At 39.1% G+C, this 120,419-nt stretch overlaps 1 protein-coding gene across 2 annotated transcripts; it reads right to left on the bottom strand.

The window, feature by feature from the left end:
- Positions 1-641: 641 nt before the first annotated feature.
- gdf11 (growth differentiation factor 11) lies at positions 642-116,772 on the bottom strand. 2 transcript variants are annotated; one of them, NM_212975.2, is given in 3 exon segments: positions 642-1,885; positions 26,108-26,481; positions 116,085-116,772. In NM_212975.2, coding segments are annotated over 3 exon segments (1,173 nt in total). In that variant the 5' UTR covers positions 116,503-116,772; the 3' UTR covers positions 642-1,504.
- Positions 116,773-120,419: the final 3,647 nt, after the last annotated feature.

Genomic DNA, 120,419 nt, shown 5'->3' with positions numbered 1-120,419 from the left:
TTGTGGCAAACGTCCAGAGGAGTTTGCAGAGGAATTCCAGTGAGTGCCCAGACACAGGAGAGAAGCCCAGCTCGACTGCCGCTGAATGCATTGTTCTCGCACTGGAATCCAGCTTGCTGCTGAACTTGAAGTTGCTAGCCCTTCAAGGGACGTGTTGGTTCTGAAGCGGCAGTCTAATGAGCTTCCTGTCAAGGCAGCCTTTATACTCCTTTTTGGGGAGTTTCTACCCCTGTGAGAGCTGCACTCACCAATTTCATATGCATTCCATAGGTCTGTTTTTAAACAAATCAGAGTGATTGGTCCTTCTAAGCGAATCCTCTAGTCAGTCAACTCAACATAAACTTAAAGTAATTGACTGAGGAGAAAATCGAAATTCACAAGCATGTATTATTTTATCTTACATTGATGCTTTTTTATTCATACCAGAATTTCAAGGCAGAGTTACAGGAAGATGTGTGTAATGTATGTATGTATGTATGTATATATGCATGTATGCATGCTTTTTTTGTTATTGTAGATTCTGAAACACACACGCACAGTAATAGGAGCTACATCTTAAGCTTCTGTGTCTAAATATGTTACTTTTCTCCTTAAAAGTAAGAAAAAATCATCTTTTTATTTTCCTTTTCTTATTTCTTTTTACAAGATCATGAAAGTGTGCCTATATTAGGTCAGAGCTACACAGCACAATGAAAATATAACAATATATTAAATTAAATTAAAATGTAAAAAAAAAAAAACGAAAAAATATATTGGTATATTGATTTAAAAAATTCAAAGAAAAGCTATTTTAATGCGGATGTCATAGTGGTAGAAGCATTATTGGAAGGGGAGGGGTCAATGTGTCTCCTACCATGATTTTGTCAATTGCATTGAACATTTGCATTGAACTAAAATTAAAGGTTATTTTGATAACCTAGATTAAGTTTTAGGGTGTTGACTTAAGCACTTTGGACTAATGTCAAAGTCTAACACAAATGAGAGAATTGTGTGTGTGTGTTTGTGTGTGTGTGTGTGTCTGTGTGAAATAAGAATATTGTACTTTTCTAAAATATAATACAATACTAAAAAGATCATACATGCTTTGTCCTGCATTACATATATCATTCTTTGTAATTAACAGATTGTAACTGTTCTATTGTCTCTGAATGTGAAATACTGCACAAAGTTTTAGGAATATATTAATTTTGGATATTGGTAATTTCGGATTTTGGACTTATGCATTTTTTTGAGAGTGACCCAACACAATAAAAAACATTGTTGGTAGATATAATATAAATTTAAATAATAAAGAGAAATTAGCTTTTGTCTTTGATGTAAAGACTTTTTACTGTGATTATTAAAAAAAGCTACACATTTTTTTTTCTTTCTGTACAGCAAATTCATTCAAAGGAATTTAAGAAACAATATAAGGAAAATGTAGAGACTTGCATTCTTGAATTAAGCCCTGACACTCTCCCCCCTCCATTACTTAGCTTATTTATCTCTACCAAAATGCAAAACTCTATGAACAGCCACAACGGTCCACCACCATTCCTGGGATTTTGCCATGGATTATTTGCTGTTTGTCATTGAAGTAAAGCATGTTTATCGGTGACATCTTTGTTGGGGTGCAGCATGGCCCTGCAGACCCTCTAGGATTTGCATGCTGCACCAGATGGGTATGTGGGTACTTTTGCATAAACATGTACTCACACTGCCCTGAGCAATAGTTTGCCTTGTAACGTTTAGGTGCAATGATCCAGTCCCAGCCAAAAGCTTCAAAGTCCACTGTAAGTGGATAGCGACAACAGCGAGATTCTGTGGAGTGCTCATCACAGTCAAGACCCAGATTCCTCCGTGAGCGCTTGGTTGTTTCAAGAATCTTGACCTCCAGGAAAGGCTGCTAGAGATTAAGTGAGAAAGAAGACATACAAAAATAGGTCAAGTTGCTGAGACAATCAATACATAAACAAATCAACAAACAGATAAATAATTAAATAAACAAACATAAATAAATAAATAAATAGTAAAAGGGCAAACACCATTCACACACACACACGCACGCGCACACACACACACACACACACGCACACACACACACACACACACAAAACAGCCAATTTTAGTTTATTTATTTTTATTTTTATACTGCATGACTTTGGACTATGGGGGAAACTGGGGTACTCAAGGAGACTTAGGCGAAAACAGGTAGAACATGCAAAAGTCCACACAGAAATGCCAAGAACTTTGTGCTAACCACTGAGTCACTGCGCTGCTCTTCAATTAAATTTAATTTAAATAATAATACAAAAAAAAAAAAAAAAAGATTTTGGGAGTGTACAAAAAGCTGGCCATGGACATATGCCACATTCTGTGTAGCTCATTGATGATAAATTTAACAGTTGCGGTTTTTGTTGGCACTAAATTATTAAAACAATTGTTTTAAGAATTTTCTGAACTTTTTCTTAACGATTTGAATTCATACCTACTTAACCTACATAACCACAGCTTGATCTCAAAGAACTAGTAAATTATAAACCCACTTTAAAACTTGCCTTTTCTACCAAAGATACTGGAAAAAGTTATATCTGCTTAACTATGTTCCTTCCTACAAAGAAACAATACTTGTGAAAAATTTAAATCTGGATTTAGAGCATTTTATAGCACAGAAACAGCACTCCTAAGAGTTACGAATGACCTTCTTCTGTTGTCCGATCGTGGTTGCATTTCTTCTTAGTGTTATTGGACCTCAGTGCTGCATTTGATACAATCGATCATAATATTCTCTTTAATAGGCTTGAAAATTATGTTGGTATTATAGGAACTGCATTCTTAGTTCAGGTCTTATCTATCTGAACGTTATCAATTTGTATCAAGTTAATGAAGTGGCATCATACAGATTAAAAGTACACTGTGGGGTACCACAAGGCTCAGTTCTTAGTCCCTTACGTTTCACACTATATATACTACCGATAAAACATGCTTATTGGACCCAAAAACCTCACATGAAAAAAACTAGAAAAAAAAAACTAGAACTTTAGCCCCTTTCACACATACAGACCTACAACAAAGGTTGTATGTGTAAAAAGGTCCTTTTTGAAAATACCGGTAAATTCGTTCTGGCTATTTTCCGGAAAGAGAAGTTGTAACATTACCGGCAATTTGCCGAAATGCTGCGCTGTGTGAATGTAGAAGGAAGATTGCCGTAATAAGCGCGTGCACGTCTAGAACGTGCTGACGTGAGACGTCTGCTTTAGCCAATCACAACAGTCAGACGCATTTACATCCGCACGGTTTGTGAGAATAAAAGCCTTTGAATATTTTTCCAGACACATTTAGCTGCTAGAAGTTAGTCAGATCACGTTTATATGTTCTTCTTAATGCCAACTGTGTAAATAATCATCGATGAGATGCTTATGATAAGCCGTTGTTTGTTTACCTTCAAGCTTTGCGTGTGCCTGTGAAACAGCCTGTGAGCGCCTGCACACGCACATATTATGAACATCTCGACATGCGAAAGTGATCCTGCGAAAGTTGTTCTCAATATTGATCATCCACAGAGTTTGTAATTTAGTCAAATGTTTACAAATACAAGCGCAGCCGTTTAAAGCTCATTTGTGGTGAATGATGTCATAATTTACCGGTATTTTGGAATGGATGTGTGAATGCTCTTTTCCGGAAAATTATGTAACGTCCTCGCCTGTGTGAACAGCACTTTTTTGAATATACCGGTAAAGTCGTTCCGGAAATTTTCCAGATATTTACCGGTATCACTGTGTGAAAGGGGTTATTGTCTAACCCTTGATGGATTCTTAGTTCAGTCATCATCTTCAGTCAAAAATTTGGATTTATGACTGAAGATGAGGACTGAACTAAGAAAATGATTTTGATCTTAAAAATGTTGCCAAACTTCAACATATGCTATCAATGTCTGATGCAGAAAAGCTTATTCATGCGTTCATGACCTCTCGGTTAGATTATTGTAATGCGTTACAAGGTGGTTGCCCTGCTGGCCTAATTAACAAAATTCAGATTGTTCAAAATGCAACTGCTTGAGTGCTTTCTAGAACAAAGGAATGTAACCATATTACTCCAGTTCTTTCATCATTGCATTAGCTCCCTGTTAAATATCATATACACACTGTAAAAATATGTTCATGATTTTAACAGTAAAAGTCTGTACAATCTACAGTGAAAACCTGTTAAGTGATTAACAGGCTCATTTCTGTAAAAAAACACGGAAAACAAATGTACTAGATCTAACCTTTGTTTTCAACCACAACCACAAATGACTGAATGATGAACACCTGCTGTTAACAAGCACAATCACTAAAGGAAAGAACAAGAAATAAAACTACAGACAACCAACTGAATTAAGACAGAGGAGTAAACAACTCCATTAAATGACAGCATTACCAGCTTCACTGATTACAGATTGACTTCAATTCCCGCATATCTGCAAGAATATTTGATAATTAACAGAGGTTTATATTTTTTATTGAAAATGTTCCATTTGACAGAGGCTGCTTTAGTTGAGCTATTGATCCTTTACTCTTCTACCTATTTTTCTCTGGCTACTATAACTGTGTTTCTGAAACTCATCAGCTATAGCAAGAGAGGCAATGAGAAACTATACTGTGTGTACTTTGTTGTAACAGATATAATATCTAGTGTTTTTAAGTTAAGCCATAGAAAATAGTTTTTTTTATATTGTTTGGGATATGTTACAGCTTCTCATGGAAGTTTAACAAACAATTATCAAGGAATTATTAAGAATTTAAAATGTAATTTGTTTTATGTACAAAACTTTGGTTATGTTCACACTGCAAGGCTTATTGCTCAAATCTGATTTTTTTCTCAGATCTGATTTTTTTGCATGGCTGTTCACACTGCTCTTATAAATGTGGCTTATATCAGATTTGCGGTGTGAACACATCATGGTCCTAAACCGACCCACATGTGCAAAAATGCATTACGGAGTGCACAAAATGTGTAATTATGCACATGTGTGTGCTGCATAAATAAGCACGTTGTCAGATCATGCTTCTATTATTGTTACCCTTTTCACAGACAACCGTGGTGTATTTCATGAACTGTAAATGATTGTTCTGCTTCTACTAAGGCATATTTCAGCATTTGAGACCTAAAACAAGTCTCCTGTGATAAAAAAAAAACACTGATCTTTTGTGATTTATGACAACTGGGGTGCGTGACGCTCTGATCTGAGCAGCCGCAGACTGAGCTGTGAAGGCAGAGTTGGTTTATGTCTGTTTGCAGAGTTATTTCATTTTACCTTGTTATAAACAACAGACATGTGCAGAAGGTGGGTTTGGATGCTCGAGCACCTGCCCTTTTTTCTCTCGGAGAGAAAGTTCTTCCTCCTTTGCTCATGGGTCCTCTATCCGCAACACCCATGATGCTTTTTGGCTTTGCGATTAACCCGTGCCTTAATCATTAACCAGATTAGTTAACAAGCACCAGTTATGCATTCAAAATCTTTTTTAACATGAACAACCAACTTTCCGTGGTGCAGTAATCGCCCTGTGTGCCATTCTATTGTGCTGCTGAGGGGTAGATGATGTTTGCAGCACAGAATGATGACGCATGTTGCTCAAATATTATGCAAAAGTCAAATGAAATCCAACATAACCGTTCACACTGCAGTCGCATTGCAAAACATCAGGGGCCTCATGTATCAACGCTGCGTACGCACAAAAACTTTGCGAACGCCTGGTTTCACGCTCAGAATCGCTCACGTTTGGATTTACTAACAATGAACTGAACGTAGGAATGTGCGCAGCTTCACGGCAGCTTTCTGGCTGGCGTACGCACATTTTTTGTGCGTGTCTGTTTTACTTCCATTGGCGACTCCTAGAGGCAGTTGTGTAAAATTCCTCTCTACAAAAGCTGCGTCCCAAATGGCACACTATACACTATGCACTCATGCACTATGTACTTATGCACTTACACACTTAACAGGGTAGTATATGTATGTAGTGTTGTCCCAAATGGCACACTAATGTTTTTTTTACTAAGCGGAAATTCAAACAATTTCCCTGATGACGTTTGACGGTTGCCAAATCATTGAAGTAAACGGCCGAGTTATCAAATAATACCTGCCGTGAGCAATCACTATCGGGAGGCGCTATAATCACTCTCGTAAAAGAATTTTGCTTTCACCATCCAAAATAAATAAAGTTATTCAACATGTGCGTCCGATAGCTCCGCCCCTTCCACTACGTAAGCAAACCTGCGGTCGTTGAGTGCGTGAAGTGTCCATCATTACACACTTCATTTTAGCGGCTGAATGAGTGCATCATCCGGGTAATTAAAGTGCACTCATTATTTTTAGAGTTTTCAGTGTGAACACACTACTTACACTATTTATACTACAAAATGGCGTAGAATAGTGCATAAGTATGCGATTTGGGACGCAGCTACAGTGTCTGAGCCTTGCAATGGCAGCTGTATGAGACGGGTTCATCTAGCAGGTATGTAAGGTTTCCATATTATACAGTTGACCAGCTAAACATTAAAGCACAATTTGCAGCAGTCGCCTGTTTTCCCAATGTAATCTGAGCGATCTACCGCACGCACATTGCTATAAAGACACTATCTGAAGATGAATTTGCATGCGTGAATCAGAAACATTTCCATTCAATTAATGTGCAAATAAAATATGATGCACAAACTTACTGATGATTCCTACTTGTCTTTCTCGTGATAAATAGTGGGCAAAATCTGATATGTAGCGGGGAAAAAAAGAAGAAAGAGTTCATCTGATGCTGGATTCAAGCCTAGTTCATGCTCGAACGTGTCAATTCATGATCACATGCGTCTTACAACTCGAGGTGCGCCACTGAGACTGCTAAGGGTGCTGCAACATTTTACAGATATAAACCACACTATATCTTTTTTTTAATGCACTCAGTGCAATGTTCAGACCCAACTGTGTTAACCGCATCAGCTAAACTCTACCACTCTATTTTTTTTTCTTTTGTTGTTAATTACGGAGAACAAACTTGCAAATAACACCGCTTTTCTCCGGTCTACCTCCGAAAGCAGCACCTCCATTTCACATTCTGTTCAAAGTTTCTCTTTTTGCTTGATTTTGCCATTGCTTTTTCGTTGGGTTTTGCCATTAGCATAGTCATTAGCATATTCATACGGGGGAGGAGGCAGGGAGGGGTTTTGTGCTCGTGCATGTTGCGCTCAGTTTCACGTTCATTCGGATGTACAAAAGAATATGCGTGAGATTCGGCGTACGCAGTGTTTCATACATCTGAATTTTTTTCTGCGTACACACATTTACAGCTTTGTGCGTACGCAATGTTTTAGTAAGATTTCCACGCAAGTCTTCATACATGAGGCCCCAGATCTGTGTCTGAATTAAGACTACATGTGAGAGTGGCACAGATCTGACCTGAAAAGTTCAGACTCTATGCAGTTTAAGCTGTTCACACTGTAATCACCTTAGTCACATGAGAGGGAAAAGTATCAGATTCGTAGCACATTTACCTGCCTTTGAGATCTACAGCTGCACATTAGACACACAGAGATCAGGAATTAGGAACCTCAACCATGGTTGCTAAAAAAAGCTGCTTAATTCATTTATACTGTAATGCATGCTAGGTGCCAGCATAGTACAAAAATCCCAGCATGCATTACATCATGAAAATATTATGCAGCTTAAAGTTCTTACAATCTTTTTCTTTTCCTTTACTTTATTTTGTTCTTGGTGGGTAATATTTCAGTATTTTTTGTATTGTTCTGGGTTGATTTTTATTAGATTTTTTGTTTGTCACCATTGGTGAGATTCAAAGACTAATTGTTGATGTCTGTGTGTTTTTAAGTTCTGCTTTAGATCAAGCATTCTCATTATGGATGGTGTATTTAGACCTGCCAAAGTTAATGGCAGCTGTAGATCAAGCTGTTTCCTTTACATATGATAATCATTTCTCACTTATAAATAACAAGATATCCAATGAGTGCACAAGCAGATGAGGGTGGTTATGATATTATATCTAAACTTATCAGAAGTATTGTTGTTTTGTTTCATTGGCTTTTCATGCTACACAAAATGTGTGGTGGACACAATTAATTCAAACAGCCAATTTAAAAACTATAGCATATAGTTGAAGAGCCCAACTAAAGCAGACTCTGTCCTCCATCACGGTGACTTCAAATGAACAAAATATTCTTTAAGAGCTTTTGTTCATGTGTCAGATATAAAGTGAAAGGTCAATAATAAATGAAGCTCCTGGGGCCTCATGTACGAAGACTTGCGTGGAAATCTTACTAAAACATTGCGTACGCACAAAGCTGTAAATGTGCGTACGCAGAAAAAAATTCAGATGTATGAAACACTGCGTACGCCGAATCTCACGCATATTCTTTTGTACATCTGAATGAACGTGAAACTGAGCGCAACATGCACGAGCACAAAACCCCTCCCTGCCTCCTCCCCCGTATGAATATGCTAATGACTATGCTAATGTAAAAACCCAACGAAAAAGCAACGGCAAAATCAAGCAAAAAGAGAAACTTTGAACAGAATGTGAAATGGAGGTGCTGCTTTCGGAGGTAGACCGGAGAAAAGCGGTGTTATTTGCAAGTTTGTTCTCCGGAATTAACAACAAAAGAAAAAAATAGAGTGGGAGAGTTTAGCTGATACGGTTAACACAGTTGGGTCTGAACATCGCACTGAGTGCATTTAAAAAAGAAATAGTGTGGTTTATATCTGTAAAATGTTGCAGAACCTTTAGCAGTCTCAGTGGCGCACCTTATAAGAAGCATGTGATCATGTACTGTCACGTTCGAGCATAAACTCGGCTCGAATCCAGCGTCTGATGAACTCTTTCTTCTTTTTTTTCCCCGCTACATATCAGATTTTGCCTACTATTTATCACGAGAAAGACAAGTAGGAAACATCAATAAGTTTGTGCATCATATTTTTTTGCACATTTATTGAATGTAAATGTTTCTGATTCACGCATGCAAATTCATCTTCAGATAGTGTCTTTATAGCAATGTGCGTGCAGTAGATTGCTCAGATTACATTGGGAAAACAGGCGACCGCTGCAAATTGTGCTTTAATGTTTAGCTGGTCAACTGTATGGTATGGAAATCTTACATACCTACTATATGAACCCGTCTCATACAGCTGCCATTGCAAGGATCAGACACTTTGTAGAGAAGAATTTAACACAACTGCCTCTAGGAGTCGCCAATGAAAATAAAACAGACACGCACAAAAAATGTGCGTACGCCTGCCAGAAAGCTGCCGTGAACCTGCGCACATTCCCACGTTCAGTTCATTGTTAGTAAATCCAAACGTGAGCGATTCTGAGCGTGAAACCTGGCGTACGCAAAGTTTTTGTGCGTACGCAGCGTTGATACATGAGGCCCCTGATGTTTGTGGAGTTTTTTATTGATCTCTGGTGAGATCTTGAGAAATTATATTTTTTTGTGTGTAATCTGTTTTATTTTTATTCAATATTATTTCATTTAGAGTTTTATTTTCAGTTGATTTCATCTTTGGTTTTGGCTTTGATTTGTGTTTTTCTTTCCTTCTGCGGTTAATAGTTGTTAATTAATAATTCTCAATCCTCCTTTAATTAGACACTTAATTATCTCATTAACTTCATCACTGTCTGAGTGTTCAACCTTCTGTAGTGAGGACGCTAGTGAGGATTGTGCTCTGGGATTTAAGAGGTTAAATGTGTTTGATGAAAAATACTGTGGAATGTCTTTTTAACAGAAATATTCTGCAAACTGAAATTACGAATGTAAAATGTTAAAAACAGTAGGTTACTGGCAACCTGCGTGCAAGTCCGAGATGAACTAACAGTATTTGATGTTATGTTGCATCTTCTTTTGTTTAACTGTAACTGTGTAGTTACCAATGCAGTGAAAATCTGTGTGCTAATTGTAAACACACATGAACACATTAGTACATTGAATGACAACATTTTTATGCACTAAGCTATGTTTTTGTGTACTTAAAAATTGTATCAGTTGATGAAATGTGGTTATTTTTCCTATATTTTAACAGTTGTATAAACTTTTACAGAAAAATTCTGGCAACCACAGCTGCTGGTATTTTTCCGTAAATTTTACAGATTTTTTTTAACAGGGCTTTTTAAATATTTTATTGACTACTTACAAAGCACTGAACGGCTTAGCTCCTCAGTATTTAAGGGAGCTCTGCGTGTCCTTTACGCTCAATTAATTTTAGACAATTGATTATTCTCAGAATATCAAAATAAACTGTAGGCAGTAGCTCTTTCTCATATCTGGCACCTAAACTCTGGAACAGCCTTCCAAGCATAGTTCGGGACTATCAAGCAAATCAAATCAAGCAGATCTGTGCTGTCTGATGGAAAGGTGGACACTCATCTTTCTGAAAAAAAACAACTTAAAAATAGACTGAAAGTTCCATATAAAAACTAAATTATTCTTTTCTTTTTATTTGTTTAACTACAATATTACATATATTTTTTATAGCAAGCTTTTTGGTTTTTAGTATAAAGAAGGATTTGTTTTATTTACTGCTAAGCAGAAACCCCAGATGTATAGCTATATAACTGTTTAAAGTAATAGAAAAAAAACAAGATCATACTTTTATGATGTTAGTTTTAATGTATTAAAAAAATTAAATTAGAGAAATCCTCTAGCTTTTTTTTTTTTTTTTGCTGTATCGAAAACGTACGAACCGTGTTGAACCACTGTGTTGGTGATAAAAAAAATGATGTTCCACAAGATGTACTTGTGCTTTTTCTAACTGTTTATTCAGTTAAACATGTATTTTGAACTGTAGGGCTACATAAGCTCGAAACTGCGATTTTTGATTACCTTAACCTGACACGTATTTTGATTAGCTAATCTTAAACATGTACAAGTACAAGGCAACGAAATGCAGTTTAGGTCTAACCAGCAGTGCAACAGCAGCAAGTGCAGGATACAGGTATAAGTTATAAAGTGCAATTGTAAAATTATGGTGATATTTACAGATGAATGTACTATAAACATATATTAATGTTATATTAGCTATAACCAGGATTAACAATAATTTAATTTATGTACAGGTTGCTATTAATAATCAGAAGTGTGCAGATAGATAAACATAATTACAAATGTATATTTACAGTGGGTGTGTACATAATGACAAATGTCCATGTGCAGTGGGTATGTACAGTTCAAATAAATGAATCAGTGCAATGAATATAACAATTATTAAATGTGCAAATGTAAAATAGTGCAATGATTGTGAGGAGTATAAGTTAGAGGACAGTGGGAGGGGTATTGGGGGGCAAAAGAGTCAATAAGGGGCAGAGTTCAAAAGGGAGACAACTCTGGGGGAAAAGCTGTTCCTCAATCTGCTGGTTTTTGTTCGGGGGAGCCTAAAGCGCCTACCGTAAGGCAGGAGAGAAAACAGTCTGTGAGCAGGGTGACAGGAGTCTTTAGGAATACTGCATGCTTGGCGCAGACAGTGTTTCTTCTGAATGTCCTTTATAGCTGGCAGTGTGGTCCCTGTGATGCACTGGGCAGTTTTCACCACCAGCTGTAGTGTCTTACGCTCAGCAACAGAGCAGCTTCAATGCCAGACTGTGACGGAGTTGGTCAGGATGCTTTCTATTGTGCAGCGGTAGAAGATAACCAACACAGTTGATGAGAGCTGGGTCTTCTTAAATTAAGTCTTCTTAAGAAAAATAGGCACTGGTGAACCTTCTTGACCAGGCTGGAGGTGTTGGTTGTCCATAAAAGGTCCTTTGAGATGTGGGTCCCCAGGAACTTGAAGGCTGAGACAGGCTCAACAGCCATCCCATTGGTGTCGATGGGATCATGTGAGCCTGTTCGTTCACATTGAGCTCCTTGGTCTTGTTGGTGTTAAGGAGCAGATTATTGTCGGTGAACCAAGTGGCCAGATGCTGTGTCTCCTCCCTGTAGGCAGTCTCATTATTGTTGCTAATTGGACCAATCACTGTGGTGTCATCTGCAAATTTGATGATAGTGTTGGATCTGTTCACAGGCCTACAGTCAATGGTAAAAAGGGAGTAGAGGAAGAGGCTCAGCACACAGCCCTGTGGTACACCAGTGTTGAGTGTGATGGTGGTGGAGCAGATGTGGCCTGATCTAACATTCTGAGGTCTGTTAGTGAGAAAGTCCAAAACCCAGTTGCAGAGAGACTTGTCGATATCCAAGTCTTTAAGTTTGATAAATAAATTAGAGGGTATGACTGTGGTGAATGCTGAGCTGAAGTCAACAAACAGCATTTGTGTATAAGTGTTTATTGTCCAGGTGTGTGAGTAAAGAGTGCAGTGCTATGGAGACTGCATCTTCTGTGCTCCTGTTGCCATGGTAGGCAAACTGATGTGGGTCCAGAATGGATGGCAGAGAGTTTTTCAGATGTGCCAGGACCAACCGCTCGAAGCACTTCATGATGATGGGTGTGAGTGCTACAGGGCGGTAGTCATTCAGGCATGTTGGGCTGGAGTATTTCCGCACTGGCGCAATAGAGGGGGTTTTAAAGCATGTTGGTACAGCTGCTAGGTTAAGTGACAGTTTAAAAATTTCTGTGAATACCCCAGTGAGCTGTTCTGCACATGCTTTGAGGAATACCCCCAGGAATACCGTCTGGTCCAGCAGCCTTAAGCTGCAATCACACTAGAGTTTGAGCATGCGATATTCTGTCGTGCTGCGCTGCGAAAAGGGGTAGGATTAAACAAGCTTATTAGACATTTAAAAAAGCGAGCGATTGGTCCATGTTTTAAATTTTTGTCCAGAGATGTCATGTTTTGATCCTCGATTGGTCTCATGTAGTCAAGTAATGTGATTTTGCAGGTCAGAGTTCACCAAGCTTGAACTTAGCACTGCAGCAACCTGCGAAACTTGAAGCATCACCCCGCTTATCTGGTCTGACGCATTTGTGTGCATGTGAATGGAAATCTATAAGAGGAAAAGCCCAGTGTGACCGCAGCTTTAGGCATATTGATCCCACTCAGGCCCCGTTTACACTAGTGCGTTTTAGTTTTAAAACGGCGTTGTAGAATGAAAACGATCCGCGTCCACACTCGCGTTTTACCCAGCGTTTCTGAACAACTCTCCGTCCACACCAAAACGCTGAAAACGCACATCACGTGACCACACACACACTCTCGGGCAAGCGCTCCAGCATTTCTACCCAGATGAGAGCTCTGCTTGTTGGACTGCTCATCACGCATCTCCCGCTGGATCTAATCTCACTATATTTGCTAAACGTGATATTTCATTCATGTTGTTGTCTTTATCTAACGACATAGGCCAATTCCCTAACTTTGGTCATTGAAATCTATTAAGTTACTTGTTCACGGGTAACATGTTTTGGTTAAGTGCGATAAGTTAATGATTAATCCAGGTACATTGACTGATCGCTTGCCTTTATTTCCTACAATGTATAAACTTATTGTATGTTATACTTTTATAATTGTCGATTATTAAAACTGATATTCAGCAAAAGAGAGGGTGCGTTTCGTATTTTCACTGAAATTGAAAGGAGGCAGTTGTTATAGGCTCCGTTTTGTTATAAATATCCACACAGTGAAGATGACGCTCATATATGCAGCACGGCGCCTCAACATTTCTGCTGTCTGTTAAGTTTTCTAATATTAAAAAGAAAATAGGCAGTTCCTTAAATCATGTTTACATTTTATTGTTGAGAAAGTGAAACAACGTAGCCAAGGTGATGTGAATGAAGTTATAAAGTACACTGTTCCCTTTGAAGATTTACGCGTGTCCTCGGTATGTTTTCCATATCAAACTGAGAAGGGGGAGACTGCAGCCTTGATCAAACTTGCGAAGTCTTAACTTACAAGAAGAGGATGCGAGACTGAACTGTGTGTGGGCTACTTAATATTGAGGAAAAGCCCCAATCAGATAGGCGAACGTTTGCAGCCCCGCCTCCGTTTTCAGATGTCTCAGTCTTTCCCCATCCACACTGAGACGGAGCAGCAGCGTTTCAGAATGAAAACGGCCTCTCCAGCGTTTTCGAAACGCTCCGTTTTCGGCGCTCGAGAACTCCGGCGTAGTGTGGACGGATGGCGTAACCGTAGCAAAACTTATGCGTTTTCAAACTAAAACGCATTAGTGTAAACGGGGCCTCAGTGCGGTGTAGACTTCTAAGGAGGTGAGTGGTCGGTTGAGGAAGTGATCCTGGTGTAGTGTTCTTTATTGTCTCTTTTAAATTGGGCATAAAAGTCATTTAGCTCATTCAGGAAGGAGACATTTGTGGCTATGGGTGTGGACTGGCTGAGTTTGTAGTTGCAAATGGCCTGGATGCCCTGCCACATGTGCTGAGGATCAGAGTTGGAACAGTGCTTGGCCTTTTTGATGTCCCTCTTTCGATTAGCTCTGGAAGTGCTGTAAGCCTGTGAATCCCCTTATCTGAAGGCAATGTTGAGTGCCTTCAGCAGGAGGCGCACCTCCTTGTTCATCCATGGCTTTTGATTTGGGTATGTGGTTATTTGCTTTTGGGTTGTAACAATGTCTATAGTGGTGTCAATGTATTCCAGAACAGAGGAAGTGTAACTGTCAATGTCTGTGTGAGAGCCACATGTGGCCTGGGAAGCAAACATACTCCAGTCTGTGTGTTGGAACCTGTCCTGGAGTGTGGTGTCTACCCCTGCTGGCCACAAATTGATGGTCCTCACTGATGGGTTTACACGGTTGATAAGTGGTGAGTACTTAAGGCTGATTTATACTTCTGCGTCAAACACCGGCGTATGCTACGGCGCTGACGCATAGCCCTTCGCCGTGGCCGTCGCCGTCACTGACGTGCACCTCTTAAAAAATGTAACTACACGTCGCAACGACGGGTAGCGTAAGCTCTGTGATTGTTCGGCTTGGTAGCACTGACGAGTCTGGGCGGGACCGAGAGCCGCGCGAATGGCGCGAGCGATTGTTTACAAGTGTGGAGTCCCGTGAAGGAGCTCCGGATGGAAAGTTTTGTTTTGTGTTTACCTCATGGTTAAAAGTTGTTGAACGTCCGCCGGTTCCTGCCTCAAAATGAGCAAGTTTGAGCCACTTGTACATCCCGGAAGTGTTCAGGAAAAGCAAAAAAGCAGAGAAGAAACTCGACACAGAGGAACATTAACACCTCACTGCCAACTAGCGTTTCGGAAGTGTTAATGCAGACCAACAGAGACAGCGCGCAGAAGTATAAATGCACAGCTACGCGCGCTGCCTGCGCCGTGGGTTACGCCGGTCACTTGACGCAGAAGTATAAATCAGGCTTTAGGGGTGAGGAACAAAGAAAGGTAATCTAATTGACCCAAGTGGGGGAGGGGGTCACAGCATGAGCTTCAGCCATGTTTGTGTAAAGATGGTCTAAGGTTTTGTTTCCTCTTGTGTGGCAGAAAATATTTTGATAGAATTTGGGAAGCACTGTCTTTAAAGTTTGAGTGTTTAAAATCACTAAATTGAGTGATTAATATAAATGCATTATCCTCCGCATTTGGTCTTATCAGAGTCATCTGCCGTTCAGTCTGCTCGGAATGTGTCATGCTCAGTTAAAGATACAGCATTGTCTGGTATCCCGCTGTTTAGCCATGTTTCTGTGAAAATCATGACATTACAGTTCCATAATATTTTGCTGTGGTTGATGCGCAGTCGAATCTCACCCATTTTGTTTACCAGTGACCGTACATTGGCGAGAAAGATGCTGGGTAAAGAAAGCCATTGTGGTGTTAGCTTTAGCTTAGCTTTTAGCCCACCGCGCTTCACCCGTCTTTGTTTCTGGTCTTGACGCCGCCTTCGAACACTTCCGCCCGGCTGGGCAGTACACTCAGTCTTGGGTGTTTTGGCAATCTCAGGGATGAGTCGAAGATCACTACTGTTCTGCAGGAACAGACCCGAAATGAGCAAGAATAATACAGCGAAACTGCAGAAACTGGAGAGACGCCGAGTTTTGCGACACACAGATATTGCGAAATGTGGAGTTTTTTCTTTCGTGTGTTATTAAATTCCATAACACTCTCACCAGTCCTTACTCTTTATTTGTGTCTAATACCCCAATTGGTCATGGGGGCATGAATTAAATGTTCATAAGTTAAAGTGAAACTGCCGAACTGCAGTTAGTCACCCAAAATTACAGGAAACTCTTACATAAAAGCACTTCACATAAACACCTTAATTATATTATTGTCTATTAAGGAAAATAACTAGATTATAGACAACCATGTAAGCGTAGTCAGTACTGTGTCTTCGACTTTGAGAATAGATTAACGATGATATTTTTTATTGTATTAAGTCTCGCATAAACGCAGAACGTTAACGCCAATAGCGGCCCACCCCTAATATACACATATATATATATATATATATATATATATATATATATATATATATATATATATATATATATATATATACATGAGATTATACATAATATTCATATTTCAATTTTTAATTTCATCTTTATGTTTGTAGTATTTTTTAGTAAATTTAAACTTTTTTAGTGTGGTAGTGGATGTATATTACAAGGACTATTAAAACAGCACACACAAACGCATCAGGGCTGAGTCTTGTGACACTGTTCTGTTAGCATTACGATGTGTTTTCCTTTGCCTTGCCCTGCCGTGTTTGACTTTCACTTTGTTTGTTTGTTTGTTTGTTTACAAGGCTTGCCGCCAGGACTGACCATTCGCCTATTTATGACTATGCCTTTTGCATTATCTGCATTTACCTGTTTACCTATGTTGACTGTTGCCTGCCAAACTAATCTTGAATAAACTGCACTTGGATCAGCAAGTCTGTTCTCAGCGTCTGACCAGCTGGCGATGGGTACAACACTATTATGCTGGCATCACCCATAATCCTGTCTCCTATTCATCAGTCCTCTACCACAGTCATGGCACAAAATCACAACCATGTCACCAGCTCAGTAGATAGTTGCAGCCAATCTGCCATCTCAGTCTATAGCTGCCAGTTCGCTGCTGATTTAGAAGATGGTTTCTTGTCCTGAGTCTTGTTGTCTCATAGTTTCTGCCATAGTCCCTGTCCTTGAAATACCATCATCTGAGCTAAAAGAATAGCCACCCCCACCTGAGTTGTCAGAGCTGCTACCACCACCAGAGCTATCACTGTCAGAGTTACCTCCACCACTGCCAGCGCTGCAAGATCTTTCATCACTGCCAGAATCTCCATTACTGACAGAACTGTCAGATCCCCAAAAATAGCTGACATTTGATATCAGGAATTACATTTCCACTACCAACATGTCTACTAGTGCTAGTTATTCAACCATTTAATTTTCCATCCATCCATTGTCTGCTGCTTAACAGGGGCCCGGGCAATGGTCTCAACAAGGAACCCCAGACTACCCTTTTCCCAGAAACCTTCCAGTGGCAATACCAGTTCATTCTCAGACCAGCAGAGACACATAGTCCTTCCACTGTGTCCTTGGTCTTCCCCTCAGGGAAAAGTCTTGAAAAACTCAAGCAAGGTTTCAGAAACATCTCAACTGGCTTCTCTTGATGTGAAAGAGCAGTGGCTACTCTGAGTTTCTCCAAAGTGAGAGAGTTCCTCAACCTATATCTGAGGTTGTGTCTAGCCACCGTGTGAAGGAAGATCATTTCACCAACTTGTATATGAAGTCTCCTGCTTTCTGTCATGACCCATAACCCATGATGACAGGTGAGAGTAGGAATGCAGATAGATTGGTAAATTGAGAGCTTTGCCTTTTTTCTCAGATCTTTCTTCACAACAATATAAGATATATTATCCACTGTGGAGCTTGCTGCCAACCTCAGTTACTTCAGCTTGGGTGATGGACAAGTCAACTCCTGTATCCCCTATAAATCTGTATCCTCAAAGGAATGCATGTTGTGGGATTGAAAAGATAAAAATCAGTATTCCTCAAAGTAGGAAAGGTTTGCCACTGCCACAGCCACTAATGCCTTACAGGGACAGCTAATTGCGGCTGCTTCGACAATGGGGTTGGAGAACATAGGCCACTCAGTCTCGATGTATCCATCCTCCCTCAGGAACTGATTAAACTGTTTCCAGAGGTGAGAGCTAAAAATCCCTCATCTGGTTCAGCCAGACATTTACAGTGCACCCTCATAATATGTTTGAGCCTGCCAGGTCTGTATGTCCCCCTCCTCTGCCAGTGGATCAAACTCACCACTAGCTTATGATAAGTTGACAGCCCTGCCCCTCTCTACCCATTGAAATTTATAAGTTAAAATGTTACTTATTAATTTCAGAAATTGCATTATAAGTAGTAGAAATATAATTCTTGATATCTGTAATTCATTTTTACTAGTTAATTGTCACCAAAGCTTTCAAATTTAATTTGATATCAATAATTGAATTCTTTCTAGAGGCACGGTGGGTGAGGGGTTAGGACTGTTGCCTCACAGCAAGAAGGTTGCTGGTTCGAGTCCTGACTGGGCCAGTTGGCATTTCTGTGTGAAGTTTGCATGTTCTCGTCATATTCGCATGGGTTTTCTCTGGGTGTTCTGATTTCTCCCCTAGTTCAAAGTTGTAGTATAGGTGAATTGAATAGACTAAATTGTCCAAAGTTTGTTAAATAAAGGAAATCAGTGTGCACACATCTGAGAAAATCTTAATGGAAGGTGGTTTATCTAGTCAAACAAAATTGAGGGAGAGGTTTGTGGTACATCAATTACAGTGAAGTTGCAGTGGAGAATTTATTGCATCCTTACTTTCCATATATACTTTGTTGGAAAACAATCTCTTTTTGAAATGTATTTTTTTCTGTATAATTTGTATATTAATTTTAAAATATATTTTTGTTGGTCAATTATCTACAAAAAAAAAACAAAACATTTGAGATCAAACATCAAAACAAGGTCCCCTATGTTTCCGCGACCAAAACACAAACTGGGGTGACGTTTCTTAAACATCAATGTAATACACCACTGAACTACCATAGTATGATGCATCGTTTGGGAAATTAATGATGTAGTGATTTGTTTCTCAAAACCGTAGTTGCTCTGTTGCAGATCCAATGTCTGTAATGATGCTCTAAAAAGGGTAGAGTAACAGCTTCTTTACTTCTCTTTTTTTGTGCAAACTATAAAGTGTAAAGTGTTTTACACACACTAGTTTTGGTAAAACTTGCATTAATTTTCCTTTTTTTTAAATATATGTAAATGGCACATATAGGGCCTCTATTTCCTTTACAAACATTATTGAGAATATTCATTCATTTATTTTCTTGTCGGCTTAGTCTTTTATTACTCCGGGGTCACCACAGTGGAATGAACCGCCAACTTATCCAGCCCGTTTTTACGCAGCGGATGCCCTTCGAGCCACAACCCATCTCTGGTAAACATTCATACGCACGCACGCACGCACGCACGCACGCACACACACACACACACACACTACTGACAATTTAGCCTACCCAAATCACCTGTGCCGCATGTCTTTGGAATGTGGGGGAAACCAGAGAAAACCCACGCGAACGCAGGGAACATGCGATGCAAACTCCACACAGAAACGCCAACAGAGCCAAGGTTCGAACCAGTGACCTTCTTGCAGTGAGGCAACAGCACTACCTACTGTGCCACTGCATCGCCCTTATTGAGAATATTTCATATTCTGTTTTATATATATTATATATTATTTTAAAAAAATATATAAAAATATAAATAAATGCAAAATATTCAGAGTTAAACCTGAATTTAATCAAATTCAGATTTAAAGTCTTGTTAATTGTATGATCAAAAATAAAAGATTAGGCTATTATTTACTGTTAAGGACAAAGTCCTCCATTGCCCTGGTCAGTTTCTTATGGTAAATTACCTCGTTTCAGTTTGGTAATTTGTTTAATCAAGTCATTTGAACACAATGAGGCAGTACAGGCTTTATAAACTATTTGCAATATAATATAATGTGAAGTTGTGGGCACCTGTCTCTCACAGCACAAAGCAAAACATATTATTTAAATGTCCATGCTTAACCAGTCATTGATTATGTCTCTATTAAATGACTTATCGACAATTACTCAATCATGGAGTAATTGCTAGCATCTCTAGCAAGTATACTCTGAGTGAAAATGCACTTTTCCTGTCTCCAAATATTTTTAATAAAAATTCTGGAAAAATAGGCTGCTTTAAGTCGGATGGCTTTCTGCCGAGATCACAATTAACTTCTAAAAAGGATAAGGTGCATTGTTAACACGTTGCTATTTTGAGCAACTGAAATAGGCTGCACCATTGACCAACTAAAAGTTGGTCTAAAGTTTAGCAGTTCAGCAGATTGCGTTAGTTATGCGCCTGTGCAGGTCCAAACACACACACTTTGCCTTATACACAAAGGAAGTACAGCAATACACAAATATATTTACACACATAAAAAAAAGGCTTTATTTAAATTTCTGGACTTCCGGTTTAAGCAGCTCGCTTGGTTGCTCGCGCACGTGTGGCATTTGGAGAGGTGCGTCGGCAGCTGCGGGGGATCCCTAGAGTCAAGTTTGGATTTCTGTATCCAGCTCGTCTGCGCGTTACACACGATGGCTTAGAGTGGCAGTTCGATCGCCCAGATGAGGCAAAAGCACATGTCAATTCCCTATTATCGCAAGGTGTGAAACCGTAGTCTTGTGAGAGACAGTAACCCATGTAATTAATGTTTTCTTACATATGTGACTTAGTAATGTTTGTTGGCTTTCCGGTCTCTTGAATAGCATCAATCCAGTCATATCGGACATACTTTTATTATTATTATTATTATTTTTAATTATTTATTTTTTATCAAGGTGAATAATTGCAATTTCTCTTTTGCAATATATTATTTTTTTATTATTTGTTTCTTTAATAATGCGTCATGGATTTGGCCAACTGCATTTACTGTCTTAGACACAGCTCTTTTATTATTATTATTGAATTTTTATTTATTTTCTTATATCTGGCTTTACTTGATGGCTTGGAGCCTGTTCATTTATATATCTACTTATATGTTGTAAATATTGATTATACACAGTCTACAGAGCTCCGGTAGTTGTTCTCTAATCGTGAGTCTTGAACTTTCAATGTGGCTCCAGTTGGAGTCAGCACAGAGGCCTACCTTGTTTGTTGTGGACCCTGAATGTGCAAGGGTGTGGGTGGGTTTTGTTGGTGTTCTGTATGTTCTGTGCAATTTTTATTTATTTAATTATTTTGTTTTGTTTTTTGTTGTTTCGTTCAAGGCTTTTTTTGTTTCTTTCTTTTTTTTTCTTTCTTTCTTATTCTTGGAGGTTTGCAAATGTATTTCCTTACTGTCAAACAGGCTTAAACACTATAATAGATGGCGGGGTCGGTGATTGATGGAGGGAATTCCAGGGGTTCTTTAGTTAGGTTTCTAAGCTGGAATGTTAAGGGTATCTGTAATCTGGTTATTTCTTAATAGTGATATTGTTTTATTGCAGGACACCCATTTGAGAAATGTAGATCACATTAAAATGAGGTGTTCATAGGTGGGTGAGTTTTTTCACTCAAATTTTAACTCTAGATCCAGAGGTGTGGCAGTGCTATTTCACAAAAGAGTGCAACTTTCTTTAACTAAAGTGATAGCTGATAGCAATGGTCGATTTTTGATTATAGTAGGCTCACTATATCAGAATCCTGTTCTGTTAGTTAATGTTTATGCACCTAACTTTCATGACCCAAATTTCATAAACAAATTATTTGAACCACTCCCCTTATTAAATACACACAAATTGATTTTTGCCACTGATCTTAATTGTGTGATTGATCCTGTGTTGGATCGTTCAAATCCTCGGGTATTGACTCCAACTTCTACATCCAAAGCTGAGTCAGAATTTATGGCATGTAATGGATGTATAGATCCATAGAGATTTTTCAATAATCAGGCAAAAGTTTTTTTCGTTTTTTTCCCCAGTTCACCATTCATATTCCCATATTGATTACTTTTTCATAGATAGCATTTCACTCCTAAAGTTAATTCAGTTCAGTATCATGCCATTTTTATTTCTGACCACGCCCCCCTCAGTGTTGACCTTCAACTGTCTACACAACCTAATTTTTTACCACCATGAAGGTTTAATTCCCTTCTATTGTCTGAAAATGATTTTATTGAGTTTATTTCTTCATCAATTGATATTTATTTGGCTACAAATCAAGACAGTGAGACATCTTATTCACTGATGTGGGAAGCCCTTAAGGCATTTATACAGGGTCAAATTATATCATATTCTGCACAGCTTAACAAATCTCGCTCTGCTAATTTGCTAGAGCTGTAAAAAAATTTGTAATATTGACCAACAGTTATAGATAAATCCATCTCCAGATCTCTTTAAATAGCATATGGATCTTCATGTTGAGCTTGATCTTATTGCAACAACCAACACAGAACATTTATTGTTGCACTCTCGCAGCTCATATTATGAATATGGTGAAAAAGCTAGCCGACTGTTAGCACACTAACTAAGACGGAGGTCAGCCTCATGCCATATTTTGCAGATCAACAATCATTCTGGCAAATTGATTTCTGATCCATGTGGTATTAATGACACCTTTATGTCTTTTTACTCCGATTTATACTCATCTGAATTTCCTTTAGATACCAGTGTAATGACTGCTTTCTTAGATAATTTGGAAGCCCCTATTATTGATTCAGTTGTCTCCAATAATCTTGACGCCCCATTATGAATTGAAGAGATAACACAGGCAATCCCACTGATGCAAAATAATAAAGCTCCTGGTCCAGACGGCTTCCCCATAGAGTTTCTAAAGAAATTTCAAGATAAATTGGCTCCAATACTCTTATCTGTTTTTGCTGAGTCATTGGAACGGGTATCTTTGCCTGAGATGATGACTCAAGCTTTCAATATATTACTTTTAAAAAGGGAAAAAGATCCCACCTCTTGTAGCTCCTATAAGCCCCTTTCATTATTGAATGATGATGCAAAAAGTTTTGGCTATCCGTGTGGAAAATATACTCCCACAATAAATATCTGAAGAGCAAACAGGTTTTATTAAAGGGAGACATTTGTTTTTTAATGTTCGTACTCTTTTGAATAATATATATTCCAAACATTCTTGTGCTGTCCCTGAGGTTGTTCTTGCTCTTGATGCTGAAAAAGCATTTGACAGGGTTGAATGGCCCTACCTCTTTGCTGTACTCAAAAAATTTGGGTTTGGGAACACGTTTATTTCATGGATTCATCTCTTATATGCTCACTCCCAGGCCAGTGTACACACAAATGGTATACATTCACAATATTTTAAATTAGGAAGAGGTACACGGCAGGGATGCCCACTCTCCCCTCTGATATTCACCCTGGCGATTGAGCCACTGTCAATTGCCTTACAATCCTCTGTTTCTTTTAAAGGAATCTCCCGTTCTAATATTGAAACTAAACTATCACTTTATGCTGACGATTTGTTATTATATGTCTCAAACCCAATCACCTTTCTATCATTTCCATTCTCAACAAATTTGGATCATTTTCTGGTTATAAAATAAATTTTAAGAAGAGTGAGTGTTTCCCTGTTAATGATTTAGCCCTGCAACTTAAAGACTCTGAGGTTTCATATAGGCTGTGTAAATCTGGTTATTATACCCCTTTATTGGCTCAAACCAAATCTGACTTCCAAAGGTGGCAGAATCTTCCTTTATCATTAATTGGAAGGATTAATACAGTGAAAATGAATGTTCTTCCTAAATTTTTATTATTATTTCAATGTATTCCATTGTTTTTGCCAAATAGCTTTTTTAAGTCTGTTGACCAAATTGTTACCCCTATTCTATGGAATGGTAAAGTACCTAGAGTTCGTAAAGTTCTGCTTGAAAATTGCAAATTGAGTGGGGGGTTATCTCTACCAAACTTTAAGTTTTACTTCTGGTCTGTTAATATTTATAAGACTATGTTTTGGTTCAACTCCTGTAATGCTCCCTGGTGGAAATTAGAGGCAAAATCATGTCTTTCCACTTCGTTACAGGCCTTACTTACTGCCGCTTTACCTATTAATCCCTCCATGTATACAGATAATATAGTAGTCTCATCAACTCTCAGGATTTGGTCTCAATTTAGGCGGCATTTTAAGTTTACCTCTGCCTCCTCATTAATGCCACTATCCATGAATCACTTGTTTCCTCCAACGGTCACTGACCCTGCATTTTTGGTGTGGCGAGACTTGCTATATTTCAGAGATTTGTATAGGGATGGTATCTTCTGCTCTTATACAATGTTATCTTCTGAATTAGAACTCGCACCTTCACATCTTTTCCGTTATTTACAAACCAGGCACTGCGCTGGTTCTTTATTCCCTAATTTTCCCTGCCTACCACCAAAGTTGGTATGGGAGGATTTTCTTACATATAATATTTCTGAAAAGGTACCAGAACTTATTGTCAGCGATCTGATTGGCTGACACTTCCGTCGAAGCTTGAAAAGTTGAGCTAGTCCCAAGCAGTGCTGACAGATCCACAATGCAGTTCAGCAACGCTTGACGTCATCGATTCAAAGTGAATGGGAAGCGTTGATGCTGACACCCTGTGTGAATGGGGCATGAATCTGCATCTCATTTTGTCTGCTATTCTGGCTGCAGACCTGATCCAGATGCAATCTGAGCTGCATGCAATGCTTTTGAATAGGCTCACCTAACTCCACCCTAAACCCTATTGTGGAAGATAGTAGCATCTGTGTGCAAGTCCAATATGAACAAAGTATATCTGATGTTGTGCTGCTTCTTCTTTTGTTTAAAAGTAACTGTGTAGTTTCTAATGCAGTGAAAATCTGTTTGCTAATTGTACACACATGAACACATTAGAGCATTGAATGACTTTGTTTCTGTGAGCTAAGCTATTTTTTTCTGAATTGACCATTGTATCAGTTGATGAAATACGGTTATATTTTCTGTAAATTTAAACACTCCTATAAAACTTCCATATTTTTACAGAAAATTCTTGGCAACGACTGCCGGTCTTTTTCCGTAAATTTAACAGATTTTTTTTTTAACAGTGTAAACAAATTTTGTAGTGTTGATTGAACTAAACAACTTTATCTTTATGTAACTAACTTAAGTTTACTCAAATAAATATTCTTTCTTTAAGGTAACTTTACTTGGTTACGTGGAACCTGTTGACATAAAAAAAATTAATTAAAGCCAACAAATCATTTTTTTTTTTTGAGTGTACCCCTCACAGTGACATCACTAGCTCCATTGAGTGCATTGTGTCTCACATTATATTGCTGAGAGATCTTAGCATGCATCAAAAAGGTTGCATCAAGATACTATTGGTTTTGACAGCCTTCCTGACTTAATAAATCAAATATGCAGTTTTTCACTAAGGAAACCTGGGGTGTTGAACCACAGTAATGGCTAAACTGGCATTGGGTGGGTTAAATGACCAAAACAAAGACAGATGTCCCGGCACATTACAGCATTTTCAAAGCAAATAATCTGACATCAGCATTTGTTTTTCAGACAAACAAGAATGTTTACTTACCATTTTTCTTAAATATCTGCAAACATATTATTGTATTTTTATGCTTTTGAGGAGCCAAAAACTCACATACAGCCCCCTTAATCTCTACTTTTGCCCAGAAAACTATGAAAACTGTGAAAAATGAAACAATAAATAAATATTTAAAGTAATTTGACATATGGCTTAAAGACAAAAGTAGCCTACATTTTATGCACGTTGCAAAAAAAAACTTATAAAATATGAGATTATAAAAATATAAGAGCAAATAATAAAATTAATAAATAAAAATAATATATATAAATCTAATATATATTGCTGACAAACGGTAAAAAAAGTACCATTTAACATTTGTATATATTACTATTATATCATACATTCCATTTAACACATATTGTTAGAATTTATACCATATAAAAATATACACGTTTTGAAAATTATGGGGAATTAAACACACACACACACACACACACACATACACACACGCACTGTACATATATATAAAAAAAATAAAAAATAAAACAAATGTGTTTATAAAAAAATTATACAATGTGTGTATATATATATATATATATATATATATATATATATATATATATATATATATATATATATATATATATATATATATATACACACATTTTTTAAATACACATGTTTTATTTTTTTGCCAAAAAGATCTAAGGGTCCTTACCAGTCCCTCCTCTCCAGGCCCCAAAGATGTGACAGCCAGGTCATTGCCACTTTCATCATAGGCATTTATATCAATACCCCAGTTTGTATGTGGCTGCTTGAACCAGTTCTGCAACACATGTTTGAAGTCAATGCTCTGCCAGTGACCTGCTTGAGAATCAAGCTCAATCTTGAGTGATCGGATACGTATATGTCGGCTTCCCTGCTCAGTGATAGGTTTAAGACGCAGGATCTGCAGGTAAACAGTGGACGTTTGTTTTAGTGGCTGCAGATAAACCCAAAGCTGCGCCTTCAGGACCTTGGTAAACATCAGTTTTGGACTAAACTTGAAGAAACAACAGGTCGGTTTCCCATCCACCTGCACCAGAGGTTCAGCTAAGGAAAAAGAAACAGATAAAATACTATTAATAACTGAAATTATTTTTAGGTTGTTCAAGTTATAAGTTACAAGGTAAACTAAATAAATTATCCATAATCAATAGAAATAGTATGAAACACCAATTCTAAAGAAGACAGTTGATGCCTTAAAGTTGACCTTTGCCAAACAAATGTTATACAACACAAGCATAAAAACACAAACACATTGGTGCACATTAAAATTGAGCACTATTGTCGTGTATACCATGGCAAAGTGTTTTTCAGTTCTTCTTCTTTTTTTTTATATAGTGTAAGAGGTTTACAAGAATACTTCATTAATTCATGCACATTCATGCACAAAAATCTTAAATCAAGATTTCAATATCAGAATTTGCCCCCAGGATTTTGTCCTGGGGGAATCTAATTGCATTTTACTAACTAAAATAATCTGTCAGTTGTATCTGTCGTAGTTAAAATATTGTTAAAGAAAATTAAAAACATTGTAATGTCAATTACACTCAAATTTCATACAAGGTTATATTCAACATATGTGGGTACCCATTTCAAATGCTCTAAACAGTAATGTTATCAGCAATTAGATCTTGTAATACAGTGGGGTGGTGCTGCGGATGCTGCAGCATGCAGCTACTGTGTGGGCATGTTTAAATGTCCATTTGCTGCTAGTCTTTCTTTTAAATAAAAAAGTAAACTACCTGAGCAATATTTTCCCTAAAGTAAATGGAGAAAATGGGAGTAATTGTGTTATGGACCCCGATTCGCCCAGGTATAGGAGTCAATATTCCCAGGAATTTTTTTTTTACCATGGTACGAGGAGCCAAATAACACCCGCTTCGGATGTTATCACTTGATTGAATAGGCATTATCAGTGGTCATCAGCTGATAGATATGGGCCAGTTGGGGCCTTCTGTGCCTACAGGTAGGCTCAGAAGGCTGTTATCATCCCATTAATCAGCTGACAAAAAAGAGAACTTTGATTTATGATTATTATTCTGTGCAATTACTTTTGGTCCCTTGACAAGTGGGAGGCACACATGCAAACTAATGTAATTCCTACAGCGTTCATCTGATTTGGGTCTGAATACCCTCAAATGAAAGCTAACAGTCTGCAGTTAAAGTATATCTCGTTCATTTGCTCTGGTGCATAGAGGCAAAAATGTCAGAATTGAGTCGATGTCCCAATATTTATGGACCTAACTGTAAATAACTGAAAAGTTATATTCTTTAGTTTTTAGAATTGTCACTACACTCAAAACTATAGCAGGACAAGTGTTGGAGGCATTTTAATCTTTTTCTGTGGGAGTGTGGGACAAAGACTCAAACGGCTGAATTGAATTAACACCTATGCATCTGAATAAGCACTGTTATCCTACACTGTTAAAAATTGTCCTGTTAACTAACCGATAACTACCGGTAAGTTACTGGCAGCACATTTGTCAGCAAGTTACTGTTAAAATAACAGTATTTTAACAGTAAATTAACAGTAAAATGCTGGCAGCTGCAGTTGTCAGCAATGTACTGTTATTTTACCGTATTTTGCTGTAAAAATACATGGACTACATTTATATAAACAATACTCAAGTGAACTCATTTTCTTTACTGAAAGCGACTGCCTCAAATTAGCCAACTGCTGTATGAGTTTATGAAGTAATGTGCTATTTGCACCCATATTGTTTGACCCAAATGTCTTAAATTTCACAGCAGCAATCATACATGTAAAGCTAGAATTAACACAGAGAGATTCTTACACTGCATCAGCAACTAAATAGCCACTGTTTTTAAGTAAAGAAACATGCAGAATGACATCAACAGTACATTGTTCATCTTTGATTCAAACACTGGCTCTACTCTCCTCCACAACGGTGACATACAGAAGAAATTTGTTTCAGATTTTACAGTAAAATACAGTTTGTTTTTTTAACTGATTTTAGGGTAAACTACTGGCAGCTGTGGTTGCCAGCAATCTACTGTTTTTTACAGTCTACATCCATAGTTTAAATTAACATTATATTACTGTTAAATAATTTTTTACACCATGTTTTTACCTCTCACACCTTTAACTCTTTAAACCCCAGAGTAAATACCTCAGTTTTAATTGAACACTTCCAAGTGTCCACACTACTGAGTGTTCAAGAAACATGAGGCAAAGCTGAATTAAATGAATTAATTAAATGACTAATTAAATGATAGTTGAGGATTAGCGATAAACAGGAAGATTTACTCAAGGTAAAAAACAAGAACAGAACATACAAAAAACCACGACTTCAGTTACAGCTTTGTAATGAAATAACCTGAAGTACAACAAATAATTAAGTCATTAAAATTATCAGCAGATTATTAATAAAATGGTGATGCAGTGGCACAATGGATAGTGCTGTCGCCTCACAGCAAGAAGGTCACTGAGTCGCTGGTTCGAGCCACGGCTCAGTTGGCATTTCTGTGTGGAGTTTGCATGTTCTCCCTGCATTCGGGTGGGTTTCCTCTGGGTGCTCCGGTTTCATGTGGTTCAAAGACATGTGGTACAGGTAAATTGAGTAGGCTAAACTGTCCATAATGTATGAGTGTATGTGTGAATGAGTGTGTGTAGATGTTTCCCAGAGATGGGTTGCGGCTGGAAGGGCATCCCCTGTGTAAAAACATGCTAGATAAGTTAGCGGTTCATTCTGCTGTGGCCACCGCGGATTAATAAAGGGACTAAGCCAACAAGAAAATGAATGAATGAATGAATGATTAAAAACTCCAAAAATATCATCACCAGCTACATTTATTACTAAAACGTTTATTTTTGTATAACATCTACTAATTGATTTTCGTGCTGGATGTACACACTACGCGTTACCGAAGACAGACACACACGACAGACAAATTGGCTCCCTCATTGCACATTGAAGACCGGGCTTTGAGTTCTTTCACGACGCTCTGTTTACAAACACAGCAACAGAGCCCTTTGTCTGGTTCACACAACGAAGCCACAATGTAAACTCAGCCGGAAAAGAGGGAAGAGAGCCGGTGTCCTCGTCAGACTGAGACTCCGTGGATTTCAACCTCAGCTCCCCACCATTCTGCTAGCTAAAGTTCAGTCACTGGACAACAAAATTTGCAAGCTACGGGCGTGCATTTCCTTCCAACAGGAAACAAGAAACTGCTGCATTATCTGCCTTACAGAAACCTGGCTATCTGCGGAGGTACCACACACAGCTGTTGAACTTTCGTGGTTCTCCTTGCACCACACGGATAGAAAAAAAGAACTCACAGGGAAAAGCAAAAGAGGAGGTGTTTGTTTCTTTATTAACAACTCATGGTGTGATGAGAGAAAAATACAGCAAGTTAGATCATTTTGTTCACCTGATCTGGAATATCTTATTCTTCGGTGTCAGCCATACTGGCTACCGAAAGAGTTCACAGCTGTTATAATTACGGCTGTCTACATCCCTCCTCAAGCCAACACAGAGCTCAGGTGCTCAGGGAACTGTACGGGAGCATAAGCGACCAGGAAACCGCACACCCGGAGGCAGAGCTTATTGATACAGGGGACTTTAACAATGCCAATCTTAGGTAAATCACTCCAAAGTGCTATCAACACATCACCACAAACACGCGTGGTGACTGGATTTTGGACCATTGCTATTCCCCGTTCCAGGAAACATACAAATCCCTCCCCTGCCCACCGTTTGGCAAATCAGATCACTCTTCTGTTCTGCTTTTGCCTGCTTACAGGCAGAAACTGAAAGGGGAACCACCCACCCTCAGGATGTTTCAGAGCTGGATGGACCAATCGGATTCCATACTTCAAGACTGTTTTGATCACATGGACTGGGATATGTTCCGGGCGGTATGTGATGGTGACATTGACGTTGATTTTGACACATTTTGACGTTGAACAGACACAGTTACAAGCTTCATCAGGAAATGCGAATGAGGCCGTGATCCCAACAAAACCTCAGGAAAACCATCAAAGCAGCAAAACGTCAATACAGAGACAAGGTAGAGGGTCAATTTAACATCCAATAACGCAAGGAGCATGTGGCAGGGACTTAATTACATCACAGACTTTAAAAGTAACAAACCCGCCACTGTAAACATTGCTGCGTCTCTCCTGGGCGAGCTTAACTCGTTCTACGCCCGCTTTGAAGCCCAGGACAGCGCGCACACACTCCCGTGGCTGAAACCGCTAGCACTCTCTGTTTCTGTAGTGGACAGCTACGGGCCCAGATGGCATCCCTGGACGTGTACTTAAGGAATGCGCACACCAGCTAATGGGAGTTTTCACTGACATCTTTAACCTCTCGCTCTCTCAGTCTGTGGTTGCCACATGCTTTGAGACAGCTACTCTTGTGCCCATACTGAAATCAACTAAAACCCACACGCTTGAATGACTGGCGCCCAGTTGCTTTGACACCCAATTTCAGCAAGTGCTTTGAAAAGCTGATTAAAAGTCCCATCTGCTCTGTACTGCGCGCTCACACTGACCCTCTGAAATTTGCATAATCAGCATTCAACACCATAGTGCCTGCCAAGCTGGTGGAGGATCTGGGTCTACACAGCTTTCTGCGCAACTGGATCCTGGACTTCTTGTCAGGCAGACGCCAGGTGGTCACAATGAACAATATTACATCATCCACACTGATCCTCAACACTGATGCTCCACAGGGCTGTGTTCTCAGCCCACTCCTGTACTCCCTATACACACATGACTGTACAGCCAAACACAGCTCCAACTTTATCGTTAAATGATGACACAACGGTGGTGGGCCTAATCACCAATAATGATGAGACATCCTACAGAGAGGAGGTGCACACTCTGACACAGTGGTGTGAGGAAAACCACTTCTCACTCAACATTAGCAAAACCAAGGAGCAGGTGGTGGATTTCAGGAGAGAGAAGAGAGAACATACCCCCATCACCATCAACGGGACACAAGTGGAGAGAGTCAGCACTTTCAAGTTTCTTGGAGTACGCATCGCTGAGGATTTGACATGGACTGCTCACACAGACGCAGTGTTGAGGAAGGCACAACGCCTGTTTTTCCTCAGGCATCTCAGGAGGTTTTTAATGAGCCCCCACATCCTCTGCTCGTTCTACACCAGCACTGTGGACAGCATCCTGTCTGACTGTATCACCACCTGGTATGGAAATAGCACCAGCAGCAATCGCAAAGGCCTACATAGGATTGTGCGAACTGCTGGACGCGTAGTAGGAGGTGAGCTTCCTTCCCTTCAGGACATTTACACCAGACTGTGCATGAGGAAAGTCAAGAGAATTATCAGTGACTCCAGCCACCCAAGCCATAGACTTTTCTCTCTGCTTCCCTTAGGCAGACAGTTCCGCAGCATCCGGTCACGATCTAGCCAGCTGAAGGAAAGCTTCTTCCCTCAGACTATCAGGCTGATGAACACTTAACACACCCCACACAGACTTTTCCATACCCCTCACTGCACACCATCAATATGTAGCATGCACTGCACTTTTTTATCCAATCCATACTTGGAACAATACTGCCTACAACTATGTCGACACCTATTCATTGTATATATCGCTGTCAATTTAACATTGTCCTGTTTTTTTTTTTTTTTTTTTTTTGGAGTATGCTGTTGTTTTTTGCACTGTCGTTGTATTTGCACTGTCTGGAGCCAGCACCTAAGCTTTTCACTCGTCATAGCACACACGCTGCTGATGATGTGACAATAAAAGTGATTAGACTTAGTGGCACTCAAAGAGACATTAAGAATCAGTGTATGAGCCTCAACAACGGTGACAACTAACAAAATAATAGTTTAACTTGCAAACTGGGGTCCGTTCTTCGTACGTGGATTACTCAGTTAGCTGGATTTAGATATTGACGATTTGACACGATCCAGGATCGTTTCGTTCTTCAAAGCTGATCCGAGAGTTGTTGTCATAGCAACAGTTCTGCTAGGTCAAACCTGATCAGGAGCAGGTTCAATTCATATAAACAGGATTAGATCGGCTAAGTTCAAGCAAAGATAATACAGAAAGTATTTTCCGAATTCTGATATTTTCTTACAGTAGTAGTTATATACACTTGGGAAAATGGTACATATTTTTTAACTATATATATATAAAGTTATAGTCATTAATAAAATAAATAAAGTTATAGATATTAATAAAACATATGCAATCTGCACCCTCGAATTGAAAGTACAAAGACTGCCACCTGGTGGTGCAAAGAGAAAGCTTTTTGATATGAACTTTTTAGATCGCTTTAGTACAAATTGTTTATAATAGAAATGCACAATATGTGACTTTTTTTTAAGCAATAATACATTTATGCAGTCATAAACATGTTTTGATTGTTAATATGCCAGTGATTTGATGCTTCACAAAAGTTGCAGACGCCTTTACCAATATGAAAATGCTTTTGTAAACAACCAGTTATTCTTTACACTGATTAAAAAAACGCCTACTATAATAAAGAAAATATTTTCTAAATGTAGAACTAAATACATTGATTTGGATTGAAATACATGATGAATACTCTTGACACATGAAAGTGTAAAGCCTGCAGCTCACAACAAATGTGGAAGGTTATTGCGTGTTATATTTAACGAGCCGTTTACTGCTTATTTGATGTAACTTTGCTCACAAAGATAATTGAATATTAATCAGATGATGTCATTACGCTGCTTTGCCGCCAGCCAATCTTTGCATTGCTGATCATGATTTCGAGGATCGATAGATCTGTCCTTCACAACACACGCAGGGATCTCAGATCAGTTTATCCAGACATTCTAATCTGATTCGCGAACTTGTTTGAAGAACCAAATTAGCTAAGAGATAAGTTTTAAACTAGGAAACACAGAGGGTGGGAAAGGGTGGGAGGGCCAATGGAAAATTTTGAGGCTGACCTAGGAGGTACAGACTTGATGGAACCATAACCATAAGGGAATGCAGATGATGGGATAAAAGGGGGGATATGGGTTTTTGCACTAACAACAGGGGCTTGCTTCACTGAAATGGGTTTCAAATGGGACATGATATCAGAAGCAGACACTTTCATGGTTTCTGTGGGCAAGACATGACTAGGAAACTGAGATGTGGTTTCCATGGCCTTGACATGCATTGTAGAACCCTTGGGAAGGGCCTTGATATTTGTATTAACAAATATGGAACTGGTTGCTCTGGGCTGGCAGCAAAGCGGGTTCTGGAACTGGTTGCTCTGGGGCTGGCGGCGAAGCAGGCTCTGGAACTGGCTGCTCTGGGGCTGGCGGCAGAGCGGACTCTGGAACTGGTTGCTCTGGGCCTGGCGGCAGAGCGGGCTCTGGAACTGGCTGCTCTGGGGCTGGCGGCAGAGTGGGTTCTGGAACTGGCTGCTCTGGGGCTGGCGGCAGTGCGGGCTCTGGAACTGGCTGCTCTGAGACTGACGACGGAGCGGGCTCTGGAACTGGCTGCTGTGGGGCTGGCGGCAGAGCAGGCTCTGGAAGTGGTTGCTCTGGGGCTGGCGGCAGTGCAGGCTATGGAACTAGCTGCTCTGGGGCTGGCGGCAGAGCGAACTCTGGAACTAGCTGCTCTGGGGCTGGCGGCAGAGCAGGCTCTAGAACTGGCTGCTCAGGGGCTGGGCCGGGCGACTTTGGGAAAATGGTGATGGATTCAACAATGGATGTAGCTAGATGAGCCCTCTTTTTTCTCCACCTTGGTTTCCTTGTGGAAGCTGGAAAACAATCTGGGACTTCGCTTTGCAAGGGATGGAGGGCAGAGTAGTCCTGGTTTAGCTCTTCTGGTGGAGTTAGTATTTGCCAGTCCTTTCGATGATGAATATACTTGGAAAAGCCCCAGAAGTCCAAGATAGCTAACTGATCCAACTCCCACTGAGGTAAAGGGTCATCCAAACAGTCATTGAAAATCTCTTTAAGAGTAGCATCATCATACTCCAAGCCTCTTGCCATTGTCCAGAAAAACTGGGCAAAACAACCCACCTCGCGGCCCTCCTGGCGAAGTGATGTTACCCCGTGCTGGAGTGCCAGTCTATCTGAAGCCGTAGCGGGAGGAATCACTCGGATACTCATGCTGCTGGGTCCAGTGTTGGCTGGTTCGTTTTGTCACGTTTGAATGCAAGAAACAGACCCAGTTGCAGCAATGAACAATACAAAGGGGTTTATTGACAGAATAAGGCACAAGTAGACACACAGGGGGATGATAAGGTCCAAACGGTAGGGGCAACAACACAAGGAAGCCAGTGGTAGTGACAAGATACTACTAAAATGAACAGCCAGCCAGGAGTAGGAGCAACAGTGGTTAAAACCAGATCTAGATCCTGTAGCAGGCCACCTAAACTACAGACTGTCAGACCAAGGAGGTCAGGACACGGAATAGGACTGTAAAATTATAAGACACAAGACAGGACAACAAACAGAAAGTGATAATATACAATAAGATAAACTAAAACTGAAATAAATTAAAATCTAAATACTAGTAGACAGAAAGACAGACTTTAACAATCTGATAAAGCAAAACTGAAATAAAGACTTCTAGAATCTTAAAGAAAGTAGTTAAACAAACGAACAACTACTAATAATTATCTACTAAGAAGACTAGGACTGACAGAAAAACGGAACAATGTCTCTAAGGGTAAAAGTAAAATAAAGTTTAGAACACAAAATTAAGTAAACACTAGAAAAAACGAAAGAAAGTAATAGCTACAAACAAACAATAAATAGACAAGCGATCTAGAACAGGCAAGACCAAAAGCTTAGTACAGATGCAAGGCAAGGATACAAGACAAGTTCACATGGAACGAACCAGCAAAGAAATGAGAACACACACCACATTATATAGAACAAAGCACACGAGAGACAGGTGAAAACAATCAGGATAACAAGGTCTAAATAAGAGGGCGGGGTAACTGAAAGCAAGGAGAAAAGACAAGAGGAGCACATGGCCAACACAAGTTAAGACTTAGCAATGTAAATATGCACAGGACAAACAAGCAAACATTAAACACTGACAGGACAGACAAGACAAGACTGTCAGGTCAGGACCATGACAAGAACATGCAAACTCCACACTGCAAGTTTTGCAAACGCCAACTGAGCCAAGGTTCGAACCAGCGACCTAGCGACCTTCTTGCTATGAGGCGACAGCACTACCTACTGCGCCAGGGCTTTACATTAACACCCGCCAACCCGCCAAATGCGGGTAGATCTCAGCTTTGGTGGGTTAGATAGTCACTCCCACTAGCCACTTTGGCTGGTTGAAAATAACATTGGGTTCTTCGACAATATAAGGATGACCTAATATGCGTGCAAATGTGATCTGATCGAATGAGAGGATCATTTTGCTAACAGCTGATGTGATGCGCGTCTTCTTAAAACGCGAGCGCGCTCTCGTTTTCTTTTCGTGAGGCAACCATGTCTCGAACAGGGTCTAGAAACGCAACTATGATCTGTTCTCTTTCAAATAGACTAGACAAAAAGTGATGAACGTGCACTCACAGTCTGCTTTCAAGCGCTCAAAATGTGTCTTTTTTAAGCAGCACCAGTTGCTTTCACTTCAAACAGATTATTAATTGGCCTAAAGTTAACCGTGTGCATGTGATCATCCTTTTATTATTAAACACAGTATTTTTTTTCACCTGCTTTCATTTGCTTACGGTTTTATTTGCCGTTATTTTTGTTAAAATGGTTTATTGATCTTTTTTTACAACATTGCTTTAATGGGAGATTTACTCTTCATTTATGTGCAGTTAACTGGTGATCCGAGAGATCTTTAGCCAGGACAGATTACTGTCCATATTTTTGATACGTGCAATTTTGTTAAATAAAAAGTATAGTACACAGCTATATTTTGATTGTTTTGACATTTAAAATTTGTGGCTAAGAAATAATTATTGTTTAGTGTGGTTATAGAGATAAATTTGGTAAATCCTTATCTTTAAGCTCTGAAAAGTCATGTGAAATAAAAACTACTTGCAATATAACACTATGAAACCACAACCCATTTGCTCATGCTCATTAAACAAGCTCATACTAGACAAAAAGTGAAATGAAAGAGGAGGCATAGAGACATAACACAAAATTTAAATCAAGTATTTTTAGCATGTCAAAGTCAAATGTATGCACATAAAATATATTTCCCAACAACAAAATTATGGCTAGTGAAAATGCAGAGTGGCTAGTAACATTGGAAAACTACTAACACAGTGGCCGGTGATTAAAAAAGTTAATGTAAAGCCCTGGTAAAGGAGTCTGCAACTTTTGTGAAGCATCAAATCACTGGCATATTAACTGTCAAATCATGTTTATGACTACATATGTATTATTGCTTTTAAAAAAGTCACATATTGTGAATTTCTATTATCACACACAAATGGTTCTAAAGCTATCTAAAAAGTTCATATCAATAAGTTTTCTCTTTGAACCACCAGGTGGCAGTCTTTGTACTTTCATTTCGGAGGTGCAGATTGCAAGTTTTATTCATATATATATATAGCTATATTTATTTTAACTTTATAATATAATATAAATTAATATATAAATATATATATATATATTAGAATTTAATCGTGCATACAAATTCACAACACACATTCATTACTCTGACCTCACAATATTGACTATCCAGGCTAAAATGATTTACACAATTCAAACCTATCATACATTTTTCACCTCATACATATAGGACAATGTGAAAATATTATTAAAATATCAGTTGTGATAAACAATTTTGCTACTTTGTGGTTTTTGATATAGTAACGTGCAGAAGACTTGTGCATGGCTACAGTCGCATATCAAATTATTTAACTTGTGAATTAGCATAATTTAAATGAGACTACTAGTCTAATTGAACAAAATGTTTAATTTGTTCATGTGCTTTCATTAGCAATGTTGCAAAATGGTAGGGCCTACTATTTTCCAACAGTGACTATTGAAAACTAAAAACAACTAAATCTAAAAATGCAGGCAATATCAATTTAACCAAATTCCAAATGAAACCAGCAATACTGAATTTAACTTAGGAACTTAGGAAGCAACTTTAATTGACAATCATCTTCAAATGCTGTTAAGCAAATGATGAAACATCATGACAATAGATGAAAATTATAGGCAATTAGCAAGACACCCCCAATACAGAAGTGGTTCAGTGGGTACATGGTGACCACAGACCACTTCTTAGTTCCTATGCTTTCTGGGTGATGTTTTGGACACTGGCGATGCTTTCACTGTAGTGGTAGCATAAGACACAACGCACACAAGTGTCTCAGGTAGTGCACGTCATCCAGGATGGCACATCAATGTGAGCTGTGTCTGTCAGAGTAGTGTCCAGAGCATGGGGGTGCAAGTGACAGGCCAGTACATCAGGATACGTGAAGGAGGCTGCAGGAGAGCAACAACCCAGCAACAAGACCACTACCTACTACCTCACTGCTAGGAGGAACGGTTGGAGTAGTAGAGTAGAGCCCAGCAAAATTACCTCCAGCAAGACACAAATGTGCCTGTGTCTGCTCAAACAGTCAGAAACAGACACCATGAGCAAGGTATGAGGGCCCAACGTTCATAGGTGGAGGTTGTGCTAACAGCCCAATACTGTGTATAATGTTTAGAATGCATTTGCCAGAGTAGTCCATGTGCTCGTTACAGCAAGCTTGACATTAGGTACCGAGATGCTGATGCTGATGCGATTGGCATTGGGTTCCTCCAAATACAAGATAATGCTAAACAGAATAATCAGGGCAGGGACAGAGAGAACTTGCACAAATGCACACACACACACACACATAATCTGCAAGAGAGTTTTCTTTTTTGACATTTACCAACTAGTGCCTTAAGTGCCAGCTTATGATCGACCTTGCACCCCAATCACCCCTGCCACCGCCTCCCACTCTAACCGGTATCACAACCACGCCACTCCGAGCAACCCCATCCCCCTGCTCTTCAATTCCTTGATCTATCCCACCATCAACTCCTCACAGTTTTGGGTGACAATAACTGTGCATGCTGATACATTTTGGGGGCAGGTGAGAAATTTTCACAAAAGCTAAAACCAAAGGTTGGCAGCCCTGGATAAGCTATATAAACAGAACAACAAGAATTTTCTGAAACTTGTCGAGACAATTGGTCAGTTTGACAGTGTACTGGCAGAGCACATAACAAGGATACAGTCTAAAGGAACTTGTGTTCACTATTTTGGCAAAGACATTTAAAATTAAATCATAGGTTTTAGACATGTAGATGCTTCTCAATGCTTAAATCGGCCAAATACTTTTTAATAATCTTGGACTGCGCCCATGACATGAGTAAAATGTAACAGAGGGCAGTCATTGTGCGCTTTGTGACAGCACTGGAAAGAAGCATTAAGGTTGAGGAGCATTTCTTAGTATTCACGCATATAACAGATTCCACTGGTGCTGGCATGATCGAGGTTCTGATTGAGAAACTGGGCTTAGATTTTATATATTGGATATGATAGGTCAAGGATATGACAATAGTTCACATATGTACACAAAACACAGTAGTGTCAAAAAAAGAGTGCAAGACAAAAATCCAAGGGTGCTCTATGTACCCTCTCAAATTAGTGGTGAACAATGCTGCATCATGATTCTATCAATAGCGGAAGATGACACCCTGACAGGTTTTTCTAGTGTCAAAATCAGATGTGAAGCCAAATACAATGCTACCACAAATTGAATCATACCCATTCATGTGCTGTATTATAACATGGTACAACATTTAGTGTGAAATAAGTATTGCAAGCAAGATAATAATAATAGACTTGGACATCACACACTCAACAGCACAGTTCAATGCAACAAAGCAATTCCTTGGGGATTACCGCACAGAAAACAAATTTGAAACAGTGCTGTCCAGTGCAAGAGAATTAACAGATGATATTGAAATTTGTTGTCCCATTGCACTTTGTGGAGGGAAAACAGCCTCTGTGGCTATTTTCCCTCCACAAAGTGCATTGCGACAACAAAAAGGAAAGAAAATATTTACCTACAAAGAAGATGATACACCTGTCATAGACTCAAAAAATAACTACAAAGTGGGCTTTTACAACCAAGTGCCTAACAATGCAATCTCTTCCATTGAAGAGTGATTTTCCCTTCTTTGAGCTCAGGAGCACATATTTGGATTTGTATATGACTGAAAAAGGCCCTGACTTATGGAGACTCGCAGAATGTTAACGGGCATGATTTGTGTGAGAAACTTACTGCTTTGTGCAGATGTGTGGTAGCTGAATCTAAACTTCTAGACGCACTTAAATTCATTTGCAAAAAAGAAATGGAATCAATTTTTCCAAATATTTTTGTCACGCTCAGAGTGCTTCTCACACTCCTAGTCACTGTCAGCTCTGGAGAATGGAGTTTCTCAAAGCTTAGGCTGATTAAAAACTATCCCAAAGTACTATGACACAGGACAGGCTCAATGGACTAGCAACAATTGTGATTGAATACGAACTTGCGGAGAACATTAAAATTAAAGAGGCAATCAAAACGTTTGCCAGTATGAAAGCCAGACACGCGCACTTATAGATTTGTGTGCTTGTGTGTACAGTGTGTCTGTGTGTGTCAGTCAAGCAATGCTGAATTAGAGTTAATTTTGCTTATATAAATATTCATTCATTCATTTTTCTTTTTACCTTAGTTTTTTATTTTTATTTTTACCTTATTAATTTGGGCTTGCCACAGCGGAATGAATCGCCAACTTATCTAACAAGTTTTTAAGCAGCGGATGCCCTTCCAGCTGCAACCCATCAGTGGAAAACATCCATACACACACATGGAAGCTCCACACAGAAACGCTAACTGACCTTCTTGCTGTGAGGTGACAGCACTACCTACTGCGCCAACGCATCATCTATCTTAATAGGTTAATCATTTTGATTTCCAAAATTTGATTGACAAATTTTTGTGTGATTTTTGTTGTCAGCACATTGAACTATGTAAAGAACAAAGTATTTAATACGAATATTTAATTAATTAAGATATTTAATCTTTTGTTTTAGGCTTTCCTTTATGTTTTTGGGCAGAGTATAAAGTGCTATAGAAATAAAAATGACTTGACTTTATTTGACCTGACATGTCCTCAGAGTTTTGAGAATTTGGGACTGGTAGAAGTTTGGTTTGCAGATAACAATGTTACAGGAAGTTGATGTCTCTGAGGTTACCAATCGATCTGTTGGTTTTGGAGGGTTCCATCGTTAAAATCATCTTTGGAAGGCTATGACTAAGAGACATAATCTGATGCTCTCTTGGGGCACTAGAGAAATTCTAAAATAGACTAAAATAGAGAGACAAATGTTTTGCAGAATGTTTTCCCTGTATGCCTACAAAAATACAGCAGATATATAACTATATCTGAGCAGTACCTCAGTTGAAATCCTCTTGAACAGCACAAAATTCCTCCTTGTTACTGGCATTTTTTAAGACATTTTCTGCCTCAAGAGAACCTCCAAACTTACCCCACATTACCCATGGGTCTGTTCCATTGACCTCACTAGGGGTGAACTAGTGCCCAATGGAAGGATCTATCCTCTGTCACTCCTGGAACAAAAGACTAAGAAGTAGTACACAGAAAAGGCACTCAAGGTTATATCCATCCTTCTATGTCCCCTGTTTTTTTTTAGTTTATTTTTATGCCCAAAATGATAGATAATTGAGACCCTGTATTAACATACTGAGGGGGATGAGTGGAAGACTGCATTCATCGCTCACAATGGACACCACAAGTATCAGGTAATGCCCTATGAATTGGCAAAAGCCTCCTTCGTCTTCCAGGACTTAATAGATAAGATGCTTTGGGAATTCCTGTACAAAATTGCCATTGTCTATAAAGATATTTTTATTTACTTGAAAGGCCTCATTCCACCAGAAGAAAGGTTCATTCCACCAGTCTTTTGTTTAATTCCTAAGATTCCTCATTGGTGAACATGGAGTCAAGATGGACAAGAGGAAGGTAGCTGCAATGATGTCATGGCCCAAACCTACCACACAGTTAAGAAGCTCCAGAGATCTTTAGGGTTTGCAAACTTCTACCAACGTTTCATAGAGAAGTATAGTTCCATTTCCAGTCATCTTACCAGTCTCCTCCAAGGAAAAGCAAAGTTCCTTGCCAGAAACCTGGCTACTTCTAATGTCTTCCAAATCTTAAAGAATACTTTAACGCAAACCCCTCTTCTTGTATGTGCAAATCCTGCTTTCTTTTGTGGTTGAAGTGGATGCATCCGCCACAGGAGTGGGAGCAGTGTTTTCACAGCAGTAGGGGGTACTATGTAGACTCCATTCATGTGCATTTTTCCCCAGAAAATTCAGCCCGGCAGAGGTGAATTATGCCATTGGGAATCAAGTACTCCTGGCCATCAAATTAGTTCTAGAGGAATGGAGACATTGGCTCAGGGGGCGGGGGGGTGGGGGGGGGGGGTGGGGGGGGGGGTCTACACATCCATTTGTAGTACAACTTGTCTCCATGGAACAGAGGAATCAGCCATGGACATGGTACCAATCATACCCAATTTGACTGTCAGTCTGATTAAATAGGCATCCCCTCAAGCCACTACCCAGGGTCCTTCCTCAGCTCCGCTGGGCTGTCCACGAGAGCTCCAGCTCGTCCCAATTAACCAGCGCAAAAAACTCATTCATTCTGCACACACCTCTCTGGGCACTGGTCACCCAGAGGCCAACGGAACACTCTCGCTGCTAAAAATTGATTCTGGTTGCCAGAGATGGCACAGTATGTGAGATGATTTGTGCAAGGGTGCAAGGACTGTGCCATGTCCAAGACTCCACGTCATCTTCCAGCTGAAAAGCCTGTCCCTCTGCCCATTCCAAATCACCCCTGGTCGCATCTAGGAGTAGATTTTATGATCCCCCAGCTTCTAGAGCTAATACATGCATTTTTGTTATTGTAGACCGTTTTGAAGATTGATACCACTACCCGTATTACCCACAACCATTGTAACCATTCCAATACTATGGATTACCTGATATTGTTTCAGACAGAGGCCCCCAGTTTATCTCCCATATGTGGAGGGCTTTTTTACCAACTCCTAGTTCCTTCCGAATGGAAGATGCAGGAAGTGGGGTGATTTCTCTGCACCTTCTTCCACAGCCACCAGAACTCCTGGAGCCAAATCCTAGGCTGGGTATGCTCAGAACTCCTTACTTCAACCCACCACTAAACTCACGTCCTTTCATTGCTTACTCAGTAACCAACCTCCACTATTTTCCTGGTCCCTGATCCGGTGAACCTGGAACCTGTTGAGTCATCTATTGCTTCAAGGATAGCGAGGTGTGGGACTCACCATTATCTACAGAGGGCCATAAGGAGACACAAAACTTCACAGAATTTTCGTTGTTTTCGGACCCCAGAATTCTTAGAATGGACCAAATGATATACACCTTAGCCAGCCATGTAACAAGACATCTTAGATCCAGCTCCCATGGAGTAATTCCATTCTATGCATCCTGGTTGTCCAGCCCCACAAAGTAGAGGTAGACCCCCACGTCATCAATTAAATAGGCTGTTTGGAAACTGTCATGGAGAAGGGGTATGGTCACAGTCAGACCAGGTACTCCACTCACACAACTATTATGAGCAACTTCACCTGAATTCTAATTAGACCCACACCAGACAATCATCACACTCATCATCACTGCACTATATATGCACAGCTCACAGTGTCTGGCCTCTGCAGTTTTACCAGAAAGAACTGAACTGTCTTACACGGTTAGCGTTACTCTTAGTTCTAAGTTAACTTACCTTTCCTGTCTCCTATGATCTTCAGTGTTTCCACTAGCTATTGATGTAGCCCCTTATAACTGAGGAAGCAATTGTTCTGCAAAGACTTGATTTCATGAGGATGATTTCCTCGTTTCATCACAGAAGAGGACACACATAATCTGTGTGTGCAGTGCATTGGTCAGGAACAAGCATAGTCAGCCCCCGAGGGGGGTGGCTATGTGCATTGCGATGCACCACCTGGCTGAGTGCTGCGAAGCCGCCATGCTCTGTTTGATAAAGAGCCAGCGGCAAGGCGCTCCTCGCAGCACTGGTCCCGCCTGCACTGAGGCCGAGCGGCAAATAATGTCATGGAAATCGTAGCTCGATCTGGCAGAGAGGATGAAGACAAGCTTGAGAGCTTCTTCTCCTTCTACTGACAGATCGGGGTCCAGTCAGCGTGAGCTGGAAACCCGTTCATCGGCTTCTTCTCGTGCTGATGGGCGGGAGTCGAGAGTACGGAAGGTCATTGGGGCCAAAATACATTCCCCCATTATGCATCAAATATAATGAGCTGGCAGAGGTCCTGGCTAATGCAACAAGTAAATATAATCTAAACTGGAAAGTGGAGAGGCAGGAATTGCGTCAGAAAACTGGCTTGTGTGATAAGCGCATCCTGCCACCACGAGAAAGGCCTCTGAGGGGTGGTCTTTCATTTAACAAAGACCTTCAAAAGAAGGTCACTTATACATGGAAAACCTATATACCACCCGTGTTATAAGCTAGCAAGGGTCAATATACTCAGCCATTGCTGGTTAACATGAACACAGGTGCCGCATGATGCCATAAAGGGACAAACACTTGGCACGCCATTTGCTACCTCAGACATTGTCGTAAAGACCCCTGCCTTGCCGTCTAAGCCAATAAAAGTAACATCAATGTTAGTCGCGAAGGTAAATGCGGCAGCAGGCCAGTCTGTTGGGTGTCTGCATACAATGTCATTACTACAAGCATACCAGGCTGACCTGCTGAAGGAAGCCCATGAACATTGGGGGGTGGGGGGTATAAATCAGAGAAAGTCAGAGACATACTTCAAGCCTCGGACCTGTCTCTCCGAGCCACTTAAGAAGTAGATCTTAGGGTCGCTCTATGGTGGCCATAGTGGTAATGGAGAGACATTTATGGCTTAATCAAATGGACATCAAGAAGGAAGACAAACACATCTTCCTTGATGCTTCCATTTCGCCTGCTGGTTTGTTTGAGCATTTGAGTGGGTGAAAAAGAGGTCAGGCGAAAAAGAGGTCGGGCTCCTACGGGAGCTTCCTTTTTCTCGCCTTCGGGGGCAAGGCTCATCAGTACAGGGTTCTTCCATTCGGCCTAGCACTCTCACCCCGCACATTTACCAAAGGCGTCAACGCGGTTTTGGCTCCGCTTCGGCTACAAGGGATTCGGATTCTCAATTACCTTGACGACTGGCTCATTTTAGCCCGAATTTAGGAAGTTAGCGGTTCAACATCGAGATGTTGTTCTCGCTTACATAGAGAAATTGCCATCACTGTCAAACAGTTCCAGAAGTTGTTGGGTCTGCTAGCGGAAGCCTCCAACATAATTACAATGGGTCTGCTACACATGAGAGCATTACAGTGGTGGCTCAAAACCCTGAGGGGAAATCCGTTCCGCACAACCAAAGCATCATGGCTATGCCTTTGAGCTTTATCGATATGGAAAAATCCCTGGTTTCTGTCCCAGGGCCCTACATTGGGAGTAATACCTCAGTGCTTGGCTAAGACGTCAAATGCCTCACACAAGGGCTGGGGAGCATCCCTGGGGGGCCTTCCCGCATCAGGACAGTAGAGGGACCATCATCTCCACATGCATATCAACTACTTGGAGATGTTAGCAGTGTTTCAGGCTCTGAGACACTTCTTCCCTCAAGTGAGAGGTCACCATGTGTTAGTAAAGACCAACAACACATCGATAGTCTCTTACATCAACCATCAAGGGGGTCTAAATTCACACCCTCTGTGCAGGTTGGCAAAGCAGATACTTTTGTGGGCTCAGGGGAGGTTGGTCTCTCTGAAGGCAGCTTAGATCCCAGGCCTGATAAAAGTGGGAGTGGACCTCCTGTCAAGACACGGGTTGGAGCCTGGGGAATGGCGACTGCACCAAAAAGTGGTGGCGGCCATTTGGCAGAGATTCAGCAAAGCCGGCGTCGATCTATTTGCCTGTTAAAACTCAACACATTGCCCAATGTGGTTCTCACTCACAAATCCAGCACCATTGAGGCTGGATGTCATGATGCAGACTTGGCCGAGGCTTTGTCCGTAATCTTTTCCCCCGATTGCTCTGCTCCCGGGAGTCTTGGAAAGGGTCCGTCAAGGGAATACAACCTATTGCTGGTAGCCCCTTATTAACCCACACGAGTGTGGTTCTCGGACCTAGTGTCTCTCCTTGACGGTCCCCGATGGAAGATTCCAGTCCAGAAAGACCTCCTGTCCCAGGCGGGGGGTGAGGATGTGTCAGAAAAGTTTCTGGCCCTTCTGCTGCAGGCCTTTAATCCTCCACTATTTACAATGCCAGATCAGGAGCGCTTGATAGCTACTTTGCCCAGTGCGGGCATTAGAGTGTTTTTTTTTTTTTTTTTTTTTTTTTTTTTGCAGGCATTAGATCATTTTTTGCATTTTTTTTCTTTTGCAGGCAATAGACGCATACAGTATTTTTGTTGACAATGTCTGTAGCTCCCTCTTGCCTATAATTCTCACCTGGTATGGTGAGAGTATTCCTGTACCCCAGAGCGGAAGTGAGGCGACCTACAGTGCTGCAGGCCTTTAATCCTTCCCCATTTATGACGCCAGATCAGGATCGCTTGAATCTGCTTTGCTCAGTGCGGGCATTAAACGCATACGTTCATCGTTTGCTTGGCAATCAACAGGACAGTTGTTCGTTTTGTATGGCCACCTAAAATGGGGGCGCCAGCATCTAAGCAGTCTCTGAGCCGGTAGATATTTGAGGCAATTTCACTGGCATATGAAGCCCTGCATCGGCCTGTACCTGAAATGATCAGGGCCCACTCAACAAGGGGTATGGCAGCTTTGAAAGCCTTTCGTTCTGGCCAGTCTGTGAATGGCATCTGTAACGCAGCTGTGTGGTCTAGCCCGCAAACCTTTATAAGTTTTTATCAGTTGGATCTGGATCCTACTCCCGGTTCCAATATCCTAGCATTATAAGGAGAACTCATTCCCAGCATATAAAACTATGCTGTGTTTGGGATTGCATTCCAATTGTGTTTCTTAATTGAGACACAGCGTAGAGGTCCCTGGACGGAACAGAACAGGCTTTATACCTTTGGTCTGACATCACACACACGTTATGCCCTGCCAATTACATTGGATTGATTTCACCTGTGCTTCAGATGGTTATAATAGAGGGTTAGAAGTCTGTCTCCTAATAAAGACGCAGCCTTTACCTCTCAGTAACCTGAGACGTTAGTTCAGTTTAGTTTAGTTTAAACATTATTGTCCATTCTGTTTGGTACCGAAAGGAAATTTGTCTTTAACACTGGATTTAAGATAACAACTGCATACATACAACATTACAACAAATCACACAACAGCAACACTCATCAAGACAACAACATAAGTTAAAGGGCACCTATGGTGAAAAATCTACTTTTCAAGCTGTTTGGACAAACGTGTGTAAGTAAAGTTTATAGACCATCATATTAGGGTGATATAAACCCACCCAGTCCTTTTTTTTATTTAACAACATAAAAACGGTGGACCAATTGGAGCGGTTTTTAGATCGACCACAACTTGACATAGGAGTGTGGTACCCACCCCCAACAATATTGATTGACAGGCATGTGCCACCTAATCCTCTGTTTGTCATTTTCGCGTGTGAGTCAAAGCGGTGTCACTAAAGGAACACTCTTGCTCTATTTTTAGATGTAGGGCTCATTGGGCTCAACACAAGATCAGCATTCCCACATGATCTCTCTAATTGGAATTATTGTTTCTAACTTAGTTTGTTTGTAGGTAGGTTTGCCAACTATTGTACTTTTCATTGCGTCTATCTTAAACTTCAGCTGTTTGCATTTCTCGAGGTCACAGAAGCTCCCTGTGAGTGTGATCTTAACTAGGTGCAGCTGTAAAGTGCGAGCGCCTTTGCCTCATGTGAGTGTCGCTCTATTGGAAATAAAAAAACAAACTTGCCCACAGGGCGAACACCAGAAGCGCCACTCAGCGAAGCGCAGCATCGCGCCATGCAGCGCCATGCATTTTAGAATTGTAAACATAGATTTCTATCAGGGTACACACAATGGTGCTTCAAGTCGCCAGCTGTCCATGGCGTCCAGCCAGGATTCGGGACACGTCATATTTCTGCCACGCCACAAAGTAAAGATCTGCATTCCCGTGGCCGTACTGCAGGAGTGAGCATGCATATGTATGTGTGTGAATGAGACAGCGTGATGCTGCATTTAGCTTGTTAGTTGCTGTGTGTGTGTGTGTGTGAGAGAGAGAGAGAAAGAGCGTGATGCCAATGTGTGTGTATGTGTGTGTGTATGTCACTTGCTTGGTGGTTATGTGTGTGTGTGTGTGTTGATACAGACAGCTTGTTATAGGCTGTCTGGACACTGTATAGCTGGGTGGTTTTCAGTTTTGTTTGTTTGGTCTATGGCTGAGGCTTAGTGCTGTAAACATGTACGGCTGAATGCTGATCCTCTCATGCAGCTTCTCTGTCTGTCTGTTTGTTGCCAAACACAGAGCGGGGGAGCTCTTGGCTCCGCCCCCTTGTTACATTGGGCGGGAATTTGAAACAAATTTTTATTTGAAGCAACATGCCCCTAAAACAGCAAGCTGTGTACACGCCACCAAAATGACACTGTTTAACACATTATAATAAAATCATCTGAACTGTGTTTTGAACTGAACCTAAACTGGCACACTCAGAAGAACCATAAAATTTATATAAATCATAAAAAAGGGGTAAACTATGTGCCCTTTAAAACATCAAAAACTAAATTAGCCCCAAACATATAACTGCAGATTTTTCTTGACAACCAAGAAACCTCGAGAAATGCCTCGAGAAATGCAAACGGCTGAAGTTTAAGATAGACGCAATGAAACGCACTTCAAACAGTGTTCAGATTTAAGACAACTGCAATTGTGATAATTTCTTCTTCTGTTTTAGTGTTGTTACCAAACCATGATACAATATTACAGGTGAGAACACTCTCTATTAATGATCTATATGCCATGTTTAAAGTTTGTGTACTAACATTAAGAATCCTGAATTTACGGAGGAACCTGAGGCACTGACTTGCCTTCTTATAAACAGCCTCTACATTATTATCAAAATTCAGTTTATTGTCACTAATTGTGCCTCCTCTACTGTATTCCCATTTATGACTGGTTAATAAAATCTAGTATCTACTGCTCTTGTTTGACTTCCCAGACATAGCTCCTTTGTCTATCCAATATTAAGATGTAATAAACTTTTGCCAAACCAATCTGTGATACTATTAATATATTTAAAATATAGGAGCTAATAATTTCTTCCTGACAGGAAACCAGACCAATGAGATTATCATCATTGATGCTCTGCAGTTCATTAATATATGTTAAAATAACATAGCTTATATTACACATCCCGGGCATCACGGTGGTGCAAGGGGGAGCATGATTGCCTCACAGCACGAAAGTTGCTGGTTCAAGCCTCATCTGAGTCAGTGCAAATTTCTGTGTGGATTTTGCCGGTTTCCCCCTCATGTCCAAGGGTAAGCTAAATTGTCCGCAGTGTATGTGTGTGAAAGAGTGTGTATGGATGTTTCCCAGTGATGAGTTGCAGTTGTAAGGGCATCCGCTGCATAAAACATGTTGGATAAGTTGGTGGTTTATTCCGCTGAGGTGACCCTAAATTAATAAAGGGACTAAGCCGAAAAGAAAATGAATGAATGAATGAATGAATGAATGAATACGCATCCCTGAGGTAACCCCTATATATAAAACAGAGCAGTCAGACATAACATTAATAACACAGACACATGGGGCCCTATCATACACCCGGCGCAATATGGCACAAGGCACGACGCAATTGTTGTTTGCTAGTTTCAGCTTGGCGCAAGAGTTGTTTTGAACTTTTGCGCCATGCTGTTTAAATAGCAAATGCATTTGTGCTCATTTTTGCAGCCATAGGCGTTCTGGTCTGAAAAGGAAGGCATAATAAGGGGCATTGCATGCGCGTTGCTATTTTGAGGAACTATAAAAGATTTTTCAAAGGACCAGAACAAATATATATATAGGATTTAATAAGGATATATATAGGATATACATATAAAGGATTAAAATATTACAAAAAGTATTATTTTCTAGTCTACATAAATACAAAAAAAATACTTTCATGCCTTCATCTTGGTGGGGTTTTTTCAGTTTATTCATGACAATTTGTTTTGTATAATGTTATTATTATTATAAGTGTTATTTATTATATTCATATTTATATTTGTTTTGATTTAGCTTAGATTTGTCCATCTGTCAGCTTTTAGACCATATGGCGTATAGCATGTGTATTTGGATATAACTCAGTTTTTTTTTTTACCGCACTTCATCATTATTGTTCATTTATTTACTGGAAATTAGAACTGAATTTAGAAATCGTTTTGAAACAAATATTTGCACTTAACAAACAATATTAATTATTTATAGGCTAATTTATGTCTGTGCACAAGGTTTCCCTATCCACAAGAACGAAAGTTAAAGTAGATAATGAGAGGCCTTATCTCTCATTCTCGCGCTGCAGATGTTCTGTTTAACTGTTTTCTTGCTAGTGAAGCGTTCAGTTTTTCCACTTACAAAGTCGTCAAATAAATAGCAAATGCGCTATGGCGCGACACAACTGGCTCTTAAAGGAAATGGGAGATGAGACTCTAATTTGTTTATTCTCAAGACACACCTATAACTCATTAAGAAAATAAGCTTAACCCTTTTAGACCATGCACCGCGGCGCAAAGCAGATTTTTCTGTTCTTATATTAGCATATTTCCGTCCTTATATTAGTTTGCGCCCTGCGCTTTGCACTTTACGCATGGATCGTCAAAATAGAGCCCATGGTCATTTAAAAAAAAAATCTCTGATCTATGCAATCAACCAACTGCTTACTCCTAAATTATAAAGATGTTCTAAAAGAAGGTTAGGTTGAACAGTATTAAAGGCAGCTGAGAAATTATTGTAATGCTGTAAAAAGTATTCTAACGCTGGTGCTGGGGGCCTTAGAGGAACTCTGTAGGGTTCACTGAATGGGAAACTCAACTGAGCAGAGTAAGAAAAGCACATGCATCTCTCTGTCAGAGAGAAAGGCACAGCAAGCGTGTTTCAACACCATACCGAATTTCCTCATTTACTGGCGTTATCCAGCATACGTAAAGATCATCGACTCCACTCAAAGATTATAGAATCTTAGGAATGTATCAGGTGTCGTCCATCCCGCACCTCTACAGATGTCTTTTTTTTTTCTTTTTTTTCTGTCTGGCGCCACTTGCTTAGTGGAGGGGAAACTCTTAGTCGGGTGCGCTCTCACTTTCGAGGGACATGGCTCACCATAGCACTGAAAAGCGAGGGAGATGGCATCTACTATGTGGTAAGCCAAACTCAGTATGGATGCGACACTTCCTTTCTGCCGATCATAACAGATAAGGAGTTGCTTAGAGTAATAAGCTCTAATGCGGTCATATCTGCATTACACAGCAGAGCGCAAACGAGACACAGCAAAGAAAGAGGCTAGATGGGCCGGGGTCTCAGTAAAACATGAGAGTGGGCTGGCCCGAATTGCTGGCACACTTCTGGGTCGAATACCCGACCCTCCTGACCAATGCAAACACAACCAGCAGAGCTGTCTACCTGGAGAGAAATCTTTAAGATACTGAGTCGAGTACATCGAGCAGACCTCGCGTAAGAGAAATCTCCAAGCAGGTATAAGAGAGGGACAGGATTGATTTAATTATTCAGACACCTCGCACCTCTGGGAACTAGATGATTAGGCGATGCTTTTCCAGCGCACCATCATCTCTGTGTCTTCAGAGCGAGGATGATCATAACGTCAACCCCTCAGTGTGAAGGAGGATAGCATCATTTACATATACATTTTACATTTAGTCATTTAGCAGACGCTTTTATCCAAAGCGACTTACAAATGAGGACAAGGAAGCAATTTACACAACTAAGAGCAACAATGAATAAGTGCTATAGGCAAGTTTCAGGTCTGTAAAGTCTAAGAAGGAAAGTATTAGTAGTATTAGTATTTATTATTATTTTTTTTTGGGTACAGTTAGTGTGATATTCAGAGAGGCAATTGCAGATTAGGAAGTGAAGTGGAGACTAAATAGTTGAGTTTTTAGTCGTTTCTTGAAAATGACTAATGCGAGTGACTCTGCTGTTCTGATGCAGTTAGGGAGTTCATTCCACCAACTGGGCAGATTGAGCGTGAGCATTCGCGAAAGTGATTTCTTCCCTCTTTGGGATGGAACCACGAGGCGACGTTCATTCACAGAACGCAAGTTTCTGGAGGGCACATAGATCTGCAGAAGTGAGAGCAGATAAGAAGGAGCAAGGCCAGAAGTCACTTTGTAGGCAAACATCAGAGCTTTGAATTTGATGCGAGCAGCAACTGGCAGCCAGTGCAAACGGACTAGCAGCGGAGTGACATGTGCTCGTTTAGGTTCATTGAAGACCACTCGTGCTGCTGCGTTCTGGAGCAGTTGAAGAGTTGAAGAGCATCACACTAATGCATGCTCGGGGTCCCTCTCGGAGAGAAGTACACCACACAGCAATAGACTCCACTTCAGGGCATAGGCATGCCTTGTAGAGGGTGCTCTAGCCTGAGTGATGGTATAAACCATTGAACCGGTAGGTCACCTAATTGCTCTGCGCTCTACCTATGGACCACAATTGAGCTTCCAGAAAACTGGGCGTGAGTGCCAGATGGTGCCTGTTTCAAAGTAGAAGGTGCTTCTTCAAAGGAATATGTCATGGAGGGGCCGTCACGAGGAGAGAGCTGAAAGGCAGCTCCGCTGCGTATGACTTCAGATGACGGCGAGCGAGTTGAGACATGTGGCGAGAGTGTATACCCCCCATGCGATTGATATACTCCATCGTAGCCATACTGTCTGTTCTGACCAGCATGTGTTTCCCATATAAAACAGAAAAAAAATGGGACAGCTCGAAGTACACTGCCAACAGCTACAGGCAAAATACAATGCCAATGCAACTGGGTTCCTTTAATGGACCCGCAGCTTCATACCCGCAACCCTCAACCCCCCAGTGCATATTGGAAGCATCTGTCAGTACGGTGACATGCATGGTGTAATGAATATAGCTTACCAGACACATAATTATTTTGCTTTTATTCAACAAATAAACAAACTTTTGCCCAGGGAAGACTGAATGATCAGTTGTAATTTGATTCCAATGTATTTATGACCCAAAGGAATGTGCCCACAGCACTAAACAGAGACCTGGTCAAGACTACTATAAGCTCCTTGCTTAAGACTGGTGTTTTAATGTAAACTTTATTATCTCTTTATGTGTTATCATGTGTTTTACAAGGTTTCCCTTACTCGTCTGGCCCGGGAAGTAATCGGCCTGAGCTCGGCTGCCCTTCGGCACCTCTGGCTTCGACTCGGCATCGGCGAGTGTTATCTGGGCCGAGTATGGCCCGCAGCTTGCTCCTGCACAACCGTTTGTGATGATTCCTGTCAACCATATCTGGCGAGTCTGTGTGTAGAGTCCAGGGCGCTTCTGGCAAGGACTCGGCTTGTTTAACTGATGACAACCGATTAAATTCTTATTCTATTTATTAATTTGTTAGCTCCACGTTTAATGACAATTTAAGAAAATATCCATGGTACGACAGCAAAAAAATAATATTTTTGTGGATAGTTAGACGCAAACAAAACAATATTATTTATAAATGGATTATGCATATCATCATGGCACAGATGCTAGAATCCACTTTTATGCATGCGCGACATCGTAAATTGTATGGCAAGTGTAAACGCATGAATTGGATATGGATCACAATTAAAACAACATGTAAACAGACAGACAAACAAATCAGGCATCAAGACCTGGCAGTGTAAATAGGGCCTAGGATTGGCCATAACCCACCGCTCTTTTAGGGTACGGTGAAGTACAGACTAAAAAGTCCATACCTTATCTTGGCTGGAGGGACCAGCTCAATTGCGTACTTTGCCAGGAGGACAGCAATCTCCTCGCGTAAGACAGAGTGGACACAGGGCTTACCTTGATGTAATACACACCTGTGAATTTGGGGGACCATTTAAGTCTGATTGTCTGAATGAGCCATAGCAACGGGCTGGGCAGCTATAATCAGGCTAGCAGAACACACGCAAGTGACATCATCGACGCAACATCGGGAGGCACGTCTTGAGAAGATGTGGAACTTAAGAGGTTTGATCTTATCTTTCCAATAGCCCGCAGTGCGGCTAGGAGTGTGAGAGAAAGGAGTTCATCCTCTGGCACTCTCGGAGCCTGTGGCAAAGAGCACCAATCCTATTAGCTGGAAGTTTTTCTTTTCTCTGAGTGGCCCTTCTCATGGACGCTTCACAGTCGGCATCCTGGGGCTGGGGACGGTGATCGTCTGTGGGGTGCTTGGGTCGTACTTGACTGCTCTTTCACCGTGGTTAATTCCTGGTGATCTCACCCCATGTGTTGCTGAACAGGCCAGCCTGGGATATTGGTGTGTTAAGAAAGAATGAAAGAACTTTGTCAAAGTCTCGCATACCTGCCAGGTTTAGCCAGAGGTGGTGTTTCTGGACCATTAGTGTGTTCATCATCCTTTCTAGGGCAATTGCAGGAGACCTGGGGCCTCATGTATCAACACTGCGTACGCACAAAAACGCTCAAAATCGCTCACGTTTGGATTTACTAACGATGAACTGAACGTGGGTATGTACGCAGCTCCACGCCAGCTTTATGGCTGGCCTACGCACATTTTTTGTGCGTGTCTGTTTTATTTCCACTGGCGACTCCTAGAGGCAGTTGTGTTAAATTCCTCTCTACAAAGTGTCTGAGCCTTGCAATGGCAGCTGTATGAGACGGGTTTATCTAGCAGGTATATAAGGTTTCCATACCATACAGTTGACCAGCTAAACATTAAAGCACAATTTGCAGCGGTCGCCTGTTTTCCCAATGTAATCTGAGCTACTGCACGCACATTGCTGTAAAGACACTATCTGAAGATGAATTTGCATGCGTGAATCAGAAACATTTCCATTCAATAAATGTGCAAATAAAATATGATGCACAAACTTATTAATGATTTCTACTTGTCTTTCTCGTGATAAATAGTTGGCAAAATCTGATATGTAGCGGGGAAAAAAAAGAAAGAGTTCATCAGATGCTGGATTTGAACCGAGTTCATGCTTGAACGTGTTAAAACATGTTGACATGCATCTTACGAGCTGCGCCACTGAGACTGTTAGGAGTACTGCAACATTTTACACCTATAAACAATATTTCTTTTTTTAATTCACTCAGTGTGATGTTCAGACCCAACTGTGTTAACCGCATCAGCTAAACTCTCCCACTCTAATTTTTTCGTTTGTTGTTAATTCCGGAGAACAAACATGCAACACCGCTTTTCTATGGTCTACCTCCGAAAGCAGCACCTCCAATTTACATTCTGTTCAAAGCTTCTCTTTTTGCTTGCTTTTGCCATTGCTTTTTCACTGGGTTTTGCCAAAGTAGAGTCATTAGCATATTCATACGGGGGAGGAGGCAGGGAGGGGCTTTGTGCTTGTGCATGTTGCCCTCAGTTTCACGTTCATTCGGATGTACAAAAGAATATGCGTGAGATTCGCATTGTTTCATACATTAGAATTTTTTTCAGCGTACGCACATTTACAGCTTAATGTGTACGCAATGTTTTAGTATGATTTCCACGCAAGTCTTTATACATGATGCCCCTGGTGTTTTCAGAGCAGAGTCGGTTAAAGTGCACCACATGGGCAAGATTGACCATGCAAGCATGACCTGGTGATTCGCCTCATACTCCCTTGCTGCTCCATCATTGAGGAAGATGAGGGTGGGAGGCACACAGACTGGGCAGAAAAAGGGGCCCTCAGTGAACTTCCTTACCTCTTGAACTTACTGTGCACCTCCAGGAAGAAAGCGACGAGAGGCTTAGAGGGTTTTCCCTTCTTTCCATCGACATCACCCCCATCTAATTGGTCCGGCGGCTGAATTGCGATACAAGCATATCTGGAGCCTCAAGGGTGGCAGTTTAACTCACACTAAAACCCTCAGCTCTGGGCTATAACCCTCAGGGGATAATAAGGGTGGTTTGCACATTTGCAAGAGCGAGCCGTGATCTTAGCTGCACAACAGACATGACATCATAGTGATGGCATGCTCCACCTGTGAGCGCCACATTAACATGCAGAACCCCCACCAACAACGTGCTCTTGCCTATCATCCATGGAAATGGATCCACCACATCTAGAAACACACAGTCAGAACAATGTCTTTAAAAAGAGGCGCTGCAGGACCTTGTTGCTTTTTTAAGAAACTAACTCAGTTACTCACTGCTCTAGGAGAACCGGACCAGAAAACGCCCAGGGATAGGAAAATGCTCAGTTCGACTGTCTGCCACTGCGTCGATTGCCAGCAGCTTCTCTCTCCCCTCAAAGGATGGAGATGGGGGAAGCAAAGACTGGCTTTCATCTTTATTCACAGCTAATTGTGATTGCTGTCACCAGCGTACATTTCATTGACTCGTTTTATTGCTCTTTTAGATTATTGGCTTTTTAACGAAATCCTCATAGTGGAAGTTTTCCACATTGCATTAAAGTTCCCCTCCTGCTGAGGAGCCCAATTGTTCTGCACACTCTTTTAAAACTTTCCCCTTCAGGCCATCTGGGCCAGATGCCTTGTGTGATTTAACATTAAGAAGCATTGCGATAACCTCTTTTTCCTGTATGATCATGGTCTGTAACACTGTCTCAGTTCCTAATATATCTACATTATTAACATTGGACTCATTTGAATCTTGAAAAGTATGTATAAAATCATTTATGAGATTGTAAGGATCCTCATATTGTTAAACTTTTTTTTTTGTCAACCCATTAATATATCTAATGCCTTCCATCACTCTCTAACATTTGCTGTTTTTAATATCTGCTTAACCTTTTCTTTATATCCCTTCTTTGCACTTCATCTTACATTTACCAACTCTATTTAACTCCCTTACCTTCTGCTCATCATTCCGCAAAAAAAACATTTTTTTCATATTTAAAAATTATTTTAGATCTTTAGTTATCCATGGCTTGTTATTTGGATAAATTCTAATGCTGTTAGATTGAATAACAGGGTTTACACAGAAGTTAGCATAACCAGTCATTGTCTCATTCAACATTTCATAATTATTACTACAATCATTGTCATTAAAAATAAGTCCCACTTTGTGCACTCAAAACATCCTTGTAGCTGTTCATTTGAGTCTTTGGACAATATCTGAACCAGCTGAATGGCAGGGTTGTTCTTCTTTAATAGTTGCCTATATCCTGGTAACAGATGACATTATGATCTTAGCACACAACAGGTGTATGTACCTTTGGCGCATATGCATCTTTCACATTACTACATTTATCCGGACTCTTATCCAGTCTAGTCAGACAGGTACTATATTGCTCAAGATTCGGCTACAAGGTAGATAAGTCAGATTTATTGAGTCTCCCAGCAAGAAAACCAGATTATTCCCAGAATTGCACAGTACTGTATTATAACTAGCAGCTATGCCCTCAGCAGCCTGAACAAAATTTTGTTCAGGAACATAGACTAAAAAAACTTTATTTGTCCAAATTCAGAAGGTACCATACATATACCATAATATTCATTGTCCATTTACTATCAATGAACATACACAGTTATCCTTCGACTACCTTTGTGGATCTGACGCTGTCACGGTCTAGACGGATTATTGTATATCTGTCTGGACTTATATCATTCGTTGCCTCTGTCAGCCATGTCTCTGTGATGCAGATTAGATTAGCTCTATTGCTCTCTGTTGTACTTTACCAGTGCTTTGATATCAGGCATTTTATTCTGTAGCAAGCAAGTGTTATTTAATGATATAGTTGGAAGAGGGAACCATGCATTTTTCAAATCAATACCACTATGAAGAACTTTGTCAACATTTTGCTCCTTGGGACATAGGTTAAAATTAGTGTTGTCAATCAATTAAACAAATTAACTAATTAATCTTAAATTAATTAATTAATTAAATTAATCAAATTTTTTTTAATTAAATTACAAATTAAAAAACTGAAACGTGTAATTTTGGCTATTCAAATGTAAAATTTATGTAAACGGAAGACAAAAACTATTTAAATTCAAAATATAATTGTTTATTAGAATTTTTGTTTAACTTGTAACACAGATTTCTTCATGTAAACAACATACCCACAGTAAACCATCAAGATTCTGGCTAGACAGCAATATTTATTACAGAAATTAAAACACAGGCATGTTAATGCCATTTGAATTTTAAAACAATATATGCCCGTAAATAAAAATAAAAAATGATTTCAAAGCTGGATTCTCAGTGGACTGAACAAAAAAATAAATAAAAAAAAAAAGCCAAAATACAGGCATTGCAAATATGGAAATTTTTAATAACAATAAAGTATAAAATACAAACAATTTTACTCATTGTAAATTTGTATTGCTGTGAGTGAGAACATTAATTATAAAGTAGAAATTTTTTTCTTGGTCCTCCTTTACATTCAGCCGGTTGCTAAAACAGTCCAATCTGTTAACATTATCGGGGACAATTTGGACCTTTTCTTTTGAATGATGTAAGCTGAGAGTGCAACATAATCTCACGGCAATTCGTAACTTTTTTATTTAGTGGTTGTGTATAAGAAGGACACATGTCAAAAATAAAACATTGGAGGGCTAACGCTGAAAGGCAGAGCATGCGCTATCTTTGACAGCTCGCGACTTCATCTGGCACTTTGAGAACATTTACATGGACACCAATAATCTAATTTTAATATGATTAAGATAATATTCTTAATAAGAGTCTACCATGTAAGCAGTGATTTTTGTTAACCTTAAAGGACCACCGAGTCACGAAATGTGTTTTTTCTTTCCGTTCGCCATGAGGTTTTAAATTAAATTAAAACAAAAGATAAAAGTTAAAATTAAACACCCAAAATTGCATGAAACTCTGGAGGAAAGCTGGATAACCTGCAACGTTAATTGTTTAAAACTGAAACTAAAAAGTGTTTCCTTGGTCTTATCCATATTTCTTTGTATGTTAAACACACGTTGGCCACAACAGAAAATAAAAAAAGTGCAACTGCGTTAATTGCATAAATTTTTTAACGTGTTAAATATTTCAAATTAATCACATGCGTTAAGGCACTAATTTTGACAGCACTAGTTGTCAAACTTTGAAACAAACAAGCTTTAACACAAACTTTAACGTAAACAAAGACAAATACGCCAGCCTTTGGGGTCAGCACATGCACCCCCGGATACTATTAAATAGTTGTATATTTAAGAGTTTTAAAGTTATTTTTTCTCCTCTAAAGATTACTTTTACATTACAATTACTTTTTACAAACATAGGTCTTGGACACTCGGGTAAAGAGAGGGGCAGAGCTGTCAACTGATCACCACCTGGTGGTGAGTTGGAGCCACTGGCAAGGGGGAAAACTGGACAGACCTGGCAAGCCCAAACATATTATGAGGGTCCTCAACATCTCAACATCTGGCTGAACCTCAAGTCAGAGGGATTTTCAACTCTCACCTCCGGAAGAACTTTGACCAGATCCCAGGGGAGGCTGGAGATATAGAGACTGAGTGGTCCATGTTCTCCGACTCCGATGTTAACGCGGCAGTGAGGAGATGTGGCCGTAAGGTCTGTGGTGCCTGTTGGTATGGCAATCTATGAACCCGTGGTGGACACCGGAAGTAAGGGATGCCGTCAAGTCCTACAGGGCTTGGTTGGCTTGCTGGAGTCCCAAGGCAGCTGATAGGTACCAACAGGCCAAGCGTGGTGCAGCCCAGGCAGTTGCGGAAGCAAAAACTCGGGCCTGGGAAGAGTTTGAGGAGACCATGGAGGAATGCAATCGGATTGCCCCAAAGAGATTCTGACAAACCATCTGTAAAAGCAGCTCTAAATCGACGCGATGTTTGCAGCGGAAGTGGGGAGCTGTTGACCTCAACTGGGGATGTTGTCAGAGGGTGGAAGGAATACTTTGAGGATCTCCTTAACCCTACCAACATGTCTTTCAATGAGGAAGCAGACACTGGGGATACAGTGGTAGACCTACCCATCACCCAAACTGAGGTCACTGAGGTAGTTTGCAAGCTCTGCAGTGGCAAAGCAGCGGGGGTGGATGAGATTCACCCTGTGTAACTTTGGTCTCTGGATGTTGTAGGGCTGTCTTTGCTGACACATCTCTACAATGTTGCATGGAGGTTGGGGACTGTACCACTGGACTGGGAAATTGGGGTGGTGGTTTCCATTTTTAAGAAAGGGCCTCAGCCTCCCGGGGGAAAGTCTAGGAGGAGGAAAAGGTGCTGAAGAGGAAAGGTGCCGGGGAAAGGTGCTGAAGTAGAGGATCTGGCCAATGGTTGAATCTAGAATCCAGGAGGAACAATGCGGGTTTTCATCCAGGCCGTGGTACACAGGACCAGGTCTAAACCTTCACCAGGGTGCTCTATGGTAAATGGGAGTATGCCCAACCAGTCCACATGTGTTTTGTGGACTTGGAGAAGGCATTCGATTGATGGCATTCTGTGGAGGGTGCTCTGGGAGTATGGGGTCAGAGGTGCTCCGTTAAGGGCTGTCTCATCCCTGTATGAACAGACTAGGAGTCTGGTTCGCACTGACAACAATTTGTTTCCAGTGCATGTTGGACTCCGGCAAGGCTGCCTTTTGTCACTAATTCTGTTCATAACTGTTCACAACTTTTATGGACAGAATTTCAAAGCACAGCCTTGGGCTGGAGGGGGTCTGTTTCGGGGACCAGAGGATTTCATCAATGTTATTTGCAGATGATGTTGTTCTGTTGGCTTCATCGAAAATGGACCTTCAGCATGCACTAGGGCGGTTTGCTGCCGAGTGTGACAGTGCTAGGATGAGAATCAGCACCTCTAAGTCTGAGGCCATGGTGCTCCACCGGAAAAAGGTGGTTTGCCATCTCCATGTTGGAGGAAAGACCTTACCCCAGGTAGAGGAGTTCAAGTATCTTGGAATTTTGTTCACGAGTAAGAGAAGGATGGAACTTGAGATAGACAGTCAGATTGGTGCAGTGGCAGCAGTAATGCGGTCAATGTACTGGTCCGGTGTAGCAAAGAAGGAGCTGAGCCGAAAGGCAAAGCTCTCAATTTACAGGTCAATCTACGTTCTTACTCTCAACTATGGTCATGAGCTTTGGGTCATGACCGAAAGGATACAATCTCGGATATAAGCAGTCAAAATTAGTTTTCTTCACAGGGTGGCAGGGCGCACCCTGATGGATAGGGTGAGGAACTCTGTCACCCGGGAGGAGCTTGGAGTAAAGCCGCTGCTCCTCCACATTGAGAGAAGTCAGCTAAGGTGGCTAGGGCATCTGTTTCGAATGCCTCCTGGACACCTACCTAGGGAGGTGTTCTAGGCATGTTCCACCAGGAGGAGGACTTGGAGAAGACACAGGACACGCTGGAGGGGCTATGTCTTTTGGCTGGCATGGGAACACCTCGAAATCCCCCCAGAGGAGCTGGAGGAAATAATGAGAACATTAAGAAAATCTAATTGAGAAAATTAGCTTGTTTAGGTTCAGTGAACTTGAAAATGTAAGTAAATGTATTTCAAATAAACTAGGTTCTGCTATCTTGATAATTTAATTTACCCTATTACAACTAATCTTTTGAAGTTTACTTAAAATAAGTAGTTAGGTCAACTATTTAACTCTTTTCTAAGTGCTGCATTCATTCATAAGAAAGACTGTTCAAACCAATCAGCATGAGAGCAGAGAGACGACATGTTGGGTTGCCAAAACAAGTGTTCAGAGATACAGGTCATCAGTGTTGTGTTTTTAAATGTGCTCCAACTAAGGTTTTGTTTTCATTTTCCCGCTTCGAGAGCACAGGTGGACTCACATGTGGATTACGGTGCACGCGACACGCGTCTCTACAGATTGGTAAGTAAGCGATCAGTGGTTTTTGTTTGTTTATTATGATGGCCAAGTTAGTTTGTATCGTCAGCACTCAGCAGTACTCTTTCAGTGTTTAAAAACATACCTTAGTCAAAATGATTTCCAACTTACTCAGTTTACAGTACGTTAATATCACTACAATATTATGGACTGAAAAATCTACTGTAAATCCTGCTCTCTGAGTGTAAACATGCAAACACCGCAATCAAACTATTTCCGACCATCGTGTTGAATTTTCGCCGCATTTTGTGACAAGATTGTCTACACACACACAGCTTTCTAACCTACCGAGTGCATTTGAGTTACCGAGAAATGCAGAGGTTTTTTTCTCTTATACAACATGCGGTATCAAACATTCCACTGTCATTAAACGCAGTTACTGTCTTTCTCCCCTGCGTCTGTGTGTTTGTTTTGCCTCGGTGAAAATCAACGAGTGCCCAAATGGAAACTCCCATTTTTATCCAAATCTTTCCCTCTGTCCCTCCCCCGACACTCCCACCTAAACAGAGCGAGACACACCCACTTTCTTGACTTTTTCCAAACTAGAGGTGTGAAAACACCCTGCTGAAACAGGGGGGGTTTCATGGCCCTTTAAAAATATTGATTCTCAAAAAAAGTCGATTTATAGTGGTTCAAATGTATCGCCTTAATAAGTCTTTAGTCGTTTCGGCGTGACATGGCTAGTGTGCGCAAACCTGGGAAAATTTAAACCTGCGGCCCGCCCACTAACACAGCAGCAAGACAGATCCTGAACTCATAAATCATGAAGACGCTGTGCTTACCTGGATATTATTGTAAGTGTGAGGGAAAGGAGTGCTTTAGCAATCTACACACTTACATTGGGCGATTCATTGGTTTGTTAAAGAAAGGATCAGAAAAGACTACTGATGCATGAGACTTGTAAGACTAATAGACAGACAATACACCAGGGTGTGTGCAAAATAAGGACAGTTTATTAGGCACAAAGTTAAACAAAGCCAAGCCTCTGCACGCTGAGGAGCGCTGGTGAGTGCTACAACCCTGGTGAGATGTGATTGTTGGGCAAAGCAGAGTACAGGTTAGCCCTGAGAACATATAACACTTCATGCAAGTGGTGCCACAACAATGATTGCAAATAGAAATGATCTACAGCTGAGAAGGGAGAAAAGCTCCAAAATCAAAGTTTTTAACTCAGCTCTGCCCTCGTGGCTCCAATGGCAACAGTCTGTCATCGGTCCAATCAGCGGAGATAAGCTTTGCGCTAAGGATGGGTTTGGGAACAAATGAATCTCTGAACAATTCATACGGGAGTCGCTGGTATAATTAGGTAAAAATAAATGCATATTAGAAGACCATAAAAGTGTTGTTTGACCTTGCATGCATATCAGTATGTTGTTGGAGGACCATATAACCGAAATATGACCCTATTTAATATATGATAGGGGCTCTTTAAAATATTAAATTTTTTGATATTACCCAAAATGTTTTTCTTAAGCGAATACGTTGTGAATGTAAAAACACCTGTTTAAAAAGATACAAAAGGCTGTATAAGATATTATACAAGTGAATTATATCATTTTAAATAGTATCAATAAAAATATTAATAAAAAGTGTTTTTAGAAAGTAATGCAGCAGATCATCTGCCAGTGAGTGAGAGAGCAAAACAACAACAACTCTTGTAAGACCTTTTTTTGTTGCATACACACTGGACATATTTCACACAATGTACTTCTTGTGGTCAAATAAATCATTCAGACTATACATTTCTGTCTTTAGTTGCAGAAATAACTAGTGGCATGTGAAGACTAAAATAGTTGTTAGAAACCTTCAGTATACAAGTGGTCATCAGACTGCTTCTCCACAAGCAAGGAGAAAATCACAAGACATTGTCTCAGAAAAATAATTCCAGACATTTCATTTAGCATGACATTGGCATCAAATCAAGCTTTTGACCTATTACTTGTCTGTGTTACTCCAGGGCTGATTTTATATATTTGTTTATGAAACAATAAAATGTTTAGTGTGGTGCATTTTTTACATTACTTAAGCATTTTGAGCATTATAAACTCTATATGATGGATAATAAAGCCCAAAATGTCTTCTTTCCAAAGATACACAAACCGCGAATGTAGAATAAATCATTTGGCAACTGTTAATGTTTTAGTTTGGGAAGGTAATTTTTGAGAAAATGTCTCTGACGGTGAGGGAAAGAAGGACACCGATATAGTCTCAGGAAACTTTTTACAGAAATCTCATTTTGCATGCCATCTTCATCAAATTTGACAATTAAACTCATGAAACATTTGGCTTTCATGTAAATTTTTATTTTTTTTTGCAGGACATTACATTTAAGTTTTCATGTGTTTGTATCTGGAAAACAAATATTGAACACAATACAATTTTGTTTTCCTCATGACTTCATAATGTACAAGTTTTTTATATTTTTTAACATGTAAGTTTACCACAGTAAAGCTCAAATTGTCTTCTTTTCAATTATACCTTTGTTTTCTTTAGCTTACTGGAGTAAGGAACTGTTTCTATTTAAAGTTAGGTAGGTATAAATGCCTAAAATATAGTGCTGGCATCATTCAGCGCATTTTGGGTAATCTAGACTGTGAAGCAGTCTCACTTTACCTGCAAAGCATTGTCAATGAATACATCACAAAACTTTCATTATGTTTACTGTATACAGCTAACAAATAAATTAAATAATTGCTGTTGTGTGGATCTTGGATGTTTGTGATCAGGGCTTGACATTAACTTTTCTGATCACCAGCCACTGTGGCTAGTTGATTTCCAGCATTACTAGCCACTCGCCATTTTCACTAGCCACACTTTTTTTGTTGAGAAATATATTTTATATGCATAAATTTGACTTTGACATGCTAAGATTACTTGATATAGATGTTGTGTTACATCCACAACATGCCTCCTCATTCATTTATCTTCTTGTGTGTGTTTTGTATTTGGTTGCTCAGTGTGCATGAGCAAATGGGCTGTGTCGCAGTGCAATTAGTTTTTATTTCACATGACTTTTTCTTAAAAAAAAAAAAAACATTAAATTTTAAAAAAGAAGTATTGTCATGTATCTAAAATATGTACAGCAATCGGACCTGGCTAAAAGTCCTAGATCAGCAGTTAACTACACATAAACTGGGAGTAATCTCCCATTAAAGCAATGTTGTTGAAAAAATATAATTAAACCATATTAACAAAAATAACTAAGCAAAAGGAAGCAGGTGAAACATACCGTATGTGATGATGAAAGGATGATCACATGCACACTGGTAATATAGGCCTGTTAATCTGTTCATAGAATAATTAATATGAAAGCAGTGACTGCTGCTGCTTACAAAAGAATATGTGTTTTTTTTTAACTTGAGCTCTTGAAAGCAGTAGGACTGTGGGTGCACGATCATCGCTCTTTGTCCAGTCTATTTCAAAAGGAACCGATCGCACCAGTTTGCAAAAGTTGACTAGTCACATTTCAATCATTGACCCTTAGGACTGTTGTAGTCAAATTGTTGTTTACTCATGGTGGGATTCTGGCATGACTGTGGTAGAGTTGGTGCACCATGGTAAAACAGTCTGCATCCAGGTCCAGCAGCAAAAAGTCAAAGAGTGTATTTTGCTACCTAGGTTTAGATTGAACTTTTAGTGTTTTGCAATCAAAGATGTTGTTTATTCACTGGGATGAGAGTCCCGAAGGATCATCAGCTTCGCCCAGGAAACAAAAAAGAAACAATTGCATGCAGCTGCATCCCATCAGCCAGCTTGCATTTAATCTGCAGCTACACAGCAGAACAGGGAGATGGCTCTCCATGAGAACAAGCACAAACCCGCGTACGCTCTATTTTCCCCAGACAGCAGCTGAGAACCTGCCAGAATCACAGATGCACTCCTCTGATCCTCTGCCACATTGGTGTCATAGCCCTTCCTTGTCTGTCCTTTCAGTGTTGTCTACATTCTACATGTGTATAGCTGCGTCCCAAATCGCATACTTATGCACTATTCTACGCCATTTTGTAGTATAAATAGTGTAAGTAGTGTGTTCACACTAAAAATTCTAAAAATAATAAGTGCACTTTAATTACACGGATGATGCACTCATTCAGCCGCTAAAATGAAGTGTGGAATGATGGACACCACAAACTCAACGACAGCAGGTTTGCTTACGTAGCGGAAGGGGCGGAGCTATCGGACGCACATGTAGAATAACTTTATTTATTTTGGATGGTGAAAGCAAAATTCTCCTGCGAGAGTGATTATAGCACCTCCCAATGGTAAATGTGGCAATACATACGGCAGGTATTATTTGATAATTCGGTTGTTTATTTCACTGATTTGGCAACCGTCAGACGTCATCAGGGAAACGGTTTGAATTTCCGCTTAGTAAAAAAAACATTAGTGTGCCATTTGGGACAACACTACATACATATACTATCCTGTTGAGTGTGTAGGTGCATAAGTACATAGTGCATGAGTGCATAGTGTATAGTGAGCCATTTGGGACGCAGCTTTTGTTTGTGTTGTGTTTAAACCCATGGCTAAGCCTTTAGCTGCGTCCCAAATCGCATACTTATGCACTATTCTACGCCATTTTGTAGTATAAATAGTGTAAGTAGTGTGTTCACACTTGAAACTCTAAAAATCATAAGTGCACTTTAATTACCCGGATGATGCACTCATTCAGCCGGTAAAATGAAGTGTGGACTGATGGACACTTCACGCACTCAACGACCGCAGGTTTGCTTACGTAGCGGAAAAGGCGGAGCTATCGGGCACACATGTTGAATAACTTTATTTATTTTGGTAGGTGAAAGCAAAATTCTCCTACGAGAGTGATTATAGCGCCTCCTGATGGTAAATGCGGCAATACTCACGGCAGGTATTATCTGATAATTCAGTCGTTTATTTCACTGATTTGGCAACCGTCAAACGTCATCAGGGAAACGGTTTAAATTTCCGCTTATTAAAAAAAACATTAGTGTGCCATTTGGGACAACACTACATACATATACTATCCTGTTGAGTGTGTAAGTGCATAAGTACATAGTGCATGAGTGCATAGTGTATAGTGTGCCATTTGGGACGCAGCTTTTGTTTGTGTTCACCATGTGCTGCTCCATTCCTCCCTCCTTGTTTCTTACTGCCACACCCCCTTGTTTAGCTGTCTAGTCCTCGTTAGTCTCAGTGTTTACACCCAAGATGTTTCCACCAGTGTTTCCACCCAAGATTCCCAGCACGACTCCAGTCCTCACCGTTGGACTGTTTTACCTAAACCTCTCAATATCACATTGTCAATAAACACCCCTTTTCTCATTCTGCATTTGGGTCCTCCATCCTCTAACCATGTCAAAAAGAGCACATAGAGTACCTGAGCCACCAACCTGAATTCACCACCGGGAAAATCACTTGTTGTAAATAAACCACCCTCCGGGGCACTTGTATGAGCTTTCACAAACCATAATTATTATTATTTTATTTTTTTTAATTATTATTATTTATTTATTATTAATATTTTAATAATAAAAATTTTTCCCCATTTTTGGTAGTTCCTTGCTGTGGCTCATACAATTTTTATTATTTTTTTTTTCTCTATAATCTTCAGGTAAATGCCCCTCGTTCCCCTCCCAGCAGGGAAGAGGTTTCTCCAACGACTCGCTGAGGTTAGCATCCGCCAACAACAGATTGTGGAGAACCTTGTCACCCGCCAGGGCAAGATTGAGCAGGAACTCACTGCCTTCCATGCCGCTGCTGCCCATAGGATTCTAGAAGACCATCTAGATTGCCTGCGGAGAGTTCTGTCAGAACTCAGAAGGGCTGGACTCACCGCCAACCCCCACAAATGCCACCTCACGGTCCATGAAGCCAAACATCTGGGGTTTCGGGTGGGACGGGGGCTAATACAGCCCCTGGAAAAGGTGAAAGCAATCAGTAATGCACTAAAGCTGGAAACAAAAACCCAGGAACGAGCATTTTTTGGGGTTGGTGGGATATTATCGCTGCTTCATCCCTAACTTTGCCAGTCTAACCGCCCCCCTTACAGACCCGACCAAGAAGGGGCAGCCTGAGAAGATCTGTTGGATGACTGCTTCAGAAGAGGCACTACACAGAGTAAAAACGGCACTGACGTCTGAGCCAGTCCTTTGTGCCCTGGACTTCTCCTGCCCCTTCCTGCTACAAACAGCTGCTTCTGACACAGGACTAGGAGTAGTCCTGTCCCAGATACAGGAAGATGAGGAGCATCCAATCTTGTATATCAGCAGGAAGCTGCTCCCAGCCAAGAAGAACTATGCTACAGTGGAAAAAGAAGCTCTGGCCATAAAGTGGGCTGTCCTTGAGCTGCTATATTACCTACTGGGCCGCAGCTTTACCTTTGTCACTGACCACGCTCCCTTACAATGAATGGCCCAGGCCAAAGATACTTATGCCAGGGTGACTCTGTGGTTTCTCGCGCTCCAGGTCTTCCACTTTGTGGTACATCATCGGGCCGGAGCCGCCAATGCAAATAGCCTCTCTCGGGTTTGAGCAGCTTTTGCAGGTCTGTCAGGGATCATTCCCCTCCCAACCCCTAAATTACCTCTACTGTCTCACGTCACACCTGGGACCAGGACGACGCTTAGGGGGAGGACTGTGCTGAGTGTCCTGAAAGATCATTAGCGCCGCCCAGGAAACAAAGGAGAAACAACTGCATCACCTTAACTCAGGCTGATTGGCCCCAGCTGCAGCCCATCAGCCGGCTTGCATTTAAATTGCAGCAACACGGCAGAACAGGGAAATGGCTCTCCATAAGAGCAAGCACTAACCAGCTCTCTCTCTCCCTCTATTTTTCCAGGCAGCAGCTGAGAACCTACCAGAATCAAAGGGGCACTCAACTGATCCACAGCCACACTAGGAAAAGAGCACAGAGCACCCGAGCCACTAACCTGAATGTACAACTGGGAAAATCTCTTGTTGTAAATAAACCACCTTCCAGGGCACTTATGAGCTCTCACTCGTTGTGTGATTCTCTCCATGACATCACACAGCTACATTACACAAAAAACTAAAGTTTAAAATGCAATACCATAATGGACCGCCCATTTAATACAAAAATATTGGACAAAAGAACATTCCCAAATGAATGTGAGTGACAATATTAGAAATGTTAGAAAGAGCAAGCTATATCAGTTTCACACTCAGTCTATCACTTTTGTGCGGTCAGGGGAGGCGTGCGAGGCAGTGCCTCATCTGTCATCATCCTTTCCTGCCATCATGAGATGTATACTAATGATAAAATAAGTATTTGTCCACTGATCTGTGCTATAAATGCAATTTCTGTTTGATTCAAATGATTTTAACAATTTTTATGATCAAAATCAGTGTATTTTGTGTATCTCCTAATCAGTTACAGCATAGCAAGCAAGGTTGAGCAGCCCAAGCTGTGCCTCAAGTCAGATTGTGTAATCCATTGCAAACTAGCTTGAGCCAGCCACTTTTGCTCACTCAGTGTATGCTGCCGATGTAATGCTTTATTGAAATGTTTTTATACATTGTAGACATTTTTATTTTTATTTCCTTACTTTGCATTAATTATGTAATGTATTTCACGTATATTTTAGTTTTAGGATCTTGCATAAAGCCACACTCAAAAAACATGAGGTGAGGTAAGCAGTAGCTGTGCCGCAATGAATAGGGCGTGCGTATAATAGTCAAAACCATTACAATTTCATTGGTGTTCATATGTGAGTGATTGAGCATCTCATTCAGCTCTTGTCTGGTGTTTCGTTTAGATGGATCATAATTACAATGCACTGGTTGCCACTAAAAATTTTATGGTGAAAGGGTTACAATGTAAGTGAAAACTGGGTGGCAGGGTTGTGGGGGTATGTTGGAGTGTAATGTGCACAGAATGTGGATTTGCATTGTCTTGTTGAAATACGCATGAGCATCCCTGGTCAAAGGTCAGCATATTGTGCTCTATATACGTTTCAGCATTAATATTGCCATCACATAAGTGCAAGTTACCTTTGCCAAAGGCACTGGCACAACCCCATACAATGACAGACTGGATGATCATTTTCTTCTTTGGTCCGGAGCACACAGCACCCATTTTTCCCCCCAAAAAACCCTGAAATACAGATTCATCTGACTACAGTTCACATTTCCACTGTGTGATGGTGCATCCCAGATGCCTCCAAGCCCAGAGAAGTTGACCGCACTTCTAGTTACTGTTAGCATAAGGCTTCCTTTTGGCACAGTACAGTTTTAGCTGGCATTTGTGACGATACATCATGCAGTGCTCCCTGAGGGATTCAGAACACAGTTGTTCCGCTTAGGCTTGCACCCTTGTGCTTTATGCACTCAGATTCCTCCAGATACCTTGATTTTTTAATTATGTTATGCACTGTTAAAGGTGATCAAATGTCTTCCTATCTTTCTTTGAGGAACATTGTTTTTAAACATTTCAATCATTTTTTCCCATATTTGGTTTTGTTCATTTTGTTTGCAGTGAAATGAAAGCCAAAGTAAATTTGGAAATCACTACTTTCTTATTAGTATTTTCCATACTGTCCCAAATGCTTCTGATTTGAGGTTTTAATATTGATATTTTAACTTTAAATTTGAAATAGAGAGTAGATTTGTTATATTTTGTTCTGTCTTTCTGTCCAGCCTTTGACAACATAATCTGACTACCAAACCTGATGGAGTCAATGAAGGAATCCCCCCCATCAACTTTACTGTGGAGATGAAGGGCATGATGCTTGGCCAGCATGAGGAGGAGCCATAAGCTGCCAGGCATGCCATGGAGAGCTTTTCAGCTCAGGCAAAGAGGGTAAACGCTGTAATAAAGAACAAGATGCAGACCCATGATCTTCTCACTTTGACCTGCTTCTCACTTCGACCTCTTTTGTTATGCTTATGTCAGGAGCCATTCATTGACCTGTTCCTTCCCTGCTAAAGTCACAAACTGATCCTGAGCAATTGCAGATCGTAAGCTTGCGCATCTCAGCAGCTGAGCAACAGGTGAGAATCTGCATGTACGGCTGTTGTGCTGACTACATAACTTTTAGATGCCCAGTAAAAGAAGTAGCTCACCAGTAGAATGGGGAGAAATATCAAGTGGAACGCTCGAGGTTACAGAAGTAACCCTTCATTCTCCGAGGAGGGAAACGGAAGTGCTATACAGTGGATTTGATATTGAAAATCCACGTATGGGAAGGATTCGGTTCAGCAGCCGCTTGTCTGAAAAAGTATTAAACAGGCCAATGAATGCATTGAATTGGCAGCGTAAGCTTGCACAGGTGTGCTTCATTGCCAATTATCCCAGCATATAAGCACACCTGGAGTGAGCAAACGCCATCCTTTTAAGCTAAAGAGACTCCTCCTCGGGGAATGAAGGGTTACTTCTGTAACCTCGAACGTTCCCCTTCGGTTGGGGAACTTCAGTGCTATACAGTGGATTTGATTTTGAAAATCTACATATGGGAAGACTATGGAAAGCACCATAATGACTGCACCTTACCAACGCCCCCGATGAGGGGATAGTCAAGCAAGCGTGACGCACCCACATCATGGGAGGCGCGGTCCTCCAATGTGTCCCTGGCCCTAATTTATCCTACTTCAACAGAAGTTTTTCGGATTTAGATATATTTTTTGGGAAGTCGTGAGCGTCTAGATAATTCTAGGAAAATACGACAGTACGTTGGGAAACTTGCAATCCCGATAGGGAGGACGCTGCGGAGGCATCCGGGGGAATAGATGGCAAATTTTACATATGGACTAGCCCTAAGAAGGGGGAGTACGCATAGAAAAAAGTGGTTAGCGAAGATGAAAGACACGGGTCCACCCAGGGGTGGACTTAACCGTGGCGGAATAAGCATTTGGGATCGCCTAGTGGGAATCATGCATATCAGGCACCTATACCCAAAACGCGGGCTGACCAGCGGGCAGACCTACAACGTAGTGGGCCAGCAGGTGACTCCTCTGCTGAGTCAGTGCTGGGGGCCACGGAAGAATTTGCAGGGCTCACCTGATGGGGAACTTTACTGACAGATAAAAAGGCGCACATACCTCCATGTTAGGGAGAATGGCGCAGCAAGCGTGTTTCAACACCCTACCGAGTTGTTTCCTCAATCACCAAAGGGTTACCTAATACCCTTGAGGAAACCGGCTCCACTCGCAGATTGTAAAACCTTGCAAATGTGTAGGGTGTCGCCCAGCCCGCAGCTCTACAAATGTCTGCTAGAGATGCGCCGCGTGCACGCGCCCAAGAGGATGCAACGCTCCGAGTGGAGTGCGCACGCACTCCCGGGGGACACGGCTCACCTCTGCTCGAATAAGCGAGTGAAATTGCATCCACAATCCAGTGGGATAATCTTTGTTTCGATACGTCACTTCCCTGCTGCCAACCGCCATAACAGACAAAGAGCTGCTCAAAGTTCTGAGTACGGTCCACATAAATGTGCTGGACAAAGTAAGGAAAGGGCTGGGTCTGCATCCTCCGGGGGCAGCGCTTGCAGGTTCACTACCTGATCTCTAAAGGGGGTGGTAGGAACCTTGGGCACATAATCTGGGCGGGGTCTCAGGATAACGTGAGAGTAGTCTGGCCCGAATTCCAGGCACGAGTCACTGACCGAAAATGCCTCCAGGTCCCGACCCTCTTGGTGGAGGCCAACGCGACCAGCAGAGCTGTCTTCAGGGACAGAAATCTTAGAGATACTGAATCGAGTGGCTCGAAGGGATATGCGCGTAAACTCGTGAGAACGAGGGTGAGATCCCTAGAGGGCATGAGAGGGGGGCGGGATGGATTAATTCGCCTAGCACCCCCAAGGCCAGCTGTGGGGCAGTGCATCCGTGCCGAGAGAGCCCTCGGTCAGGGAAAAAAACAACTGGCAATGAGCGTTCTCGGGGGAAGCAAACAGATCGATCTGGGTCTTCCCGAATAGCGCCCATATCAGCTGGACAGACTCGGGGTGGAGTCTCCATTCTCCAGGGCGTATCAGCTGCCGTGAGAGCGCATCGGCTGCACGGTTGAGCGTGCCTAGAACGTGAATGGCACGCATCGATTTCAGCCATGGGTGACTCCAGAGGAGCAGACGGCGAGCTGAGACATGCGGCGAGAGCGCATACCCTCCATGCGGTTGATATACGCCGGCACCGCCATACTGTCTGTCCTGACCAGCACGTGCTGCCGCTCCAGCACTGGTAAAAAGCGGTGGAGAGCGAGGAACACTGCCAACAGCTCTAGGCGATTGATATGCCAATGCAACTGGGCACCCTTCCACAGGCCCGCAGCTGCATGCCCCCGACACACGGCCCCCCCAACCCATGTTGGAAGCATCTGTTGAAACAACAACATGGCTGGATGCCTGTCCTAGAGGCACACCGGCCTGTAGGAACGAGGGATCGTTCAAAGGGCTGAGGGCGCGGCGACACAGCGCAGTAACAGTAACATGCGTGTCTTGGGACCCGATCGTGAAGCCAGTGCTGAAGTGGTCTCATATGGAGCAATCCGAGCGGCGTGACGGCGGCTGCGGATGCCATATGCCCCAGAAGCCTCTGAAAGAACTTCAGTGGGACCAATAGTTTTCTGTCGAGTTCTCTCAGACAATTCAGCAACAGGCGAGCGCGTTCCTCTGAGAGGTGCGCTACCATGGTGATCGAGTCCAGCTTCATCCCGAGAAAAGAGATCCTCTGCACGGGGGCGAGTTTGCTCTTTTCTCGGTTGACCTGAAGCCCCAGTAGGCGGAGATGCGGAAGCACCTTGTCCCTGTGCATAATCAATTGCTCCCACGAGTGGGCTAAAATCAGTCATCGAGATAATTGAGTATGCGGATGCCCGCGAGCCAAAGGGGCGCTAAGGCACCCTCCGCGAGTTTGGTGAAGACCCGCGGAGACAGAGAGAGCCTGAAGGGGAGGACCTTGTACTGCCATGCTCGACCCTCAAACGCAAACCGCAGAAATTGGCGGTGTTCGTGGAAGAATGGAGACATGAAAATACACGTCCTTCAGGTCTATGGCTGCAAACCAATCGCGAGGACGAACGCATTGGGGAATGCGCCTCTGCGTGAGCATTCTGAACTACAGTTTGTGCAGACATCGGTTCAAAACGCGCAGATCTAGGATTGGTCGTGACCCATCGCTCTTTTTGGGTACGATGAAGTATGGGCTGTAAAACCCGCTCTCCATCTCAGCTTGAGGAACTGGCTAGATTGCACCCTTCGCCAGGAGGGCAGCAATCTTCTCTCACAAGACAGGGGCGGACAGGGGGTTGACCCTGGTGAAATACACGACCGTGAACTTGGGGGGCCGTTTCGCGAACTGAATCGCGGTGTGGGTGTGCTGATCCGGGAAGCACGAGGGTCCCGCGGAAGAGCTGGAGGAGAGCGATTCACTCTGGCTCCACACCCTGACTTCGGAGTGGGGGCTGGAGGGCTGAGGAAAGGGAGACCGTCCCCCCAGCGCTCGTGAGCCACTGGCGAAGCACATAGAATCTGCAAGCTGGAAGGCAGCGCGTCCCGGACTGGCAGAGTTCGTGCTGTCATGTCCGGGGAAGAGGAAAAGTGCTCTTTCATTGATGTTTTGGTCACACTGAAAAGTACCGTTGGAATCGGGGCCAAGAGCAAGTTTCCTTATCTCCGGATGGCCTGTCTCAGGGACGCTTCGCGGTCCATTTACCAGACTTAACGGCGCCTTGGGCAGGGGGGTTTGCCTGCTTTCGAGGTGTATGCCGCGCCCGCTTGGCCGCGGGGCAGCACTTGTTGGTGGGCGCCCTCGGCAAGGAGCAGCAGAGGTGGATGGCTTGGCGGGCGGAGCGGGCTTACGGCTGCGCTGATAGATGACATTGCCCATCGCATCCGACAGCTCTTTCACCGCCTTGAATTCCTGGGTGAATTTACCGACGGTGTCGCCGAAGGTCAAGAAACCGAACTTTGTCAACATCGCGCATATCGGCCAGGTTTAGCCAGAGGTGGCGTTCCTGAACCACAACTGTGGACAGTTCCCCAGCGCACATGCGGCGGACTTAGTAGTCCGAAGAGCATAGTCGGCCGCGGTGCGCAGCTCATGTAGTAAGCCTGGGTTAGACCCGCCCTCGTGCAGCTCGGCCAGCGACGGCACTTGGTAGCGCTGGTAGGTGGCCATCACGTGCAAAGCAGAAGCAGCCTGGCCCGCAGCCTTATAAGCTCTGGCTCCGAGGGAGGCAGACAACCTACAGGCTTTGGACGGAAGGCGGGGCAAGCCCCGCCACGTAGAGGCGCCACGCGGACAAAGATTGACCGCGATAGCGCGCTCGACTTATGAGACCGCCTCATACCCCCTGGCAGCTCCGCCGTCAAGGGCGGTGAGGGCGGAGGGACACGCAGCACGGGCAGAGAAAGGTGCCCTCCAAGACTGCGTGAGCCTACTGTGCACTTCCGGGAAGAAGGGGACGAGAGGCTTCGAAGGCTTCGCCTTCTGGTCCTCTACGTAGCACCCTTCTTGTCGGTCCGGCCGCGGAGCTGGGGGATGAACCAGCTCCAAACCCACCGCCGAAGCAGCCTGGGAAAGCACGGCTAAAATGTCTGCTTCAGGATCCGATTTGATGGCGCTCAACTGCCCGGAGGGGGCGAGCGGGTCCGGATCTTGGTTGGACAGTGAAAGCCCACCCTCCGGTGCCGCGGAGGACATCTGAACTCCGGTGTCAGCGAGCATGAGAGCTACCATCTGGTTAGACGGATCACTCCCACTGCCCGAAGCTTGGATGGAGCGCTGTGAGGAGCGAGAGGTCTGCGAGCCCTTGGGCGGCGGATTATCTCCCACTGGAACCCTCAGATCTGCCCGAGCGCCCGCTGCTTTTTTAGAAAAGGAGGCAACTGGGGTGGCTCGCTCTCGTACGAAAGTTAGCCGCGATCTTAGCTGTGCAACAGTCATGGCATCGCAATGACGACATGAACCACCCGCGAGCACCGCATTAACATGCTGGACCCCCAAACATGCAATGCAGTGATCGTGTCCATTATCCGGAGCCAGGAAAACCCGCACCCTGCTCTCCTGAAAACGACATGCTGCACGATTATGTTGCTCTTTTTGGAAAGTTGCAACAATACGCACCGCTCTGGAGGACCGAACCCAAAGAACCGCAGCCAAGGGAGAAACCCAGCTCGACCGTCTGCTGCAGCGAAAACCCACTCTGGACCGGGAGACACTCGTTCGCTCTGAAGTCGCTGAATCAGCAAGAGGAACCCTCATCGACTCGATCAGAAAGTCTCTGAAGAGAAAAGGATGGCGTTTGCTTGCTCCAGGTGTGCTTATATGCTGGGATAATTGGCAATAAAGCACACCTGTGCAAGCTTATGCTGCCAATTCATTGCATTCATTGGCCCGTTCAATACTCTTTCAGACAAGCGGCTTCTGAACCGAATCCTTCCCATACGTGGATTTTCAAAATCAAATCCACTGTATAGCACTGAAGTTCCCCAAACATGGGGTTTGTCCATCACCTGCACCACATTTATTGACTCTGTTGCTGAGGGTAATTTTATGGATGAACTACTAAACCATAAAAACCTATTCATAACCCCCAACCATGTACACTCTTGATGGACAGCCTCTCACCAGGACCAAAAGAGTCACATCTCCTGTGAGTTTCACCTTCTCGGGCAATCACAAAGAGACCATATCCTTTTATTTGTTTTATTCCCGATTTATCCCTATAGTTCTGGGTCATCCATGGCTCATCCGCATAATCCACACATGGACTTGTCAAAAAGGACTATATTGTCCTGGAGCTTATCTTGTCATGTTAAGTGTCTTGTGTCTGTTGTTTTCTCTGTTTCTGTGTTTCAGCAGAGCCCAGAGATTTATCACAATATCCGGCTGGTTTTTAGTTGTTACCTGCCTGCTTCTCTCCCTCCCCATTGCCCATATGAGTGCTGTATCTACCTAATTCCAGGGAGCACCCTTCCCCATGGTAAGCTCTATTCATTATCTGCTCCAGAAAATCAAGCACTCGAGAATTATCTTACCGAAACACTTGCTGCAGGCAACATCATTTAGTCCGCCTTCCTGACCAGTACAGGTTTTTGTCTTCATTATGTATAAAATATATCCTACCTATCCTACCAGACACATAATTATTTTGCTTTTATTCAATAAATGAGCCAGCCACACAGTACCAACTCCTGCAGAAAAGGACTGAATGGTCAGTTGTAATTTGATTCCAAGGTATTTGTGACCCAAAGGAATGTGCCCATAGCACTGAACAGAGACCTGGGGCCTGTTTCAGTAAGGAGGTTGAAACAACTCGGAGTTTAAACTTGAACTCTGAGTTGATTTACAGAGAGATTAAAAACTCTGAGTTTTCTGTTTCAGAATAGCTGATCTGAGTTAGGTCAATCAACTTTGAGTAGAGCAACTCAGAGTTAAGCGCGCACATCGTGACTATAAAATGGCATTATCAATGGAGCGCAGATATTATGAGTGACCATGGCAACATCTTAAAAAAAGAGATCAGCATTTCTTTCTCCGGCTGAATTTGATCTGCTCATGCAAAGTTATAGCAAATATGAGCTTATATATTTAAAAAGAAGCAACCATCAGTGAAACAGAGACAGTTAGCATGGGAAAACAGCTGTTCAAGTTAATGCGTAATTTTTAATTTAAAGTATTTAAATATTTAAGTATAATAAAATAAGTAATATAATGTGTGACGTTTATAAAATGTTTCTAAACTTTTATGCACGTTGATCAGTTTTAATAGATTAAAAAGTGCACTTGTGTGTCTGCCTTTTTATTAATCAAGTGATAGAGGTTGATAACATTTATAAGGTAAGCAGAACTAAAAATTATTTTTAAAAAGAATAATAATCCCATTAATCTAGAAACAGTACGTTAAAGGTTAAGCTAATTATTTATTTATGAAAAAGGACAAGCCTCGTACGTGACTTTGTTCTGTGTGTGACAAAAATGTAGGCAATATCTATGTTTCCATCCACATATATTACATAAATTTGTGCAAAACTGGAATATTGCATAAAAGATGCAAATAAAGCAGCGTTTTTATCCAATGAGTCAAAGAGAACAAAATTGTCACTTCCTGATTAACTTGCGCCAAATATCAACAAAAAAAACAGAATTTACTGCGGTAGAAAAAGCTGCGTCAATTAATTATTTAACAAATGTACTTGCGCCTCAGAGACACAAGACAATGCTGACACGCAATGAACACGTGGGGGCGTTTGAAGCCAGATGCGGAGACTCCCCAAGTCCAGACGCTCGGAGGTAATTAATAATATACAATAATACTGAAACAGTTAAGGCATTTTAGAATGACCAAAAACAACATTTAAAATGTTCTACAGTGTACTCAGTCTGCTGGTTTGTCCATTCACTCCTATTTTCATCACCATCTCTAACAAACCTTTTTTTAATGTACATACTGTAATTTGTTAAGTGCACTCTGTAGTTTATGCACATCTTTTCTTATCAAATAAAAGTTTAACCTACTCAGTTATGCACATGTTTTATTATGCGTATTTTCAAAAGTTATGTGAATTATGACATTTCCATTAATCGTTTTTATGGGCATCTCCAAAATGAGCTCTAAGGGTGGAAACTTAAGGCTAAGGCGTAAAATATGCTTCATCTTTAAAAAAAGGGGAGGAGACCGACAGAAACTCAGAGTTTAGAGAATAAAACCTGCTCTGGACCAGGTTAGATTCATAGAGTAAGTTACCACGGTAACTGACTCTGAGTTAAAGTTACCTTCTTTCATAAACAGGTTTGACTTACCCCGATTTCTCGAGTTTAACAAACCTACCATTTTGAAACGGAAAACCCAGAGTTTCTTTCATTTCAGGGTTAAAATACTCTGAGTTTTCACTTAACCTGCTTTCTGAAACAGGCCCCTGGTCAGGACTTCTATAAGCTTGCTTTAGACTGATTGCTCCTTGCTCAAGACTGATGTTTTAATGTAAACTTTATTCGCTCTTTATGTGTAATCATGTGTTTTGCAATGTTTTCCTTATTCCTGTATAACCATTATGGTTATAATACTTCTGCAATCGAGGTTTAACTTACCGCAGCTAAACAAGCTCATAACAAGCTCATGTTTAGAGTCCTTTTGAAGCTAATTTGGTGTACTGAATGATTGTTTACATTTTATGTTAAGATGTGTGCAACATATTAACATTTTATAAGACCTGGACATTTCTGCGACAGTTTGCATCAAATTGCTTATGCAAATCCCTATACTTCAAACAAAGGGTCATAAAAACATGTCTCAGTAAAGTTAGTTACTGATTGGTCAACTTGGCACTATAGGGAGGATACCAACCATCCCTATAAAGCTTGTGTCCAACGCGAATGCCCCAAGCAAATCTAAAAAGAAAAAGCTAAGTCAGAGAAAAGCAAGACAAGAAAAAGAGACCCAGAAACCTCAGGCCAGCGGAAGGCTTGAACCCAGAGGACTCCACGGAGTCCACGGGTTGCTACCCATATCAAACACACCTGCCTGTAATTATCAAGTGGTTTTCAGGTCCTAATTAATTGGTTCAGGTGTGTTTGATATGGGTAGCAGCTGAAATCTGCAGGAGGGTAGATCTCCAGGCACAGGATTGAGCACCCCTGCACTGGTGGGTCATTCCAAAGCAAAGCCCATTCAGAGAGAATGCATAATAACATCCATGCTTAAGTTTTAAGTGTGGGAGTGACAGAAGGTTTGAATCTAAAAACTTCTAGTGGGCCTATCGTGATGTAGAAGTTCAAATAGTTAAGTGAGTGCTTGACATTGAAGAAATTGTATTCTAAATTGAACAGGCAGTCAATGAAGTGCCTTAAGGTATGGAGTTATGTGATCCCTCTTTCTTGTTCAAAAGAAATCTAGGGGCAGCATTCTGCACTAACTGAAGGCTAGCAGTTTGAGTTTTGGAAATCCCATAGTACAAGGAGTTGCAATAGTCAACACATGAGGTGCAAAAAGACTGTATGGTTGTATAACTTTATATCTTCAAGGTCTTGCCAATGAGAAAGTGTTTAATTTTTGCAAATACACAGAGCTGATAAAAAGAGATAGAACTAGAAATAGAACTAATCACAGTGGACATTTGGTTGGCAAATTTTAGGGAGTCATCTAAAAAGAACATCTAGATTCCCTACATGTGAGGACTTAAAATCTGTCCTAGGTGGCCATAGGTCAAAATTAAAAGCTTTTCATATTTTCTGATTTTCTGAATTTTCTCTTCATTTAAGCATACAATATTGTGAGATTTGACCTCATTGAGGGGTTAATAGTCTTGAATAATAATAATAATAATAATAATAATAATAGACTTAAAATGTTCAAATAAACTATTTAGGATCAGAAAAGTCTAGAATTGGAAAATTAAAATTTTTCCAAAACCTTGGAAACAAAACGTAAAACAGAGATAGGGTGGTAATTATTTTTAAAAACTGAGTGGTCAAGCCAATGCTTCGAGGAGAGGTGTGACCGTAGCCACTTTAAAATGAGTTAGAACCACATAAGTTGAAAGACACTTATTAGAAAATGACGTTAGGCCTCAACCAACTGAATTAACAATTTACTAAATTTGCTAAATTTACTAAGTTTTCAATTGGGGATTGTATCTTTGTGTGACAGAAGTGAAACAGGCTCAAAAACATCCCAAGATGCAGACATGTTTTGCTTTAACTACTTTATCTTCAAAAAAAAAAAAAAAAACTTGAGAAGTTATCACAAATAAGCAACAGACGGTACAAACATATTGACAGAGAAAAGGACTTTAGGTTTGGAATTGTTTTAAATAATTAAATTTGAAAAATAAGTTGCCTTAGCTGATTTGGCAGCATTTGTAAAAGTCAATAAATTTACATTAAAGGACCACAAAACACTAAAATATACAAATGTGTACCACGCTGCAATATAAAACTTTTTAGGACACAAATATTTCACTAAAAAGTGAAAATTGGTTGTTTTTGCGATATTTCGAGAAAATTCGTTCTTCCGGTTTGAAACTAATTTTTTAAGCTGCGTCATGGCGATCATATATTTGCGTGTATTGCTATTGCTGTCTGTACCTGCGAGTGCATCGTGTCGTCTCCGAGTGTGCAGCATTAATTCATGAGAAAGACTTGGTTCAAACCAATAAGCCCGCTCTATTGTATCTGCAGTGAAACTTTATTAAAATGCATCATAGCTTTGAAGACTCTTTTTACCTGTTAAAGTGTTCAGACGGCAGAGAGACACCATGTTGTGTTGCCAAAACAAGTGGAAGAAGAAGAATTGTTTGGAGACACAGCTTGTCAGTGTTGCATTTATAAATGTGCTTCAAGGAAGGTTTTGTTTTTGTATACTCTTTTAGTGTTTAAAGACATACCTTAGTCAAAATGATTTAGTTACTAAGTTTACAGTACGTTAATATCACTACAATATTATGGACTGGAAGATCCACTTTAAATGCTGCTCTCCGAGTGTAAACATGTAAAGACCACAATCAAACTATTACCATTGTGTAGGATTTTTGCCGCATTTTGTGACAGGATAGGTTATAATAATAATTATAACAATAATACACACACGGCTTTCTGATGCTACCTACCAAGTTTTTTTCTCCCATTCGCCGTATGGTATCAAACATTGCATTTAAACTACACTTTTCCAGCAGGTCCTCGAATTAAATATCTCGTTTGTCACGGGAAGCATGCAGGAAATGTTCCTGAATTAAAGTAAAATTGCAATCAACAAATTAATAATTTGGCAAATAATTTGATTACTGATGCCCATGTAAACACAATCACTGTCTTTCTCCCCTGCGTCTGTGTGTTTGTTTTATCTTGGTAAAAATCATTGCGTGCCCAAACGGAAACTCCCATTTTTATGCAAAACCTTCCCTCGTCCCCTCCCCCAACACTCCCACCTAAACAGAGCTAGACACACCCACTTTCCTAACTTTTTCCAAACTAGAGATGCGAAAACACCCTGCTGAGACAGGGGGGTTTCGTGGCCCTTTAAGCAGACTGAGGCCTTGTTTACACTAATGCATTTTAGTTTTAATCTTTCCATACAGTTTGTTAAAAAAAGTCCACATCAAAGTCATAAAAAATGTTGATGGAATCCAACAGAGACTGATTATCATAAATTACACCACAACCATGTCAACGGTACCACAGCTTGGGAGCCAAACAAGCAGGCAAACAGTTGTTCATCAATAATACTAAATCTTTGTTTAATTAGACAATTAATTATCTCATTAATTTTATCCATGCTCCAGTATACAACCCTATGTTGTGAGGACCGTAGTAAGGATTTTGCCATGAAACTGAAGGAATTGATGAAGAAAACAGACTATTTGAAATGTAGACCAATGAAAATGTTAAAAATTTTAGACCACAATAATTCGTTAGTAAGGTGTAGGGCAGGGGTGTCAAACTCAAATCCTGGAGGGCCGAAGCCCTGCACAGTTTAGTTCCAACCCTGCTCCAACACACTTACCAGTAGGTTTCAAACAAGCCTGAAGGACTCAATTAGTTTGATCAGGTGTGTTTAATTAGGGTTAGAACTAAACTGTGCAGAGCTGCGGCCCTTTTGGAACTGAATTTGACACCTGTGGTGTAGGGCCTCCTAATGTGGCCAATACAGCATCAATTTATTTTGTGAATGACAGATACAAGTCCTGCAAAATGGCAATTCAACTGTCACCAGTCTTGCTGTGTGTGTTGGTACATTATCATGCTGATACATGGGGCCACATCTAGGATGCAACGTTTGAACCATTTGTACACATGGTCCTCCAGAATGGTTTGGTAGTCCTTGGCAGTGATGCAGCCACCTAGCACAATTGTTGGGCCTAAGGAACGCCGTGATATTGCAGCCCAAAACATCACTAATCCAGCATCATGCTGTACTTTGTGCATGCAACAGTCTGAGTGGTATGCTTCTTTGGGGCTTTTCCGCACCATAAATCTCCCCAATGTGGGAAAGGCAATAAAGTTGAAGTCATCAGAAAACAATACACATTTAACATTGTACACAGTCCAAGATTTTTGCTGCTGGCACCATTGAAACTGTCGTTTGGCATTGGCATGACGTTTGGCATTGGCAAGATTTGGCTATAGCAGCCCGGCCATGATTCTGTGAAGCTTCAGATTAACAGTTTTGATGGAAAAAGAAGAATTAAGGTGCACATTTAATTCTCCAGTGAGTTGGGCAGCTGTAGTTTTATTATTATTTTTAATAAAGTCTGGGTTAGCACCAGGTTTATACAGCTTCCTCTTGTGTCCACAATTACTTATGTTCCAGTGATGCCATTGTTGTTACTGTGGCCTCATTGCACCTGTTTGGAGCTCTGTCGCTTAGATTCATAATTTCCATTTTTATCATAAAATACATCTCCAGTCGTTACAATTTTTTTAAGTCAACGAACCCTTAATACTATTATACAAGTACATCTACTAAGCACACCGGGGAAGCAGCATGGCCAGGTGTCATTCACACCACTGCCGGGCTACCAAGGCCCCTGGGTGCAGCAGTGACAGACATGTGCCAGGACCTTGGGCAGGGGCTCACCTTTTTCTGTTCTAGACCCCCATGATGAACCTCTTTGCCCCATTCCAGGAGATGGGATGTGACATCGCAATTACTGGCGAGTCCTCTTATACTGATCGATGGTGAGAACATTGGAGCAGTCGTCCTCCATGTGTGGACCAGGCTGCAGCAGACAAAGATCCTGAAGAGGGACTTCAGGAGCCTGATTAAGACAGTTTTGACACACTTCGCCAGCGATGCAGACCATCATCTCTGGGCTGCTTCCTATTTACCACAAATTAAATGAAAGGTTCAGTAGACTTTTTGCTCTGAATGAATGACTATTAACATTGTGTGAAGAACAGAAGCTGCTCTTTTGACAATAACTGGAATGTTTTCCTAAGCTTTTCGGTGCTGATGGTCTGCACCCCAGCAGAGCCGTAGCTGAATTCCTGTCGGACAACTTCTCCAGGATGCTTCCCTCTGTTTGACTAGTAAGTGAAAATTCATTCAAAATTCAAAAATTTAAAGCCATTGCTCATTTAGTCTTGTTCGTCCCACTTAAATCACAGAAATGCGTATCCGGCTTACCCCTGTGTCTGTTCCTCGTATTATTAGATCAAGAAGTAAATTTATTATAGATTCAAGAAAAAAAATCTAATCAAACCAGAAAAACAGCACATAAGTAAAAATAGATATTTTTAAAGCTTGGTCTTGAAATCAGGTCACTAGCATCTAAAGCATTTTATTGTAAATTAAATAATAACAGAAAATAATTTTAATGCACTGTCTTACTGAAACCTGGCTGGAACGAAATGGTTGTATTAGTTTAAATGAAGATATTAATTTAAGATACAGGCTCGTCAGACTGACTATGATGGTGGGGTTGCATCAATCTATAGTTATATTTTTCATGTTAATCAGAGAAACGGACTTATGCTTAATTTTTTTTTTTTGAAATATTGCCACTTAATGTTCTACAGTACATACAGAAATTCTGAAAGAAAAAAAAGTTATTGCTTGCTTAAATCAATGTGTATAGACTCCTAGGACCCTGCAATTTTCGAAAAAGAGTTTTCTGATTTTATTTCTGACTTACTAGTTAAAACAGATAAAATACTATTTGTAGGAAATTTCAAAATCCACATAGATGACACTAATGATACATTAGGCCTCGCGTTTACAGATTTATCACTGTCACTTGGGATAATACAAACGTTAGTCCAACCCATCGATTAAAGCATACATTATGTCTAATTTTGTGTCACGGAACATTGATGTAGACATTATGCCACAATGTAAAGCTGTGTATACCTGAAATTAACAGATCTATGCAGAGCCTGATGAGACAGCTGAATTGTCTTAGCTAACTGAATCTATTAAAGATGTAAAAGACAGAATGACCAACAATTTCCTTCTCTTAAATTCAGACAAACAGAAGCATTACTTATTTGGCAAAAATCCTCTACCTGCAATTAGAGGAATACAACGTTAATATTAGCTTTACTATGAAATAACTTTTGAAAATCAACTTATGTCTCAAAAAAACACTTCTTTTATCTGAGAAATAAGTGACGAAGCATGCTATCCATGTCAGATGCAGAAAAGCTAGTTCATGCTTTTATGACTTCCAGGCTAAATTACTCTAATGCTCTGTTCACTGGTTGCCCAGCATTCTCTTTTAATAAACTTCAGTTAGTGCAAAATTTAGCTGCCAGAGTTTTTACCAGGTCTAGAAAATATGACCATATTTCTCCAATTTTATCCTCCTTACACAGGCCGCCTTTAAATTTCCGTATTGATTATAAAATATTGCAACTCCTGTTTATCTAACCAACCTTCTGTCTTGCTTCAATCCAACCTGCTTTTGAGATCTCAATTTTAAAGGGCCATGACAGCCCCCACTTTCGGTTAAAGTCTACTTCAGAATTTTTTCAAAAGATGCATAATTAATGGGCGTGGAGCTCCGCGAGCATCGGGCAGAAGTGGGCGTAGCCAGTAGGGGAGAACTTAAGCGAACAACTGTTGTTGTCAGTTAGCTCACAAAATGAGACAAACCGTGAGGAGACGCATGAGTTTATAGTTCACAAAGTTAAAATGCAAAGAAATGAACAGCAATTTAATGCCCTGCTACATTTGTTATTCGTTATTTCATATACACATAACCACAATTTATATCATTATAAAGATAAATGTGTTCATGTTAACCTTTATTAAAGACTTCTCCCTCAATCCCCGTATCCAGCAGACTCAGTGCAGCAGGTCTCCTGACCTGTCTATTTTAACCGTTAGCCCTGCTGGTAATCTGGAGGATTTAGGCAAACACAGCAGCACAGTGATGTGTCTGAATGTGAACGAACTTCTGATAAAAGACAGCGTCCGCCATTCTCTAATTCTCGTGCTGCTCTCCCGACAAAAATGCTAGCAGCACACACACAGCTTTGCTGTATGATCGGCCCTGACAAGATTGCGGGGGAAAACATGCAACAAACCCCGTGGATCATGAAAACAAACACATATGAGCCTTCATGAACTGTCGGTCTGTGTCTCACAGCTCGGGCTTGACTCTGGCAGGTCTGGCAGGTCTGATGAATAATTAAGCAGCCGGCTCTTCTCATAGGATAAGAAAACTTTGCTATGTATAATAATGAGAAACCGACGCGTCATCATTGCACTTGCAGTTCTGCGCTACGTCGCCGATTTTGATCCCGCCCCAAAAATCATTTTAAACCCGGAGGCTGAAATTAGCTGACAAAAGTTCAAAATTATCCAGTTTTCCCCACAATTAAAGCTGACAGGTGCTAACATTGTCTTAACTGATGCTCAACACACACAAATCTGTTAATATAAAAAAGAAAGTTCTCCAGGGTGTCCTGAACCTTTAAGTACTCAGTACATAAGTTTGCTCCATGCAGGTGAATGGGCTTGACAACCACCTGTAGAACACACTCTTCTCGTCTTAATGCATCAGACATTTTGTTAGAAATATTTATGTGCTTTAAATGTTTGTTTCTATGTTTGGTTATAAAACTGCTATTTTTATTTATAGCACTTATAACACTATTTATTTTCTTTGTTCTCTATTTCCTCTAGAGATTGTGCACAGCCATTGATGTGATCCAAGACCTGTCAAGAGATGATGCCAACCATCGAGGACCTCAAATACAACACATATGAAGAGATGATGCCAACTAAGCAATGCGGGGTCAAACCCAGAATGATTTTTTGATTCATAAACTACATAGCATCCCAATATATGCAAATTAAATTAATTTAAAGCAGATGCCCTTCCAGCTGCAACACCTCACTGGGAAACATCATTATAAACTCAAGGTGAGAGCATTAACCACTGTGCCACCACGCCGCCCCATACTTAACATAATAGTAGAAAAATGCCTTCCTACAGCCACTCTTGCATAATTTGCTAGGGATCGTGCTTCTGTTATTATTGGTAAACTTTAAAAATTGGAAATCCTACTTCTGTTATAATATAATATTTAATGTTGTAAATTTTGAAAATTAATTTGGAGGCAAGAAAACAGGAGTAATGCCTTAAGGACCACTTCCTTGTACATATCACCATATATGTTTCCATCCCAAAATGTGAATGAAATTTATGCACAAAACAGGATTATTGCTCATAATAATAGTGGCGTTTCCGTCCAACGAGTCAAATCAAACTAAATTGTCACTTCCTGATTAACTGGTGCTAAATATCAACAATAAAAACGAAATTTGCTGGAGTAGGAGAAGCTGCATGAATTTTTTCTGCATTTGATAAATGACTTGCGCCTCAGAAGGTAATCCTGACATACAGTGAACGCGCGGTGGCTTTGGAGGTGTCAGATGAGGAGCATAGACTCTCTTGATTCTGGGAGGTCCTTATTAATATAATAACACTAATACTAAAACGGTAAGGCGCTTTAAGATGACCAAAACAAAATTTCAGATGGTTTACAGTGTGCTTAGTCTGCTGGTTATCCATTTGCATACATTTTTATCAATCACGTGACCTGTTTTTAATGCGCATATTGGAATTTGGTCAGTAAAATTGTTTCCATCACAGTTTATCATCATCTTTTCTTATCGATTAAAAAGTTTATCCTACTCGGTTAATGCGCATATATTTTTAATTTAAATTTTCAAAACTTTAGCGCATCATAGCGTTTACATCAACCAATTTTTTATGCACATATTCAAAATGTGCATAAAATAGGTGGATGGAAACATAGCTACTGTACACTGTTGCCCATTACCCGGCACAGAATGTATTAGTTACAGTATGCAGATAATTTTTTTGGTATACCGTTCCTAAAGTATGTGTAAGAATTGTTTTGACTTATTTTGTACATGTTTTTCACAATTATTTTTAGTTTTTCAGGGCAACAGTACAGAAAAAGAACAGAAAAGGAACCTCCACATCAAAAGCTACTGGTCCAAAATATTTTAAATGTTCCCAATATAAAATATTTTGTGTTCAATGGGACAAAAAGTTGTTGTTTTTTACCCAGACATTTTTAAAAAATAACTTATTTTGGAGCTGCCGTGATATTTTTATACAAGAATATCATATCATCAGAATCTTATACCGGCCCATGACTACATGCTATATAAATATTGTGATTAACACAATTATTTATAGCAACTCAAATAAAAGACAGAGTCAAATAAAATAGTTGAAGAGCCCAAATAAAGCAGACTCTGGACTTAAGCAAAGACTCTAAGCAAAATCCACACAGAAATACCCATTACCCAGCTGGGACTCGAACCAGCGACCTGGTTCTTACTGTGAGGAGACAGTGCAAACAACTGAGCCATTATGCTGCCCCAGCCTCAACTTGAGAACAAAATGTGTTTCTGTGGGATCAACATTATCAGTTTTACTAGAGAGAGAATTTAGCTACAAGAGCAGCACTGGTGAAGGATGTTCAGACCTTTCCACTCCCTCATTCTGCACTTTGCACCAAACACTGGATTCTTCTTGCTTGGGCTGTATGGCAGTAACGTTTGAGATGGTGAAAGAATGAGTATACTTTCTAAAATGCAGTTTAATGTGCAGAACAACTGTCACTAAAGGTATAGTTTACACAAAAATGAAAATCATATCGTTATGTACTCAGACTTAACTTGTTTAAACCTTTTGAGTGTCTTTACACAAAAGAAGAAGAAGCTATAAAAAATAAAAACAATTGGCTTCCAAAGTATCTGTTTTTCCTACTATGGATGCCAATGGTTACAGGTTTTCACCTTTCTTCAAAAGATATTCTTGTGTGAAGAAAGAAGAATTTCACAAAGGTTAGGAACCACTTGAGGGTGAGTAAGGCCCAAACCCAATTCTACCCCTTAGCCCTTCCCCAAACCTTGTTTTGAACGTTCATGTGAAGAAGTAGGGGTGTCCCAATTCTCTTTAGCTTGAAGGCTTAGGGGAAGGGCTAAATACCCTTTCGAAAGAGAGATTTTTCAGGACCACACTCAAAAGAAAGGGGTAAGAAAATTTATAAGAATACACCAGCCACAACTGCAGCATAGCTGCACCCGGAAGTCAGGAGATGCACAAATTTGTATTTTTTTGTCATTAAAATTTTATACGATAAACATATGTTTTAATACATTTATAACTGCATTTGTGTTCTACCGTCATGCTTTTAAAAAATACAAATAAAAAACGCAAAATTTCGCTATCTGTAATACCTTATAATAACTCTTGTATAGTAATCCCACAACATTCTATCACCTCATGACACTAAAGTACCCTGTCAGAAAAGTCTAGTGGCTGGGAATGGGCTTTTTACAGTGTCTGTTATCAAACTGATGTTGTTTTCTTGTGTTACCATTAATAAATATGGACAGGGTGTAAATGCACAGTACAAGTACGAGGTTATTGCCACATTAAATCATCATAACATGACATCATTGCCTTTAGTGATGTCCTAAAATAAAAACCAAAATAATAACGCAACTGGAATAACTACAGCAGTCGCAATAATCAATCTCATATGAAGAGATTGATGCTAAATTTAAATATTTGTGTAAAACCCTAAGTTTTTTTACGTTTTGTGCCATGTTGCTTAAATAGAAAACCCATTTGCACCCCTTTGTGGATTCATGGGTGTTCCGGTTGAAAAAGGAGGTGTGTTAAGGTACATTGTTGGCACGTTGCTATTTTGAGGAACTGAAATAGACTGCGCTATTGACCAACTGATAGCTAGTCTAAAGTCCAGCACAGAGTGTATTAGTTATGCGCCTATGCAGGTGCAAAACATGAACACATTGCTTACAGTTTTTTCAGTTGCTAACACACAGCTTCTCAAGTCTCCAAAAGACTAAAAACTTTTTCTGCTTTACACACATTTTGCTTTCCAAAATGACACTTATGCCTCGTTTCCGCTTGCATTTCCAAGACAAAGGGTACTCTTTTGGTGGGCATGGTGTATGACAAAGTTTAAGTCGACGTCATGCTTGCTCGAATAAATGTCTACAGTAAAGCTGTACGGGTCGTTCACATATCATAATGAGCAGCACTTCTCACAAAACAGATACTTTATACACGTAAATACTTGTTTATAAATGTTTATTACTAACTTTTCTATGAACATGATTTGATTATAACTGCAGATCAATGACATGCAAAATAGGCTACTGTAACGTCTGTAATTATATAAAATAAATACATAAATGCAACAAATATGAACCCATACAGCCCCTTACGGTCTCCGATATAATATCAATTACAGAAAAACTACCCACATCATACATTTAGTACTTATTTGAGTTCAAAAACGCACGCAATATAACCCACAGTCAGCGCAAACCTCTCATCTGTGTTTTTAATCTTCACCAGCACAAGTAAGCTCTGTTAGAGAGTAAATTTGTCACTTCCAGTTCATAATAAACCAAAACATGAATATAAACATGGCAGTTTGTTCATGATTCAGGTTGCTAAAACAATTTTGCTCCTGTGTTTTGTTGGCTTCTCTTTTTTTTCCGTGTTTCACTCCCGCTTCACTCTCGCGCTTGTCCTTTTTTTCTGAAAGGATTCGATGACGGAGACACTTCAATAATCACACACACGTTATTGTCATCAGCTTAAGAAGTTTGTTATATCACATATAGACGCGAGCTCCTGAAAGAAAGCGAATACCGTTCACACTTTTAGATGGGCTGGTAAAACAACAACAGGACACCGCAAATTTTTCTTCTTGGTTTTGTGTCTGTTCATCAAGACGATGACAAGGTTTGTTATATCACATATAGACGCGAGCTCCTGAAAGAAAGCGAATACCGTTCACACTTTTAGATGGGCTGGTAAAACAACAACAGGACACCGCAAATTTTTCTTTTTGACAAGACGATGACAAGGTTTGTTTGAGCCCGGGTCATCCATGGCTGCTTATTATATGCATAAAGTATTTCCATGTAATGTCTCAGCTTTGTATTTAAAAAAACATGGCGGTTCCTTTGTTTACGTTCTGTGTAGCTCCACGAGCTTGTGTCGTATCTCTGTAACCAATCAGCGTTCAGCAGCACATGTAGCTCCACCTTTTAGTACACTTTCTCCCATTTGGTACCCTTTCGAAAGGGTGCCGAAAAAGTGGCCACTCACTTTTTGACAGTGGAAATGGCCATTTATTAAATGCTCTGAACACAGTTCTCTGCAAAAGACACAACAATCTGACATAAAGTCACACATTTGCCAAAACATTTCAAAACACTGCCATTCAAAATGACACTACATGAGCTAACTGGCCAATTACATGTGCCAACTGGCCAAACACCTCAAAGGTTAATTGTTAACACTTCAATCAGGATGTAAGCACTATGAAAAGACCACAGGTAAAAACCTTTTTTTACACAACAATGGAAGACATTGCAGAGAGAGGAAGACGGAAAGAGATGTTGAAAAAAGGAGGGGTAGGAGGAGTGAAAGGGTTAGAGCAGTTACTTTGAAATGAAATCAGAGCAACCTTAGTAGATCATGTCATCAACCATGGGCTGACAATGCATTAGGCTAGACAGAGAGGGCAGGTCATCTGGACCTTTAAACTGGAGAACAGGTATGTAACCAAAATTTCATGTAGTACACCTCATGTCAGTACATCAGTTGGGTAACACCTATTTACTTAGTGTATGACATCAGCCCTTCATTTATATATATATAAATATATATATATATATATATATATATATATATATATATATATATATATATATATATATATATATATATATATATATATATATATATAAAATACATATTATTAAAGTAAACATTAAAAAAAATGTTGCAACAGCATATGTGAATCTACAAATATTTCTGTGCATGTGAACAATCTAGGCATGGGCCAGTAGAGGATTCTAACGGTATGATAACCTTGGATAAAAATATCACAGTATCACGATAATGTGATTACTGCTCTAAAAAATATACATTTTAAATGTCTGGGTAAAAAAAACAAAAACTTGTTTTCTCTTTTGGACATAATATATTTTATTTTGAGAAACATTTAAAAAAAAATTGGAGCAGTAAACTTGTCAGGCTAAAAGAATTATTGAATTCTGCTCTCTTTATTTGTTTCAAAAACAGATTTTTTTTTCCAATTTCAAATGGCATCTTTTCTGCTATAGGTAAAACCTTGACTTTTCCGAACCGCAGTATACCTTGAAATCAGTTATCGTCCCATGCCTAAAACAATCTGATACATATTTTAGTATTATGGCAAAGCATTGTAAAGTTGGGGGTGTGTTTCATTATGCCCAACATTGTGTAGTTGGTTAGGCAAAACTTTGGTAATATTAATTGAAGTGTGTACCATTTAATCTAAAAGTTTGATTTTGATAATGCTATGTGTAGTTTCGGTTGCAGTGTTTCATTTTGCAGGATACATGAGGTATTTTGCAGTTTGGGTGTTTGGTTTTGTAAATTGTGTTAAGTATTTGGATAAAACCAGACTAGTTTGAAAAATTGTACGTCAGCAATTGAAAAAATGTGTAATACACAGGATGTACAGCAGTACACGAATATCTTTACCTATAAAAATCAAAAAGGATTAAAATATTACTAAAACTATTACTTTCTACAAATATAAAAACCTTCATGCCTTCATGTTAAGGGGCTTTTTTATTTTGCTCATGACAACTTGTATATGTATAATGTTACAGCACTAAAGCTAAAGTTTATTAAAGCTAAAGTCAAGGTTGAAGAGCCCAACTAAAGCAGTCACTGACCTCTTTTATGGTGACACCAAACTAAATAAAACACCTAAACCTCTCAGCTGAAGCTTTGTGGAGTTTAATGATCCTCTGCTGAGACCAAAGGTGTTTTATTTTCGTTGATTTTATTCAATGTTGTAACTAAAGTAACTGTTTGTTTCTTGTTTTTCTTTCCTGCAGTGATTGTGATTATTTCATCAGGTGCTTATAAGTGTCTAAATTCACTAATTTGTGTTCATTAACTCTATCAAGTGAACTATATTTGTGAACTAGCATACATAATACTGAACAAGGGCACAATGTGTGATTTCAAACAGTGTTGACTCTGAACTCTGTAAATTTTCTGTAAAGTTTATCCAATGCACTGTTATAAACCAACTTTACCTCAGTAAATAGCCAAGGTAAAAGAGCAAATTTACTTATGTTTTGTTATTCACCTACTGTAAATAAGTCAGAAAAAAAGTCATAATAACAGAAACGTCCTGTCATCTTTTACATCACACTTACGTTACCAAGACATCGACTGGTGACGCTAACTTTACATTTTTAACAGTGCTGGCTGCTCCTCATACATGCTTAAATAACTAAATGAATGCTTAGATCTATTTAACAGACTATATTTGGATTTAATTACGTTATTGATGCTGTGAAAGGTACCTTATGAACCTGAAAATAGTGAATCTTTGCCCGGACATTTTCAGTGGCTGAAAAATTAATTTAACCCATTCATAAAAGAACACAATTTACATAAGCTTTGCATGACTAAAATAGTTTTAAAACATACCTGTCTAAAATAAATACTGCAAACATGGTGGCTTTGAACTGCATATTTCCTTCCAGGGTGCAAAAGCACCTCTGATTCAGGAAAAGTTTATATTGAGCATTTACAAAAACAATCTTTCTTTTTATGGTTAAAAAGCCACGTTGGTCTTTCAAAAAGAAGTTCAGGTTGATGTTGTTTGTCTGCCTGTTACTCTCTCTTTCAGCAGCAGCCAGCAGTTCACGCTCTTCGTGAATGCGCAATTGACAGATCTCTCTAAAAACTTCATGTTAATTCAGTATTATTACATTATGAATATATTTTGGACATTTAATTTATATCTTAAATGATTCAAATGGAGATACTGAACAAAACATTAATGGATCAGTAAATAATAAATGAAAGTGATTGCATGTATAGACAACATACTTACCAGGTAACGTAAGATTTAATAAAGAATTTTACTCATGCTGAAACATTTACATTTAACAGACCATATAAATTTATACTCATGGTAGGATCAAAATAAAAATAAATCCATTACTGAGAAAATAAATGTAAATAAGGGAAAAGGTTGCTAATACATACTTCAATATATAAACTTTATCGTATTCCTATGTTCTTAATAACAATCATTTTTGAAATCAGAAAGCAGTTCCATTTTGAAAGAGAAACATTAGGACACGTCCAATACTGTAATAGTCTTAACCTTCTACTCTAAAATAAAATCACATTTTTGAGGGAAACTTTTCAACACTTTTTCCCCATCACTTTTTGTTATAGGTTTCAGAAATGGGTGTGGCACAATGGCTTAACAGCTCCATATCTGCACTTTTAATGAAATGGCCCCTAAACCATGTTTCTCACACCCACATACAAAAAATTTGCACAAAAATTTGCATTGTAAAATCTTGAGTTATCGTCGATAAAAACTGAAATTTAGTCAGTCAATCCAATTCAAAGTCCTTTGTGATGTTAAAAATGGCAAAGATTTAGGGCCCTATCATACACCCGGTGCAGTGTGGTGCAAGGTGCGGCACAATAGTCTTTTGGTAGTTTTAGCTTGGTGCAAGAGTCGTTTGAGGTGTTGCGCTACGCTGTTTAAATAGCAAATGCATTAGCGCTCATTTGTGCGCCCATAGGCATTCTGGTCTAAAAAGGAAGGCGTTCTGAGGGCGTTGCTATTTTGAGAAACTATAATAGATTTTTCATTATACCAAAACAAACCCGGTCTAAACTCCGGCGCAGAGTTGCGCCTCGCTTACGCACTGCTTAATACGCACAAGAGAGCAATAGGCAAATATCTTTACAAATGAAAAAAATTTAAATATTAAGGATATATATAGGATATAATAAGAATAGATATAGGATATAAATATAAAGGATTAAAATATTACAAAACATATTATTTTCTAGCCTACATAAATATGAAAAATCACTGCTTTATGTCTTCTTCATCTCGGGAGGCTTTTTCAGTTCATTCATAACAATTTGCTTTTGTATAATGTTATTATTATTAGCAGTATTATTTATTATATCCATATTTATATTTGTTTTATTAAAAAAAAGCTTAGATTTGCCCACCTGTCAGGTTTTAGACCATATGGGGCACAGCATGTGTTTTAGGATATAACTCAGGTTTTTGAGCACATTTTGTTATTATTATTCATTTATTCGTTTGCTGGAAATTAGAACTAAATTTAGAAATAGTTTTGAAATGAATATTTGCGCTTGACAAACAAAAGTATTTATTTATAGACTAATTGATGTCTGTGCATAAAGGTTTCCCTATCCAAGAGCGAATGTGAAAGAAGTTCCATTATCTCTCATTCTCACGCAGTAGAAGCTCTGTTTAACAGTTTTCTGTTAAAAAACTGTTAACTGTTTGCTTGTGAAATGCTCATTTTTTCCACTTAGACTTACTTTGCGTCCTGTAAATAGCGAATGCGCTCTTGGTGTGATGCAGCTGACTCTTAAAGGGAATGGGAGATGAGACTCTAATTGGTTTATTCTCAAAACACACCTATAACTCATTAAGAAAATAAACTCAACCCTTTTAGACCGTGCGCCACGGCGCAAGGCAGATTTCCCGTCCTTAAATTATCAAAAACGCGTCCTGACACGCCCTGAAAGCGTTTGCGCGCTGCGTTTTGCGCATGGACCGTCAAAATAGAGCCCCTAGAGTTTTTGTCAAAGGTCAAGTCCATAGCAGCCTGGCAAGTTTTGCCATTGAACCGCCAGTCATTCTAACTCTGTTATAGAATATCCAATCTGCCCCAAAAATCACGTTGGATCCTGAAAATCACGTCCTGTCCTGAGGACATAGATGCAAATTTTCAATTACAGTCAAGGCACCACCTGGTGATGGAAGGAAATTTGTACTAAATCAGTTACATTAAGGTGTTCTTTTCTATTTATAATCTAAAAATAATATGGCCCACTGTTTTCTGTCATCCTAAGGGCACCAGGAGGTAGTGAGGCTGGGTGTAAGGTCCCTTTCATAAGTGCCTGCAGCTTAAGTTATTTATTATTATTATTATTATTATTATTATTATTATTATTATTATTATTAGGGGCCAAGCACTGAAGGTGCCAGTGTTGTTTCTGTAGGTTTTCTTTATTAATATTGCTTTTTTCCCAACTGGAAGTCAATGGGAGCTATTTGAATCACAAGTAGGAAAATTATGAAATTCAGCACAATTGTAGTTGTAAGAAATTAGGAAGGTAATGCTGACTCACAGGGGGAGTTTCACAATGGAGTGTCAGTCAAAACACTTGAAACAAGATTCATTTCTTTGAGTTTTATTTACCAATGCCAGTACATAACCTTTCACATGGTATCAGACTGGTTTCTAATCACAAATGCATAAAGACAGACCAAACAAATTAACCAATAAACTGCATAAACAATACTCTGTAAATAAACACAAGAAAAACTGCATATACAAACAATACTTTATAAATAAACACTACAAGAACATAACTCACAGTTACGCACAGCCACAATAATATATGAGTAGCCCAAAACAGTGAAAGACGAGCATACTGCTACACTGAAGTAAAAGGGCTGATGATTAGGGTGATCAGGTGCAGCTGTGAACAATGTGGTAGGCCTTCAATGCGTGCATCAGAGAGGATCAACAAATAGTGGGCAGGGCTTCGGGAAGAATTTCACAAAGATTTTCTACATTAGTTGTGGTCAAGTCAAAGTCAACTGACAAAATCTGAAGTTTCTAGAACTAACTCTATAGCGCCACCAGCAGACCAAAATTTCAAATGTTATAACTTGTAAGACATTTGAGCTAGAAAAATAAAACTTAGTAGAAAAGATTTCACTGATCATGCTAATTCAACCCAATGTCATACGTTAAAAATTCACCCATTACAGGTGGAAACTTATAGTGGTGGTCGAAAGTAATACTCTCACCTAATTTAGAGTCTCAAGAACTAACTCTACAGCATCATAAGCAGTCCAAATATTCAGCATTTAAAACTGTTATAACTTTTGAGGCATTTGAACTAGAAAAATAATACTTAGTACAAAAGATTTCACAGATGAAGCGGATTCAAACCAATATCGTACATTAAAACTCCACATTACAACAGTGACCATTTTACAAAGTAGAGTATTACATTTAAATGCTTAAATTCTGAAAAAGTTTTTCCTAGATTTGGCTCAGATTATATATGGACTGAGACGCACAGAAATAACAAAACAGAATTTTAATATTCATGTGATGTGAATTTTAGTATCAATTTGATATTGCAAACATAAGAAAGCCGACCCAAATTTGGATTAGCAGCTGTCTCAGCCAAAGATTAATTAATCAAAATGAAACTTAAAATTGTCAATGAACAGTTTGATCTGAAGGTCCATGCCAAAGTTGAGTACAATGGCACCTACAGGTCAGGAGATACAAATAATGCATTTTTATGCTTATTACTTTTAAACAGTTTGTCAGAAAATCATTTTAGGTTCTATGGATGGCTTGGGTCAGGCCCGGCCCCAAGCAATTTGGCGCCCTAGGCAAGATTTCAGGTGCTGCCCCGTCGCATCGCAGTACATTCATATACTCATAAGAAACTAAATAGCTTTGTCTTGGATATTCTTTTATTTAAATAAAGCAATTGCACATTCAAAATACTTAGAAAGAAGGATTTGCACCGATGGGACTGAGAAACCTCAGAAGCGCATCTGAAGACAGAAGAGGAGAATGTGACACCAGTCTAATAATAAACACGTGATTTCAAAAATAAAATGAGATGAAATAATATAAATGAAAAACCTAAAGATACAAGCATGATGTAGACTACTGTATAATACACTATGTACTTTTTCTGATATACAATTATATTAGTATTTCATATAAGTAACAATTTAAATTTTATTGTCATTACAGTGAAATTCTAATTAGCAGAATGCAAAAAATGAGTAAATTGCAGTATAATATACCATGTGGTAATGCTAAGCTATGCTCTAACACCAATGATATGGACTTTAACACTAATGTAAAGTTTTTGATAAATGCACTTTATACACTATGAACTGTAACACAACAAAAAGCTAGGCTTACGACTATGGTTAAAATCAAGAGCATTTTGATTGACTACTACAAGCTGGGAAAACATCAGATAACCATGCCAATGCAAATAACGTTATAACACCTAATGCTGCTGAAAATATCTAATATTTACACATTTGCCTGAGAAAGGAATGATGGGGGTAGTTACATTACAGTTACTATTTTCCATAACATGCCCTTCCATAACATAAGCTGACATTAAAACTAACAGATAGAGCTAGCTATTTATTGATTAGCAAACCATGTTATGCCATACCTGTCAATGCTGTGATGTAAAAATATGGGACAACAATTAGCTTTAAAAAGAAGACATGGCAAACATTAGAAAATATTAACAATAACATCAAATATTTTGCCTGTTAAAATCAATGGCCTATACAGAATATAAATCAAGTTATAAAATCCCAATCACTTTTTACTGTATTTAAATATTGATTAGCATTACTACAGTTATTTAGTGAAGAGCAGCAATCTCTCATTTTGTTTTTTGATAACAGAGGTGTCACTGTAAGAATGCACAGACCTATAGGCTAATGAAAGCATTCGATTAGTTTAGTAACTGTTTGTGCTCATTTAAGAAAAAAAAATGTTGTGTTTAAAATAATACAAGCACAACAAACATGTTTACATATTATTAAATGTATGTGTCTGTTTAAACACACCTAAATCCCCAAAGTATGCCAAACTTTCATTCCTCTTTAAATTGCGTGTCCAGAAGCGGAACAGTTTATCATACAGAGCACGTCCAGTAGTCAGACTGCATGTATACACTGATTCAGGGGTTGCGTCAATCGACGCACAGCTTTAATGGGAAAAAAGTGAATGCAGACATTTTTATCAACGTGCTTTCAAGCCAAAATAAAGCAAAAGCACAATTCTCTTGAACAGCTCTTGCAATTATACGGGGCAACTACGGGAAAATACTTAAACGTGATGATGGCGGGAAAAACTGGAGAGTTGACAAGTATGTGTCAGGCTAATTAATGGCGTTTATCGATCACGGATACTGTAAAATAATCATCTTTGTCGTAACATTACCTCTGTCTTTGTCACGTTTTTTTATCCTCTTCTTTTCTTTTTTTGCCTCCCCTGCACACAAGACAGTTTGGGACGTTTTGACATATTGAGCATGTTGATCCATCAAAATAAAATGAACACTGTAGCAGGTAAAGTCTAATTATTTGGAGGGGGGCATCTTAGGCGAGTAGGTTTTATTATTATTATACTACTACAACTTAGTAGGCTATGCACTGTGCAGTTAAATTAATCTGGGCTTATTCTTTTCTTAAGTCATAACAACAAGTTTTAAGTATAGTTCAAGTTACTTTTTTTTCTTCCCCCATTTCTGGCGCCCCCCTGGATGTACTGCGCCCCTAGCATTTGCCCTGCCTTGGGTCATGCTGAATCTGGCAATAGGCTCCGCATTGTGTTTAAAGCTCATTAGGCTCCACACTGTGATTGAAGCTCATCAGGCTCTGCACTGTGTTTGAAGCTCATAACGCTCCGCACTGCAATTGAAGCTCATCAGGTTCTGCACTGCGTTTTAAACTCATCACGCTTCACATTGCAATTGAAGCTCATCAGGTTCTGCACTGCGTTTGAAGCTCATTAGGCTCCACAGTGCATTTAAAGCTCATCAGGCTCCGCACTGCATTTGATACTTATTAGGCTCTGCATTGCGTTTAAAACTCACCAAACTCTGCACTTCATGTGAAGCTATTTTAAATTATTTATTTAACTATTTAATTTTACAATTTCATTATTATTTGTAACAAGGTTTTAAATTGTAAATATTGTGTGACATTCAAAAAGTTTCCTAAAAGAAAACAAAATAAGCAAAAGATGTTTATTATGCGCTTGGCCTCATAATCAGTGCTTGCATTTATATTTATAATTATCATTATTATTATTCTCTAAAATGAATCACATTTTACATGCTAAACACTGACATGCCAAAATCCAGTTACATTCTGGCAACAGGAAATATTATATTTTACACTGTAACAAATTTGATCAAATTAAATCCAAATTCCATCCGTCTAATGAAAATGAATAGCACTATAAAGAGATAACTGTCCAACCATGAAGATTAATTGGTCTCACGTTTTTGTATATTACTAAGTGTTGTTTTACTCAACTTTTGTTACTGTTAAAATGACCATGATTTTAACTCTTTTCCTACCATTTAAATAATAACTTATCAAATAAGAAAAAAATGCTTCCTTGCCATTGAAAAGTTTTTACGGCAATCTGTGTTTTAGGTATGTTACGAGAGGAAGCCCTGAGTGAGTTACATGACGTCACATGCTCTAGGGAGTGAAATCGTAAAAAGAGAAACCTACATAATTGTGTGTGGACAGTATGTGTGTTTGACTGAATCTGTTCTGTTTCTGTTATATGTAAAATGTTCCAGGATGAATACAATTCACACAGATACAATGAACACAGATTTTATTAAATCTATTACCTGGTGTGTCATCTATAATGGCAATAAGTTTCATCATTTATTATCTAATGGCTTAATCATGATTTGTTCAGTTTCTCCATTTGAATGAATTAGGATCTGAAGACAGTGTCCTGCTGCCACCTACTGGGTGCACTTAATTTAATATCTGTAGTACCTTTTAATTAATAAGTTACAGATAATATCATAATCTAATAATACTGATCTAAAATGCAGCCTTCTTAGTGTTATTTTTGCTATTTTAAATACAGGGTAAGTACTTTAATTCCACTTTCTAACAACATTTGGTCCATCTCTGTACTGTACATATTACTGTCAAATTACAACATTGTTATTCTATTTCATTGTAATTGAATATTAAATAGACCTAATATAATATTAAAATATTCTTATAAATAAAAATGGTAGAGAACTGAGCAGTAGAATGTGAATAATATGAATGTGTCTATGAATCAGCTGTCCACTGTAAACAATCACAGTAAAACTCACACAGTTTTAGTTATTACTTATACTTCAGGACACAAAAAGTAAAAAATTCAAATTAAAAAAAATAAAAAATAAATGTGCAGCACCCGTGTAAACATCTGAAATCTTTATTTGACAAATGCTGAAAAGTACATACCAACTTCAATCTGCTGTAAAGACAGCAACACAAAGCAACAGACTCTGTTTGAAGTCCCGTTTTCTTGCTTCAAGAGGAATTTGGCTGATTTGTAAGTCGTTTTTAGATGTCAGATCTCTCACCTTGAATGCAGACAACAGAAAACAGCCGTGGTCACAGTCTAACCATATCTGTGCTAAATATAAAGCTGGCTGGGTGAGTTTTCTGTAGGCAGAAGTAAAGATACAATGCGTGCAGTCAAACCGGACACAGCGTGACATCATGTGATCTATGACTCCTAAGAGAGAAAGAAAAGTAAACGAAATAAGGCGATTGTTCTACTCTTAATTTTAAAAGATATTTACCACAGAGCGAACACACTTGATACAAAAAATATTAGTCTTCATACCAATTAATGTTTGTTCTTAACAATTTTAAATTTATTTAATATAAATAGACACACAATAGACCTAAGCCTAGTACTTAACAGATGAATTTATTTATTATTGTCATACTTCTGCCTACTCTGAACCTACTCTCTACTCTGTCTATGAAATCACTTCATATAGAGTACAGTAGACAGCAAAATACATAATCTAACATATGGTATTTTACCAGTAAATTATAATGATGACCATGTCTGATTATTAAAATGCCTCTAGTCTCAATAAACATTATAAAACATGTACTGGGGTGTGTTTCCCAAACAACAACATACCTCAAGGCTGAACTATCATAGTACGATGCAACGATGTAGTGACAAGGGTTTCCCAAAACTCGTAGTTTCTCTGTCGTAGATCTATCATTTGAACTACGTTAGCTATAATGTCATCTACACGTCATCTCTAGGACCAGTCATCCAGAAACATGGATTCTCCTACCACTGCTATGCTGATGATACCCAGCTATACCTCTCTTTTCATCCTGATGATCCCTCGGTTCCAGCTCGCATCTCAGCCTGCCTGTTGGATATTTTACACTGGATGAAAGATCATCATCTTCAGCTGAACCTCGCAAAAACGGAAATGCTTGTAGTTTCTGCCAACCCGACTCTACACCATAACTTTTCAATCCAGATGGATGGGGCAACCATTACTGCATCCAAAATGGTGAAAAGCCTTGGAGTAACGATTGATGACCAACTAAACTTCTCTGACCACATTTCTAGAACTGATCGATCGTGCAGATTCGCACTCTATAACATTAGAAAGATCAGACCCTTCTTATCTGAACATGCAGCTCAACTCCTTGTTCAAGCTCTTGTTCTCTCCAAACTGGATTACTGCAACTCTCTACTAGCTGGGCTTCCAGCTAACTCTATCAAGCCTCTTCAGCTGCTCCAGAACGCAGCAGCACGAGTGGTCTTCAATGAACCTAAACGAGCACATGTCACTCCGCTGCTAGTCCGTTTGCACTGGCTGCCAGTTGCTGCTCGCATCAAATTCAAAGCTCTGATGTTTGCCTACAAGGCGACTTCCGGCCTTGCTCCTTCTTATCTGCTCTCACTTCTGCAGATCTATGTGCCCTCCAGAAACTTGCGTTCTGTGAATGAACGTTACCTCGTGGTTCCATCCCAAAGAAGGAAGAAATCACTTTCGCGAACGCTCACGCTCAATCTGCCCAGTTGGTGGAATGAACTCCCTAACTGCATCAGAACAACAGAGTCACTTGCTATTTTCAAGTAACGACTAAAAACTCAACTATTTAGTCTCCACTTCACTTCCTAATCTGCAATTGCCATCATGGGTATCACACTAACTGTACCCAAAAAAAAAAAAAAAAAAGGTATTAATACTTTCCTTCTTAGACTTTACAGACCTGAAACTTGCCTATAAGACTTATTCATTGTTGCTCTTATAGTTGTGTAAGTTGCTTTCTTGTCCTCATTTGTAAGTCGCTTTGGATAAAAGCGTCTGCTACATGACTAAATGTAAATGTAAATAATGTAAAAGGCCTATAATGATGCTCTAAACGGGGTGGTAACAACTTCTTTAGAGAAGAACCCCATCATTTCTTTGTGCAAATAATATATTTTTACATGCACAATCATTTTTTTAAAAATCCAATACTAGTTTTGGTACAAACATACACTCATTTTCCATATTAATTAAAACATGTCAATGGCACATACAGTATAGACCCTGTATTTCATTTACAAATATTATTGAGAACATTACATATTCTATTCTAAACATCAAATCACTTTAAAAAGCTAACACATATTCTAATATCATATATAAATCAAATAAATAAATAAATCAATAATGAGGCTATTTCTTAAAAATAAAGTTTTATATTTATTAGAAAATTAAGAAAATCCTACTTTAATAATAATATTAATGATGATTAGGATGATGATTATTATTGTTATTCTTATTTTTATTATTATTATTAAGTGGTATATTGTTTATCTATTTTATATTTGTTGAAAAGTCTACTATTACAATTTGACACATGAAAACCACTGCAGAAATGTTCTAACCAAGAGGCCTATTTCATATACAATACAGATATTTAATAAATAATCTATTATAAATTACAAGCATTAAGGAATGCTATGCTTTTTGTTTTTACAAGCTTTGGAGACCTAACATAAATTCCACTTTTAAATAATAGGTCACCTAAAGCTTTCGTCATGAGCCATGGCTGTATTCAAAAGGATATCAATGTTTTCAAAGTGCACTGCGAAGAAAGTGCAATTGTAAACATGAAGATCGAAAAAACTGAACTGTAAAAATACTTTGAAAGCAAATCATACCAAAGAGTGATGATTTTATTGCTTTTTTAAAAATAATTCCAAGTTTAAATTTTAGAATGCTATGATTGACTAGGGCTTTGGGGGGATAACTGAGAATAGAACACAGCCAGGAACTATGTTTCTAACTACAGCTTCAGAGGTGTAGTTGCAAGTGTACAAGTTTGCGACGCAGTTTGCGAATGTTCGTTGGAACAATGGATTTGGTAAATGCCAAAATCAACAAACTATGTTTGTAACGATGGAACTTGAGACCATATGCCTGGTTTATAATTCTGCATCAAGGGATTGGCGTGACCCACGATGCATGCAACGTGCGTAGCCGTGCATTCATACTTCTGCCCGGTTTCTGTTGCTCTGCAATAACACTTCTGAAACGCTAGTTGGCAATGATGTATATATGCTCCTCTGTGTTGAATTTCTTAATTTTTTTTTGTTTTTTCCTGAATGCTTCCTTAATGTACAAGTGGTTCAAACTCGTTCATTTTGAGGCAGGAACCAGCGGACGTGCAACAACTTTAACCATGAGGTAAGCACAAAACAAAACTTTTCATCCGGAGCTCCTTGACGGGACTCCACACTTGTAAACACTCGCTGCATCGGGCTTGCATGGATCTCGGTACCGCCCACACTCGTCAGCATTACCAAGCCGACCAATCACAGAGCTTGCGCTATGCACCGTTAAGACATGTAGTTACATATTTTGAGAGGTGCGCATTAGCAACGCCGACGGCCATGGCGAGGGCTATGCGTCCACGCGTAGGCCACGTCGTAGCATACGCGTGCGCTTGACGCAGAAGTATGAATTAGCCTTTGGTTGGCTAACGATGGTTTTTGGAAAATGCAGTCTTGAAATTGCAGCCTCAAGAATTACAGGCAGATGCTACTCAAACCGAGTATCGGGTAACTGAAACTAAATCTTTCTGAAAACTCAGGTTGGGGTGAACATTTTACAGTAAAAAAAAAGTTTTAAAAAGTACAGCATGGTCATGTGGACAAAGCAACTGAAGTTTTTGCCTCATGACATTAGAGTGTGCGGTTTTCTCCTTTTTGATTTGCCAAAAGGGTTAAGTTTACATCAAACACATAAGACGCACGTTCACTGCAAACCTATTGCATATTCCGCATTGTTTAACCACTGGATGGTAATCCGCCTCTATTCGCATACTTGCATTGACTTGAATGGAATTTACTAATGAAAATACTTAATTCCTCAATTAAATAAATACTTAATTCCCCAGCATAAAACTGTCATTATTGTCACCTGTTTGTTCGGTGTGCGCTTAACATGCATCACAGTCTGTCACATTCCTGTCATAACTACTAAAATATTTTTGATATTTAACAGAGGTTTTTATTTCATTATTGAAAATGTTTTATTAGACCTCACCATCAAGGTGATCAGAGGCTGCTTAAGTTGGACTCTAGATCCTTTAATCTTTTATTTTGAAGTTGTTCTGGCTGACATAACTGTGTTTTAGATATTCATCATGATTTATTGTTATTGATTATTGAACATTAGATCAGTCCTCTAAAACTCATTTTGTTAAAGATTTAATAACCGATCTAAAGCTAGACTCACTCTAACAGAAACCTGGCTTAAACCAAAAGATTACATGACCCTAAACAAGTCTTCACTATAAGATATCATTATAAACACAAGCCACATCTTAAAAGGAAAGGTGGAGGCGTTTAGTGTCACTGGCTTTTAGTGTCTGACTTCAAATATAACTAATTTGAAGTGATAGTGTTGTATATTTCAGTATACAATATAAACAATAAATTTCAATCTAAATGTATATTGGCAACTGTATTTAGGCTTTCAGGGCACCACATCGACTTTACACAAGAATTTGCTGATTTCTTACCTAAAATACGTTTAGCCAAAGATAAAGTTTTCATTGTTGGGGATTTTAATATTCATATAGATCATGAAAAAGATGCTTTAAATCTGGCCTTATTAGATATACTAGCCACTTTTAGAGTAAAACAGCATGTCTCAGTAGCTACTCATTGGTATAATCATGCTTTAGACCTACTATTATCACATTATATCGATATTGATAATGTTGAAATTGTGCAGCAGAGCGATGACATTTTTGAACACTATTTAATCTCTTGTTCATTGTGCAATGATAGGTCTACAAAACCAGCTGTTATTTTATAAATATGATAGAAACGATCACCTTTAGCACTAAAGACTACTTTATCAGTTACCTACCTGATATTTGTAATTTCTTAAGCATTCAGTCTAGAATATTGGACCCCAAAACATCACACACAAAAACGTGGAACACAGTCTAACCTATGATGGATTTTCAGCTCCATCCTCGTCTTCATTCAATTAATCTTAAAAATGCTGCCAAACTTCGACGAATGCTATGACTGTCTTATGCGGAAAAGCTTATTCATGCTTGCATGACCGTTTGTTTACATAATTGTATACATTTCATCATCTAATTGACAACCTACAAAGTCCTGAATGGCTTAACTTCCCATTCAACTTCCCATATTTGAGTGTATTGCAGTGCCTCACGTCCACTACGCTCAATTAATTCTGGACAATTGATTATTCCTAGAATATCAAAATCGACTGTAGGTGGTCGATCTTTCTCGTATCTGGAACCTAAACTCTGGAACAAGCTTCCTAGCACAGTTCACACTCTGTCAGTTTAAAACTAAATTACATACATACATACATACATACATACATATATATATATATATATATATATATATATATATATATATATATATATATATATATATATATATATATATATATATATATATTCAGATTCAATTTATTTGTCACTACACTTTCGTATAGCGAGATTGGACCCCCCAGACCATACACAAAACATCACAAACAACTTTTCAGGGGAGACAGATCTTAGGAGGTAGCATTTAGAAACGAAGAAAGATACATTTGGACAGTTAGGCTAAAAAACACCCCCTCAGCTTGCCCTTGATAAGGACAAAGTGAGAAAAGGGAGTAACACAGCCCTATCTTAGCACAAGCACACCGGCAAGACACAACATAGACAGAGGGGATGGGAACAGGGGTAATGGAAAACAGACCGTTGAGTGCGGGCAGCCAACTGGTCCAGCAGCCATTTCCGGCGCAAGTCACAGCCCCGCCCACGCCCACGCGTTTGGATGGGGATCGGTGGTGAATGTTTATCTGTAGATATGTTGTGTGAGCCTGCATAGTCCAGAGTCCCGCAGGTGTCCTTGACAGGGGCAGGAATATACAGGAATATATATATATATATATATATATATATATATATATATATATATATATATATATATATATATATATATATATATATATATATATATATATATATATATATATATATATATATATATATATATATATTTGCATTAGAATATACAAAAAACACAAGTGCATATCTTTTGAAATCCAAATGCCCTACAGCAAGGGTGTTAAGTTCAATTCCTGCAGGCTGAAAGTTCAATTCCTGCTATGCTGTATAGCCTCACCAAATAAAAAATATAGGCTACCTCAATTCAATCACTATACAGAAATAAGCCTTTTATTAAATTCTCCAATGTATTTTTTATATCTCAATGTCTGTCAACATTTTTAATAGAAGTCATTATTTTTAAACACTATGAAGAGCATTAATTTTCTCTCATTGTCTTTCTTCATTTTTGTACGAACGCTGTCTTGGCCACGCTCAGGCCGTGCACGCTCCTGCTTGACGCGTGCTTGGGATGCATGTGTAACCCCGCCAGTCCTGCACCACCAACCCGCTCCAAGCTGGGATCGAACCGCGAGCTTCCGCATGGGGGTCAGTTGCTCTAACAAGGAGGCTAAAGACCATAGCCTCTAGCGTCTGTTGCCAGAGCACCTTTTAGAGGTCACAGGAGTGAGGTTTTACCTGCAGAGCACCTACTAGCTGAACTCCGTTACACTCACTCCCCCTAAACCTCACTCCCATCTGGGTCACGGCACCAATGTAACCCCACCAGTCCGACGCCACCCATCCCGCTTAGAGCTGGTATCGAACCGGCAACCTTCTGCATGGGAGTCGATTGCTCTATCAAGGAGGCTCAAGACCATGGCCTCGGGTTTTACCTGCACAGCACCTACTAGGTCACCTCCGTTACACATGCTCCTGATCTGGTGTGTTTATTGTTTTGTTCGCAGCATGGTGAAAAAAAATAATTCAATGAAGGTGGTCATTTCTTCACAGAAGCTTAAACAGGCATGCCTGCTGTGGTCATGGTGATCATGGTGATCAAGGCACATATGTTGACTTTCATTTAAAGTAGGCTATAGGTTAGAATATGATGATTTTTTAATTTTTTTGCAGATAGCATTTTGCATTGCATTGCATAAATTTATATAGTTTATATAAGTCTCGGTTTGGTATGGAGTTACCATATGCAAAAATGATTCATTCATTCATTTTCCTTTGGAGTAGTCCCTGAACTGTTCCAGCATATGTTTTCTGGAGCAGATGCCCTTTCAGCTGCAACTCAGTACTGGGAAACACCCATACACCCTCACATATACACACTCATACACTACAGCTAATTTTGTTTATTAAATTCACTTAAACCCATGTCTTCGGAATGTGAAAGAAACAAGAGCACCCAGAGGAAACCCACGTGAACATGCAAATTCCACACAGAAATGCCAACTGACATTGACTCCTAATTTGACCACAACTTTCTCTGTATTTCAGCAAGATTTTTGGTGACAAATGTTATTTTGACACATATTTTGGGAAAATGCTTTGAAAATGAAAAAAAAAATCAATTATTACCCTTTTGTTATGCTGGTTGCTGTTTCTGCCATGTTGACTTCTATTAAAGTTACATATTTTAATTGCAAAGCCATGACACCATATAATCATGCATTCTTGATTGTTGCTGGTTTTCCCTGTTGAGAAGAGGTACAATTTGTCATTTTTACTGTTGATCATCAGTTGCAGTTCAGCTCAGAACACAGTAAAAAGTGTTATTATATCCACACTATAATTTATTGTTTTACTCCACAGAACTCCAAAATAAGGTCAGAAACCTTTTTGCACAGGCCTATCTAAAGTTTTAATTGTCCCAACTGATGATCCACAGTAAAAAAAAAAAAAATTAAGTTGTACCTCTTCCCAACAGGGAAAACCACCAACAATCAAAAATGCATGAATTTTGGTGTCATGGCTTTGCAATCAAAAAATGTGGTTATAATGGAAGTCAATAGGGCAAAAATAGCCACCAAAATAACCAAAGAGTAGTTAATTTTAACATTACACAATAAAATAAGATTAAATAAGATACTTAATTACTTATTATAACTTCAATACCCAAGCCCTGTAGTGAAGAGAAGATTTTCCTTTAGAATTTATGAGGTTAAATGTATTTAATGAAAAATACACACTGTGTACTAAATTTAACAGAAATATTCTTTCAATTGAATTGGCAACCACAGCGGCTATTTTTTCTCTCCATAAAATCAAAGGGGAAAAAACAACAAAACACTGTAAAACCTTTGTGTGTCACCATTGCGCAGGATGGTAGCATCTGTGTTCAAGTCTAAGATGAATAGCTTATGTTATGGTGCATACTATTTATAACAAAGATTATAACTGAAACTGACAAATGTGTTATTCTCAATTTGGATTGACAAGTATGAACCTAAAAGTTTTTGTCAGGCATAACACAGAGTAGATGTTTTAAAAACACGGGCATTTTTCCTGTTATGCAACATTCAATGTATGCAACTGCATTATACATCTTTTAATAAACATACAGCATAAATAAATACATAAATATTGTTTTTGCAAACAATGTAGCTCTTCAGCAGTGTCTAGTAGAATGGTTGCCAAGCAAAACAAGGATACAGCAGTGCAGTAATGTAATTAGGTCACAAGCATGTGTTTATAGAGTTTTTTACAGCAACTTTAAACACAGCACAGCCAATCACAATCATGGACAGGAACTAGCCTTTTTTATAATACCCGTTCTACAGGTGTTGTTGTTCTCCCAAAATTTACTCTAGAAAAAAGGGCAACCTTGAAGAGTGGAGAAATCACCCAAGGACAAAAAACCCTAAAAAATGCACAAACGGCAAATTCTTTGTTCATGTATCTACTATACACAGAATAAGAATGGTGTTTGTGAAAGGACAACATGTGCTTACAGGAAACGACTAAAAACAAATAAATAAATAAAATGAGTAAACGTTTTTCAAAATGTGAGTTTCAGGGGAGATGGACTTTATGTTTAATTTAACATTTTGCAATAATGCACAGTGCGTTGTTCAAAGGTAAAAGTTGTCTTTACATCAACACCTCATCTCGAAGGTGAAGCATAGTGAAGAGAACAACATGGTTTAGCTGTACTTGCCTGAGAGCAGTAAGACATAATTGTTAATGTTATATTTTGAAGTAAACTTTACATCATCCGAATAAATAAATGAGTGATTTAAGTATTGGCAGTACATCGATAATTTAAAAAAACATATTGTTAATAAAATAAAGCATGTTACATAATTGTTACAAAATCAATCCATTATGCTGATATATTTTTACAGATTTTTATTTTGTCTTCAAAATTACCAATAACATTTTGCTAACATTTTATATATTTAACTTTATCTAACCAATATAAAGTCGCCTTTATGTATCTTTTTTTCCAAATAGATACTTTCAACACACCCTAATAAGCAAAAAATAATAATAAATAAATAAATAAATAAATAACTGAATAACAAGGAAATTAAAAACTTTATTAAATCTGCTTTATAATTGTTTCTATTTCTAATTTTCTAAATTTTAAAAAACTAAATGGCAAACAAATCAAAAGACATGTGTGCCAGAGAGCTTATATTCTGGAAAAATGTGACTCAAGGGTATCCCTATGCACCACTGCAAATTAATCATTCTGACACGTTCACGACCCTTCTAATAAGACAGGGGCCACAGTGCACCCCCTCCCCCCAGAATCCTGTCCTATGCCGCCTCGCTCTGTCTTTGTTTAGCCACCTATCCCTGGAGATTGGAGAGCAGAAGTGGGGGAGGACATGTGACAGAGGAATGGTGTGTGTTGAGAAAATGGGGGGTACATACTGCAAGTGACACCCTCATTCAGAATACTCCTGGGGGACAGGGCCAGGCACAAGACTCCTATCACAGTTTTACCAGTGCAGCCCCCCAGTCTCAACAAAGCATGTTCTGCATGCTCTTCATAATAATGGGATATTTAGATTTAGATGTATATTGGTAACACTTTACAATAAGGTTGTATTAGTTAATGTATTAACTAATATTAACAAACAATAAACAATACAGTTACCACATGATTCATTAATACATGTTACCGTCAGTTAATTAAAATAAAGTTGTTCATTATTAGTTTATGTTAACTCACATACAATAACTAATGTAAACAAACATGAATTTGGATTTTTTTTTTTTTTTTTTTTTTTTGTGAACAATTGTTTTCATTATTTCAATTTTTGGTTTAATATAGAGAGCATACAACATATGACCATATCAAAAAACAACCCCGAATCCCGCCCCCCACCCAAAACATGAATTTGGATTTTAATAATGCATTAGTAAATGTTGTACTGTGACTGCCAAATTCTGTACAAGCATTGTTCAGTAATAGTTCATGTAAGTAATTACATTAACTAGCAAAAAGAACCGACAGTGACCTGTGTGTCACATACAATTGTGCAGGTCTGTAAATGTATTTTTAATGCATTATCTTACCCTTTTAATGTATTATGTCCTTAAGTGACATCTAATAAACACCAAGGTCCCGACATGTGATACAGTGTGAATTTCTTGTTGCCTTGGCAACATTTACAAAATGGTGGTCTGCCTGTATAGTACATACTGCTGTGTCAGCATATACAAAACACCTGTATCGGTTACAAAAGTTTCAGCACATTTGAATAGCATTTTAATGTTTAGACTTAACCTGGGTTTTGTATATTTCTTGAACAAACTGTTATATAGCAAACTAAGGAAACAGTGTGGTGAGTGACATGTCTAATCAGGCTGATAACAATTAAATGGTGGGTGGAATTTTGATGCGAGGTATTTGTCACATTAAGACAAAAATACAATAAGCTGCTCAATTAATTTAGCTAATTCATTTATTTTTTGTGTTTTTTTTTCTTTTTTGCTGCTCATTTCAAAGATTTATTTTACAAATGTAAACAAACTTGTCTGAAATAAAATTATATATTTAAAAAAATAAAAATTTATAAAATTATCTTAAAATCTTTACTTTGTTAATAAATTAATTCATTTAAATAGTAACTAAATTGGTCAGTGTCAGGTGAGCTTACTGAATGCTAAAGTTGACAGCTCTCCAGAAAAAAGCAACACCATCTAAATGAATTCATGTAAAGAAAACTGTTTTAATATCAACAATATTGTATTTATACTATTTCGTTGCATATTTTGATCGGGCATTCCATGTATCTATAAAGTATTACCACAGGAGATATTGTGATACTATGCTGTATTAATATTTCCCCGAACCTTACAGTATATACATTTTTGCCATTTTATTAAACTTTTTTTTTTTTCACTGGGCATTGCCGTGCTTTTTTTTCCAGTGTTATTGCACATTATAAACATTTTCAATGTCATTGCACTACATGAATGTTTATTAACTTGACTTACATTTTTATCCAGGTTACACATTTTTAAGTTGTAAAAAAATAATAAAACATATTTCTGGTTAAGCCATAGACATGGTGAAATGTTATTGTTACAAACAAAACTTTTTGCAAAAATGCAACAATCACAAATAGGTTTGAAATATTCTGCAGCAAAACAAATTAAATGCAAAAACTGTAGTACTCCTGACAAATGCTTTGTTTTTATCTTTCCAGAAAAGCAATACTTCTGATGTATGTTGCTAAAAAGAAAATAAAACTTAGGGGGAAACAACAACCTGACAATCTGATTTCTTTAAGTATAAACAAACAAAATGTTGACAAATGGCTGCAAAACTCAATGCAGGTCTTGTAGATTTGTTAATAGGTATTTATTAAATTGTCATATTCCTTTAACAAAAGGTAATCAGAACTCAAAAATTTAGATTTAGTGATGTAGTTTACAGTATATTACACACACACACACACACACACACACCTGGTTTAATAATAACAATAGTAATAATAATAACAATAATAATTCATTATATTCATAAAGCGCTTTACACATTTCTGGGACAATCTTCTCATCCAAGGTTTACATGGATTTTACATTATACAATATATATGCATTTATTCTAACTACTTCATTCTATTTGATTTATAAGGTTGTTTACCAAGAACACCTAAATTGAGAACAAAATAACATTGCCAAACAAATGTGTTCTAGGGTAAAGTCCCCACCACCCCCCAAAAAAGAGATTATGTCTTGGCTCAGATGTTCAATTGTAGACAATCACAAATGATGCAGCATTAGACTACTGATGAGTCTTAAGCTATCACATTTGTGTATTTGTCTCCATCTGAGCCTAGACATAATCTTATTATTATTTTTTATTCCCCCTTGGCACACAGATCATTGTTATGGCCTAATTTTAAATGGCAATCTGTCCCAATAAATAATTCATGAAATGAATTAATTAATATTCATGTTTGGTAACATTATTTTTCTTTTTGGCAACTAAAATGAGAAGACTGACAATGAAAAATGGACCATCTTCTGACCTCTGTTTTAATAATTAATAATAAATACTAATTTAATAATGCAATACATTTTACAGCAGCAAACATATTTTTGTTAAGGATAGTTCTGGTGTTTTTTTTTTTTGTCTAATTAATTTCCTATTTTGTATTAATATCTATTAATGGCATAACTCATGTTAGTAGTCAGCATGGTCATGTGTTGATGATTTCATTCCAACAGTTTACTTCCGTTGCCAGTCACCAAATTTAATGGACTAAATTGGTGACTGAAAAAGTAAGTAAAGCGTTAGTGAGAAGAAAACTTACTTTCTTAGAAAGAAAAGTAATTTTTTGTTTGTTTGTTTTTACTACAGCCTTTAAAAAAACATGATTTTGATTAAGATAAATCTTTACCCCTTCTGTTGTCTTGGATTTCTCTATACATATTGTTTACCCTTCAGGTCAAAAATAACCTGCCTTCACTAAAATAAAGCTGCAACATTTAGCATGAAGAAACAACCTCATCTCATCACAAACTCTGTGAGTGTTTAGCTTTTCTTTCATGGTGTTTATTTCGCATGTTTAACCAGTGGCCGCCACTCATTTTTGACTAAAGTAAATGTTATATTTTCTAAAGCTAAAAGCAACTTTATACATGTGAAATGATTTTAGTAAGACTGTATTCATAAAAATTCTTACGGTGTGTATATGTGTTGCAGTGTGCATGTGTGTGCTCCAGTAGTTTTTGTTGTGTAAAAATAATTTTACAGGTGACCGTTGAACCCTAAATGAACACAGCTTTTAAGAAAATATGAAAATAAAAAGAATGATTCCTTTTTTTCTGTTATTGCAGTCATTTTAGAATAATATATTTTTTTTTTTTATTTGCTGCTGCCATGTCATTTTTGACCTCTTAGTCAACAGGAGCTTTGAACAAGTTGTATCTACTTGTTCAATATGTTCTATATGAATCTTTTGTTTGTTTGTGATCAGTACCTGTTTAACAGGGTTTGGATTTGCTCCAAAGGGGAGGACAAGCACAGATCCATGAGATTTGGAAAGAGAATGAGAGAAAGAAAGAGAGGCATTCTTGAGAGTGCAGTGAAATTGTATCCAGGATATGATGGACTTTAGTTTCATTGAAAGTTTATTAGCCAAAACATTTATTAAATATAATTTTATTACTACTAAACGTATGTTCTTTAGTGCCTTTACTTTTTTATTTATTTTACAAAACATGATAGAAACTACGTTTACCAGGGTTTGCACTTGGGTTTCTTTTCTTAATTTATTTTATCTGTCATTTACTCTCTAAGATGAACAAAAAGAATGAGAGTGTGTCTCAGACACAGGTGTTCACACAGAACATTAATACTAAAAACCTCCCCACACACACAGAACTGTCATGTCTTTTTAACATTCTCTGTTCTGATGTTTATGGTTCCTGCACCTTGAGGAAATTACCCTTTTATAGGGTCAACACAATAAAAAAACTTTTTTGTTTTTTTGTTTTTTCCCTGGTTGGGAGTGGTTAGTGAGTAAGTGTTTGTGCATGTGTGTGTATAAATGTGTATGCAACTGTGTGTGAGAGAGAAAAACACATTTTAGGTGGGGGAGGAAATGCTGGTAGTGTTGTTTAATCTCCAACCCATCCTGTTTGACATTTTAGGTGGGGGTAGTAGTGTTTAATCTACTAGTTCTCTTTTGCTGCTAAAGAAAAAAGACCTGAAAAGGTTAATTGGCTCCTCATCCAATATATCACATTGCTGTGAACTCTCTGACCCTTCTTGTCAATAGGAGGCCTTTTCCTCTCTGACTTGATGAATGTGTGTTTCTATGGAAGTGTACTGCAGAGTACAATTTTTTGCAGAACATAAAGAAAAGTTTAAACGGTATTTCGTCGAAAAATAAATAAATATATAAATATCCCATGACATTCAAAACCACTCATTTTGTATTTCTGTATTCTGCATTGAGCACAGCTTGGTGTTTTTTAGATACCCGTTAATGCAGTTTGCAGATTATAATTACTGTTGTAAATGTTTTCTTGTGCACTTCAGTAAGTTCAACAAGTCAGTGAATCACTGGAAGATGGGGAGTGGGAGAGGTAAGGGTGCAAAGCCAAGAATCACTGACAAAAACCAAAAAAAAAAACATTGACTGAGAGTAATGCCTGGTCTAAATTTATAGACATGTATCAAATGATGTTTAATTATGTGCGAATACAGACAAATCTATATGACAGTCAGTTTCCCATGCTACTCTCATACTGCATTGTTACAACAATAATTTCTGAAAACAAATAGTTATTTATAAAAGGCGTCCATTAGCTTTGCAGCCGTTAAATTATCATTTATGTGATTCGTCTCCTGAATGTCAAGCGCGTTCATTATGCCAGCAGGAACGTGGGCTGTGTGACAATCAAGGCAGAGGTTAGTTAGGGGAACACAACCCTATCTTTGTTCACTCTGGTCAGAAAGAAAAAAACGGATTATTTGCTCGGCTTTTCATCTGCCTTGTGCGGAATACATTATGTGTGTAAATGTTGTTGAACCCCGGCTATTCTAAGCGGAAAGGTCACACACTCCCCTCGACCCAAGCTCCATGAGCATTGTGTCGCCGTGAGGTGAAAAAAACGGCCTGTGCCTATAAACTTCACTTTTAAAAGGGAAGTGCAAGTCGTGGACTGCTGCTGCTGTGGGAGAAAATAGTAGGCTACTTTGGGACTCTGTTTCTTGACCAGCAAGAAAGCATGTTTGTGCACCATTTATTATATAAAAATATTGTATAGCTCTCCGTTGTTGTTGTTGTTGTTGTAACTAGCATAACGTAAATGTAAACCACATTCAATGCAACTGCCTAAAGATATTGATTATTTTCAAGTAAACAGTAACAGGCGCAACAAAGACGGCTTTCATAAATGGTTAGAGATCTCGCATCATAGGCTAAGTGTATTATTGTATCTGAAAAATATTTGTAAATTACGTAAAACACATTTTTCTCTTTCATGTCATCCTTTAAGGGTTTGTAAAGATGCTGTGGCATATTCGTGACTGTCCTTTAACTGTGCAAAACAGTTGTGTAAATGCGATTGAAGGAAAAAAGAAAATTGGAGCGAGAGTGTTGTGAATGAAACAGACATCAGTTATGCATCTTAAGCAAAGATATAGCTTGAAGCTTGAAGTTTTGTAACTCACGCTCTGAAGCCATTGTGATGACGGACTCGGTGGTGGCGTGATACTCATCGGCGTCTATGAAATCCTCTAAGGAAGATGCGTCCCCTTGGAAGTCATGATGGTCCAACAGCTGCTGCAGCGGAGGTGCTTTGGGAAGAAGCTGATTAACCACCTCTCTGCTGATGTTGGGTGCTTGTTTTAAGCGCAGTTTGCTAAGTATTTGTGATTTAATTGTTTCCAGTCGCAAGACTTTACTCTGTTCTCTCCACACGCACGCTGAACACTCAGAAGACTCCACATCATCCACGTCAAAGAGAGAGACTCCAATATCAGAGGACATCTCGCTCAGTGGGGCTAGAAAGAGGTTCGGCTCATCGCTTCCGGACAGTCCCAGAGAAATAAGTACCGTTAAGCACAGTAAAAAGTTATACCTTTTCATGTTGTTAAATATCAGGAAACAATGGTTTTCTCTTGATTTTTAAAAATAGGCTACAGTTGTTATTGTCTTTATTTTTGTTTGAAAGACGAATTAAATATATAAATACGAATAAAGACGTTCTAGAAGATGTAGCCTATTTCATAAAAAAAAAAACAAAGCGACGGCTTTTATCGAATTCTTTTAAATATCGTTCCTTAATGCATTTCAGTTTGTTTTAATATCATTTTATAATCTATCTGCTCCAGCTGATACTAAGCTTTTTTCAACTGTACCGATGCCTATAATGCTCCCCTTATATATCACTGCCTGGTGGCGTAATCCTTCTCTATTGGCTAACATTTCAACAAAAGGATCACAGGTTTGTCACTAAATCTTGAGTGAGAACGAGAGAGAGAGAGAGAGAGAGAGAGAGAGAGCACCGGGTCTCATAACACAATAGTGATACATTAATCTGTTCGTTATAGTAAAAATGCTATACATTGTTCATGTAATTTCAATTCATTAACGGCAACAGACACATATCTTATTTTAAATATACTCGATATTATTATTATTAAAACTTTAAAATTACTTTCAGTACACTAATAACTCTCAGTTTGGATGACAATTTGAAAGAAAAAAAATAATAAATAATAATAATTATATATATATATATATATATATATATATATATATATATATATATATATATATATATATATATATATATATATATATATATGTCCATTGTGTAATTATTAATTGAAAGAGCTCATATACCTGTTTGCAAGTTGTGTTGTTTGAAGTTAAAACTAGCTTTTGTTGCATATTTTAAATGTTTTGACACGATATGTGCCTTTTGCAAGCATAATGTGTCATTTTGACCATGAGTGCTGCTGTTTAGGCCTGTGTGTTAACTGTTTTGAAAAGGTGGAGTTTCAGATGACAACTGCATCCAAGCAATCGAAAAAAACTGTAAGGTCATACTCATCAACATACAATTATTGAACAATTAGTGTATACAATTTGTGTGGCCGAGCAGTATAACAAATTAGTAATGAATCACACTGTTGTCTCACATTATTATAAAAAAAGGAATCAATTTCAGGCGGATTTGACTCTTTACTATTCACTTAAGCACTGTCACCACAGGCAAAGCCTCATTTGAACTTTACCCATTGTCATGTTGAAATGTCTAATTCTGTCTGTTAAATGATTGTTTGGTATGTTTCTGCATAGTGCATGTCATTTAAAAGATTAACCAAGTAGCTTTAGTTGTCATAGTAATAAATGTAATCAATGTAATAAGTAATAAAGTTAAGGTAAGCTGGCCTTTATATAGTCAATGACTATTATTATCAACCAACAAAATGTTATTGTCATAGATTATGGGAAATGCAAAGTACATTAACCACTTAACAGTGGTCAGTTGTTTTTGTTTTGTAACAGTGGTCAAAATACAGTGAATAATTGTTTTATTGATTTTTGTTTTGGCAGTAATTTATTTATTATTATTTTTTATTGAATACAATAATAACAACATCACTGCATTGAAGAAAAAAATACAATAACAAATATTTAAGAAATAAGAGAAAAAAACAACACACACACACATAAAAAACAAAGCCTCAATCATTAAGAAAAAAAAAGATTATAATAAGCTTTAAGAAACTTATTATTCCTATTATTATCAATAAGCTTAAGAGATTTAATATTGAATGAAATTTCAGCAAGGAAAGTAATAAATCTAAGTATTGCCTTCAGGAAATTATTTTGTGTTTAAAAAAAATGTAACAAACAAATTAACAATAAAATCGAGAGCATGATTATTACCTGAGAAATAGAGAAATATGTCTTTTATAGACACATTTAAATCATCTTTAAATAAGGACGATAAATAAAAAAATAATGTTATTCCAAAGAAGTTTAACGTGAGTGTAACTACACTCAAAAAAAATGGATAGTTGGTCCAAAGAACGTAACTATGTTTAAATTAAACAATTCACTTATGATTGTCTATTAAAACCAAAAAAAAATTTGTTGGAAAAAATAGAAAAATTATGTTTTCAAATTTAAACAGCTCAATTAATTAAGATGAATGAAAGGGAGTTCCCCCACAGTCTGAAGACATGCGGTACAAGTGAATTGGGTAGGCTAAATTGTCCGTAGTGTATGAGTATGAGTGTGTGTGAATGTGTGTGAATGTTTCCCAGAGATGGGTTGTGGCTGGAAGGGCATCCTCTGCGTAAAACCTTGCTGGATAAGTTGGCGGTTCATTCCGCTGTGGCGACCCTGGATTTAAAAAGGGACTAAGCCGACAAGAAAATGAATGAAAGGGATTTGTGTAGCTTCTGCAGTACCACATTTTGGTCAATAGGTTATTTTTAAAACAACAGAGGAAGGTAGATTCAAACCACCACAATCGCTCTTATTATATGGGAATCAAAAGATGAAGATTACAGTAAAAATTTAAAAAGTGCATAGCATTTATGGTTAATGCACTGAAAAAACATTGGTGATTTTGACAGTAAAAGTCTGTACAGACTAGAGTGAAAACCTGTTCAATGATTAACAGCTCATTACAAAATATGGAAAATAACTGTAACAGATATATTTTTTGTTTTCCAGAATGTAATCAGAGTGTTTAAAATCTCCCTATACACCCTCATTCACCAGTTCCTAAATTAGTTGATTAGTTTAGTCCATTAGACAGAGTGAATGACCACAACGAGTGAATTCAGACACTGATGAACAGCTGCTGTAGACAAGCTCAATCACTGAAGGAAAGAACAACATAAACACATACAGACACAGCCACACACCAAACCAACCTAATTAAAACAGGACTAAACACCTCCATCAAATAACAGCATTAACAGTTTCACTGATTACAGTTTGGACACAAAACTTTCCTTTCATATCTGCAGGAATATTTGATAATGAATAGAGGTTTATATGTTTTATTGAATGTTTTTTTATTTATTTATTTATTTATTTATTTGACGTCATTATCAAGTAGAGAAGAGGCTGCTTTAGTTGGGCTCTTGATTCTGTACTCTTCTATCTTACTGTTTCTCTGGCTGATATAACTGTTTTTGAAACTCATTAGTTACAGCAAGAAAGACAATGAGAAAATATGCGCTACTTAATTGTTACTGAATAAATTTTTGATATTTTATAAGTTAGGTCATAAAAAAGAATTTCAAATTTATATCAATGCTGTTTGGGGAGACACACGGCAGATTTTCAAAAAGAGAAGAAAGAAATAAATATTACAAATTTATAATTAGTGTCACGCACTAATCCTTGAGAGTTGCACAATTAAACACGCAGACATCAAGAATCAGGATATAAACCTCAACCATGGTTGCTAAAAAAAAAAGCTGCATAATTAATTCATGCCAATGCATGCAGGGTTCCAGCATAGTACAAAACTCCCAGCATGCATTGCAGAATGAATAAATTATGCAGCTTAAAGTTCTTACAATTTCTTTCTCTGCTTTTAGTTTGTTGTTTTTGGGGTGTATTATTTTAGTAGAGTTTCATATCGTTCTGTGTTGTTTTTATTTGATTTAGATTTTTTTTTGGTCACCATTATTGAGATTCAAAGACAATATGTTGATGTCTGTGTGTTTTTTAGTTTTGTTATAGTTAACTCTCACTGTGAGTGGTCTTTAAGAGCTGAATCCTGTGGTTTTGTGTAATTATATTATATATTTGTAACAAAGGGTCTGACACAGAGGGATCCATTTGTAGTACATTTATTAAACACAGTCTAATAACAAGCACACAGTAGATACTGGTGTGTGAACTCACATGAAACAGGCTAATAAGGTCGATAGGCTGGCGGCTGGCAATCATGAGTCGATGTAGTAGGCATGGGTCAGAGGAAGGCAGCTAGGTGATAGTCGGTGATATGAAGCAAGATTTTAGACACG

This window comes from Danio rerio, chromosome 11 (assembly GCF_052040795.2).
Source record: "Danio rerio strain M-AB ecotype USA chromosome 11, GRCz13ab, whole genome shotgun sequence".
NCBI lineage: Eukaryota > Metazoa > Chordata > Actinopteri > Cypriniformes > Danionidae > Danio > Danio rerio.
This window is presented reverse-complemented; position numbering and strand designations above follow the sequence as displayed.